General features: G+C 45.8%; 1 long non-coding RNA gene across 1 annotated transcript; it reads left to right on the top strand.

The window, feature by feature from the left end:
- The first annotated feature begins 66,365 nt into the window (after nucleotides 1–66,365).
- LOC130307315 (uncharacterized) lies at nucleotides 66,366–114,024 on the top strand. The gene is made up of 3 exons (XR_008856510.1): nucleotides 66,366–66,403; nucleotides 84,324–84,460; nucleotides 113,767–114,024. It is a non-coding gene; the product is annotated as an uncharacterized LOC130307315 (long non-coding RNA).
- Nucleotides 114,025–144,179: the final 30,155 nt, after the last annotated feature.

Genomic DNA, 144,179 nt, shown 5'->3' with positions numbered 1-144,179 from the left:
AAAGTACAATAGAGCAAATCCAATAACTGGATATGTTATGCTGACAACGGATTATCCTGTATTTAAACAGTCTCAGTAAATAGCTTTTCAGTGTTGTATATCCAGTGTTGGTGATGCAGTGTCAATATACGGTATGGCAGCCGTTAGTGGTACAGTGTTGCAAACTGTATCAAGAAATAAAGTCCGGTGCAGAGCACCACTCACCACCCTTTAACTCGCTGGTATCGCTGTCGGCACTGAAGAAGCTTGTTCGGTGATGCAGTGTGGGAGTATCAGACCTCCGGCAGTATCGGTCTCTGTCTCCTGTATCTGGCGATGCTGTCAGCAGCGCTGTGGGTACGTTGATGGTTACTTGCTTTCAAGGTCCGCGGCTGGCACGGATGGCTCCGGCCTCACAGATATGCCGAGGGTCCTTGGTTGATGGAATCAGATGGCGCAAAGAGCAGTATAGCCAGGGCAGCGGTGGGTAAGTGTGCAGCATGCAGCGTGCCTCGTGTGATCAAGCGCTTATCGCGCGCAGAGTAGCAGTGAGGTAGCTGTGGTCCCAAAGTTGAGGTCTCCAGCAGTTGCAAATGAAATTCTGTAATCAGCTGGATTTTTTGGAATAGATGTGGATAGATGCAAGATTACAAACAATTCTAGAAGTGTTTCAAGGCCGTGGGCCTTTTCTTCCTCTACTGAAGAAAAGGCCCGCGGCCTTGAAACGCATCTAGAATTGTTTGTAATCCTTGCATCTATCCACATCTATTCCAAAAAATCCAGCTGATTACAGAATTTCATTTGCAACTGCTGGAGGCCTCAACTTTGGGACCACAGCTACCTCACTGCTACTCTGCGCGCGATAAGCGCTTGATCACACGAGGCACGCTGCACACTTACCCACCGCTGCCCTGGCTATACTGCTCTTTGCGCCATCTGATTCCATCAACCAAGGACCCTCTGCATATCTGTGAGGCCGGAGCCATCCGTGCCAGCCGCGGACCTTGAAAGCAAGTAACCATCAACGTACCCACAGCGCTGCTTACAGCATTGCCGGATACAGGAGACAGAGACCGATACTGCCGGAGGTCTGATACTCCCACACTGCATCACCGAACAAGCTTCTTCATTGCCGATAGCGATACCAGCGAGTTAAAGGGTGGTGAGTGGTGCTCTGCACCGGACTTTATTTCTTGATACAGTTTGCAACACTGTACCACTAACGGCTGCCATACCGTATATTGACACTGCATCACCAACACTGGATATACAACACTGAAAAGCTATTTACTGAGACTGTTTAAATACAGGATAATCCGTTGTCAGCATAACATATCCAGTTATTGGATTTGCTCTATTGTACTTTCAAGAGACATTTGACCAACCGAGCAGTGAAAGCACATTTATAGTACCTTTTAATTTCATTATTATACTAAAATATAGATGCAAGTTTTTATTTGTATTTTTATTTTATTTTAAATACATTTTTAATATACTGTTTTATTATAATTCAATATTACGCTGTGTCTGTGTCCCATGCAAGGGCCCTGCATGGATATTTGATACCAGTGACCACCATATACTTCCTAATAAATATATTTAATTGTTATCTGGATCACTTTCTATTCTTTACTATACCTTCACATATACCTTGAGGACTGGTATCTAGTTGTCTTATCAACTATATATATTTTTTTCTGCATTTTTAGACCTTTGGGTGAAGGTAACACCAGTTCACCTCAGGTATATGTTCTCACTGAGTGAGCTACACTATCTTTTATATTATATTCTACTTTATGTTTGTGGGAAATTTTCGTCGATACTTGCATCATTTCTTGGTGAAAAATTCAAAAATTTGATGAAAAAATTAAAAAAGTTAGCATTTTTCTAACTTTGAAGCTCTCTGCTTGTAAGGAAAATAGACATACCAAATAAATTACATAATGATTCACATATAAAATATGTCTACTTTATATAGGCATCATAAAGTTGAAATTTTTTTACTTTTGGAAGACCTCAGAGGGCATCAAAGTTCAGCAGCAATTTTCTAATTTTTCACGAAATTTTCAAAATCGGAATTTTTCAGGGACCAGTTCAGTTTTTAAGTGGATTTGAAGGGCCTTCATATTAGAAATACCCCATAAATGACCCCATTATAGAAACTACATCCCTCAAAGTATTTAAAATGACATTCAGTAAGTGTGTTAACACTTTAGGTGTTTCACAGGAATGGCAGCAAAGGGAAGGAGAAAATTCAAAATCTTAATTTTTTACACTCTTCTTGTTCTTGTAGACAAAGTTTTAGAATTTTTACAAGGGGTAATAGGAGAAAAAGCCGCCCCAAAATTTGTAACCCAATTTCTCTCGAGTAAGGAAGTACCTCATATGTGTATGTGAAGTGTTCAGTGGGCGCAGTAGAGGGCTCAGAAGGGAAGGAGCGGCAATGGGATTTTGGAGAGTGAATTTGCTAAAATGGTTTTTGGGGGGCATGTCGCATTTAGGAAGCCCCTATTGTGCCAGAACAGCAAACAACCCCCCCACATGGCATATTATTTTGGAAACTAAACCCCTCAAGGAACGTAACAAGGGGTCCAGTGAGCCTTAACACCCCACAGGTGTTTGATGACTTTTCGTTAAAGTCAGAAGTGTGAATGAAAAATTATTATTTTTTCACTAAAATGCTACTTTTTTCCCCAAACTTACCATTTTTAGTGGTATGGAAATACCCCATGTTAGGACAGAAAATGCTCTGCGGGCAAACTACAATGCTTAGAAGAGAAGGAGTCACATTTGGCTTTTGGAAAGCAAATTTTGCTGGATGGTTTTTGGGGGGCATGTCGCATTTAGGAAGCCCCTATGGTGCCAGAACAGCAAAAAAAAAAAAAAAAAACAAACAAACACATTTTTAAAACTACACCCCTCAAGGAACGTAAAAAAGGGTACAGTGAGCCTTAACACCTCACAGGTGTTTGACGACTTTTTGTTAAAGTCGGATGTGTAAATTAAATTTTTTTTTTGCTAAAATGCTGGTTTTTCCTCTAATTTTACATTTTTACAAGGGGTAATGGGAGAAAATGCCCCCCAAAATTTGTAACCCCATTTCTTCTGAGTATGGAAATACCCCATGTATAGACGTCAAGTTCTCTGCTGGCGCACTGCAATGATCATAAGAGGAGGAGCACCATTGAGCTTTTGGAGATAGAATTTGTTTGGAATGGAAGTCAGGGGCCATGTGCGTTTACAAAGCTCTCCGTGGTGCCAGAACAGTGGACCCCCCCACATGTGACCCCATTTTGGAAACTGCAACCCTCACAGAATTTAATAAGGGGTGCAGTGAGCATTTACACCCCACTGGCGTTTGACAGATCTTTGGAACAGTGGGCTGTGCAAATGAAAAATAAAATTTTTCCTTTTCACAGACCACTGTTCCAAAAATCTGTCAGACACCTATGGGGCGTAAATTCTCACTGAACCCCTTATTACATTACAGTTTCCAAAATGGGGTCACATGTGTGTGGGGGGGTCCATAGTTCAGGCACTATGGGGGCTTTGTAAACACACGTGGCCTTCAATTCCAGAAAACATTTTCTCTCCAAAAGCCCAATGGCGCTCCTTCTCTTCTGAGCATTGTAATGCGCCAGCAGAGCACTTTGCATCCACATTTGGTTTTTGTTCTTACTCGGAAGAAATGGGTTTAAAAGTTTTGGGGCGGCTTTTTTCCTATGCTCCCTTGGGAAAATGAAATTTGTCAAACACCTGTGGGGTATTAAGGCTCACTATAGCCCTTGTTATGTTCCATGAGGGGTGTAGTTTACAAAATGGGGTCACACGTGGGTATACATTTTTTTTGCAATTATGTCAGAACCACTGTAAAATAAGCCACCCCTCTGCAAATCACCAATTTAGGCCTCAAATGTACATAGTGCTCTCTCACTCCTGAGCTTTGTTGTCCGCCCGCAGAGCATTTTACATCCACATATGGGGTATTTCCATACTCAGGAGAAATTGCGTTACAAATTTTTTTCCTTTTACCTCTTGTGAAAATAAAAAGTATGGGGCAACACCAGCATGTTAGTGTAACATTTTTAATTTTTTTATACTAACAGGCTGGCGTAGACCCCAGCTTTTCCTTTTCATAAGGGGTAAAAGGAGAAAAAGCCCCCCAAAATGTGTAGTGCAATTGCTCCCGAGTATGGAAATACCCTATATGTGGCCCTAAACTGTTTCCTTGAAATACGACAGGGCTCCAAATTGAGAGAGTGCCATGCGCAGTTAAGGACTTAATTAGGGATTGCATAGGGGTGGATATAGAGGTATTCTACGCCAGTGATTCCCAAACAGGGTTCCTCCAGCTGTTGCTAAACTCCCAGCATGCCTGGACAGTCAGTGGCTGTCCGTAAATGCTGGGAATTGTTGTTTTGCAACAGCTGGAGGCTCCAGGGAGCCGCACGTCATCACCGCACCAGGGAGCTGCATCGCCGTCCTCTGCCGCCCGCTGCTGGTAAGTGGACCTCCCGCGCCAGACACCATCGGTTCCTCTGTTCTGCCCAAACTACTGTTGGTGGGCAGAACGGGGGAACCGAACTTTAACCCCCCACCCCCAATCTGCTATTGGTTGGTTGCTTCTGACTGACCAATAGCAGGGATAGGAGGGGTGGCACCACTGCCACCTCACTCCTATCCCTTCAGGGGGAATTGGGGGTGTCTTGGACAACCCCAATCCCCCTTATTTTCCGGGTCACCGGAGACCCATATGACCTGGAATCGCCGCAAATCGCTGGTGTGAATTCACCGGCCATTTATGGCGATTGCCGACATGGGGGGGTGTCTCATGACCCCCCTGGGCATTGGCACGTGATGCCTGCTGATAGATATCAGCTGTCATCCCGGTCCCTGCCCGGCGGGCGTCGGGGACCGAAATTCCCATACAAATTCCCAAACATGTAACGTTTTATTTCAAAATCTATCAAAAACTATTTGAACTGGAGAGGTACGTGCCACAGGGAAGTACAATACATAGGGATAGATGGCCACTACAGTGATCCTCGAATGGCAACCAAGAAATTATAGAGCTAGTTGTCCAAAAGTCACAAAGTTGGGTTCCAAGGTAGCTACATAATATTTTAATTAGGAAGACCGAGACTCCCCCTTCAGTTTATGCCTCCTCATAAGATCATAAAACCTTTTGTGTTTGCCATTTACCCATAGAAATACTGAGAGCAGGGACTAAGCTTTAGCAGAGGCACCCTTGGCTAATCTAACATCTGATATTTTGGAGGCGTTCCACAGATATTATATATCTCCTTGTAATCTCACTAAACCATCTTCTGCCTCAGATCCATCTGGTTCCGGGTCCTTCCTATAGCAATATATTTCTTCCACTAGCCTCCTGACACTGTCGATGATAGATGATGGTGATAGAATTTCTTAAACAGCCCTTTGCCTTCTAGGAACTTGAGTGTGCCATAGCCTCACTGCCAGCTGTGAAGAACCCGGGCGGGTACACAGCTAAGTTCTACAAAGTCTTGAAGTCTGACCTATCCCCACTGTTCCTGGCTGCTTTTAATGATGCTTTCTTTGCTTCCCCCCTTCCGGATTTTTGTGGGCCTTCATCGCGGTGATACCCAAGGAGGGCAAGGATCCCACACTGTGTCAGAGCTATTGTTTCATTTTCTTGACAATCACTTCTAGCCTCTCCTGGGGCCCCTGGTCTTTTTCTTCCTTCCATTTCTGGTCTTACTTTTATATGTACCGTGTTTCCCCGAAAATAAGACATACCCATAAAATAAGCCATACCAGGAGTTCTATGTATTTGCTCAATATAAGCCATAGCCCCGAATATAAGCCATAGTGGTAGACATGGCTTATTAAAGGTAATCAAGACGGCCAGCCCTTCTCATCTACCCCATCTTGACAGGTACAGTACGGATGTCCCCATACAGTGTGGCGGCGGTGGGTCCTGTGTCCCAGCTGATCAGCATAGGGATGGCAGCTGACATGCAGGGCAGCATGTCACAGCTGATCAGTGTGGGAACGCGACTTCTGTAAGGCGGCGGTGGCGGTTGCCTAGCATTGGGAGGAAGTTAAAGCCACTTCCTCCCAGTACTCTATGGTGCATCCGCATGGGAAGGAGAGTACTGTACAGCAGGCCAGGTGGGTATGGTTCATGAAATGGAGGAGAAATGTAGATTGTTGTACCATTGTTGTACCATACTTGTTGTAGCATACCGTACTTACCGTAATAAAAATAAGACATCATTGTTGTACCATTGTTGCACCATACTTGTTGTACCATACTTACCATAATAAAAATAAGACATGCCCTGAAAATAAGCCATAGTGTGTCTTCTTGAGGAAAAATAAATATAAAACAGTGTCTTATTTTCGGGGAAACACGGTATTACATATTATTTCTGGCTGTTCATTATGCCATTTTTCTCTTGTGATTTTGTAACCCAGTCCGTTTGCATCTTCTGCTTATGTACTCCAATTTCTTATTTCAGGTTTTTGCATGTAAATGGCCCTGTTATTAAAATTATAAAAAGTTTAAAAAAAAAAAAAGCTCTGAAATGTACATTTCATTTACATTTTAAGTTCTATCTTTCTTCATATAATAATTTATTGCATTCAGTTCCATTTATTTATATATTTATTTTTATTTTAGTATCCACACTTGTTTAAGTATTTCCAAAAACAGGTAACATTGTATTCTCTTTGAAAAGTCATTCTAAAATTCATCCTATCATTTACAGGGTTTAGTAAAGCTTTAATCCTGTTACTTTATATATAGGATTTGTACATAAAGATCTGTGGCAGCTGATAACAAACAACATCTCCTGAAGCGCAGCTTGTGCCCATATTTCCCCCTCCTCCTTTAATCCAGTGGAGGGAGCGTTAATAAGATGGCTGAACTGAGATACATTTTGCATTTTCATCTCGTCATTTTTGAAAGCCATACATATGAGATTCAGTCTCCAAGAAACGACTCTGCGTGCATTGCAGTTGCACCACTGTTATTTACTTTGATGTTACAGACAGGGTGATGCTGAGAGCAGGCAGCCAATCTATTTTGCTTCATTTTGTTCAAATGCTATGCTCGGTGTGGAGTCTGGAAAACTAGAGTATACAAAAAAGGCAGACTGCCATACAGTCAGCAGTAGGGCCTTTGATAGAGATGGCTTGAGAAAGCAACCCAGTAGACTGTGATACACACTTATAATGAATGATCTGTCCATTAATCCCATCTTAACCCACCTACTGACACCAAAAAGAGGCAGCGCGTTCAAGCACATGAACATTAACTGCTATATACAGCACTTGGACTCTCTACAAATAGCATATGTTCTTACTCCTGACTGGGGAACAAAAATAACACAGTGGCAGTTTTTTTCCTCATAGAATTTTATAAGAAAACAACATACCCTTTCATTTTCAGCATGACGACGAATAATAATCGAATATATATTACACAGAAAAAAATTCTACTTGACATTTTTTTTTCAGTTCCAGTCCAGAACTACATGAAAATTTCCTGCTCTTACTTCTCTCTTGCTAACTGCGGAGCACTAAAGAGAATATGTAGAAAAAATAGAGCTATCTCTGTGGAATCATGAAGAAAACAGAATTCTAGAAGCATAGAATTGATCACTTGTTTTTTCCCATTTCAAATGTGCTTTGCACAGCAGCATTGAGAGGAGGGATTATCAGGCAGATGCAGCAGTCAGAGTTATGTCTATCTGTAGAATTTTTGATGTGAAACTTGTTTTTCTCCTTATTTTTTATTGTCGATACTTAATCAAATAAGCCTATTGTTTTGTTCTCTTTATAAGAAATGTATCCGCACGATGTACCCAATTATGAAAATGTTACATGAAGAGTGTGAAACAGGGTCAAATCGGAAATTCTGCCTAGATGAGTTTTTAAAGTACACATGGGAAAGGACTTGAAGTAGTCATCATAATTTACATGATCTCATACAGTGACATTGGAAGTACTTAGATTTCTGTTTTCTCATGTTTCTGCTGTGATACTGGCCTTATACAGTATCTCCCATAAGTAAGTACACCACTCAGATTTTTGTAAATATTTTACTATATCTTTCATGTGATAACCCTGAAGAAATTACACTGCTACAATGTAAAGTAATGAGGGCACAGCCTGTATAACAGTGTTTAATGTTGCTGCCCCCATTAATGTCTAAATCTTTGCAACAAAAGTGAGTACACCCCTAAGTGTAAATGTCCAATTGGGCCAATATGTCAATATTTGTGTGACCACCATTATTTTCCGGCACTGCCTTAAGCCTCTTGGGCATGGAGTTCACCAGAGCTTCACAGGTTGTCACTGGAGTCCTCTTCCACTCCTCTATGATCACATGACAGAGCTGGTGGATGTTAGAGATCTTGCTCTCCCCCACCTTCTGTTTTAGGATTCCCAAAAGATGCTCAGTGGGATTCTTGTTTGGAGACATTCTTGGCCAGTCCATCACCTTTAAGTTCAGCTTCTTTAGCAAGGCAGTGGTCCTCTTGGAGGTGTGTTTGGGGTATTTATCATGTACTGTCCTGTGCCCTAGTCTCCAAAGGCAGGGGATCATGCTCTGCTTCAGTATGTCACAGTACATGTTGAAATTCATGGTTCCCTCAATGAACTGTGTGCGGTGCATGGTCTAAGCACTAACAGGCTGACCACTTCAACCATGGCGAGGCCTATTCTCATTGAAACCTTTCCTGGGAAGCTGCTGTATGGCCTTGCTCATCATGCTGTAGCTCACTTTTTATAGCCTAGGCCATTTGATGTAGAGTAACAATTCTTTTTTTTCAGATCTTAAGAGAATTCTCTGGCATGAGGTGTTGAACTTCCAGATACCAGTATTAGAGAGTGTGAGAGCAATAACACCAAATTCAAGACACCTCCATTCAAGACACCTCCATTCCCATCTGAGATCTTGTAACACTAATGAGTCACATAACATTTAGGAGGGAAAATGGCTAATTGGGACATTTCCACATAGGGGTGTTCTTACTTTTGTTGCCAAGGTTTAGACATTATTGGCTGTGTGTGTTGAGTTATTCTGAGGGAACACAACATTGCACACTGTTATACAGGCTGTGCACACACTACTTTACATTGTAGCAGAGTGTCATTTCTTCAGTGTTGTCACATGAAAAGAATTAAAAAAAATATTTACAAAACTGGGAGGGGTGTACTTACTTATGTGATACTGTAATATACTGTATTAGCTCTCTGTTTTTATATAATTATTTCCAGATCATATTACACATACACATTTAAATTGCTTGTTCAACTTAATTCACCATTTTCACTACTTGCAAGAAGAAACAGATGCAGACTCACACTCCCTAAAACTTAGATACAATCAGACTTTGTACCCTCCAGACTTAACAGTTAAATGGGCACTGTGATAAAAATTTTTTTTTACATGTTGTTGAGGCATGAGTGTTTAAATCGTGACCGATAGCCGACCGAGAAAGGTGCACTAAAAGGGATACAAACTTACAACATAAGTCTATGGGATTGTCTTAGTCAGCCACGCTTTTATCCCCACTTGTTTTAACAATTGGTTGGGGTCTGAACATTTAGCTCCCGGTTGATCAAAACATTTGACATTGCACTTAGAAATATCAAAAGTTAAAGGGACAGGTAAACTTTAAAAGGAATAAAGGAATGTGTCATCAGAAAATTGCCTATTGTTTAAATCATGTTTTTACATTAAATAGATTTTTTAATGCCTTGGGGACCGAGGGGGTAAAGCGCCTCTTCTATGACGCGGGGTCACGGGCTGACTACGCTTCATAGTGGGGTGGTCCCCGTGGCCATCAATGGCAGGGATTCGTGTCTAATGCTTGACCTCACCGATGGCGGTGATGCCTAGCATTAACCCCTTAGACGAGGCAATCAAAGTTGATCTCCGCATCTAAAGTGAAAGTAAACCGTTCCCGGCAACTCAGTTGGGCTGTTTGGGAAAGTTGCAACGTCCCGAACAGAGGAGAGGATGGTGGGAGGGTACCTACCTGCCTCCTCTCCATCTGATCGGTGATCTGCTGCTCCATGCCTGCTCAGCAGGCTGGAGCAGCAGAGCGCCGATAGCACTGATCAATGCTATGGCATAGCATTGAACAGAGTTTGCAATCAGAAGATTGAATGTAACAGTTCCCTATAAGGACAAAAAAATGGTGTAAAAAAAGGTTAATAAATGTGAATTAACCCCTTCCATGCTAAAAGTTTAAACCAGCCCCCTTTTCCCAAATTCCATATAAAAATATTATGTAAACATAATAAAAATAAACATAGGTGGTATTGCCGCATGCCTAAATGTCCGAACGATAAAAATATAATGATAACTAAACTGCATGGTTAATGGCATATATGTAAAAAAAAATTGTATACCCTAAAAAAAAACTAATAAACAGTGATCAAAAAGTCCCATCAAAACAAAACTGATACCGATAAAAACTTCAGATCTCAGCACAAAAAATTAGCCCTCATACATCCCCATATGGGGAAAAATAAAAAAGTTATAGGGGTCAGAAGATGACAATTTTAAACATACTAATTTTGGTGCATGTAGTTATAATTTTTTTAAAGTTGTAAAATAAAATAAAACCTACATAAATTAGGTATCCTTGTAACCGTAACCGTGGTTCCTACACACGCTTTCTCTACACAGGTTTTGAAAAATCTCTCCTCAATATTTTTATTCTGACCACTAAGCCTAAAAGAAAGCTGACACTTTGTGTTCTGTACAGATCACCTTTCAGCAGTGTACTCCTAATCATCACAGACAGGATGATGACACCAGTAGAAAGATAAAAAAGAATTAGATGATATTCAGAGCTCAGCCCCCTTTCCTGTGAAATGACCTCAGCAAAGGTCACAGACCATTCCCAGCAACCTTTTCTATTCAATCAATGAGACAACTCTTGTCTATTATTGCCTATGTCCATGGGGCTTGCTGTAATGCATATTTCTAAATGCTGTTAAAACAGCCCAGGGTAAGATGGCTGCCCCTAATATGATACAAAAAATGAAATAAACAACATACAAAATAGAAACAGATTAGTAAAAAAATAAATAAAAAGAAACATATTTGTGTATCTTGTCCTAATCAGTAACTAAAAATCTAGGTGATACCTTCCCTCAATGATCCAATGCAATTATTTTCATCATGGGCTGTTATAAGTGTATGGAGACGACTTGGTACTTGACCCTGTTGGATACTTGGCAGCACTCGGTTGCTTTCAGCAGAAGAGAGACACTGGTAATAGCCTGCGTGGAGAGATTCACGATTCTGGCTATTTGAACTGTTTAGATATCTCTGTCAAAACTGAGAGCATCATTTAAACAGTTATACACCACATCATTGGTGTTCAGGAGGTCAGATCAGAGGCAATCCTTTGTTATGGCATCCCGAGCTTTGCCGACGGCTCTGGTCCCTTCTGTTATACATCTTCTCCTATAGCCTGGCCGGCTATACACATTAAAAAAATGAAAGTGAAAATGGATTTTTGAATTAGAAATATTGAGAAAGGGTCTCAATGTCAAATTCAAGGTATTCAATGATATGTTGCCTTGATTGTCTTCTTATTGGGGTTCCTTGTCTAAAGTCAGTTGACTATGGATTTGTGGTTCATCTTTTTCTTTTTTTTCTGTATGTTGCAGAGAATGCAACGGCGGTAGAGATCACCATGGGAAGTACATCCATTCCTTTGTCTTTTTGTGCAGTTTGTTCTGTAACTGGATGAAGTGATTGCCTTACATGAGGGTTGTGCATTAACCCCTTAAGGACTCAGCCCATTTTGGCGTTAAGGACTCAGACAATTTAATTTTTACGTTTTCATTTTTTCCTCCTCGCCTTCTAAAAATCATAACTCTTTTATATTTTCATCAACAGACTAGTATGAGGGCTTGTTTTTTGCGCGACCAGTTGTCCTTTGTAATGACATCACTCATTATATCATAAAATGTATGGCGCAACCAAAAAAACACTATTTTTGTGGGGAAATTAAAACGAAAAACGCAATTTTGCTAATTTTGGAAGGTTTTGTTTTCACGCCGTACAATTTCTGGTAAAAATGACGTGTGTTCTTTATTCTGAGGGTCAATACGATTAAAATGATACCCATTATTATATACTTTTATATTATTGTTGCGCTTAAAAAAAATCACAAACTTTTTAACCAAATTAGTGCGTTTATAATCCCTTTATTTTGATGACCTATAACTTTTTTATTTTTCCGTATAAGCGGCGGTATGGGGGCTCATTTTTTTGCGCCATGATCTGTACTTTTTTTTGATACCACATTTGTATATAAAAAACTTTTAATACATTTTTTATAATTTTTTTTAAATAAAATGTATTAAAAAAGTAGGAATTTTGGACTTTTTAAATTTTTTTTCGTTCACGCCGTTCACCGTACGGGATCATTAACATTTTATTTTAATAGTTCGGACATTTACGCACGCGGCGATACCAAATATGTCTATAAAAAATGTTTTTTACGCTTTTTGGGGGTAAAATAGGAAAAAACGGACGTTTTACTTTTTTATTGGGGGAGGGGATTTTTCACTTTTTTTTTACTTTTACTTTTACATTTTTTTACATTTTTTTTTACACTTGAATAGTCCCCATAGGGGACTATTCATAGCAATACCATGATTGCTAATACTGATCTGTTCTATGTATAGGACATAGAACAGATCAGTATTATCGGTCATCTCCTGCTCTGGTCTGCTCGATCACAGACCAGAGCAGGAGACGCCGGGAGCCGCACGGAGGAAGGAGAGGGGACCTCCGTGCGGCGTTATGAATGATCGGATCCCCGCAGCAGCGCTGCGGGCGATCCGATCGTTCATTTTAATCGCGAACTGCCGCAGATGCCGGGATCTGTATTGATCCCGGCACCTGAGGGGTTAATGGCGGACGCCCGCGAGATCGCGGGCGTCGGCCATTGCCGGCGGGTCCCTGGCTGCGATCAGCAGCCGGGATCAGCCGCGCATGACACGGGCATCGCTCCGATGCCCGCGGTTATGCTTAGGACGTAAATGTACGTCCTGGTGCGTTAAGTACCACCTCACCAGGACGTACATTTACGTCCTGCGTCCTTAAGGGGTTAAAGAGGTACTCCGGTGGAAAACTTTTTTTTCTCCCTTTAAATCAACTGGTGTCAGAAAGTTAAACAGATTTGTAAATGACTTCTATTAAAAATTCTTAATCCTTCCAGTACTTATTAGCAGCTGTATACTACAGAGGAAATGTTTTTCTTTTTGGATTTCTTTTCTCTCACGACCACAGTGCTCTCTACTGACATCTCTGTCCATTTTAGAAACTGTACAGAACAGCATATGTTTGCTATGGTGATTTTCTCCTGCTCTGGTCAGTTCCTAAAATGGACAGAGGTGTCAGCAGAGAGCACTGTGGTGGATAAGTAATTTGCCCCTTTTTTTAATAGAAGTAATTTACAAATCTGTTTAACTTTTTGGCATCAGTTGATTAAAAAAAAAAAAAGTTTTCCACCAGAGTACCCTTTTAAACATGTATATGTGTTATTTGGAACTAATATATTTATTTCAATTTTTAATTTACCTTATTATTTTATTATTTATACTTTCATATGCTCTAAGACCCTTCTTTATTAATTGAGGCGAATGGTTTGAGCAGGGACCACCAGAGACCAATATTAGTACTTAATTGTTGCAGGAGATGAGTGTCTGCATTGTTACACTTTGTTACTCCAACTGAACTTCCTCCACGCCCACTGAGGAGGCTTAGCTGAAGAGAAACGGTCATTTGGGTTTGCACACACTTGGGTAAGGCTTGTTTACATGACACGTACATACCTTTTTTTTTTTACAATAGACTGGAGCAGTATGAGGGGGATCAGGTGGTTATAGGGGTTCCTATGAGTTGTATGAGGGTTTTTTGTGTTTGAGGTTGACATAATAAGTAACACAACTCCGATCTCCAAGCTATGAAAGGCGTTATTTTTACAACTCCCATTGCTCTGAATGAGCAGTATGGACTGACTGACCAAACAGAGGGATCAGCAGGTTTGGACAGCCATGATCCCAAAGCTGAAGTCCATAACTTTCAGTTGTCTATGAAAGCTAATGTCACTGTTCTTTCACAGCACGTTTAACCAGTATGCTTGTCCTAATGTGGCAAGTACCTGCCTTTTAGGAAGACCAGACCCGTCCTTTTGACGACAAGTGGTTAAAACAATGTTGTTATACTGTACAGCTAAAAAAATTAGCCATATGGAAAGCCTAAAAAATAGCAATCAGACGAACATAACAAGACTTTAACCCCTTAAAGACACAGACCATTTTATCCTTAAAGGGGTACTCCGGTGGAAAACTATTTTTTTAACCCCTTAAGGACTCAGCGTTTTTCTGTTTTTGCATTTTCATTTTTTCCTCATCACCTTCTAAAAATCATAACGCTTTCAATTTTGCACATAAAATTCCATATGATGGCTTATTTTTTGCGTCACCAATTCTACTTTGCAGTGAAATTAGTCATTTTACAAAAAAATCCACGGCGAAAGGAAAAAAAAATTAATTGTGCGACAAGATTGAAGAAAAAATTTCATTTTTTAATTTTGGGGGCTTCTGTTTCTACGCAGTACATTTTTCGGTAGAAATTACACCTTATCTGTATTCTGTAGGTCCATACGGTTAAAATGATACCCTACTTTTATAGGTTTGATTTTGTCGTACTTCTGAAAAAAATCATAACTACATGCAGAAAAATGTATACGTTTAAAATTGTCCTCTTCTGACCCCTATAACTTTTTTCCATGTACAGGCTGGTATGAGGGCTAATTTTTTGCGCCGTGTTCTGAAGTTTTTATCAGTACCATTTTTGCATTGATCGGACTTTTTGATTGCTTTTTATTCATTTTTTTATTATATAAAAAGTGACCAAAAATACGCTATTTTGGACTTTGGAATGTTTTTGCGCATACGCCATTGACCGTGCGGTTTAATTAACGATATATTTTTTAAGTTCGGACATTTATGCACGCGGCATTACCACATATGTTAATTTTTATTTACACAGGTTTTTTTTATGGGAAAAGGGGGGTGATTCAAACTTTTATTAGGGAAGGGGTTAAATGACCTTTATTAACTTTTTTTTTTGCAGTGTTATAGCTCCCATAGGGAGCTATAACACTGCACACACTGATCCAAGCTCAGGCTTGGAGCAATCAAACGCTGATCGGACACAACGGAGACAGGTGAGGGGACCTCCGCTCGCGTCCTAGCTGATCGGGACATCGCGATTTTATCGCGATAGTCCCAATCAGCCCGACTGAGCTGCTGGGAAGCTTTTACTTTCGTTTTGGACGCGGCGGTCAACTTTGATCGCCACATACGAAAGGTTAATAGCGCGCGGCACAATGATCTGGGACCCACCCGGTGTGATGCGGGGTCAAGATGTGACCCTGTTTTAGTCACTGGGATCGGGCGCAGGGCGTACAGGTATGCCCTGCGTCCTTAAGAGGTTAAATCAGTTGGTGCCAGAAAATTAAACAGATTTGTAAATGTATTCTATTAAAAGTTTTGAATCCTTCCAGTACTTATCGGCTGCTGTATACTACAGAGGAAGCTATTTTCTGTTTGGATTTATTTTCTGTCACGACCACAGTGCTCTCTGCCGACACCTTTTGTCCATTTTAGGAACTGCCCAGAGCAGCATATGTTTGCTATGGGGATTTTCTCCTGCTCTGGATAGTTCCTGACATGGACAGATGTGTCAGCAGAGAGCACTTATAGTCGTGACATAAAAGAAATCCAAAAAGAAAATAATTTCCTCTGTAGTATACAGCCACTAATAAGTACTGAAAGGATTAAGATTTTTATAATAGAAGTAATTTACAAATCTGTGTAACTTTCTGGCATCAGTTGATTTAAAAAGAAAAAGTTTTCCACCGGAGTACCCCCTTAAGGACACAGGAAATTTTATTTTTGCATTTTCACTTTTTCCTCCACGCCTTCTAAAAATCATAACTCTTTTATATTTCCATCCACAGACCCATATGAGGGCTTTTTGCATAACCAATTGTACTTTGTAACGACACCTTTTTATTGTACCATAAAATGTATTGCAAAACCCAAAAATTTTTTGTGTGGGGAAATTGAAAAGAAAACCACAATTTAGCAAATTTTGGAAGGTTTCGTTTTCCCACTGTACACTTTACAGTAAAAATGACCTGTTTTCTTTATTCTGTGGGTTAATACGTTTAAAATGACACTCATGGTTAGATACTTTTTTATTATTGTACTGCTTTTAAAAAATCTCAAACTTTTTAGTTTTATTATTTTTTTTTACAAAATAAGTATGTTTAAAATTGCCCTATTTTGACGACTTTCTATTTTTTTCGTATAGAGTGATATATGAGGGCTCATTTTTTGCACTGTGATCTGTTGTTTATATTGGTACCACAACTGTGTATATGTGATTTAAAAAAAAAAAAAATTCTTAGAAATTTACGTTCACCGTACGGGAAAGTTATCATTATATTTTGATAGTTTCAACATGTACGCATGCGGTAATACCAAATATGTTTATTAATAATTTTTGTTATGCTATTTGGAGTAAAATGGGAAAAAGGGACCATTTAATTATTTATTGGGGGAGGGGATTTTTCTAATTTTTTAAAAACTTTTTAAAATTATTTTTGTTACACTTTTTATGTCCCCGCTGGGGTCCATTATTTGCAATCTTTAGATGCAGATACTGATCAGTGCTATGCATGTGCATAGCACTGATCAGAGTTATCAGCGATCTACTTCTCTGGTCTGCTGGAAAGACACCGGGAGGATGGAGGCAGGTGTGGGGACCTCCATCCGCCATATTGGATGATCGAATCACCACGGCAGTGCCGCGGGCGATCCGATCATCCACTCAAAGTGCTGCATAAATATATATATATATATATATATATATATATATATATATATATATGTATATATATATCTTAAAGAGTACCTGTCACCAAACTAAACTTTTAATATATTTAACTCTTTAACCCCTTAAACACCACAGGTTTTTTCATTTTTGAACTTTGTTTTTTCCTCCTCACCTTCTCTTCTAAAAATTATAACGCTTTCAATTTTCCATCTACAAATCCATATGAGGGCTTGTTTCTTGCGCCACCAATTTTACTTTGTAATGACATCAATAATTTCACCACAAAATCTACTGCGAAATGAGCAACAAATATTCATAGGGCTAAATTGAAAGAAAACCCCGGGATTTTGTAACTTTTGAGGGCTTCCAATGCTACGCAGAGCATTTTGTTCCATATGATTAAAATGATACCCAACTTATATAGGGTTAATTTTGTTTTACTTCTGTTAAACAATGATAACTTTATGCATGAAAATTATTAGGTTTAAAAATGTCCTCTTCTGACCCCTATAACTTTTTTATTTTTCCGTATGCAGGGATGTGCTAGGGCTCATTTGTTGCACCATGATCTGTAGCTTTTATCGGTACCATTTTTGTTTTCATGGGACTTTTTGATACATTTTTATAATTTTTTTTAGGGTATACAAAATGGCCAAAAATGCGCAATTTTGGACTTTGGAAATTTTTTATGTGTACGCCATTGACCGGGCGGTTTAATTAACATTATATTTTTATAGTTTGGACATTTACGCACGCGGCGATACCACATATGTTTATTTTTGTTTACATATTATAATTTTTTTTAAATGGGAAAAGAGGGACAATTCAAACGTTTAGTATGGAAGGGGTTAATTCACATTTATGAACTTTTTTTTTTACACCGATATGGGACTATAACATGCAAGCCTTTGATTGCATACACTGTTCAATGCTATGCCATAGCATAGCATTGATCAGTGTTATCTGCACTCGATTGCTCCAGGCTGCTGAGGCTGCCTGGAGCACTGTGGGACAGATTAGACAGCGAGGAGGCAGATAAGGACCCTGCCGCCATCCTCTCAGCTGATAGGGACACCGTGGTTTTACCACTATATATAGGACAAAGAAGTGAACCATACCATGAATACACATAACCCCCATATAGTGACTGGAGAATACAGCCATACTGATACTGAAAAGAAAAACTCTGTACATAGACTAATATCCCTCATACATTGACCATATAATGGTGATTTCAGCTCTACACAGACTCTGCAGCCTGTATAACAGATTACAGTGCATCTTTGTTGGCACCATTCTATCCTTTTTTTTCTCTGTCTTGCTCAAATTGCTGTGAATGTTTCCAACCATGACTTGTCAATGCAGAATCTGCCAGAAAAAACATGGCAGAAAAACAAGACTCTGCACATTTCCCAACTTTTGTATACCCTCAGTATCCCAAATAATGCCTGCATAGTATGAGTGAGAAGGTGAGCATGTTGGGGGGAGGTTAGGGGGATTGGATAGTGGTGGATAAGTAATTTGCCCCACTAGGTAGATGCCCCCAGTAGGTAGGTATATAATCCCAATGGAAGATATCAGGTACCCCCTCCAGTGGGCAGGTAATGCCCCATGGTAGATAGATAGGTAATGGCTCCCAGTAAGAAGATAGTTCCTCCTGGTAGGTAAATAATGCAGATAGGTAGGTTTGTAAATAGTGCAGGTAGGTAGGTACGTAGACAGTGCAGGTAGGTAGTGGCAGTAGGTAGATAAATAGGGCAGGTAGATAATGGCGGTAGGTAGGTAGATGTTACGCCGAGCGCTCCGGGTTCCCGCTCCTCCCCGGAGCGCTCGCTTCACCTCCTCCGCTGCAGCGCCCCGGTCACGTCCTCTGACCCGGGGCGCTGCGATCCTGCTGCTAGCCGGGATGCGATTCGCGATGCGGGTAGCGCCCGCTCGCGATGCGCACCCCGGCTCTCCTACCTGACTCGCTCCCCGTCTGTTCTGTCCCGGCGCGCGCGGCCCCGCTCCCTAGGGCGCGCGCGCGCCGGGTCTCTGCGATTTAAAGGGCCACTGCGCCGCTGATTGGCGCAGTGGTTCCAATTAGAGTTATCACCTGTGCACTCCCTATATTACCTCACTTCCCTTGCACTCCCTTGCCGGATCTTGTTGCCTTAGTGCCAGTGAAAGCGTTCCTTGTGTGTCCCTTGCCAGTGTTTCCAGACCTTCTGCCGTTGCCCCTGACTACGATCCTTGCTGCCTGCCCCGACCTTCTGCTACGTCCGACCTTGCTTCTGCCTACTCCCTTGTACCGCGCCTATCTTCAGCAGCCAGAGAGGTGAGCCGTTGCTAGTGGATACGACCTGGTCACTACCGCCGCAGCAAGACCATCCCGCTTTGCGGCGGGCTCTGGTGAAAACCAGTAGTGGCTTAGAACCGGTCCACTAGCACGGTCCACGCCAATCCCTCTCTGGCACAGAGGGTCCACTACCTGCCAGCCGGCATCGTGACAGTAGATCCGGCCATGGATCCCGCTGAAGCTCCTCTGCCAGTTGTCGCTGACCTCACCACGGTGGTCGCCCAGCAGTCACAACAGATTGCGCAACAAGGCCAACAGCTGTCTCAACTGACCGTTATGCTACAACAGTTGCTACCACAGCTTCAGCAGTCATCTCCTCCGCCAGCTCCTGCACCTCCTCCGCAGCGAGTGGCCGCTCCTGGGATACGCTTATCCTTGCCGGATAAGTTTGATGGGGACTCTAAGTTTTGCCGTGGCTTCCTTTCCCAATGTTCCCTGCATCTGGAGATGATGTCGGACCTGTTTCCCACTGAAAGGTCTAAGGTGGCTTTCGTAGTCAGTCTTCTGTCCGGAAAAGCCCTGTCATGGGCCACACCGCTCTGGGACCGCAATGACCCCGTCACTGCCTCAGTACACTCCTTCTTCTCGGAAATCCGAAGTGTCTTTGAGGAACCTGCCCGAGCCTCTTCTGCTGAGACTGCCCTGTTGAACCTGGTCCAGGGTAATTCTTCCGTTGGCGAGTATGCCGTACAATTCCGTACACTTGCTTCAGAATTGTCCTGGAATAATGAGGCCCTCTGCGCGACCTTCAAAAAAGGCCTATCCAGCAACATTAAAGATGTTCTGGCCGCACGAGAAATTCCTGCTAATCTACATGAACTTATTCACCTAGCCACTCGCATTGACATGCGTTTTTCTGAAAGGCGTCAGGAACTCCGCCAAGATATGGACTCTGTTCGCACGAGGCGTTTCGTCTCCTCGGCTCCTCTCTCCTCTGGTCCCCTGCAATCTGTTCCTGTGCCTCCCGCCGTGGAGGCTATGCAGGTCGACCGGTCTCGCCTGACACCTCAAGAGAGGACACGACGCCGTATGGAGAACCTCTGCCTGTACTGTGCTAGTACCGAACACTTCCTGAGGGATTGTCCTATCCGTCCTCCCCGCCTGGAAAGACGTACGCTGACTCCGCACAAAGGTGAGACAGTCCTTGATGTCTACTCTGCTTCTCCACGTCTTACTGTGCCTGTGCGGATGTCTGCTTCTGCCTTCTCCTTCTCTACAGTGGCCTTCTTGGACTCTGGTTCTGCAGGAAATTTTATTTTGGCCTCTCTCGTCAACAGGTTCAACATCCCAGTGACCAGTCTCGCCAGACCCCTCTACATCAATTGTGTAAATAATGAAAGATTGGACTGTACCATACGTTTCCGCACGGAGCCCCTTCTTATGAGCATCGGATCTCATCATGAGAGGATTGAACTTTTGGTCCTCCCCAATTGCACCTCGGAGATTCTCCTTGGACTTCCCTGGCTTCAACTTCATTCCCCAACCCTGGATTGGTCCACTGGGGAGATCAAGAGTTGGGGGTCCTCTTGTTCCAAGAACTGTCTAAAACCGGTTCCCAGTAACCCTTGCCGTAACTCTGTGGTTCCTCCAGTAACCGGTCTCCCCAAGGCCTATATGGACTTCGCGGATGTTTTCTGCAAAAAACAAGCTGAGACTCTACCTCCTCACAGGCCTTATGATTGCCCTATCGACCTCCTCCCGGGTACTACTCCACCCCGGGGCAGAATTTATCCTCTCTCTGCCCCAGAGACTCTTGCCATGTCCGAATACGTCCAGGAGAATCTAAAAAGGGGCTTTATCCGTAAATCCTCCTCTCCTGCCGGAGCCGGATTTTTCTTTGTCTCCAAAAAAGATGGCTCCCTACGTCCTTGCATTGACTACCGCGGTCTTAATAAAATCACGGTTAAGAACCGCTACCCCTTACCCCTCATCTCTGAACTCTTTGATCGCCTCCAAGGTGCCCACATCTTCACTAAATTGGACTTAAGAGGCGCCTATAACCTCATCCGCATCAGAGAGGGGGACGAGTGGAAAACGGCATTTAACACCAGAGATGGACACTTTGAGTATCTGGTCATGCCCTTTGGACTGTGCAATGCCCCTGCCGTCTTCCAAGACTTTGTCAATGAAATTTTTCGTGATCTATTATACTCCTGTGTTGTGGTATATCTGGACGATATCCTAATTTTTTCTGCCAATCTAGAGGAACACCGCCGGCATGTCCGTATGGTTCTTCAGAGACTTCGTGACAACCAACTCTATGCCAAAATTGAGAAATGTCTGTTTGAATGCCAATCTCTTCCTTTTCTAGGATATTTGGTCTCTGGCCAGGGACTACAGATGGATCCAGACAAACTCTCTGCCGTCTTAAATTGGCCACGCCCCTCCGGACTCCGTGCTATCCAACGCTTTTTGGGGTTCGCCAATTATTACAGGCAATTTATTCCACATTTTTCTACCATTGTGGCTCCTATCGTGGCTTTAACCAAGAAAAATGCTGATCCCAAGTCCTGGCCTCCTCAAGCAGAAGACTCCTTTAAACAACTCAAGTCTGCCTTTTCTTCGGCTCCCGTGCTCTCCAGACCTGACCCTTCCAAACCCTTCCTATTGGAGGTTGATGCCTCCTCAGTAGGAGCTGGAGCTGTTCTTCTACAAAAAAATCCTTCCGGGCATGCTGTCACTTGTGGTTTTTTCTCTAGGACCTTCTCTCCAGCGGAGAGGAACTACTCCATCGGGGATCGAGAACTTCTAGCCATTAAATTAGCACTTGAGGAATGGAGGCATCTGCTGGAGGGATCAAGATTTCCTGTTATTATCTACACCGACCACAAGAACCTCTCCTACCTCCAGTCGGCCCAACGGCTGAATCCTCGCCAGGCCCGGTGGTCTCTGTTCTTTGCCCGATTTAATTTTGAGATTCACTTTCGTCCTGCCGATAAGAACATTAGAGCCGATGCTCTCTCTCGTTCCTCGGATGCCTCAGAAGTTGATCTCCCTCCGCAACACATCATTCCACCTGACTGCCTGATCTCCACTTCTCCTGCCTCCATCAGACAGACTCCTCCAGGAAAGACCTTTGTTTCTCCACGCCAACGCCTCGGAATCCTCAAATGGGGTCACTCCTCCCATCTCGCAGGTCATGCGGGCATCAAGAAATCTGTGCAACTCATCTCCCGCTTCTATTGGTGGCCAACTCTGGAGACGGATGTTGGGGACTTTGTGCGAGCCTGCACTATCTGTGCCCGGGATAAGACTCCTCGCCAGAAGCCCGCTGGTTTTCTTCATCCTCTGCCTGTCCCCGAACAGCCTTGGTCTCTGATTGGTATGGATTTTATTACTGATTTACCCCCTTCCCGTGGCAACACCGTTATTTGGGTGGTCGTTGATCGATTCTCCAAAATGGCACATTTCATTCCTCTTCCTGGTCTTCCTTCTGCGCCTCAGTTGGCTAAACAATTTTTTGTACACATTTTTCGTCTTCACGGGTTGCCTACGCAGATTGTCTCGGATAGAGGGGTCCAATTCGTGTCTAAATTCTGGAGAGCTCTCTGTAAACAACTCAAGATTAAATTAAATTTTTCCTCTGCATATCATCCCCAGTCCAATGGACAAGTAGAAAGAATTAACCAGATCCTGGGTGATTATTTGCGACATTTTGTTTCCTCCCGCCAGGATGACTGGGCAGATCTCCTTCCATGGGCCGAATTCTCGTATAACTTCAGGGTCTCTGAATCTTCCTCCAAATCCCCATTTTTCGTGGTGTACGGCCGTCACCCTCTTCCCCCCCTCCCTACCCCCTTGCCCTCTGGTCTGCCCGCTGTGGATGAAATTTCTCGTGACCTTTCCATTATATGGAGAGAGACCCAAAATTCTCTCTTACAGGCTTCTTCACGCATGAAGAGGTTCGCGGATAAGAAAAGAAGAGCTCCCCCCGTTTTTTCCCCTGGAGACAAGGTATGGCTCTCCGCTAAATATGTCCGCTTCCGTGTCCCTAGCTACAAGTTGGGACCACGCTATCTTGGTCCTTTCAAAATTCTGTGTCAAATTAATCCTGTCTCTTATAAACTTCTTCTTCCTCCTTCTCTTCGTATCCCTAATGCCTTTCACGTCTCTCTTCTCAAACCACTCATCCTCAACCGTTTTTCTCCCAAATCTGTTCCTCCCACTCCTGTTTCCGGCTCCTCGGACGTCTTCTCGGTCAAGGAGATTTTGGCTGCCAAAAAGGTCAGAGGAAAAAATTTTTTTTTAGTAGACTGGGAGGGTTGTGGTCCTGAAGAGAGATCCTGGGAACCTGAGGACAACATCCTTGACAAAAGTCTGCTCCTCAGGTTCTCAGGCTCCAAGAAGAGGGGGAGACCCAAGGGGGGGGGTACTGTTACGCCGAGCGCTCCGGGTTCCCGCTCCTCCCCGGAGCGCTCGCTTCACCTCCTCCGCTGCAGCGCCCCGGTCACGTCCTCTGACCCGGGGCGCTGCGATCCTGCTGCTAGCCGGGATGCGATTCGCGATGCGGGTAGCGCCCGCTCGCGATGCGCACCCCGGCTCTCCTACCTGACTCGCTCCCCGTCTGTTCTGTCCCGGCGCGCGCGGCCCCGCTCCCTAGGGCGCGCGCGCGCCGGGTCTCTGCGATTTAAAGGGCCACTGCGCCGCTGATTGGCGCAGTGGTTCCAATTAGAGTTATCACCTGTGCACTCCCTATATTACCTCACTTCCCTTGCACTCCCTTGCCGGATCTTGTTGCCTTAGTGCCAGTGAAAGCGTTCCTTGTGTGTCCCTTGCCAGTGTTTCCAGACCTTCTGCCGTTGCCCCTGACTACGATCCTTGCTGCCTGCCCCGACCTTCTGCTACGTCCGACCTTGCTTCTGCCTACTCCCTTGTACCGCGCCTATCTTCAGCAGCCAGAGAGGTGAGCCGTTGCTAGTGGATACGACCTGGTCACTACCGCCGCAGCAAGACCATCCCGCTTTGCGGCGGGCTCTGGTGAAAACCAGTAGTGGCTTAGAACCGGTCCACTAGCACGGTCCACGCCAATCCCTCTCTGGCACAGAGGGTCCACTACCTGCCAGCCGGCATCGTGACAGTAGATAGTTAAGGTACATACGTAGATAGACAGTGAAGGTAGGTAGATGTGCAGACAGGTATGTGTGCAGGTAGGTAGTTGTGCAGGCAGGCATGTAGTGTAGGCATGTAGGTAAACAGATTGGTAGATAGTGTAGGCAAGCAGGTATGTAGATAAAATAGGTAAGAAGGTGTGCAGATAGGTAGATAATGTAGACAGGTAGATATTAGGTGTGCAGGCAGGTAGGTAGTAGTAGGTAAGTGAGCAGGCAGGCATGTATGTAGTAGTAGGTGGGTGTGCAGGCAGGTAGGTAGCTGTGCAGGCAGGTATGTAGGTAGTTGTGCAGGCAGACAGGTGTGCAGGCAGGCATATAGGTAAGTGTGCAGGCAGGTAGGTAGGTGTGCAGTCGGGTATATAGGTAGGTGTGCAGGCAGGCAGGCTTATTATTTAACATTAATGTTTCAAAGATTATAAAGACATTTTCTATTTTGTGTCTCTTTTAAGCTTTTGCAGATTGTTTGTTACCAATGATCAGCTTGCAGTTTCCATGCCAGTGCTCTCTGGCTTTATATACCTTTCCTCTGTTTACTTCTATACACATTCCTGCAGTGATGTTTCCTCCACTCATTTTCATTGCTACATTAACACAAGAGTGCTTCTCTAATTTAAAGTGACTAAAATTGATTTTAAACACAAGGTATTTTACAGCACAGCTGGACTGTGTACATGCATCCATCGGGTAGTGCGCACATTGTATGGATATTTCAATGGAAAATGTTCTCATTTATCATGAAGAGAAAGATGCTGACAACTGCAGCAATTCATCAGCGCGGAGTGAGTGACAGAGTCTGTTACACACAAACCTCTCAAAAACAGTCCTATCCATGTAATCTTTTATCCATTCTGTTTAATGTGGCTGTCTAGGCTTCCAACATACTATGTACTAAGAATTTGTGCAGGGATCTTTGCAATACAATTGTGTTGCCATTTATGAAGTGTTTCCTTATTCATTGGGATGTATTGCACATTTTGGAAAACGCATTAAAGGGGTACTCCGGTGAAAAAGTTTTTTTTTTTAAATCAACTGGTGCCAGAAAGTTAAACAGATTTGTAAATTACGTCTATTTAAAAATCTTAATCCTTCCTGTACTTATTAGCTGCTGAATACTACAGTGGAAATGATATTTTCCGTTTGAAACACAGAGCTGTCTGCTGACATCATGAGCACAGTGCTCTCTGCTGACATCTCTGTCCATTTTAGGAACTGTCCAGAGTAAAAGGAAATCCCCATAGCAAACACATGCTGTTCTGGACAGTTCCTAAAATGGACAGAGATGTCAGCAGAGAGCACTGTGGTCATGATATCAGCAGAGAGCACTGTATTCCTAAAAGAAAAGAATTTCCGCTGTAGTATTCAGCAGCTAACAAGTACAGGAAGGATTAAGATTTTTTAATAGAAGTAATTTATAAATCTTTAAAGGGGTACTCCACTATCCAGCGTTTGGAACTAAATGTTCCGAACGTTGTTATCACGCTGCGGGGGTCAGCCATGCCCTCTCGCGATGTCATGGTCATGCCCCTTCAATGCAAGTCAATGAGAGGGAGCATGGCGTCACGCCCCCACCCATTGACTTGCACTGAGGGGGCGGGGTCATAATGTCACGAGGAGCGTGTCCGACCCCCACAGCGCGAAAACAGCGTTCGGAACATTTAGTTCCGAATGCTGGCCAGTGGAGTACCCCTTTAAGACAAAACATTGTGAACTGTTTGCACAGTTGACCTCACCAGATTGTCTAAAAGCTTCTTCAGATATTGTGGCAGTGCTACTGAGATTCCCCATGGGAGGCCAGCTATGACTGATCCCGAGGAATCAGCCAGAATCCTATAGGCAATCAATGACATTCACAGCACCTATAAGGAAAGCAAACAGTGGGACTCCCTTTGTTTTCTCTCCACCAGTATCGGCAGAACTCTATGCAATGGTGATGTACTCACTATCTATTTATGGTCTATCCTGAGAACATACCATATTTTTAGATGGGGGAAACTCCCTTAAGTTTAAACATAAAATAAAATTGCCTGACTCCCATTATTCACATATTTAATTACTAGCAACTCTAGACCAATGCTCCAGTGGCCTTTACAGCTGTTCATTGCCTCTGGAAGTATTTTTTTTTATTTTTTTTTAGTTTATTTTAGAACATTTGCTGCTGTCAAATAGTTTGTTCCATGAATAAATATTGCTTTATTCTGTTAGATCACAGTAGGTGGACAAACGGAAGAAAACCAGGGGGCACTATAAATGTAAATGTAATATCTGGACATGGAACATTTTTTTATAAAATTATTTTTATTGAAAACGTGTTCTGTTTTTCTTGGGATAACCAGTGCTGGTGCAAGGATATTTGCCATCCTGGGCAAAACCTCATTTTTGCGTCCCCTAGACTCCGTCCCTTAAGCCCCACCCCTTGGTACTACATCCTTTTTTTTTGCAATATACTGTTACTGAATAAAATCTACTATTCAGAGATCAATATTCCCACATACAGTGACCATGTAGAAGTAGATATCAGCTCTACACAGGCTCTACAAACCGTGGAAGTAATTACTGCTATGTGTAAGGACTTACAGGTGACGTCTTCTTTGATCAAAGTTATTTTTATTTTCTATTTCATCTGGCCAAGACAACCATTAATTCTCTAGCCATGACTCATCTACAAAGAATCTGCTGGACAAACATTTTAGACTCCTTATTGCCCCCGGAAATTGCCCAGAAAATAAAGGGAATTGGGGCTGTGCAAGACACCACCGATCCCCCTGAAGGGATAGAAATGAGGTGACAGGGGTGCCACCCCTCCTATCCCTGCTATTGGTTGGTCAGAAGCCACCGACCAATAGCAGATCGGGGGCGGGGGGTTAAAGTACGGTTCCCCTGCTCTGCCCACCCATGGTAGTCTGGACATAGCGGGGTAACTGTGCTGGTACTGGCCCCGAAGGTCCCTTACTGGCGGCGATCCTCTGTGTGTGGCAGCGGCGATCCTTCAACTGCCAGGTGAGTTGTTGCCTAGCAACATCTGGAGGGCCACAGTTTACAGTGGTCTCTAAGCTGTAGCCCTCCAGATGTTGCAAGACTACAACTCCCAGCATGCCCAGACAGCCGTTTGCTGTTTAGGCATTCTGGGATTTGTAGCTTTGTCAGATTCAGAGGGGTACAGTTTGGAGATCACTGTGCAGTGGTCTCTAAATTGTGGCCCTCTAGATCTTGCAAAACTACAACTCCCAGCATGCTCACACAGCAGTTTGCTGTCTGGGCATGCTGGGATTTATAGTTTCGCAACATCTGGAGAGCCACAGTTTGGAGATAACTGTGCGGTGGTTTCTAAACCGTGGCTCTCTAATTCTTGCAAAACTGCAACTCCCAGCATGCATGAACAGCAAATGACTATCACTGTATGCTGGGAGTTGTAGTTGCGTGCCTCCAGCTGTTTTCTAGAACTACATCTCCCAGCATGCCCTTTGGCAATCAGTACATGCTGGGAGTTGTAGTTTTGCAACAGCTGGAGGCACACTGGTTGGAAAATACTGAGTTAGGTATCAGAACCTAACACAAGGTTTTCCAACCAGAGTGCCTCCAGCTGTTGCAAAAGTGCAACTCCCAGCATGCATGGTCTGTCACTACATGCTCGGAGTTGTAGTTTTGCAACAGCTGGATGTTTGCCCCCCCCCCATGTGAATGTAGGGTACATTCACATGGCCAGAGGTTTAGAGTGAGTTTCCTGCTTTATGTTTGAGCTGCCACAAACTATCCGCAGCAGCTCAAACTCCTAATGGGAAACTCACCGTAAACCCCCGCCTGTGTGAATGTACCCTAAAAACACTACACTACACTAACACTAAATAAAGGGTAAAACACTACATATACACACCCTTACACTGTCCCCCCTCCCCTCCCAATAAAAATGAAAAACGTCTAGTATGGCAGTGTTTCCAAAACGGAGCCTCCAGCTGTTGCAGAACAACAACTCCCAGCCTTTCCGGACAGCCACTGACTGTCCAGGCATGCTAGGAGTTTAGCAACAGCTGGAGACACCCTGTTTGGGAATCACTGGCGTATAATTTTTTTTGGTAGCGGAGGCAATTGTAATGCTTGCAACCGAGTCCACCCAAATCTCTTATTTAGGCCTTATAAAGACCCCCCAAAATTTGTAATGCAATTTCTCCTGAGTACGGAAATACCCCATATGTGGGCGTAAAATGCTCTGCGGATGCACAACAAGGCTCAGGAATGTACATTTGAGGCCTAAATTGATGATTTGCCAAAGGGTGACTTATTTTACAGTGGTTCTGACATAAACGCAAAAACATAAATACCCACATGTGACCCTATTATGGAAACTACACCCCTCACGGAATGTAACAAGGGGTATGGTGAGCCTTAACACCCCACAGGTGTTTGACGAATTTTAGTTAAAATCGGATGGGAAAATGAAAAAAAAAATCACAAAAATGCTGGTGTTACCCTAAATTTTTCATTTTAACAAAGGAAAATAGGAAAAAAAGCCCCCCAAAAATTGTAACCCCATTTCTTCTAAGTAAGAACATACCCCGTATGTGGATGTAAAGTGCTCTGTGGGTGCACTACTATGCTAAGAAGAGAAGGAGTGCCATTGGGCTTTTGGAGAGAAAATGTGTTCGATATTGAAGGTTACGTGTGTTTACAAAGCCCCCATGGTGCCAGAACAATGGCACTGGCATTTGACAGATCTTTGGAACAGTGGGCTGTGCAAATGAGGCACCTGTGGGGCATAAATGCTCACTGCACCCCTTATTACATTACGTGAGGGGTGTAGTTTCCAAAATGGGGTCACATGTGGGGGGTAGGGGCTTCCTAAATGAGTCATGCCCCCCCTAAAACCATTTCAGCTAAATTTGCTTTACAAAAGCGAAATTTTTAGCATTGTAGTGCGCCCGCATTGCACTTGATGTCCACATATGGAGTATTTCCATACTCAGAAGAGATGGGGTTACAAATTTTATGCCATGTTTTACAAATAGTATGCCATGTTGTTGTTTTGCTTTTCTGGCACCATAGTGGCTTCCTAAATGTGACATGTCCCCCAAAAACCATTTCAGAAAAACTCACTCTCCAAAATCCCATAGTCGCTCCTTCCATTCTGAGCCCTCTACTGCGCCCGCCGAACACTTTACATACGCATATGAGGTATTTCCTTACTCGAGAGAAATTGGGTTACACATTTTTGGGGGGATTTCTCTCCTTTTACCCCGTGTAAAAATTCAAAAACTGGGTCTACAAGAACATGCGAGTGTAAAAAATGAAGATTTTGAATTTTCTCTTTCACTTTGCTGCTATTCCTGTGAAACACCTGAATGTCATTTTGAATACTTTGAGGGGTGCGGTTTTTATAATGAGGTTATTTATGGGGTATTTCTAATATGAAGGCCCTTCAAATCCACTTAAAAACTGAACTGGTCCCTGAAAAATTCCGATTTGGAAAATTTTGTGAAAAATTGAAAAATTGCTGCTGACCTTTGAAGCACTCTGATGTCTTCCAAAAGTAAAAACATGTCAACTTTATGATGCAAACATAAAGTAGACATATTGTATATAGTAACATAGTTCATAAGGTTGAAAAAAAAACAGAGTCCATCAAGTTCTACCTATAACCCTAATGAGTCCCTACTGAGTTGATCCAGATTAAGGCAAAAAACTAGAGGTAAAAATTCCTTCCCAACTCCCAATATTGCACTCAGACTAGATCCCTGGATCAACCTTTAGATCTAGAATCCATAACCTTTAACCTTTAACCCCTTCCCGCAAATGGAAGTGTATACACGTCCATTTTTTTCTGAGACTTAGCACAAATGGACGTGTATACACGTCCAATACATTTTCTATCACCATGTCCGTTGGCATGGTGATAGAAACGTCATCTCAGCTGTCCTGGACAGCTGACCAATGACACTATGCAGCTGGGTACCAATCAGACTGGTCCCCTGCTGCAGATCGTTGTCATTAGTCAGTCAGTTAGTCACTGACTAATGACAATGACTTGCGAGGTTCCGGGCTGATCGGGTCTCTGGTGACCCGATCTCCCAGAAAATAGGGATGTCCGGAGCAGTTAGAGACCGCTCCGATCCATCCTGAGGGATAGGAGTGAGATGGCAGCTGCCACCTCGCTCCTAAACCCCTGACATTGGTCGTTAGGACTAGCGACCAATGGCAGGAGGGGGGCGGGAGGTTAGAGGTGTAATCCCCATTCTGCCCCACCCCTGGATGTCTGGGCAGAGCGGGGGGAAGATGGCGGATGGTCCCGGGACCAACGATCATGTCCCGGGACCGGCGATTGTGTCGGTACCCGTTGCGGTATCCGGAAAGACAGTGTGGGACCGGTGGAGGCAGAGGCGGACACAGCAGTGAAGATTAGCGGTAAGTGATCTTTACTGCTGCGTTCCAGGAGTTGCCAAACTACAACTCCCAGCAAGCCCAGACAGCCAAAGGCTTTCTGGCCATGCTGGGAGTTGTAGCTTTGCAACATCTGGAGGCCCACAGTTTGGAGACCACTGTGCAGTGGTCTCCAAACTGTGCTCTTACAGATGTTGCAAAACTACAACTCCCAGCATGCCCAGACAGTCCATGCATGCTGGGAGTTGTAGTTCTGTAACATGTGGCCCTTCAGATGTTGCAGAACTACAACTCCAAGCATGCCTGGACAGTCTGGGCATGCTTGGAGTTGAAGTTTTGCAACATCTGGAGGGCTACAGTTTGGACACAACTGCACAGTGGTCACCAAACTGTGACCCTCCAGATATTGCAAAACTAACTCCCAACATGTCTTTCGGCGGTCTGGGCATGCAGGGAGTTGTAATTTTTCAACAGCTGGAGGCACCCTTTTTGGGAAACACTGAGTTAAGTAACAAACTCAGTGTTTTGCAACCAGTGTGCCTCCAGCTGTTGCATAACTACAAACCCCAGCATGCAAGGACAGCCAAAGGGCATGCTGGGAGTGTTAGTAGTATGCCTCCAGCTGTTGCATAACTACAAGTCCCAGCATGCCCTCAGTTGTCACTGCATGCTGAGAGTTGTAGTTTTTGCAATGGCTGAAGGCACACTGGTTGTGAAGTTTGTTACCTAACACAGTGTTTCGCAACCAGTGTGCCTCCAGCTGTTGCAAACTACAACTCCCAGCATGCACTGATAGACCCTACATGCAGGGAGTTGTAGTTTTACAACAGCTGGAGGCACACTGGTTGCGAAACACTGAGTTAAGAAACAAACTCTGTGTTTTGCAACCAGTGTGCCTCCAGCTGTTGCATAACTTCAAACCCCAGCATGCTCGGACAGCCAAAGGGCATGCTGGTAGTGGTAGTTTTGCAACAGCTGGAGGTTTGGGCCCCTCCCCCCCATGTGAATGTACAGGGTACATTCACACGGCCGGAGTCTACAGCGAGCTTCTTGCTACAAGTTTGAGATGCAGCAAGTTTTCCGCTGCAGCTCAAACTCCCAGCGGGAAGCTCGCTGTAGACCCCGGCCGTGTGAATGTACCCTAAAAACACCTACATTACACACAAAAAATTAAAACGCTACATACACATACCCTTACACAGCCCCCCCCCTCCCCCGCCAAATAAAAACATTCTCATATGACACTGTTTTCAAAACGGAGCCTCCAGCTGTTGCAAGACAACTCCCAGTATTGCCGGACAGCGATTGACTTTCCAGGCATGCTGGAAGTTTTGCAACAGCTGGAGGCACCCTGTTTGGGAAACACTGCCATAGGGTATTTTTGGTATCGGAGGCAAGTGTCATTCTTGCATCCGGGTCCGTCCTTATGCAAATCCCTTATTTAGTCCTCAAATGCGCATGGCGCTCTCTCACTTCAGAGCCCTGTCGTATTTCAAGGCAACGGTTTAGGGCCACATATGGGGTATTTTCGTACTCAGGAGAAATTGCCTAACAAATTTTGGGGGGCTATTTCAACTATTACCCCTTGTAAAAATGTAAAATTTGGGGGAAAACCAGCAATTTAGTGAAAAAAAAATGATTTACACATCCGACTTCAACGAAAAGTCGTCAAAAACCTGTGGGTGTTAAGGCTCACTGTACCCCTTGTTACCTTCCTTGAGGGGTGTAGTTTCCATAATAGTATGCCACGTGGATTTTTTCTGCTGTTCTGGCACCATAGGGGCTTCCTAAATGTGACATGTCCCCCAAAAACCATTTCAGAAAAATTCACTCTCCAAAATCCCATTGTCGCTCCTTCCCTTCTGAGCCCTCTACTGCGCCGATCGAACACTTTACATACACATATGAGGTATTTCCTTACTCGAGAGAAATTGGATTACAAATTTTGGGGGGATTTCTCCCCTTTTACCCCTTATAACAATACAAAAACTGGGTCTACAAGAACATGCGAGTGTAAAAAATGCAGATTTTGAATTTTCTCCTTCACTTTCCTACTATTCCTGTGAAACACCTAAAGGGTTAACACACTTACTGAATGTCATTTTGAATACGTTGAGGGGTGCAGTTTTTATAATGGGGTCATTTGTGTGGTATTTCTAATAAGAAGGCCCTTCAAATCCACTTCAAACCTGAACTGGCCCCTGAAAAATTCAGATTTAGAAAATTTTGTGAAAAATTAGAAAATTGCTGCTGAACTTTGAAGCGCTCTGATGTCTTCCAAAAGTAAAAGCATGTCAACTTTATGATGCAAATATAAAGTAGACATGTTGTATATGTGAATCAGTATATAATTTATTTGGTATGTCAATGTTCCTTACAAGCAGAGAGTTTCAAAGCTCGAAAATTGCTAAATTTTAAAAAATTTTATGATATTTTGGAATTTTTCACCAAGAAATTAGGTAAGTTTCGTCAAAATTTTACTGCTATGTTAAAGTAGAATATGTGACGAAAAACATTCTCGAAATCAAATTCATTAGTAAAAGCATCCCAGACTTATTAATGTTTAAAGTAACAGTGGTCAGATGTGCAAAAAACGCTCTGGTCCTTAAGGTGAAAATGGGCTCGGTCCTTAAGGGGTTAATGTTATTACTCTCCAGAAATGAATCCAGACCCCTTTTAAATTATTTTACCAAGTTAACCATTAGAGATGAGCGAACTTACAGTAAATTTGATTCGTCACGAACTTCTCGGCTCGGCAGTTGATGCCTTATCCTGCATAAATTAGTTTAGCTTTCAGGTGCTCCGGTGGGCTGGAAATGGTGGATACAGTCCTAGGAGACTCTTTCCTAGGACTGTATCCACCTTTTCCAGCCCACCGGAACACCTGAAAGCTGAACTAATTTATGCAGGATAAGTCATCAACTGCCGAGCCGAGAAGTTTGTGACGAATCAAATTTACTGTAAGTTCGCTCATCTCTATTAACCATGACTACCTCCTCAGGCAGAGAATTCCACAGTCTCACTGCTCTTAAAGTAAAGAACCCCTGTCTGTGCTGGTGTAGAAACCTTCTTTCCTCTAAACGTAGAGGATGCCCCCTTGTTATAGATACAGTCCTGTATATATATAGATCATGGGAGAGATCTCTGTACGGTCCTGTCAGGATCCGGACTTGTATGCAGAGAGGACACTGGAGATGGATCCTCTGTGTCAGTGAGGTGATGGCGTGGGCCGTACCAGGGGAAAGGAATCTAAGGGGTTACTGGTTTTCACCAGAGCCCGCCGCAAAGCGGGATGGACTTGCAGCGGCAGGTAACCCCCAGGTCTTTCCCCCCCCGATAGCGACTCAACCTCACTGACAGCTGAGACAGGCGCGTGTTACGCCGAGCGCTCCGGGTCCCCGCTCCTCCCCGGAGCGCTCGCTACACTCCTCTCACTGCAGCGCTCCGGTCGGTTCCACGGACCCGGGGCGCTGCGATACCGCCTCTGGCCGGGATGCGATTCGCGATGCGGGTAGCGCCCGCTCGCGATGCGCACCCCGGCTCCCGTACCTGACTCGCTCTCCGTCAGTTCTGTCCCGGCGCGCGCGGCCCCGCTCCCTAGGGCGCGCGCGCGCCGGGTCTTTGCGATTTAAAGGGCCACTGCGCCGCTGATTGGCGCAGTGGTTCCAATTAGTGTTTACACCTGTGCACTTCCCTATATCACCTCACTTCCCCTTCACTCCCTCGCCGGATCTTGTTGCCTTAGTGCCAGTGAAAGCGTTTCCTTGTGTGTTCCTAGCCTGTGTTCCAGACCTCCTGCCGTTGCCCCTGACTACGATCCTTGCTGCCTGCCCCGACCTTCTGCTACGTCCGACCTTGCTTCTGTCTACTCCCTTGTACCGCGCCTGTCTTCAGCAGCCAGAGAGGTTGAGCCGTTGCTAGGGGATACGACCTGGTCACTACCGCCGCAGCAAGACCATCCCGCTTTGCGGCGGGCTCTGGTGAAAACCAGTAGTGACTTAGAACCGATCCTCTAGCACGGTCCACGCCAATCCCTCTCTGGCACAGAGGATCCACTACCTGCCAGCCGGCATCGTGACAGTAGATCCGGCCATGGATCCCGCTGAAGTTCCTCTGCCAGTTGTCGCTGACCTCACCACGGTGGTCGCCCAGCAGTCACAACAGATTGCGCAACAAGGCCAACAGCTGTCTCAACTGACTGTTATGCTACAACAGTTACTACCACAGCTCCAGCAACCATCTCCTCCGCCAGCTCCTGTACCTCCTCCGCAGCGAGTGGCCGCTTCTGGACTACGACTATCCTTGCCGGATAAATTTGATGGGGACTCTAAGTTTTGCCGTGGCTTCCTTTCCCAATGTTCATTACACTTGGAGATGATGTCGGACCAGTTCCCCACTGAAAGGTCTAAGGTGGCTTTCGTAGTCAGCCTGCTGTCTGGAAAAGCCCTGGCTTGGGCCACACCGCTCTGGGACCGCAATGACCCCGTCACTGCCTCTGTACACTCCTTCTTCTCGGAAATTCGAAGTGTCTTTGAGGAACCAGCCCGAGCCTCTTCTGCTGAGACTGCCCTGTTGAACCTGGTCCAGGGTAATTCTTCCGTTGGCGAGTATGCCGTACAATTCCGTACTCTTGCTTCTGAATTATCCTGGAACAATGAGGCCCTCTGCGCGACCTTTAAAAAAGGCCTATCCAGCAACATTAAAGATGTTCTGGCCGCACGAGAAATGCCTGCTAATCTTCATGAACTTATTCACCTAGCCACTCGCATTGACATGCGTTTTTCCGAAAGGCGTCAGGAGCTCCGCCAAGATATGGACTCTGTTCGCACGAGGCGTTTCTTCTCCTCGGCTCCTCTCTCCTCTGGTTCCCTGCAATCTGTTCCTGTGCCTCCCGCCGTGGAGGCTATGCAGGTCGACCGGTCTCGCCTGACATCTCAAGAGAGGACACGACGCCGCATGGAGAACCTCTGCCTGTACTGTGCTAGTACCGAACACTTCCTGAGGGATTGTCCTATCCGCCCTCCCCGCCTGGAAAGACGTACCCTGACTCCGCACAAAGGTGAGACAATCCTTGATGTCCACTCTGCTTCTCCACGTCTTACTGTGCCTGTGCGGATGTCTGCCTCTGCCTTCTCCTTCTCTTCTGTGGCCTTCTTGGACTCTGGATCTGCAGGAAATTTTATTTTGGCCTCTCTCGTCAACAGGTTCAACATCCCAGTGACCAGTCTCACCAGACCCCTTTACATCAATTGTATAAACAATGAAAGATTGGACTGTTCCATACGTTTCCGCACGGAGCCCCTTCTAATGAGCATCGGATCTCATCACGAGAGGATTGAACTTTTGGTCCTCCCCAATTGCACCTCGGAGATTCTCCTTGGACTTCCCTGGCTTCAACTTCATTCCCCAACCCTGGATTGGTCCACTGGGGAGATCAAGAGTTGGGGGCCCTCTTGTTCCAAGGACTGTCTAAAACCGGTTCCCAGTAACCCTTGCCGTAACTCTGTGCTTCCTCCAGTAACCGGTCTCCCTAAGGCCTATATGGACTTCGCGGATGTTTTCTGCAAAAAACAAGCGGAGACTCTACCTCCTCACAGGCCTTATGATTGTCCTATCGACCTCCTCCCGGGCACTACTCCACCCCGGGGCAGAATTTATCCTCTCTCTGTCCCAGAGACTCTTGCCATGTCTGAATACGTCCAGGAGAATCTAAAAAAGGGCTTTATCCGTAAATCCTCCTCTCCTGCCGGAGCCGGATTTTTCTTTGTGTCCAAAAAAGATGGCTCTCTACGTCCTTGCATTGACTACCGCGGACTTAATAAAATCACGGTTAAGAACCGCTACCCCTTACCCCTCATCTCTGAACTCTTTGATCGCCTCCAAGGTGCCCACATCTTTACTAAATTGGACTTAAGAGGCGCCTATAACCTCATCCGCATCAGAGAGGGGGATGAGTGGAAAACAGCATTTAACACCAGAGATGGACACTTTGAGTATCTGGTCATGCCCTTTGGCCTGTGCAACGCCCCTGCTGTCTTCCAAGACTTTGTTAATGAAATTTTTCGTGATCTGTTATACTCCTGTGTTGTTGTATATCTTGATGATATCCTAATTTTTTCGGCCAATCTAGAAGAACACCGCCAGCATGTCCGTATGGTTCTTCAGAGACTTCGTGACAATCAACTCTATGCTAAAATTGAGAAATGTCTGTTTGAATGCCAATCTCTTCCTTTTCTAGGATACTTGGTCTCTGGCCAGGGACTACAAATGGATCCAGATAAACTCTCTGCCGTCTTAGATTGGCCACGCCCCTCCGGACTCCGTGCCATCCAACGCTTTTTGGGGTTCGCCAATTATTACAGGCAATTTATTCCACATTTTTCTACCATTGTGGCTCCTATTGTGGCTTTAACCAAAAAAAATGCCGATCCCAAGTCTTGGCCTCCTCAAGCGGAAGACGCCTTTAAACGACTCAAGTCTGCCTTCTCTTCGGCTCCCGTGCTCTCCAGACCTGACCCATCTAAACCCTTCCTATTGGAGGTTGATGCCTCCTCAGTGGGAGCTGGAGCTGTCCTTCTACAAAAAAACTCTTCCGGGCATACTGTTACTTGTGGGTTTTTTTCTAGGACCTTCTCTCCGGCGGAGAGGAACTACTCCATCGGGGATCGAGAGCTTCTAGCCATTAAATTAGCACTTGAGGAATGGAGGCATCTGCTGGAGGGATCAAGATTTCCAGTTATTATTTACACCGATCACAAGAACCTCTCATACCTCGAGTCTGCCCAGCGGTTGAATCCTCGTCAGGCCAGGTGGTCTCTGTTCTTTGCCCGATTTAATTTTGAAATTCACTTTCGGCCTGCTGATAAGAACATTAGGGCCGATGCTCTCTCTCGTTCCTCAGATGCTTCTGAAATTGAACTCTCTCCTCAACACATCATTCCTCCTGACTGCCTGATTTCCACTTCTCCAGCCTCCATCAGGCAAACTCCTCCAGGAAAGACCTTTGTTTCTCCACGCCAACGCCTCGGAATCCTCAAATGGGGTCACTCCTCCCATCTCGCAGGTCATGCGGGCATCAAGAAATCTGTGCAACTCATCTCTCGCTTCTATTGGTGGCCGACTCTAGAGACTGATGTGGTGGACTTTGTGCGAGCCTGCACTATCTGTGCCCGGGATAAGACTCCTCGCCAGAAGCCCGCTGGTTTTCTTCTTCCTCTGCCTGTTCCCGAACAACCTTGGTCTCTGATTGGTATGGATTTTATTACTGACTTACCCCCATCCCATGGCAACACTGTTATTTGGGTGGTCGTTGATCGATTCTCCAAAATGGCACATTTCATCCCTCTTCCTGGTCTTCCTTCAGCGCCTCAGTTGGCTAAACAATTTTTTGTACACATTTTTCGTCTTCACGGGTTGCCTACGCAGATCGTCTCGGATAGAGGCGTCCAATTTGTGTCTAAATTCTGGAGGGCTCTCTGTAAACAACTCAAGATTAAATTAAATTTTTCTTCTGCATACCATCCTCAATCCAATGGACAAGTAGAAAGAATTAACCAGATCTTGGGTGACTATTTACGACATTTTGTTTCCTCCCGCCAGGATGACTGGGCAGATCTTCTACCTTGGGCCGAATTCTCGTATAATTTCAGAATCTCTGAATCTTCCTCCAAATCCCCGTTTTTCGTGGTGTACGGCCGTCACCCTCTTCCCCCCCTCCCTACCCCCTTGCCCTCTGGTCTGCCCGCTGTGGATGAAATTTCTCGTGATCTTTCCATCATATGGAGAGAGACCCAAAATTCTCTCTTACAGGCTTCTTCACGCATGAAGAGATTCGCGGATAAGAAAAGAAGAGCTCCTCCCATCTTTTCCCCTGGAGACAAGGTATGGCTCTCCGCCAAATATGTCCGCTTCCGTGTCCCTAGCTATAAGTTGGGACCACGCTATCTTGGTCCTTTCAAGATTTTGCGCCAGATTAATCCTGTCTCTTACAAACTTCTTCTTCCTCCTTCTCTTCGTATTCCTAATGCCTTTCATGTTTCTCTTCTTAAACCACTTATCATTAACCGTTTCTCTCCCAAATCTGTTCCCCCCACTCCTGTCTCCGGCTCCTCGGACATCTTCTCCGTCAGAGAAATTTTAGCATCGAAAAAGGTCAGAGGGAAAACCTTCTTTTTAGTGGATTGGGAGGGTTGTGGTCCAGAAGAGAGGTCCTGGGAACCTGAGGACAATATCCTGGACAAAAGTCTGGTCCTCAGGTTCTCAGGCTCCAAGAAGAGGGGGAGACCCAAGGGGGGGGGTACTGTTACGCCGAGCGCTCCGGGTCCCCGCTCCTCCCCGGAGCGCTCGCTACACTCCTCTCACTGCAGCGCTCCGGTCGGTTCCACGGACCCGGGGCGCTGCGATACCGCCTCTGGCCGGGATGCGATTCGCGATGCGGGTAGCGCCCGCTCGCGATGCGCACCCCGGCTCCCGTACCTGACTCGCTCTCCGTCAGTTCTGTCCCGGCGCGCGCGGCCCCGCTCCCTAGGGCGCGCGCGCGCCGGGTCTTTGCGATTTAAAGGGCCACTGCGCCGCTGATTGGCGCAGTGGTTCCAATTAGTGTTTACACCTGTGCACTTCCCTATATCACCTCACTTCCCCTTCACTCCCTCGCCGGATCTTGTTGCCTTAGTGCCAGTGAAAGCGTTTCCTTGTGTGTTCCTAGCCTGTGTTCCAGACCTCCTGCCGTTGCCCCTGACTACGATCCTTGCTGCCTGCCCCGACCTTCTGCTACGTCCGACCTTGCTTCTGTCTACTCCCTTGTACCGCGCCTGTCTTCAGCAGCCAGAGAGGTTGAGCCGTTGCTAGGGGATACGACCTGGTCACTACCGCCGCAGCAAGACCATCCCGCTTTGCGGCGGGCTCTGGTGAAAACCAGTAGTGACTTAGAACCGATCCTCTAGCACGGTCCACGCCAATCCCTCTCTGGCACAGAGGATCCACTACCTGCCAGCCGGCATCGTGACAGCGCGGTACACAAGGGCAAGGCAAGAGCAAGGTCGGACGTAGCAGAAGGTCTGGGTAGGCAGCAATGGTTCGTAGTCAGGGGCAACGGCAAGGGTCTGGATACACAGGCTTGGGATACACAAAACGCTTTCTCAGGGCACTAGGGCAACAAGATCCGGCAAGGACAAGAAGGGGAAGTGGGGTTTTATATGTATAGAACTGATTGGGCCAGGCACCAATTAGTGGTGCACTGGCCCTTTAAATTTCATAGAGCCGGAACGCGCGACGGGAGGCCGTTGAAGGAGGACGTGGTGGGTGAGAGACACGGGGCGTGATCCAAGAGCGGGCACTTCCCGCACCTCGGATCGCGTCCCCTCCGGGAACATGGAAGCAGCGCTCGCGGTCAGCGGTGCCGACCAGAGCGCTGCATCCAGAAGCACGCCGCGAGCGCTCTGGGTAAGTAGCGGGACCCGGAGCGCTCGGCGTGACAGTACCCCCCCCCTTGGGTCTCCCCCTCTTTTTGGAGCCCAGGAACCTATGGATGAGTTCTTTGTCAAGGATATTGTCATCGGGCTCCCAAGAGCTCTCTTCAGGTCCACAATTCTCCCAGTCAACAAGAATTTTTTTTTTTCCCTCTGACGACATTGGAGGCGAGGATTTCTTTTACCGAGAAGACGTCAGAGGACCCAGTGACAGGAGCAGGAACGGTGACCTTGGGGGAAAAGCTGTTAAGAATGAGAGGTTTGAGAAGGGATACATGAAAGAAGTTAGGAATATGAAGAGAAGGAGGAAGATGGAGCTTGTAGGAGACAGGGTTAATTTGACTCTTGACTCTGAATGGCCTGAGGTAACGAGGACCCAGCTTGTAGCTAGGGACACGAAACCGAATATATTTGGCAGAGAGCCACACTTTGTCACCAGGGGCAAAGACAGGAGGAGTTCTTCTCTTCTTATCCGCATGTTTCTTCATGCGAGAAGAGGCAGGTGAGAGCGAGTTTTGAGTCTCCTTCCAGATAGAGGAGAAGTCCCGGGTCAATTCGTCTACGGCAGGCACTCCAGAAGAAGTGGGGATGGGGAGGGGGGGAAGTGGGTGATGGCCGTACACCACAAAGAACGGAGACTTGGCGGATGACTCAGAGTTTTTGAAATTGTACGAGAATTCAGCCCAGGGTAACAGGTCGACCCAATCATCTTGTCGGGAGGAGACAAAATGTCGCAGGTAGTCACCAAGGATCTGGTTCACTCTCTCCACATGTCCGTTGGACTGTGGGTGGTAGGAGGATGAGAAATTTAATTTGATCTTTAATTGATTACAGAGAGCTCTCCAAAATTTTGACACAAATTGAACGCCTCTATCCGAGACGATATGCGTGGGCAGCCCGTGAAGACGAAAAATCTGTAGAAAAAATTGCTTCGCCAACTGTGGCGCAGAAGGAAGGCCTGGAAGCGGAATAAAGTGAGCCATTTTGGAAAAACGATCAACGACCACCCAGATGACAGTGTTGCCATGGGATACAGGAAGATCAGTGATGAAGTCCATGGCTATGTGGGACCAAGGCTGTTCAGGCACCGGCAGCGGATGGAGAAGACCTGAAGGTTTCTGACGAGGGGTCTTGTCACGTGCACATATAGTACAGGCTCGTACGAAATCGGTCACATCCTTTTCCAAGGAGGACCACCAATAGTGTTTGGCAATCAACTGTGAAGTCTTTTTTATTCCAGCATGACAAGCCAGAAGGGAGGAATGGCCCCATTTGAGGATCTGGAGGCGAAGACGAGGAGGAACATAAGTCTTTCCTGGAGGGACAGGTACCAGAGAAGCAGGAGCAGAAGAGATCAGGCACTCAGGGGGAATGATGTGCTGAGGAAGGGTCTCGGCTTCAGAGGCATCGGTGGTACGAGATAGAGCATCAGCTCTGACATTCTTGTCTGCGGGACGAAAATGGATCTGAAAGTTGAAACGGGCAAAAAACAACACCACCTTGCCTGGTGAGGATTTAGCCGCTGGGTGGATTGGAAATAAGACAAATTTTTGTGATCAGTTCAAATGGTGATGGGGTGAAAGGAACCTTCCAAAAGATGTCTCCACTCCTCAAGGGCCAACTTAATCGCCATCAGTTCACGGTCTCCGATGGAATCATTTTTCTCTGGAGGTGAAAAGGTTTTTGAGAAAAATCCGCAAGTGACATTTTTTCCTTTGGTGGAGTTTTGTAGGAGAACAGCTCCGTCTCCAACGGAGGAGGCGTCAACCTCGAGGAAGAAGGGCTTCTGAGGATCAGGTCTGGACAAGACTGGAGCCGAGGAGAAGGTGGCTTTGAGGTGGTTAAAGGCTTCCTCTGCCTGAGGCGGCCAGGATTTCGGATTAGCATTTTTCTTAGTCAGTGATACAATAGGAGCAACGATGGTGGAGAAGTGGGGAATGAATTGATGGTAGTAATTTGTGAATCCGAGAAATCTTTGGATTGCTCGCAGGCCAGTGGGACGAGGCCAATCAAACACCGCAGAAAGTTTAACAGGGTCCATTTGAAGACCTTGTCCGGACACAATGTAACCCAAGAAGGGAAGACTGCTGCGTTCGAATAGACACTTCTCGATTTTGGCGTAAAGTTGATTTTGGCGTAGTCGCTGGAGCACTTGACGAACATAAAGGCGATGTTCCTCTAGGTTGGAGGAAAAAAATTAGGATGTCGTCACTGTAGACTAACACACAAGAGTACAGCATATCCCGAAAAATTTCATTAACAAAGTCCTGAAAGACTGCTGGGGCGTTGCATAGACCAAATGGCATAACTAGGTATTCAAAGTGACCATCTCTGGTATTGAAGGCGGCCTTCCATTCATTGCCTGCTCGAATATGGATGAGGTTATATGCGCCCCCTTAGATCTAGTTTGGTAAAAATCTTAGCACCTCGCAGACGGTCAAAGAGTTCGGAGATGAGGGGCAGAGGATAGCGATTTTTTACAGTAATTTTATTGAGACCGCGGTAATCAATACAAGGGCGGAGAGATCCATCTTTTTTAGTGACAAAGAAAAATCCAGCTCCAGCCGGGGAAGAAGATTTCCGGATAAAACCTCTTTTGAGGTTTTCCTGTATGTACTCAGACATAGCTTGGGTTTCCGGGGCAGAAGGTGGGTAAATCCTACCACGGGGCGGTGTGGTACCAGAGAACAGGTCGATAGGACAGTCATAGGGTCTATGTGTGGTGCTTTTTACAAAAGACGTCCGAAAAGTCCTGATAGGCTGTTACGCCGAGCGCTCCGGGTCCCCGCTCCTCCCCGGAGCGCTCGCTACACTCTCGCTACTGCAGCGCTCCGGTCAGATCCACTGACCCGGTGCGCTGCGATTCCGCCTCCAGCCGGGATGCGATTCGCGATGCGGGTGGCGCCCGCTCGCGATGCGCACCCCGGCTCCCGTACCTGACTCGCTCTCCGTCGGTCCTGTCCCGGCGCGCGCGGCCCCGCTCCCTAGGGCGCGCGCGCGCCGGGTCTCTGCGATTTAAAGGGCCACTGCGCCGCTGATTGGCGCAAGTGGTTCTAATTAGTGTGTTCACCTGTGCACTCCCTATGTATACCTCACTTCCCCTGCACTCCCTCGCCGGATCTTGTTGCCATTGTACCAGTGAAAGCGTTTCCTTGTGTGTTCCTAGCCTGTGTTCCAGACCTCCTGCCGTTGCCCCTGACTACGATCCTTGCTGCCTGCCCCGACCTTCTGCTACGTCCGACCTTGCTTCTGTCTACTCCCTTGTACCGCGCCTATCTTCAGCAGTCAGAGAGGTTGAGCCGTTGCTAGTGGATACGACCTGGTCACTACCGCCGCAGCAAGACCATCCCGCTTTGCGGCGGGCTCTGGTGAATACCAGTAGTGACTTAGAACCGGTCCACTAGCACGGTCCACGCCAATCCCTCTCTGGCACAGAGGATCCACCTCCTGCCAGCCGGCATCGTGACAGTAGATCCGGCCATGGATCCCGCTGAAGTTCCTCTGCCAGTTGTCGCCGACCTCACCACGGTGGTCGCCCAGCAGTCACAACAGATAGCGCAACAAGGCCACCAGCTGTCTCAACTGACCGTGATGCTACAGCAGCTACTACCACAGCTTCAGCAATCATCTCCTCCGCCAGCTCCTGCACCTCCTCCGCAGCGAGTGGCCGCTTCAGGCCTACGACTATCCTTGCCGGATAAATTTGATGGGGACTCTAAATTTTGCCGTGGCTTTCTTTCTCAATGTTCCCTGCACTTGGAGATGATGTCGGACCAGTTTCCTACTGAAAGGTCTAAGGTGGCTTTCGTAGTCAGCCTTCTGTCTGGAAAAGCTCTGTCATGGGCCACACCGCTCTGGGACCGCAATGACCCCGTCACTGCCTCTGTACACTCCTTCTTCTTGGAAATTCGAAGTGTCTTTGAGGAACCTGCCCGAGCCTCTTCTGCTGAGACTGCCCTGTTGAACCTGGTCCAGGGTAATTCTTCCGTTGGCGAGTACGCCGTACAATTCCGTACTCTTGCTTCAGAACTATCCTGGAATAATGAGGCCCTCTGCGCTTCCTTTAAAAAAGGCCTATCCAGCAACATTAAAGATGTTCTGGCCGCACGAGAAATCCCTGCTAACCTACATGAACTCATTCATCTAGCCACTCGCATTGACATGCGTTTTTCCGAAAGGCGTCAGGAGCTCCGCCAGGATATGGACTTTGTTCGCACGAGGCGTTTTTTCTCCCCAGCTCCTCTCTCCTCTGGTCCCCTGCAATCCGTTCCTGTGCCTCCCGCCGTGGAGGCTATGCAGGTCGACCGGTCTCGCCTGACACCTCAAGAGAGGACACGACGCCGCATGGAGAATCTCTGCCTGTACTGTGCCGGTACCGAACACTTCCTGAAGGATTGTCCTATCCGTCCTCCCCGCCTGGAAAGACGTACGCTGACTCCGCACAAAGGTGAGACAGTCCTTGAGGTCAACTCTGCTTCTCCACGTCTTACTGTGCCTGTGCGGATATCTGCCTCTACCTTCTCCTTCTCTACTATGGCCTTCTTGGATTCCGGATCTGCAGGAAATTTTATTTTGGCCTCTCTCATCAACAGGTTCAACATCCCGGTGACCAGTCTCGCCAGACCCCTCTACATCAATTGTGTTAACAATGAAAGATTGGACTGTACCATACGTTTCCGCACGGAGCCCCTCCTAATGTGCATCGGACCTCATCACGAAAAAATTGAGTTTTTGGTCCTCCCCAATTGTACTTCCGAAATTCTCCTTGGACTACCCTGGCTTCAACACCATTCCCCAACCCTGGATTGGTCCACTGGGGAGATCAAGAGTTGGGGTACCTCTTGTTTCAAGGACTGCCTTAAACCGTTTCCCAGTACTCCTTGCCGTGACCCTGTGGTTTCCCCTGTAACCGGTCTCCCTAAGGCCTATATGGACTTTGCGGATGTATTTTGCAAAAAACAAGCTGAGACTCTACCTCCTCACAGGCCTTATGACTGTCCTATTGACCTCCTCCCGGGCACTACTCCACCCCGGGGCAGAATTTATCCTCTCTCCGCCCCAAAGACTCTTGCTATGTCTGAGTACATCCAGGAAAATTTAAAAAAGGGCTTTATCCGCAAATCCTCCTCTCCTGCCGGAGCCGGATTTTTCTTTGTGTCCAAAAAAGATGGCTCCCTACGTCCTTGCATTGACTACCGCGGTCTTAATAAAATCACGGTAAAGAACCGCTACCCTCTACCTCTTATCTCTGAACTCTTTGATCGCCTCCAAGGTGCCCACATCTTTACCAAACTGGACTTAAGAGGTGCTTATAATCTCATCCGCATCAGAGAGGGGGATGAATGGAAAACGGCATTTAACACTAGAGATGGACACTTTGAGTATCTGGTCATGCCCTTTGGCCTGTGCAACGCCCCTGCCGTCTTCCAAGACTTTGTTAATGAAATTTTTCGTGATCTCTTATATTCCTGTGTTGTTGTGTATCTGGACGATATCCTGATTTTTTCTGCCAACCTAGAAGAACACCGCCAGCATGTCCGCATGGTTCTTCAGAGACTTCGTGACAATCAACTTTATGCCAAGATGGAGAAATGTCTATTTGAATGTCAATCTCTTCCTTTCCTAGGATACTTGGTCTCTGGCCAGGGACTACAAATGGATCCAGACAAACTCTCTGCCGTCTTAGATTGGCCACGCCCCTCCGGACTCCGTGCTATCCAACGTTTTTTGGGGTTCGCCAATTATTACAGACAATTTATTCCACATTTTTCCACCATTGTGGCTCCTATCGTGGCTTTAACCAAAAAGAATGCCAATCCTAAGTCATGGCCTCCTCAAGCGGAAGACGCCTTTAAACAGCTCAAGTCTGCCTTTTCTTCTGCTCCCGTGCTCTCCAGACCTGACCCATCTAAACCCTTCCTATTGGAAGTAGATGCCTCCTCAGTAGGAGCGGGAGTGGTCCTTCTACAAAAAAATTCTTCCGGGCATGCTGTTACTTGTGGTTTCTTTTCTAGGACCTTCTCTCCGGCGGAGAGGAACTACTCCATCGGGGATCGAGAGCTACTAGCCATTAAATTAGCACTTGAGGAATGGAGGCATCTGCTGGAGGGATCAAGATTTCCAGTTATTATTTACACCGATCACAAGAATCTCTCCTATCTCCAGTCTGCCCAACGGCTGAATCCTCGCCAGGCCAGGTGGTCTCTGTTCTTTGCCCGATTTAATTTTGAAATTCACTTTCGGCCTGCCGATAAGAACATTAGGGCCGATGCTCTCTCTCGTTCCTCGGATGCCTCGGAAGTAGAGCTCTCTCCGCAACACATCATTCCTCCTGACTGCCTGATCTCCACTTCTCCAGCCTCCATCAGGCAAACTCCTCCAGGGAAGACCTTCGTCACTCCACGCCAACGCCTCGGAATCCTCAAATGGGGTCACTCCTCCCATCTCGCAGGCCATGCGGGCATCAAGAAATCCGTGCAACTCATCTCTCGTTTCTATTGGTGGCCGACTCTGGAGACGGATGTTGTTGATTTTGTGCGGGCCTGCACTGTCTGTGCCCGGGATAAGACTCCTCGCCAGAAGCCCGCTGGTCTTCTTCATCCTCTGCCTGTCCCCGAACAGCCTTGGTCTCAGATTGGTATGGACTTTATTACAGACTTACCCCCATCCCGTGGCAACACTGTTGTTTGGGTGGTCGTTGATCGATTCTCCAAGATGGCACATTTCATCCCTCTTCCTGGTCTTCCTTCTGCGCCTCAGTTGGCAAAACAATTTTTTGTACACATTTTTCGTCTTCACGGGTTGCCCACGCAGATCGTCTCGGATAGAGGCGTCCAATTCGTGTCAAAATTCTGGAGGGCTCTCTGTAAACAACTCAAGATTAAATTAAACTTTTATTCTGCTTATCATCCTCAATCCAATGGGCAAGTAGAAAGAATTAACCAGGTCCTGGGTGATTATTAACGGCATTTTGTTTCCTCCCGCCAGGATGACTGGGCAGATCTTCTACCATGGGCCGAATTCTCGTATAACTTCAGAGTTTCTGAATCTTCTTCCAAATCCCCATTTTTCGTGGTGTACGGCCGTCACCCTCTTCCCCCCCTCCCTACTCCCTTGCCCTCTGGTTTGCCCGCTGTGGATGAAATAACTCGTGATCTTTCCACCATATGGAAAGAGACCCAAAATTCTCTCTTACAGGCTTCATCACGCATGAAGAAGTTTGCTGATAAGAAAAGAAGAGCTCCCCCCATTTTTTCTCCAGGAGACAAGGTATGGCTCTCCGCTAAATATGTCCGCTTCCGTGTTCCTAGCTACAAATTGGGACCACGCTATCTTGGTCCTTTCAAAATTTTGTGCCAGATTAATCCTGTCTCTTACAAACTTCTTCTTCCTCCTTCTCTTCGTATTCCTAATGCCTTTCACGTTTCTCTTCTTAAACCACTCATCATCAACCGTTTCTCTCCCAAACTTGTTTCTCCCACTCCTGTTTCCGGCTCCTCGGACATCTTCTCAGTAAAGGAGATACTGGCCTCCAAGAAGGTCAGAGGGAAAACCTTTTTTTTGGTCGATTGGGAGGGCTGTGGTCCTGAAGAGAGAACCTGGGAACCGGAGGACAATATCCTAGACAAAAGTCTGCTCCTCAGGTTCTCAGGCTCTAAGAAGAGGGGGAGACCCAAGGGGGGGGGGGTACTGTTACGCCGAGCGCTCCGGGTCCCCGCTCCTCCCCGGAGCGCTCGCTACACTCTCGCTACTGCAGCGCTCCGGTCAGATCCACTGACCCGGTGCGCTGCGATTCCGCCTCCAGCCGGGATGCGATTCGCGATGCGGGTGGCGCCCGCTCGCGATGCGCACCCCGGCTCCCGTACCTGACTCGCTCTCCGTCGGTCCTGTCCCGGCGCGCGCGGCCCCGCTCCCTAGGGCGCGCGCGCGCCGGGTCTCTGCGATTTAAAGGGCCACTGCGCCGCTGATTGGCGCAAGTGGTTCTAATTAGTGTGTTCACCTGTGCACTCCCTATGTATACCTCACTTCCCCTGCACTCCCTCGCCGGATCTTGTTGCCATTGTGCCAGTGAAAGCGTTTCCTTGTGTGTTCCTAGCCTGTGTTCCAGACCTCCTGCCGTTGCCCCTGACTACGATCCTTGCTGCCTGCCCCGACCTTCTGCTACGTCCGACCTTGCTTCTGTCTACTCCCTTGTACCGCGCCTATCTTCAGCAGTCAGAGAGGTTGAGCCGTTGCTAGTGGATACGACCTGGTCACTACCGCCGCAGCAAGACCATCCCGCTTTGCGGCGGGCTCTGGTGAATACCAGTAGTGACTTAGAACCGGTCCACTAGGTCCACGCCAATCCCTCTCTGGCACAGAGGATCCACCTCCTGCCAGCCGGCATCGTGACATAGGCCTTAGGAAGACCTGGCAAAGGAGTAGCCATGGAGACTTGGCAGGAAGAAACTGGGTGAAGACATCGCTTGTGGCAAGAAGATTCCCTGCTCTTAATGTCCGCGGTGACCCAGTCGAGGCTAGGCGAATGACGTTGGAGCCAGGGCAAGCCCAGAAGAATTTCAGAAGTGCAGTTGGGTAGCACAAAAAATTCAATATGTTCATGATGGTGAACTCCAACAGTCATGAGTAGCGGTTGAGTGTGGTAACGCACGGTGCAGACCAGTCTCTCTCCATTGACGGATGAAATGGGCTTGACGAGACGGGTAACTGGAATGTTGAATCTGTTTACTAGGGAGGCTTCAATGAAACTTCCTGCTGAACCCGAGTCCAAGAAGGCCACAGCGGAGAAGGAAGTAGCATTAGCGGGTATAGCAATCCGCACAGGTAAAGTCAATCGTGGAGAGGTAGAATTCACTCCTGGCAACGACTCTCCTACGTTGACTAGGTGAGTGGGTGCGTTTCTCAGACGCGGAGGACGAATAGGACAGTCTTTTAGGAAATGTTCGGTGCTTGCACAGTATAGACACAGGTTTTCATTCCTACGGCGAGTCCTCTCTTGTGTGGTCAGGCGAGACCGGTCCACTTGCATAGCCTCCTCGGCAGGAGGCACAGGAACAGATTGCAAAGGACGTTGGAGGAGAGGAGCCTGGGAGGAAAACCGCCTGGTGTGAACAAGTTCCTTTTCCTGACGAAGCTCCTGGCATCTTTTCGAGAAACGCACGTCGTTAGCAGGAATTTCTCGTGCGACCAGGACATCTTTGATTTGACTGGATAAGCCTTTCTTGAAGTTCGCGCAGAGGGCCTCATTATTCCAGGAAAGCTCAGTGGCAAGGGTGCGGAGTAGGATGGCGTATTCGCCCACAGAAGAACTCCCTTGGACAAGATTCAGCAAAGCAGTCTCGGCTGAGGAAGCCCGGGCTGGCTCCTCAAAAACACTATGTACTTCTGAGAAGAAGGACTGGATTGTAGCAGTGGCAGGATCGTTGCGGTCCCAAAGTGGTGTGGCCCATGACAAGGCCTTTCCAGACAGGAGGCTGACCACGAATGCCACCTTAGACCGTTCAGTAGGAAATTGATCCAACATCATCTCCAGGTGTAGGGAACACTGGGACAGGAATCCACGGCACAATTTAGAGTCCCCATCAAACTTGTCCGGAAGAGACAGGCGGAAACTGGGAGCAGCCACTCGCTGCGGAGGAGATGCAGGAGCTGGCGGAGGAGATGGTTGCTGTTGTTGCGGGAGAAGCTGTTGCAGCATAGCGGTCAGCTGAGTCAGCTACTGTCCTTGTTGCGCGATCTGCTGTGATTGCTGGGAGACCACAGAGGTTAGGTCAGCGACACTAGGCAGCGGGATCTCAGCGGGATCCATGGCCGGATCTACTGTCAGGATCCGGACTGGTATGCGGAGAGGACACGGGTGGTGGATCCTCTGTGTCAGTGAGGAGATGGCGTGGGCCGTACCAGGGGAACGGAATCTAAGGGGTTACTGGTTTTCACCAGAGCCCGCCGCAAAGTGGGATGGACTTGCAGCGGCAGGTAACCCCCAGGTCGTTCCACCCGATAGTGACTCAACCTCACTGACAGCTGAGACAGGCGCGGTACACAAGGGCAAGGCAAGAGCAAGGTCAGACGTAGCAGAAGGTCTGGGCAGGCAGTAATGATTCGTAGTCAGGGGCAACGGCAAGGGTCTGGATACACAGGCAATGGAACACACAGAAACGCTTTCTCAGGGCACAAGGCAACAAGACAGGGAGGGACAGGAATGGGAAGTGGGTTTTAATGAGTGGAAGTGCTTAGGAACTAATTGGACCAGGCACCAATTAATGGTGCACTGGCCCTTTAAATCTGAGAGACCCGGCGCGCGCGCGCGCCTTAGAGAGCGGGGCCGCGCGTGCCGGGACTGAACAGAAGGACGGGGTCGGTAAGAGACACGGGATGCGACCCGCGGGCGGGCACGTCCCGCCGCGGGTGTCGCATCCCCGCCGAGGGACATAGAGCAGCGCTCCCGGTCAGACTCGCAGACCGGAGCGCTGTAAGCAGAGGAGTAACGCCGCGAGCGCTCCGGAGGGGAAGCGGGGCCTGGAGCGCTCAGCGTTACACATGGTTTCACATAAATTGTCCTTCTAACAGGCTTTAAGACCGCCATGTTTTTGGCACAGATTCTAGTGATGTCAACAGGGAAATTGCATACAAAGTCTGCTGCTGTCTTTAAAGTGGCTACTTCATCCAGCAACTTTTCTCTTGAAACACCTTGTTCAAAATTACTGCTTAACTGACTTAATCAGTCTAAGAGCTCTTGATATAGGCACTGAGGATAAAGCTGCTTTAGCTAATGCAGTAGTAGTGGAATATGCTCTTTTAGTTAAAACATCGGCCTTACGATCCATGGCTTCTTTTAGGATAGATCCTCTGAAGGTAATAAAGTCTTTTTGGACAAAGCTGCCACTGCGGGTGAAGTTTAGATTGTTCACTCCAACTGACAGACTTGGTTGGATCAAACTTATATACTGCACGAAATCTGGATCCTAATTCAAGCCTATGATCTGGCTTTTTCCCCTCTCTTTTCATTATGGATGCCCAGAAAACATAACAGACTTCTTTTTAGGAAAATAGTATAATTCTTCTCTTTCTTGTACATCAGACCTGATTTAAAAAGTTTCCAAACTACTTTTAACTGCTTTAATCAGTTTATCCGCCAATTCTTTTTTAAACTAAAAATAATCTTCAGAAATAATTTCAGCTGATTCCGTTTCTGAAGCACATGATTGAGAAGAGGAATCAGAGGAAGAGGGAAACGGTGATTTAAACAACTTCTCTTTGATGTCTAGTTTCTAGATGTCTAGTTGATGAGGCACCAAACTGCTCTTTAAACCAATTAAAGAAACCTCTCATATCTTGTCAGAGGATTCCTGAGGAGCTTCACATTTGTCACAAACTGTAGAGGTAGCACCATTAAACAGATTATGTAAACAGCTAACACATAAGGTAGGCATGACACTTTTATTATGATGCCCCAAATGCTAAAAATAGATATCACAGTAGTCCCCACTTTGCTTATCAAGGATAGGCTGATCACATGATTTACAAAGCCTATGCTTTGACTTATATTTCCTCTTCTTGGAAGAAGCAGAACTAGACATCTGCAAAACAGAAGAGACAATATAAGCCAAAGCTAAATTTTGTCCCTGCACCACAGTAGTAACACTTGTGAACATACAGCGCACATACAGCAGCAGTACCTTAGAGAACAGAGAGTCCGGCTGCTCCTTTGGATAGGGGATAAGATGTTTGCAGCGGAGTACCCCTTTAAGTCTTCTGAAATAATGACACTTAAAACCCGTTTCTCAGGTACTGAGGTCAGAACTATATCAAGTTCTATATTCTGCAGTGTACTGATACATCTTTTATGCGGGACAGTGTAAGAAGACTTACTAAATTCTACATAAGAAATGCCTACTGCACTTCCTTAAACTATTATTTTGCCACAAAAAATCAAAAACAGTATTAATTTGACATAATCTTGACATAATGAAGAAAGCCCATGTTTTTTCTGATCGTGCAATCTGTGTTATTTTAGTGTTTATGTTCAACAATCCTATTCTAGAGTCAAATGTGAGGCATCTATCTAACAGTTAAAGCTTCACAATTCAATGGTTCAGACCACCCCCCACCCGTAATCAGACATTTCATCCCCTATACATTGCATAGTGGATAAGATGTCTAGGGGTGGAGTACCTCTTTAACCGGTTGCTTTCTAAGGACGAGCTGGCTCCTCCTGACATGGTAAGCGGTGTATGACGCAGGCTCCTGACTCGAGCCCGCGCCATACCAGGTGGCCCCAAGCTGATTCTTGTAGCTGGGGGCCGCTGTTAATTGCTGACATGTGGCGATCGCCGCAGCCGGCTATTAACCCTTTAGATTGCCGTTAACAAAGTTAACAGTGGCGTCTAGAGGGACATTTAAATAATCCCTGGTGGTCGAGTGGGGTGGATCGCCCCCCCCCCCCCCGCAGTAAGATCGAGCGGGGGTGGGGTGATAGGACGATCCACTGTGGAGGCAACCGGAGGGCTTACCTTTCCTCTGACGGCTGTTCCGGCTCTGTGATTGATAGAGCCTGGCTGAACCAGGCTTTATGAATAAGGTGCAGAGCACACAGATCAATGTGGTTCTATGAAATCCCATTGATTTGTATGAGGAATCTACTGATTCCTCCTAAAAATCCCCTAAGGGGACTAAAAGTGTAAAAAAAAAAGTTGAATAAAATGTTTAAGAAAACACCCATTAACCCCTTCCCCCTTTTCCCAAATTCCATATAAAAAATATGTAAACATAATAAAAATAAACATATGTCATATCGCCGCATGCGTAAATGTTCGAACTTTAAAAATATAATGTTAATTAACCCCTTAAGGACTGAGCCCTTTTTCACCTTAAGGATCCCTTAAGCTCTTTTTTGCAATTCTGACCACTGTCACTTTATGCATTAATAACTCTGGGATGCTTTTACAGATTATTCTGATTCCGAGAGAGTTTTTTCGTGACATACTCTACTTTAAGAGTAAATGTTCATCGTTACTTGCATCCTTTCTTAGTGAAAAATAACAAAATTTCATAAAAATTTAAAAAATTTAGCATTTTTCTAACTTTGAAACTCTCTGCTTGTAAGGAAAATGGATATTCCAAATAAATTATATATTGATTCACATATACAATATGTCTACTTTATGCTTGCATCATAAAATTGACATGTTTTTACTTTTGGAAGACATCAGAGGGCTTCAAAGTTCAGCAGAAATTTTCCAATTTTCCACAGCATTTTCAAAATCAGAATTTTTCAGGGACCAGTTCAGTTTTGAAGTGGATTTGAGGGGTCTTATTATTAGAAATACCCCATAAATGACCCCATTATAAAAACTGCACCCCCAAAGTATAATGCCATTAAGAAAGTGTGTTAACCCTTTAGGTTTTTCATAGGAATAGCAGCAAGTTAAAGGAGAAAATTCAAAATCTTAATTTTTTACACTTCCATTTTCTTGTAGATCCAGTTTTTGAAATTCTACAAGGGGTAAAAGGAGAAAAAGCCCCCCAAAATGTGTAACCCAATTTCTCTCGAGTAAGGAAATACTAGAGGGCTCAGAAGGGAAGGAGCGACAGTGGGATTTTGGAGAGTGAGTCTTTCTGAAATGGTTTTGAGGGGGCATGTCACACTTAGGAAGCCCCTATGGTGCCAAAACAGCAAAAAAATAAAAATAAATAAAAAACAAGAACATGGCATATTTTTGGGAAACTACACCCTTCAAGGGACGTAACAAGGGGTCCGCTGAGCCTTAACACCCCACAGGTGTTTGACGACTTTTCGTTAAAGTCGGATGTGCAAATGAATTTTTTTTTCCACAAAAATGCTGGTTTTCCCACAAATTGTACATTTTTACAAGGGGTTATAGGAGAAAATGCCCCCAAAAATTTGTAACACCATCTCTTCTGAGTGTGGAAATACTCCATGTGTGGACATCAGGTGCTCTGCTGGCGCACAACAATGCTCAGAAGAGAAGAAGTCACATTTGGCTTTTGGAAGGCAAATCTTGCTGAAATGGTTTTTGGGGTTTGGAGGGCATATCGCATTTAGGAAGCCCATATGGTGCCAGAACAGCAAAAAAATAAAAAATAAAAAAAACACATGGCATACTTTTTTGGAAACTACACTCCTCAAGGAACGTAACAAGGGGTACAGTGAGCATTAACACCCCACAGGTGCTTGACAAATTTCTTCTAATGTCGGACGTGAAAATGAAAAATAAGATATTTTTCACTAAAATGCTGCTGTTACCCCAAATTTTTCATTTTCACAAGGGATAATTGGAGAAAAAGCCTCCCAAAATTTGTAACCCCATTTCTTCAGAGTATGGAAATACCCCATATGTGGATGTAAAGTGCCCTGCGGGCGCACTACGATACTCAGAAGAGGAGGAGTGCCATTGAGCTTTTGGTGAGAGAATTTGGTTGGAATAGAAGTGGGAAGCCATGTGTGTTTACAAAGCCTCCTGTGGTGCCAGAACAATGGACCCCCCACACATGTGACCCCATTTTGGAAACTAAACCCCTCACAGAATTTAATAAGGGGTGCAGTGAACATTTATACCCCACTGGCATTTGACAGATCTTTGGAACAGTGGGCTGTGCAAATGAAAAATAAAATTTTTCATTTTCCACGGACCACTGTTCCAAAAATCTGTCAGACACCTGTGGCGCGTAAATGCTCACTGTACCCCTTATTACATTACGTGAGGGGTGTAGTTTCCAAAATGGGGTCACATGTGGGGGGGTCCAATGTTCTGGCACTATGGGGGCTTTGTAAACACACATGGCCTTCAATTTCAGACACCTTCTCTTGCCAAAAGCCCAATGGTGCTCCTTCTATTCTGAGCAATGTAGTTCAGCCGCAGAGCACTTTACATCCACATTTGGAGTATGTTCTTACTGTGAAGAAATGGGGATACACATTTTCAGGGGCTTTTTTCCTATTCTCCCTTGTGAAAATGAAAAATATAGGGTAACACCAGCATTTTTGTGAAAACCTTTTTTTTTTTCATTTCCACATCCAAATTTAACGAAAATTTGTCAAACACCTGTGGGGTGTTAAGGCTCACTATACCCCTTGTTACGTTCCGTGAGGGGTGTCGTTTCCAAAATGGGATCACATGTGGGTATTTATTGTTTTGCGTTTATGTCAGAACCGCTGTAAAATCAGCCACCCCTGTGCAAATCACCAATTTAGACCTCAAATGTACATGGTGCGCTCTCACTTCTGAGCCATGTTGTGCGCCCGCAGATCACATTACACCCACATATCGGGTATTTCTGTACTCAGGAGAAATGGCGTTACAAATTTTGGGGGTCTTTTTTTCCTTTTACCGCTTGTGAAAATTTAAAGTATGGGGCAACACCAGCATGTTTGTAAAAACATTTTTTTTTACACTAAAATGCTGGTGTAGACCCCAACTTTACCTTTTCATAAGGGGTAAAAGGAGAAAAAGCCCCCCCAAATTTGTACCACAATTTCTCCCGAGTACGGAGATACCCCAAATGTGGCTCTAAACTGTTTCCTTGAAATAAGACAGGGCTCCGAAGCGAGAGAGCACCATGCGCATTTGAGGCCTAAATTGGGGATTTGAATCCGCCACAAAAATACCCTACGGCGTGTTTCCCAAACAGGGTGTCTCCAGCTGTTGCAAAACTCCCAGCATGCCTTGACAGTCAGTAGCTGTCCGGCAATACTGTGAGTTGTTGTTTTTCAACAGCTGGAGGCTCCATTTTGGAAACAGTGCCATACAAGACATTTTTTTTTAATATGGGGGGGGGGACTGTGTAGTGTAGTGTATGTAGTGTTTTACTTTTTATTTTGTGTAGTGTTTTTAGGGTACATTCACATGGGCGGAGGTTTACAGTGAGTTTCTCGCTGGGAGTTTGAGCTGCGGCGAAAAATTTGCCGCATCCCAAACTTGCAGCAAAACTCACTGTAAACCTGCCAGTATGAATGTACTCTGTACATTCACATGGGGGGGGGGAGCAAACCTGCAGCTGTTGCAAAACTACAACTCCCAGCATGCACTGACAGACCATACATGCTGGGAGCTGTAGTTATGCAACAGCTGGAGGCACATTGGTTGCGAAACACTGAGAGTTTTTTACTTAACTTATTGTTTCGCAACCACTGTGCCCCCAGCTGTTGCAAAACTAGAACTCCCAGCATGTACAGTCTCTCAGCTGGAGGGACACTGGTTGCAAAACCCTGAGTTAGGTAACAAACTTTGTTTCATAACCAATGTATCTCCAGCTGTTGCAAAACTGCAACAATCAGCATGCATTGACAGTTGAAGGGAATGCTGAGAGTTGTAGTTTTGCAACAGCTGGAGGCACACTGCTGCAAATGCATACCCTTTGGTAGTCCGGGCATGTTGGGAGTTGTAGTTATGCAGCAGCTGGATGCACACTTTTTCATAGAAAAAATGTGCCTCCAGCTGTTGCATAACTACAACCCTCAGCATGCACAGACTACCAAAGGGCATGCTGGGAGTTGTAGTTGGAACTCCAGCTGTTTCAAAACTACAACTCCCAACATGCCCTTTGGCTTTGCATGCCGAGAGTTATTGCTAAGCAACAGCAGGAGGTGAACAGGCCTCACCTCCTGCTGTATCCTGCCGCCAGGACCACAAGCGCCGCCGCCACAGACCCTGCTGCTCCTGTCGCCACCACCGATCCAGAGGGGACCCCCGCCGGACCAGGGCAAGGTAGGAGACCCCCGCCGACGGCGATCTCCGTTCCGATCGCCGTCCCGATCACCGCCCAGCAGGTCCCTGATTGGTCGGTCGTTACGACCGATTAATCACCTGATTATGAGGCGGCACCTGCTGGGTAAGGGTGAATGGGGCTGTCTCGGACAGCCCCATTCACCCATTTTTTCTGGGTCACCGATTGACCCTGAATAGTCGCAAATCTCCGGTCTGAATATGGAGGATATGGGGGACCTCAGGACCCCCCTGGGTGATATGCCGGGATGATTGCTGAACGATATCAGCAGGCATCCCAGTCCGGTCCCTGCCCGGCGAGCGGCAGGGGCTGGAAGAATGCAGGGCGTACCCATATGTCCTGAGTCCTTAAGGACTTGGAAACGGGGGCATATGGATACGCCCTGTGTCCTCAAGGGGTTAAACCACACGGTTAATGGCAAACACGTAAAAAAATTCAAAAGTCCAAAATTGCGTATTTCTGTTCACTTTAGCGATCAAAAAGTCCCATCAAAACAAAAATGGTACTGATAAAAACTTCAGATCATGGCACAAAAAGTGAGCCCTCATACCGCCCCATATATGAAAACATAAAAAGTTATAGGGGTCAGACGGTGACAATTTTTCACAAATTTTGTACTTTAGTAATTTTATACAAATTTTGGTACATGTAGTTATAATTTTTTAAAGTAATAAAATAAAACCTATATGAATTAGGTATCCTTGTAACTATATGGACCTACAGAATAAAGATGGTGTCATTTTCAGCCAAAAGTGCACTGCGTAGAATCGGAAGCCCCCAAAATTTACAAAATGGCATTTTTTTTTTCAATTTTGCCCAATAAATATTTTTTTCTAGTTTCGCCGTGAAGTTTGTGGTGAAATTATTGAAGTCATTATAAAGTAAAAAATAAAAGCCCTGATATGGGTCTGTCGAAGGTGAGGAGGTAAAAACGAAATAGCAAAACCGGAAAAACCCTGTTTCCTTAAGGGGTTAAGAGAGTTGTGCATAATTGCATGTGCACAGTAATATTATATATATAAAAATGCGGGCCAAAATTCCTCCAGAACATTGTGAAAGACTGATAAAGTTATGTTGGCTTCTTTTGTTAAATAAATATTGGTGAAATCTGTTGTATCTGAGGTTATATTTACCAAATTTTAGGACCTTCTTATGACCAGATGTTTTTAATTGTTTCCAGTTAGGTAAAACCATAAAATTCAAAACAGATGTACCTTCTTGTTGTCATAACTGTTTGTACTAGACAAACAATGTTATTTTTATAGCAGTGGTTTTTCAATTAATAGAGCAAAAAAATGTAAGTAAAAAATACTAATTAGTTAATTTTCTTGAACAGAGGACAGGTTGGCTGCATATTGCAACCACACATTTTTATTTTTACAAACTAGTTACATTTACAGGGGAAAACTGTAATGATAATGTGATATTTGTCACAATTCGAACTTATCTGGGTTTAGTTAGACCGAACAAATCTGACATTGCAATAGACCTGCGGGAAACGAAAATTATATAATATTTTAACAGCACAGTTTTCTCTTGTAACTGAAGTAGACAGCTCTAGTTATAGTTTTATGCTGATGTTGTCACAACTGTAACAATCAGTACATATCTGGTCTTGTTAAATCCAGTATTATTAAATAAGTATTAGACTCCTGGAGGCCATGTGATCAATCATGGAGACAGAATGTGATACTAGCATTGTACCAGACCCCTTTTTGCACATATCTTGTTGAGGATTATACACAGTTGTCTATATTACCAACCTTTTTTTTAATATATAGTTGCTTTAATTAACACGCATGCAGTGATATGAAAAAGTATTTCCTTCTGTATGTATACTGTTATATATTTGTCACAAAAAGTAGTATCTGATCCATAGTTATGATAACATTTAACAGAAAAAATGACGAGCAAACACAGATTTTCTTTTGCCAATGCAGTAGAATTCCAGCGTAAAGTGTCACAAAACTGACTTAGATATCTTGTGTCACATTTATCATGTAACAATCTTATTCACTTAGGGGTGACGACGTCACCTGCCAAGCTGAATACTCTGACACTACATTGGAGACAGAACACCCATGGCAGTTTGGGTAAGTTCTGACCAATGGTCTAATTATCCATGGTATCTGGACTGGGCACAGCCCATTCATGAGTCAGGCTGGGTCCACACTACGTTTTGTCCCATACGGGAGCGCATACGGCAGGAGGGAGCTAAAAGCTCGCGCTCCCGTATGTGACCGTATGCGCTCCCGTATGCCATTCACTTCAATGAGCCGACCGGAGTGAAACGTTCGGTCCGGTCGGCTCATTTTTTGCGCCGTATGCGCTTTTACAACCGGACCTAAAACCGTGGTCAACCACGGTTTTAGGTCCGGTTGTAAAAGCGCATACGGCGCAAAAATGAGCCGACCGGACCGAACGTTTCACTCCGGTCGGCTCATTGAAGTGAATGGCATACGGGAGCGCATACGGTCACATACGGGAGCGCAAGGTTTTAGCTCCCTCCTGCCGTATGCGCTCCCGTATGGGACAAAACGTAGTGTGGACCCAGCCTCAGTCTGGTTGTTCAGGTAGTGGTGCATATCCTTTTGGTGATGTATTATGTTAGGTGGGCATACTGGATGTAAAAACATAGGCATGATGTAAATGCTGTTACTGCTATCTCATGGCAGTGGAGCGCTGACTTAATGGGAAGCAGATAGTGCCCCCCATTTAGCAGGTGTTTTATTTTTAGAAAGCCATGACAAGCTACCTGCACACTCTTTCTATATGAAAAAAAACTATTTTGCTTCCCTCTCACAAGGTGAAAAAAAATCCCCCCTTCTGGTTTTATACCGAAGCTCTAAGAGCTCTAAGAGTGTGGCTATCCAGTATTGTCCAGTACTCATCTCCAGTACTCATCTCTTTGCTTCATGGACCCCCTCTTGGCTTAGGGCAAATTAAAAAAAAATAATAGATGCTGGTGTGGTAAGCCTCGGGGGGGGGGGGGGGGGGGGTGTAGGGTAGCTGGGGTGTTGCTGAGCAGGTATCAGGGGTTTATTAACCCTTGTCACTCGTGACACCACTGTGAGGGTTAAATGCTGAGGTAATGCTGGGCCTATCGCCACCCTTCCCAAGAGCAATAGGTGAGTGCAGAATAACGGATTGTCCACAACCAGTGCTTAGCTGAAAAATTGTTGAAACTTTACTGCAGATTTTCTGTAACATGCAGTAACCGGTAACAGTCCAGATAACAGAGTCTATATACAGCAGAGATTGACAGTGGTTGGGACCGGGTAAGTTCTCTTTAGTTTAGGAGGATTTTGTAGCATAGATCCGCTGGATTAAGGGGTAGGTTTAGGTCCAGTGATCTTGCGGAGTTAGAGGGAAATTGTAAGAACTCACAGTCTTTAGTGTAGGCCGAGGCCGCAAGGCTTTTGGCCTAGTAACTGTCTTTGGAAGTTGCAGAGGTCATACCTCATCCAGTGTCAGCAACCCAAGAGAGCGATTATTGGCTGCAGCTCCCTTATATGGGCAGGGGCTGAGCGGTTTTGGATTGGTCCATAAGAGCTGTCACTCACCGTTATATGGCATTGTGGGTGAACACCTGACACAAGAACCACCAAAGGTCCTTCAACAAACCATAGAGTTCTGAACACAGAGTCACATGACCTGAGGTCCTGCAACGCTAACAGGTAGGCATTTAAATATACATATTTACACTGATATTTATATGAATATAAGGGGTGACGAGGGGCTAACTAGAAAAGAGGGACCCCACCGTTCCTAGGAACTCTGACTTTGGGGACCTCTACCAAGGTACGATATGTAATATGGTACCGGGACACCACACTGGCAGTGGCAGGCTCCCTCTCAGGCCCAAGTCCTCAGCAGTGCCCGAGTGCCCGACATGTCAGTCCGCCCCTGTGACGAACTGAACTTTTCCTAACTCTAGTTATGATGCTTTAAATATGCTTTGCTATCACTCTTTTTATATTTTTAATCCCTTAAGGACCAAGCGTTTTTCAGTTTTTGCACTTTCGTTTTTTCCTCCTTACATTTTAAAAATCAAAACCTTTTCAATTTTGCAGCTAAAAATCCACATAATGGCTTTTTTTTGCACCACCAATTCTACTTTGTAATGAAATCATTAATTTTACCCAAAAATCCATGGCAAAATGGAAAAAAAAATCATTGTGCGACAAAATTTAAGAAAAAACACAGTTTTGTAACTTTTGGGGGCTTCCGGTTTTTACGCAGTACATTTTTCAGTAAAAATTACACCTTATCTTTATATTGTACATCGATATGATTAAAATGATATCCTAGTTAAATAGGTTTGATTTTGTCGTACTTCTGGAAAAAATCATAACTACATGCATGAAAATTTATACGGTTAAAATTGTCATCTTCTGACCTCTATAACTTTACTTTTTTATTTTTCCATGAACAGGGCAGTATGAGGGGAAATTTTTTGCGCCGTGATCTGAAGTTTTATCGGTACCATTTTTTTTATCAGACTTTTTTTTTTAATGCTTTTTATTCATTTTTTAATGGTATAAAAAGTGACCAAAATACGCAAATTGTTTTGCGTGTACGCCATTGACCGTGTGGTTTAATTAACAATATATTTTTATTGTTTGGACATTTACGCACGCGGCGATACCACATATGTTTGTTTTTATTTAAATGTTAAAAGGGGGGGGGATTCTGATTTTTATTAGGGAAGGGGTTAAATCACATTTATTAACTTTTAGGGGCTATAACATTGCATACACTGATTGCAGGCACTGCATTGATCAGTGTTTTCTGCGCTTGATTGCACAGGCCTGTATTTCAGGCTTGGAGCAATCAAACGCTGATTGGACAGCCGGGAAGAAGGTAAGGCACCTCCCGCTGTCCCCTCAGCTGTCGTTTCACTGCGGTGGTCCAGAATATCTCTATTGAGCTAGCCGGTATGGATTTCTCCCGTTTTAGACGCCGCAATCAACTTTGATCGCAGCATCTAAGGGATTAATACCAGACATCAGCCCAATCGGCGATCTGAGTGCGCTTCACAGATCGGAAGATGGTCGTTAAGGGGTTATAGAAACACTAATGCATATCACTACCACTTTACATTAATAGTAGCAGATGTTAAAGATAATTTACATAAACAAGTGTCATTAGGAGCTGAAAAACAACATGATTATAATTTAAAATATATATGAAATGAAAAGACTGAGAGCAGTATGTTATGTTTTGGCATTAGCTAGAAATTTAGATTTACAATGTGTCAAAACATGTCATTCTCCAGAATATTAACTTAATAAATAGGGTTCAAATAAGCAACAAAATGCTGATATAAAGAGCAGGCTGTTAATTTTTATTTTAATCACATTTTTATCCAGGATCATAAGCAACATCAAGATAAAAATGATGGAGGTGATTTATCAGTAAAAAGCAGTGCTGAAGACAAAAAGTGCAATATTGTGTTTTAATTAATCATGTACAAATGGCTTGAACACCTTGCATCATTGTTTTGGAATATCTTTGAATGTGTGCCAACTTCCAGGCCACTGAATAATAAATCAGCTTACTTTTTACCTTACACAGCATTTGTCTGAATGGTATGTCAGCACAGCTAAAATGGACATTATGTTTCCTTACCATAGGATTTCATGGGTACAAAAGTTGACAAGAAATTGCAAAGACCATTGTAGACCAATGGTAAAGCACAGGGGAAACACTAAATCTATGATCAGCGCATGTACTATAAACTCTAAAGATCAGCAAACAACTCTGGACACATACAAAGAACAAACTAGACTCCCCACTCCAAACCTATAGGGACAACAATACTAACTCCACATAGACTTCTAGCCAGCGGGGCACACTCCACCATGTGATCAGCATACTGGCCTAGTAGGAAACAGAAGTATAATACATGGAAAACTGTCATGATTCGGCTTCCAGGTAGTGGATCCTCTGTGTCAGCGAGGGATTGGCGTGGACCGTGCTAGTGGACCGGTTCTAAGAGGCTACTGGTGTTCACCAGAGCCCGCCGCAAAGCGGGATGGTCTTGCTGCGGCAGTAGCAACCAGGTCGTATCCACTAGCAACGGCTCAACCTCGCTGACTGCTGAGAAGGCGTGGGACAGAAGGACTAGGCAGAGGCAAGGTCAGACGTAGCAGAAGGTCGGGGCAGGCGGCAAGGTTCGTAGTCAAGATGGATAGCAGAAGTTCAGGTAACACAGGCTTTGGACACACTAAACGCTTTCACTGGCACAAGGCAACAAGATCCGGCAAGGGAGTGCAGGGGCAGTGAGCAGATATAGTCTGGGAGCAGGTGGGAGCCAATTAAGCTAATTGGGCCAGGCACCAATCATTGGTGCACTGGCCCTTTAAGTCTCAGAGAGCTGGCGCGCGCGCGCCCTAGAGAGCGGAGCCGCGCGCGCCAGCACATGACAGCAGGGGACCGGGACGGGTAAGTGACCTGGGATGCGATTCGCGAGCGGGCGCGTCCCGCTGTGCGAATCGCATCCCCGACGGCCATGACAGTGCAGCGCTCCCGGTCAGCGGGACTGACCGGGGCGCTGCGGGGAGAGAGACGCCGTGAGCGCTCCGGGGAGGAGCGGGGACCCGGAGCGCTAGGCGTAACAAAAACTAGACTGAGAAACGGATGAGTCTGAACAGACTCCACAAAATCATACTCCAAAAAGTGAAGGGACACAGGTGAGGATACTCACAGTGTGAACACAAACTAAGATACGAGGCAAAAGCAGACCAGACATACAATAATCCGAAAAACCGACAAATGTACCACAGACTAAAATCTATAATAAACAGGACTATTAACCATAGTTAAAACTCTGAAATATTACAAGATAAATACAAAAAGCATGATTAAGCAGACATAGTAAGAATTGCACAAAACACCAGCAACCAGAGCGAAGCAGAGCTAGGGTTTTAAAGCCACACCTGAGTTACAATTGGCTCAGAGCATTCACTATTCCCCAGCCGGGGAGAATAGCAAACTGCTCAAACAAAAACTAATGTCCGAACAGACCCCAAGACATAAAAACAAAAAATCAAATAAACGGACATTACAAGCCCATTCACAGATTAACTCTTCGTTATTCCGATAGTATATACAAACAGCACTTTCCTTGCAAACGCACATATAAAAACACACAAAGTAACACTTTAGTTACATAGTACAATGTATAATGTGTAGAGAAAACAAAAAAAGGGGGGTGTAGAAAAACAGCAATATATACAGGTGACTACAAGCATTCAAAGACTAAATATATTAATATAACTCCCTTCATTCAAGCCTAAAGCTCCTAAGGCTTGAGTTTTAATAATTATAGCAGTTTATTTTTCCAGTAGCATTTTATTTATACCCCCCCTCCCATGGATCCATTTAAAGGGGTGCTCCACCGCTAAGCCATCTTATCCCCTATCCAAAGGATAGGGGATAAGATGCCTGATCGCAGGGGTCCCGCCGCTGGGGACCCCTGTGATCTTCCACGCTGCACACCGTTAGAATCAGTCCCCGGAGCGTGCTCGCTCCGGGTCTGATTACTGGCTATCACGGGGGCGGAGCATAGTGACATCAAGGCTCTGCCCCCGTGTGACATCACGCCCCGCCCCCTCAATGCAAGCCTATGGGAGGGTGCGTGGCAGCTGTCACGCCCCTCCATAGGCTTGCATTGAGGGGGCGGAGGAAGATCACGGGGGTCCTCAGCGGGGGCACCCCAGCAATCAGGCATCTTATCCCCTATCTGCCGGAGTACCCATTTAAATGGAATATGCCCATGAAGCTCATATGTTCCACTTTACCTTTGTGGACTTCTTGCAGATGCTTAATTAATTATGGGGATCCTTTTCCTGTTTTCAAAGAAATTGCATGCTCGGAGAAACGAATGCACATCTGTCTAATGGTCTTTCCAACATAGAACATGCCGCATGTGCACTAAATAGTATATATAACAAACTTTGTGCGGCATGTAATATGCTGGTTTACATGAAAAGTCGTACCTCCCAACTGCACCGTCTGCCCAGGCACCAAAAAGCTACATCAATGACATGAGCCGCAACAAAAATTACCTAAGGGGATATGTTTTGTTAAGCAGTTGGTTTGTGAAGTTTCAACACGTCCTCTGACAATTTTATCTCTGAGACTAGGGGCTCTGCAGAATGCGATGATAGGTTTTTTCTTCACCAGGTCCTGCAGAATTTCATCTTGAGCAATTCTTATGTATTGTGCTGTGAACGGACTGTGTGAAGTGTGTATTTAAAGGTGGAGTTCTAAGGATGATGTAGGGACCTGTTGAAGCAGCAGTAGCTGTGAAACGTATGTCGTTCAGTCATCCTGCTCCTTCCTGATGCTGGTTTTAATCAATTTGGAATAAAGAAGTTTTGTACCGGAGATATGTGAGTTTTGTGATCCTTTCTATCTCCATGTGATGGAGGAACTTTGAAAACGGTATCTACGAATTACAGAGCACCGCTGAAATACCACGAAAGAATGCTGGTATGACTCGGATGCAACCCAGTGCTCTCTCACAGGTGCGCATTGATTTTTGGCAGTGCCGACTGCACCATTTTGACTGAGTGTGTAATCAAAGACTTCTGCTGTTAGCAGTCTGAGCATACTATGGAGGAAGAGATGTCCGAAGCAGTCACATCCCAGCTTACTATTGATAACCAAGGATTGACACAAGGTCGGGAGGGAGCAGAGGAGTTTTTCACCCAATACAACTCCAAAGAAGAGCTACAGGTCTTAAGCACTAAAATATTGGAACGCAGACTGTTCATTCTAGCCAAAAAGGAAACCAAATTATTTTGGACTGTGAACTCCTTAACATTATACAGCAGTAGTAAGCATGCCCCTCGGGGGTTAAGGGCATACAAGGAAATCTCCCAATTTTATGATGACCCAGAATTCTTGCAACAATGGAAGGACATTCATCAAGAACATACTTTAAAACTAACGTGTCTTATCCTCTCCCACACTGAGTAAGAATATGCAAGTGTGACCACAGACTTACTGAAAGCAAAAAAGGAGATTAAGACATGCCTCATGGAGCTGCACTATAGCAATTGAATGAAACGCACTGAATGCCGTTTAATTCCCATGCAATCTTAACTTAAAGAAAAAAGATAGATAAGTTCTTAAGGGACTAAATTGATTATGATGGGGGGAAAATATTTGATTGGCAACAAAGGAAACCTAGAAGACAGAGACATACCCGACAGTCATGGAAAAAGATGGAATATTTGGCAACTGATTCGGGGTCAGACTCGAGTGGAGGAGGTGATCCTGAAGGACTAAATCATCCCAGTACCTTATCCATTCGGGTGACTGAGAGTGAGGGGACCCCTTTAGGTGGAGGATGCGAAGGGGGCGCACCAAGAAAAACAAAAGCAGGTGTAAAGAGGAAGCAGGTTACCTGGCGGCAGTAGGTTCCCCAGCTTCTACGGACACCACAAAAGTGAGTACTATCCCTGAATTGAAAAAATGCAATGTTATCAATTTGAATGACATACCAATATCTGCAGATTACAGTGCTTTATTAGAAAAGGGCTTGCTTTTTTTCTTTAACCAGTACCTTTGATCCTGTGGGGTTTGAAATAGGCATACGCAAGGCTGTTAGAAAGATACATTTACATTGCTTTTTTGCACTGAATCATATACAAGGTACTGATGTTAGACAAGAAGGTGGGAGACCTGTTCGAGTTAGCCCGTTAAGATGATCGTACTATACTGGTGACATTATGTGAAATAACAGGTATACCAATGGATGAGATGGATGATATTGAGGTAACATTCACTGTTTGGAATCCTTCCACATTTAATCTCTCCTTGCCGGCTGGGTCTCCTCTGGAACAATTTATGGAAGCAGTAAATGTTGGGGCGCTTATTTATCCAAGAGATGTGAACAGTCTTACTGCTGATGAAATCAAGGCCTTGAAATGTCTTCAATCACGTGAGGAAATAGTTGTGAAGCCAGCTGACAAGGGAGACAATGTGGTGCTACTGTCCTGGGGATATTATTTGGAAGAAGTTTTTAGGCAACTGAATGATCCATTCACATACGAGGAGTTGAAGTCTAATCCCACAAGTGAATACACTGCAAAATTAGGATCTGTGCTTAGGAGGGGTGTTAAACAGGGTTGTATATCAGCTACATTTGCAGAAGAACTGTTAGTGCAATCCCCTACACACCCTTACTGGCATTGGTTACCCAAAATTCATAAGTCGGCCGATTGTGGCGGGCAGGGGGTCGGTCACCGAGTTAGCATCCAGATATTTTGACTGGGTGTTACGCTCGTTGTTGGATAATGTTCCATCTTACCTCCAGAATACTGGGGATTTTCTGAGAGTGGTGAAATATTTCAATTGGGAGGCTATGTACAGTTTTGCAAGTGTGGACCAATTCTAATTTGCAGTGACATAAGTCATTTTACAAAAAATCTACGGCGAAACGGAAACAAAATTCATTGTGCGACAAAATTGAAGAACATTTTTTATTTAGTAAATTTTGGGGGCTTCCATTTCTACGCAGTACATTTTTCGGTACAAATAACACCTTATCTTTATTCTGTAGGTCCATACGGTTAAAATGATTCCCTATTTATATAGGTTGGATAATGTTGTACTTCGGAAAAAAATCATAACTACATGCAGGAACATTTATACATTAAAAATTCTCATCTAACCCCTATAACTTTTTTATTTTTCCACGTACAGGCCAGTATGAGTACAAATTTTTTTGCGCCGTGTTCTGAAGTTTTATCATTACAATTTTTGTATTGATTGGACTTTTTGATCGCTGTTTATTCATTTTTTCATGATATAAAAAGTGACCAAAAAGGGGCGTGGCCTGGACGCGCTGGAAGATGGCCGCGTTTCCTTAGTGCTGCTGCAGAGCCTTCTGATATAAGGGCTACTAACAACGGTTATGGGCAACAAACACAAGAAAAACCAGAAGCCTGACCCCCAGAGCTGTTCTTCCTTGCGTGCCATCACATCATTCTTTAGGCCGCAGCCCGACGAGGAGAGACCGGACTCCCCGAATCCACATCACCTCCCGCAGGGCCCTGCGCCATTACAGCCCGCCACTTCGGCTCCTGCACAGACCGGGACCCCTGCACAGTGCGACAGCTCCGCTGCACTGCCAGCGATGTCGGAGACTACAACTACGGCGACAGGACATTGAGTGGAAGCCCCCCACACCATCCCAGGTGGAGCGGCAAGTACAATCTCCCCTAGACACGAGCACTCACCTGCCCCGGAGTCTCTCTCTATGAGTGCCAAATCACTGAAGATGGCGGGCGGCGCTTCTCCAACCGCTCTCCCTCCCGGACAGAGACAGCTTCCCTGCGGTGCTGTGGCCACACAGCCGACCCAGGCTCCAGGGGAATATCCCCCTGTGTCAGACTATACTATAAAAGTCATTGCTGGGGAGCATAGCCCATGCCCTCCAATGCCCCCTAAAGAGTCAGGGCCATCACAACCTTCCAGCCAACATAGCACAGCCTCTCCTCCACAATTTGTTAACCCCTCAACTACCCTGTCCTCCCAGACCCGATGTTCTCACCATGCTTCATCCCTAGAGCACACTGCCTTGCATCAGCCAGACTCGGGGCCGTCGGCCTCTAGTGGAGGATCTACAGGAGAGGATAGCCCTCCAGAATATTGGGGAGCCAGCCCCCCCCCTGCTAAGAAAAAGCTCTTCCGAACCCCCCAGAGAGCTGCTCCATCCCAACGCTCCCGCTCTGACCATTCCTCCTCAGAAGATACACGGAGGAGAGAAAAGCGTACTCCCAAAGACGTCAGTTCTCCTGCTTCTTCGTCTGTCTTGAATGCTGATTTTCCCCACAACAGCTCGACTGTGGAACCCACTCTCCCCACACCAGAGATGGCAGTCCATACTCTAAAGAATCATCCGGAGCTACAAGCCCTCCTGGCACTACTGCCCACGAAAATGGACTTGCTCTCCTTAGCCACTGATCTCAAATCTGCCTGGCAGAAAGACTTGGATCCTGTGAAATCAGAAGTTGCTGTACTGACCCAAAAGATGCAAGATATGGAGACTTTCCGCACTGATATATCTACTGAGATTGAAGTTCTCAAATCGGCCACAACCACACTCTACGCGTCTCAAGCCTCAATGGTAGAGCATCTAGATGATATTGACAATCGCAATCGACGCAACAATGTCCGCATAAAGGGACTCCCAGAAACTGTCTCCTCTCAGGAACTCCAAGGAGTGGTCCAACGCATATTTAATGAAGTTCTCAAAAAACCAGCTGAAAACCCCATTGAGCTAGACAGGGCTCACAGAGCACTTAAGGCAAAGAACCCCGACCCCAGCAAACCCCGAGATGTGATTTGTAGGGTACACCACTATACCACTAAAGATGCCGTCATGAAGAAAGCAAGAGATCTTAAACATCTGACCTACAATGGCGCAGCGATTCAACTCTACCCAGATCTCTCAATCCGTACCCTACGCCTTAGGGCCTCTCTTAAGCCCCTGCTACAGACTCTGCAAAACGCCCGAATACTCTATAAATGGGGTTTCCCCTTTTCTCTTACTTCCAGACATGGCAGTACAACAGCAACCCTCAGGTCCCCTAAAGACCTCCCTGCATTTTTGTCTACCTTCAAACTCCCACCGGTTGCTTTGCCAGATTGGGAGTCATTCTACCTGCCCACATTCCCGATTCATCCTGGCACCCCTTGGAAAAACTTGCCGACCCCTCAGGAAATGGACACTACCCCTGCCGCACCTCTTCCACAAAGGCAGAAACGCAAGACCTGAGGCTCCTGTGTTCCTGACAGAGCGAATACTCTCACTCCCTCCATGGACTGTAGTCCCATGTTGACCTCAAACTGTCGAGACCGACTTTGCTGGACTTTACTTATGGAACCTGTTATTACTAGATTATTCTATGTCCCGTATAATGTGATACCTGCCTGATAGTTGTTATGCTATTGTTTTCTCATTTTCTGTTAAACATCCATCGCCCTACCCCCTGACTCACTGGATTGCCACCGCAATCCTTAGACTAAGTGATGCCCTTACATTATCGTACTCCTAGTCCTTACCTATGGACGGAGTCTAATTTTTCGTTCTAATTTAGGCTCACACTGCGAATGCACTAGTGCCTACGTTATTTATGTTACACCTTGTTGTTGACATTTGGCTGCCTTCTTGGCACCCCTCCCACACCACCCCTATTAGGGATACTGCCAGACTGGATCTGGCTCTACTTTTGGTCCTCATGACCACCTCTTTTAGTCCCTTTGTAGCTGTCTCCTTTAGGTCGCTACTGTCTTACTTCCCCACATCTTTAACCTTTTCTCACTATCTCTCACCTCTCCTGTCTAGGTATGCCTCATGGACTGATCTGAAGCCTCGTCATGTGACTGCGCGGGCGGACTCTCGGCGTGGTGGTAAGTCTTTTCATCACCCCACACATCCACATGGCAGTTGACATCAAGGTAGCTTCTTTCAATGTTAAGGGCTTGAACACTCCCGAAAAGCGATCCCAAATCCTGTACTCCCTCCATAGACAGAGAACGCATATTCTGGCTTTACAGGAAACTCATTTTATGGAGGGACGCGTCCCGAAATTTAATAACCGCTACTACCCGACCTGGATTGACTGTGTTAATCCGGAATCTAAAACCAAAGGGGTTGCACTGGCTTTTCATAAGTCACTACCCATTAAAGTCATAAACACTGCTAAAGACCCTGGAGCACGATATTTGTTCGCTAACTGCGAACTATCCGGCCAAAACTACACAATTGCGTCTATTTATGCCCCTAACCAAGGTCAAATGTCTTTCCTTTGCACAACCCTTGAGACCCTGTCTTCCTTCGCTACGGGCCACATCATCCTTTGTGGAGATTTTAACATTCCTCTGGCCCCTCTTTCTGACACTTCCACCGGCCACTCCTACCTATCATATCGCCTATTACGGATTATCCGACAAAAACTCCATTCCCTCCAGCTCAGTGATGTCTGGCGAACGTTGCACCCCCAGGGACGTGATTTTACTTTTTACTCACACCCCGGTCAAATGTATAGCCGCATTGATTACGCCTTCTGTCCATACTACTTACTACCCTCTGTCACCTCTGCCTCCATTGGATCCATCACCTTCTAAGACCACGCTCCTACTTTCTTTTCCTTTTGCATGTCCTCTCTTGTCAAGCCCCATGCCACCTGGCGCCTAAACGAAGCTCTCCTCCTAGATGAGGCTTGCTCTCAGGAACTCAAAAATGTGATAACTGACTTCTGTAATGATCACGTGAGTGACGACTCCTCACAGATGATCAAATGGGAAGCTTTAAAATGCGTTCTCCGTGGTGTACTGGTAAAACATGGGGCTAGACTGAAGAGAGAAAACTCGGCTAAGCTTGCCTCCCTCAACTCTGAACTCTGCTCCCTAGAATCCTTACATAAACAGACCTTACAGGAACAGACATTGAGAGACTTGATCCGTGTAAGACAGGAACTGCTAGCCCTGCTAAACTCTAAACATAGATATTACAAACAGCTTACGGGACGCTATTTCTATGAGTGGGGCAATAAATCAGGTAGACTGTTAGCGAGGGCACTGAGAGAAAAGAGATCCTCTCTTTTTGTCCCCTCTATTAAAACCCCTTCGGGCTATCTATCTCACCTAACCACTGATATTCTTACTGCTTTTAGACAATACTATGCGGACCTGTATAATCTACCAACTCCTTCCTCTATATCCTCGACCTCCCCCTCATCTGTATCCCTACAACACTACATCACCTCTACGGCCTTACCCACTCTATCCTCTTCCTTTTATCCCTTGATGCTGAAAAAGCCTTTGACCGGGTGGACTGGGGCTTCTTGGAGGCCACTCTCTCCCAGATAGGCCTGGGTACCCTGATGAAGGCTCGCATCATGGCCCTTTACTCAAACCCCCAAGCCCAAGTCCGAGTTAATGGACAACTCTCCCCTTCTTTCCACATTCGCAATGGCACGCGGCAGGGCTGTCCCCTCTCTCCTATCCTGTATGTACTCTGCATGGAGCACTTGCTCAACGCAATCCGTAACAATCAGGACATCTTGGGCTTACAGAGCCCCTCGTGCCACTGTAAATGTTCGGCCTTTGCTGATGATATCCTGCTTTTTCTTTCCGCTCCGATCACCACCCTCCCCTCTCTATTGTCCACTATACATACATACTCACAATACAGAAATGACAAAATAAACCTGACGAAAAGTGAGGCACTCAATGTGACGCTCCCTGCGAGCGTGATTGCTCATATCCGTAACACCTACCCTTTTAAATGGTGCGAGAAGTCAATTACATATTTGGGTATCCAGGTTCCCTCTAATGTGGCGGACACTTTTGCCCTTAACTACCCATCTCTATTACAGCTCCTGAGATCTGACTTGGCCAGATGGGAGCACAGAGACTTCTCCCGGTTGGGGCGGATCAATATATTGAAAATGAATGTCCTCCCACGCCTCCTCTACTTGACTTGTTCTCTACTGTACCGGCTCTTTTGCCTAAACCCTTCTTCCAGAGGCTCTCTGCGCTCCTCTCGGGCTTTGTGTGGATACACGGACGCCCGAGATTAGCTCGTAGAATACTGACTAGACGTAAATCTGAGGGGGGTCTGGGTCTCCCGGATTGCCTTTCCTACCACCTAGCCTCGGTCCTGGCGAGAGTTTTTGACTGTAATGGCCGCTCCCCAACCAAAATTTGGGTAAACCTAGAAAAGGACGCCTCGCTTTTAGACCCTAAAACCTTACTGTGGCTCCCTCCTGGGCTGTCCCCACACCGCTCCTTGACAGATCTACCTCCGGTTCTGGCCACGTTAACCCAGGTCGGGAACCTTTACTTACCAGCCACTGGCCTTTTCACCCCGGATGGCCCATTAATCCCGTTGTTTGGCAATCCTCTATTCCCCGCTACCACCTCCACTCCCTCCTTCCTGGACTCCCTCCTTCCTGGGACTGACGAAACATTCATCGCCTACTTTTGCCAGCCTCTTAACACAGACCTCCCTACGCCCTCTAGAAGATATCGTGGGTGACACACCCCTCACATTTATGCACTCCTTTCAATACTCACAACTGAAATTTTTCTATTCAAAACACGACCATAGACTACGCCTGCATCGCCCCTTGTCCCCGTTCGAGAGATTGTGCGCCGCTGCCTCCAGACCGTCACGCCCGATCAGTAGTATTTACTCTCTCCTTCTTGATAACTCCAGCAACGACCCTCTACCGTATAAACGGGGATGGGAGAGGGAACTGGCGACCGATTTCTCGGATGCGGACTGGGGTCAGGCGATTCGTTATTGCCATAGAGTTTCTACCTCCTGTAAAGCCCAAGAGACGAATTTCAAAATTTTAACCAGATGGTATCGGGTTCCGGCTCTCCTATCCAAATTCTACCCTGGGGTCCCCGACATATGCTGGAGATGTGGCGAACCTGGCGGAACCATGTCCCATATTTGGGTCCGATGCCCTCTTTTACGTCACTTTTGGACGCAGATCTTGGATATAATTCAATGCCTGACGTCCATTAGATTAGAGATCGAGCCGGCCGCTTTACTATTATCCATCCTTCCCCCCCACCTGCCCAGGTGGCCAGCCTGTCTCGCTAGGTTCATGCTACTGGCGGCCAGGACGGTCATCCCCAGGCTGTGGAAAAACACTACCCCTCCATCACTCTCGTCGTGGCTCCAAGAACTCTCCCACCTCCACAGGATGGAGGAACTGATTGCGGATTCCAGACAACTGGTGGACAGACACCACCACATCTGGGGCCCGTGGATAAATTTTCTCTCCTCTACTGAATACAGAGACCTACACCTGACCCCCCCCGTGTTCCCTACCTGATGGCTGATCGGTTAGTGTTCGACCCCTCATACTGTTTTCTATACAGTTGCTACCTGATGCCGACACACCATGTCCGAGAGTCCGTCCTGCGCGTCCTACGGAGAGGTATGCCTTCATATGTTTTCTTCTCTCTTCCCCTCCCTTTTCTCTTCCTCTTTCCTCTTTCTCCCCCCCTTACTGCTTTCCCTAGTCATGCTCCATTTGCGGTATTATCCTACTCATGTTGGACCTGTTGTAGTCATAGTTCACGTATTATAGTAGATAAGCCACAGATCACACTTTAGAACTGTCTTTTTGACTCTCCATCTTGGAGCTAAGATGTATTGCTATCATCTTAACTGTAGAAATGCTGAGCCCAGACACCTGCGCGTGTTTTGGCATCTGTTTGTGTTTGTATTTTTACTTTATTACTATGCAAAAGTTTAATAAATCTTACTCTTGAAAAAGTGACCAAAAATACGCTATGTTGGACTTTTTGGATTTTTTTGCACATACGCCATTGACCGTGTGGTTCAATTAATGATATATTTTTTATAGTTTGGACATTTCCGCACGCGGCGATACCACATATATGTTTATTTTTATTTACACAGTTTTTTTTGTTATGGGAAAAGGGGGGTGATTCAAACTTTTATTAGGGAAGGGGGTTAAATGACTTTTGTTAACTTTTTTTCACTTTTTTTTCCAGTGTTATAGCTCCCATAGGGGCTATAACACTGCACACACTGATCTCTTACCCTGATCCCTGCAAACCCATAGCTTTGCATGGATCAGCGAGATAGGGGCTCGATTGCTCCATCCTGTAGCTTAGGCATGGAGCAATCAAACGCCGATTGGATGCAACGGAGCAAGGTAAAGGGGTGTGATCAGGACATCGCGATTTTATCACAATGTCCTGATCAGCCCGACTGAGCTGCCGGAAAGTGTTTACTTTCATTTTTAGTCTGAAGGGTTAATAACGATCCGTGCCGCACGCTATTAGCCCAGGGTCCTGGCTATTGTTTGCAGCTGGGACCGACCCGGTGTGATGCGTGTTAAGCGGTGTGACCCCGTTTTAAACATCGGGACCGGGCGTAGGGCGTACAGGTACGCCCTTCGTCCTGAAGGAGTTAAATTATATGTAACTTAAATATTAATTTGATAGATTTTTTGTTATTTGTATTGGAATTTATGGTATGTTCAGATGTGGCAATTTGTTGCAGAAATTGCCCCATTCATCTGCTCAACACTTTCTTGCATATTGTGATCTATGATGATTGTGGATAGAAGTAAAAAATTTAACAATTAAAAAAAAAATGAACCATTGACATATTTTCTTCCTTTTATACATGATGGCTTCATGGCAATGTTCTTGGAAGTGTCCGAAAAATTATATATACATGATGTTTTAGAAAAATACTTTTCATATCTGACTGGGTCAGTGCATTCTTTTTACAAGGACTTTTCTGAATATTATTATTCAGATTCTTTTCTTAAGAGATTTGTATAACAGCTTTTGTCAAAGGTTTAAAAACAGCCCAACAGGCTATAGTAATTACATGTACAGTATTTTAGATGAGACGTTGTGTATTAATGGAATTTCAACACTAAAAACCTAAAGAAGAATAGATGTGTGCAAATAATTATAGTTATCTCGTCTATAGAATCTAAATTACAACTTCAAGTTACTTCTTGAAATTATTCATCATGACCAGCCTGATGTGCTTTTAGAAAGAGGGAAAGTTAAATTGGTCCTCTCAGTTTAAAGGAAAATACAATTTTATATTAGTGTATTTAGGTTGTTTAGGATCTCATTACAGAGCTTATTAGAATGATATGCCACTATTCTTGCAATGTCCACGTTATGTTTGGCTAAGTCCTCTTGATAGCAGCTGATCCTTTAATGGGGTACTCTCTTCTAAAGATAGGGAATGACAAGCTGATCATCTGATCATGGAGTCTGACTGCTAGGACCCCCACTGTTCTCGAGAACATGGTAAATTTGTTCCAAAATGTCAGTACAATTATGAGGAGAAATGGGGATTTTCATATTAGAGGGGAACAGAGCTAATTTCTTTAAAAAAACGCTTCCTGTCTGTCTCCAGGTTGGGTGTGGTTCTGCAGCCCAGTTCCATTGAAGTGAATGGATCAAAGTTGTAATACCACACACAACCTGGGGACAGACATGGAGCTTTTTTTTTTTTTTTTTAAGAAATTAGCTCTGCTTTTCTATTCCTAGACAACCCCATTTAAACTCTATTATTATAAAACAACTGTATATTTAAAAATAACTTACACTTTCAAAATGTGAAATAACAAAGTGAAAAAGCTTCTCAGACAAAAATACCATCAAGAGAGAGGCTGAGTGGTAATGAACATGTAGGACAGGCTCTACCAATAGAGTGCAGATCTTGTAGGTCAATGCAGTATGTATGTACTATATTGAAACATATACATTAAACCCTTTCTTAAAGGGCTACTCCTTAAATCAACTGGTGTCAGAAAGTTAAACAGATTTGTTAATAAATTCTATTTAAAAAAATCTTACTCCTTCCTGTACTTATCAGCTGTTGTATGCTACAGAGGATGTTCTTTTCTTTTTTAATTTCTTTTCTGTCTGACTACAGTGCTCTCTTCTGACACCTCTGTCCATGTTGGGAGCTGTCCAGAGTAGCATAAGTTTGTTATGAGGATTTGCTTCTGCTCTGGACAGTTTTTGACATGGACAGATGTGTCAGCAGAGAGCACTGTGATCAGACAGAAAAGAAATTCAAAAAGAAAAGAACTTCCTCTGAAGCATACAGCAGCTAATATGTACTGGAAGGATTAAGATTTTTAAATTGAAGTAATTTACAAATCTACAACACAAATAAAGAAACATAGCCACACATCCACCATTTGTATTTTGATCTACTTGCTTCTCAGCATAATTTCAAAAACTAGCAGGTTGTTATTATACATTTTGATCAGAAAGTACAAGCCCACTCGCCACGTCAATGCCACCTAGTCGGAATAGGTCCCTAACCTTACACTGGCATAGTGCAAGCGGCGACCACTGCCTCCAAGACACCATGCCCACAGGGGGGACAACCCAGTGACCAGGCAGCCCCACTGCTGCCCGACCAAGCCCCTGGCTCTGGGCCGCACCACCCCACAAACAAAAGCATCAAAGAAACAATGGCTACCAAAGAGCACCACACCATTGTGAACACCTACCATGTGCTGCCTACTAGAGGGATGGGAGAATGTTAGGAGAAAACCCTTATGCAGTCGCCTGCTAATTAAAAACACCTGGGACACAATGGTGGAGTGGAGTGCTGGCCATGGAAGAAGGGAGAGACTACAAATGTACAACACAAATAGAGAAACATAGCAGCACATCCACCATTTGTATTTTGATCTACTTGCTTCACAGTATAATTTCAGAAATTAACAGGATGTAAGTATACATTTTGATCAAAAAGTACAAGCCCACTCGCCACGTCAAGGCCACCTAGTCAGAGTGAGTCCCTCAGAATGGGTCCCTAACCTTACACTGGCGTAGTGCCGGGCAGCGACCACTGCCTCCAAGACACCATGCCCACAGGGGGGACGACCCAGTAGCCAGGCAGCCCCACTGCACCACCCCACAAACAAAGCATTAAAGAAACAATGGCCAACACAGAGTAACACACCAGCGTGAGCACCTACCATGTGCTCCCTACCAGAGCGATGGGAGAAAATTAGGAGCAAACCCTTATACAGTCTCCTGCTAATTAAAAACACCTTGGCCGAATGGGTGGAGTTGAGTGCTGGCCATGGAAGAAGGGAGAAACTACAAATGTACAACACAACATTTGTATTTTGATCTACTTGCTTCTCAGTATAATTTCAAAAACTAACAGGTTGTTAGTATACTGTTACGCCGAGCGCTCCGGGTCCCCGCTCCTCCCCGGAGCGCTCGCTACACTTCCCTCACTGCAGCGCCCCGGTCGGTTCCACGGACCCGGGGCGCTGCGTTACCACCTCCGGCCGGGATGCGATTCGCGATGCGGGTAGCGCCCGCTCGCGATGCGCACCCCGGCTCCCGTACCTTACTCGCTCCCCGTCAGTTCTGTCCCGGCGCGCGCGGCCCCGCTCCCTAGGGCGCGCGCGCGCCGGGTCTTTGCGATTTAAAGGGCCACTGCACCGCTGATTGGTGCAGTGGTTCCAATTAGTGTTTACACCTGTGCACTTCCCTATATCACCTCACTTCCCCTTCACTCCCTCGCCGGATCTTGTTGCCCTAGTGCCAGTGAAAGCGTTCCTTGTGTGTTCCTTGCCTGTGATTCCAGACCTTCTGCCGTTGCCCCTGACTACGATCCTTGCTGCCTGCCCCGACCTTCTGCTACGTCCGACCTTGCTTCTGTCTACTCCCTTGTACCGCGCCTATCTTCAGCAGCCAGAGAGGTTGAGCCGTTGCTAGGGGATACGACCTGGTCACTACCGCCGCAGCAAGACCATCCCGCTTTGCGGCGGGCTCTGGTGAAAACCAGTAGTGACTTAGAACCGATCCTCTAGCACGGTCCACGCCAATCCCTCTCTGGCACAGAGGATCCACTACCTGCCAGCCGGCATCGTGACAGTAGATCCGGCCATGGATCCCGCTGAAGTTCCTCTGCCAGTTGTCGCTGACCTCACCACGGTGGTCGCCCAGCAGTCACAACAGATTGCGCAACAAGGCCAACAGCTGTCTCAACTGACTGTTATGCTACAACAGTTACTACCACAGCTCCAGCAATCATCTCCTCCGCCAGCTCCTGTACCTCCTCCGCAGCGAGTGGCCGCTTCTGGAATACGACTATCCTTGCCGGATAAATTTGATGGGGACTCTAAGTTTTGCCGTGGCTTTCTTTCCCAATGTTCATTACACTTGGAGATGATGTCGGACCAGTTCCCCACTGAAAGGTCTAAGGTGGCTTTCGTAGTCAGCCTGCTGTCTGGAAAAGCCCTGGCTTGGGCCACACCGCTCTGGGACCGCAATGACCCCGTCACTGCCTCTGTACACTCCTTCTTCTCGGAAATTCGAAGTGTCTTTGAGGAACCTGCCCGAGCCTCTTCTGCTGAGACTGCCCTGTTGAACCTGGTCCAGGGTAATTCTTCCGTTGGCGAGTATGCCGTACAGTTCCGTACCCTTGCTTCAGAATTATCCTGGAATAATGAGGCACTCTGCGCGACCTTTAAAAAAGGCCTATCCAGCAACATTAAAGATGTTCTGGCCGCACGAGAAATCCCTGCTAACCTACATGAACTCATCCATCTTGCCACTCGCATTGACATGCGTTTTTCCGAACGGCGTCAGGAGCTCCGCCAGGATATGGACTCTGTTCGCACGAGGCGTTTCTTCTCCCCGGCTCCTCTCTCCTCTGGTCCCCTGCAATCTGTTCCTGTGCCTCCCGCCGTGGAGGCTATGCAGGTCGACCGGTCTCGCCTGACACCCCAAGAGAGGACACGACGCCGCATGGAGAATCTCTGCCTGTACTGTGCTAGTACCGAACACTTCCTGAAGGATTGTCCTATCCGTCCTCCCCGCCTGGAAAGACGTCCGCTGACTCCGCACAAAGGTGAGACAGTCCTTGATGTCTACTCTGCTTCTCCACGTCTTACTGTGCCTGTGCGGATGTCTGCCTCTGCCTTCTCCTTCTCTGCTGTGGCCTTCTTGGACTCTGGATCTGCAGGAAATTTCATCTTAGCCTCTCTCGTCAACAGGTTCAACATCCCGGTGACCAGTCTCGCCAGACCCCTCTACATCAATTGTGTAAACAATGAAAGATTGGACTGTACTATACGTTTCCGCACGGAGCCCCTTCTAATGTGCATCGGATCTCATCACGAGAGGATTGAACTGTTGGTCCTCCCCAATTGCACTTCTGAAATCCTTCTTGGACTTCCCTGGCTTCAACTCCATTCCCCAATCCTGGATTGGTCCACTGGGGAGATCAAGAGTTGGGGGCCCTCTTGTTCCAAGGACTGCTTAAAACCGGTTCCCAGTAAACCTTGCCGTGTCCCTGTGCTTCCTCATGTAACCGGTCTCCCTAAGGCCTATATGGACTTTGCGGACGTTTTTTGCAAAAAACAAGCTGAGACTCTACCTCCTCACAGGCCTTATGATTGTCCCATTGACCTCCTCCCGGGCACTACTCCACCCCGGGGCAGAATCTATCCTCTGTCCGTCCCAGAGACTCTTGCCATGTCTGAATACGTCCAAGAAAATTTAAAAAAGGGCTTTATCCGTAAATCCTCCTCTCCTGCCGGAGCCGGATTTTTCTTTGTGTCCAAAAAAGATGGCTCTCTACGTCCTTGCATTGACTACCGCGGTCTTAATAAAATCACGGTTAAGAACCGCTACCCCCTACCCCTCATCTCTGAACTCTTTGATCGTCTCCAAGGTGCCCATATTTTTACCAAACTGGACTTAAGAGGTGCTTATAATCTCATCCGCATCAGAGAGGGGGATGAATGGAAAACGGCATTTAACACCAGAGATGGACACTTTGAGTATCTGGTCATGCCCTTTGGTCTATGCAACGCCCCTGCCGTCTTCCAAGACTTTGTTAATGAAATTTTTCGTGATCTACTATACTCCTGTGTTGTTGTATATCTGGACGATATCCTGATTTTTTCTGCCAATCTTGAAGAACACCGCCAGCATGTCCGTATGGTTCTTCAGAGACTTCGTGATAATCAACTCTATGCCAAAATAGAGAAATGTCTGTTTGAATGCCAATCTCTTCCTTTTCTAGGATACTTGGTCTCTGGCCAGGGACTACAAATGGACCCAGATAAACTCTCTGCCGTCTTAGATTGGCCACGCCCCTCCGGACTCCGTGCCATCCAACGTTTTTTGGGGTTCGCCAATTATTACAGGCAATTTATTCCACATTTTTCTACCATTGTGGCTCCTATTGTGGCTTTAACAAAAAAAAATGCCGATCCCAAGTCTTGGCCTCCTCAAGCGGAAGACGCCTTTAAACGACTCAAGTCTGCCTTTTCTTCGGCTCCCGTGCTCTCCAGACCTGACCCATCTAAACCCTTCCTATTGGAGGTTGATGCCTCCTCAGTGGGAGCTGGAGCTGTCCTTCTACAAAAAAACTCTTCCGGGCATGCTGTTACTTGTGGTTTTTTTTCCAGGACCTTCTCTCCGGCGGAGAGGAACTACTCCATCGGGGATCGAGAGCTTCTAGCCATTAAATTAGCACTTGAGGAATGGAGGCATCTGCTGGAGGGATCAAGATTTCCAGTTATTATTTACACCGATCACAAGAACCTCTCCTACCTCCAGTCTGCCCAACGGCTGAATCCTCGTCAGGCCAGGTGGTCTCTGTTCTTTGCCCGATTTAATTTTGAAATTCACTTTCGGCCTGCTGATAAAAACATTAGGGCCGATGCTCTCTCTCGTTCCTCAGATGCCTCTGAAATTGAACTCTCTCCTCAACACATCATTCCTCCTGACTGCCTGATTTCCACTTCTCCAGCCTCCATCAGGCAAACTCCTCCAGGAAAGACCTTTGTTTCTCCACGCCAACGCCTTGGGATCCTCAAATGGGGTCACTCCTCCCATCTCGCAGGTCATGCGGGCATCAAGAAATCTGTGCAACTCATCTCTCGCTTCTATTGGTGGCCGACTCTAGAGACTGATGTGGTGGACTTTGTGCGAGCCTGCACTATCTGTGCCCGGGATAAGACTCCTCGCCAGAAGCCCGCTGGTTTTCTTCATCCTCTACCTGTCCCCGAACAACCTTGGTCTCTGATTGGTATGGATTTTATTACTGACTTACCCCCATCCCATGGCAACACTGTTATTTGGGTGGTCGTTGATCGATTCTCCAAAATGGCACATTTCATCCCTCTTCCTGGTCTTCCTTCAGCGCCTCAGTTGGCTAAACAATTTTTTGTACACATTTTTCGTCTTCACGGGTTGCCTACACAGATCGTCTCGGATAGAGGCGTCCAATTTGTGTCTAAATTCTGGAGGGCTCTCTGTAAACAACTCAAGATTAAATTAAATTTTTCTTCTGCATACCATCCTCAATCCAATGGACAAGTAGAGAGAATTAACCAGATCTTGGGTGACTATTTACGACATTTTGTTTCCTCCCGCCAGGATGACTGGGCAGATCTTCTACCTTGGGCCGAATTCTCGTATAATTTCAGAATCTCTGAATCTTCCTCCAAATCTCCGTTTTTCGTGGTGTACGGCCGTCACCCTCTTCCCCCCCTCCCTACCCCCTTGCCCTCTGGTCTGCCCGCTGTGGATGAAATTTCTCGTGATCTTTCCACCATATGGAAAGAGACCCAAAATTCTCTCTTACAGGCTTCTTCTCGCATGAAGAGATTCGCAGATAAGAAAAGAAGAGCTCCTCCCATTTTTTCCCCTGGAGACAAGGTATGGCTCTCCGCTAAATATGTCCGTTTCCGTGTCCCGAGCTATAAGTTGGGACCACGCTATCTTGGTCCTTTTAAAGTTTTGTGTCAAATTAATCCTGTCTCTTACAAACTTCTTCTTCCTCCTTCTCTTCGTATCCCTAATGCCTTTCACGTCTCTCTTCTTAAACCTCTCATCCTCAACCGTTTTTCTCCTAAATCTGTTCCTCCCACTCCTGTTTCCGGCTCCTCGGACATCTTCTCTGTTAAAGAGATTTTGGCCTCTAAAAAGGTCAGGGGAAGAACTTTTTTTTTAGTGGATTGGGAGGGTTGTGGTCCAGAAGAGAGGTCCTGGGAACCTGAGGACAATATCCTGGACAAAAGTCTGATCCTCAGGTTCTCAGGCCCCAAGAAGAGGGGGAGACCCAAGGGGGGGGGTACTGTTACGCCGAGCGCTCCGGGTCCCCGCTCCTCCCCGGAGCGCTCGCTACACTTCCCTCACTGCAGCGCCCCGGTCGGTTCCACGGACCCGGGGCGCTGCGTTACCACCTCCGGCCGGGATGCGATTCGCGATGCGGGTAGCGCCCGCTCGCGATGCGCACCCCGGCTCCCGTACCTTACTCGCTCCCCGTCAGTTCTGTCCCGGCGCGCGCGGCCCCGCTCCCTAGGGCGCGCGCGCGCCGGGTCTTTGCGATTTAAAGGGCCACTGCACCGCTGATTGGTGCAGTGGTTCCAATTAGTGTTTACACCTGTGCACTTCCCTATATCACCTCACTTCCCCTTCACTCCCTCGCCGGATCTTGTTGCCCTAGTGCCAGTGAAAGCGTTCCTTGTGTGTTCCTTGCCTGTGATTCCAGACCTTCTGCCGTTGCCCCTGACTACGATCCTTGCTGCCTGCCCCGACCTTCTGCTACGTCCGACCTTGCTTCTGTCTACTCCCTTGTACCGCGCCTATCTTCAGCAGCCAGAGAGGTTGAGCCGTTGCTAGGGGATACGACCTGGTCACTACCGCCGCAGCAAGACCATCCCGCTTTGCGGCGGGCTCTGGTGAAAACCAGTAGTGACTTAGAACCGATCCTCTAGCACGGTCCACGCCAATCCCTCTCTGGCACAGAGGATCCACTACCTGCCAGCCGGCATCGTGACATATACATTTTGATCAAAAAGTACAATCCCACTCGCCACAGCTTGTACTTTTTGATCAAAATGTATTCTAACAACCTGTTAGTTTTTGAATTTATGCTGAGAAAGAAGTAGATCAAAATACAAATGTTGTGTTGTACATTTGTGGATATTGTGGATATGCGGCTGTGTTTCTTTTTCTCTTTGTGTTTTACAATTGTAGTCTCTCTCCTTCATAGCCAGCGCTCAGCTCCACTCATTTGGCCCAGGTATTTTTAATCAGCAGGAGACTGCATATGTGTTTCCTCCTAACATTCTCTTAGCCCTCTGGCAGGGAGCACATGGTAGGTGTCCACACTGGTGTGGTTGCACTGCGGCGTTCATTGTTACTGTGATGCTTTGTCTGTGGGGTGGAGTGGCCCAGAGCCAGGGGCTTGGTCGGGTAGCAGTGGGGCAGCCTGGCCACAGGGTCATTCCCCTTGTGGGCATGGTGTCTCGGAGGCAGTGGTCACCGCTTGGCACTATGCCAGTGTAAGGTTAGGACCCACTCTAATTAGGTGGCCTTGATGTGGTGAGTGGGCCTGTACTTTTTGATCAAAATGTATACAAACAACCTGTTAGTTTTTGAATTTATGCTGAAAAGCAAGTAGATCAAAATACAAATTGTGGATGTGCTGCTGTGTTTCTTTTTCTCTTTGTGTTTCATAATTTACAAATCTGTTTAACTTTCTGGACCCAGTTGATTCAAAAAACATTTTTCCACCGGAGTATCCCTTTAAAGCATAGCCGTCACATCACAGTAAAAAATGCTCAACATGCCTATAGGTTCTGTATGTGGCTCACAAATCTCTCTGTACTGCTGACATCCACTGCTCAGGAAGGGACATGCCCGAGGCAAGCACTGAGCTTGCCCTCACTCATCATGCATTCAGTCCCTCTCTCTGCTGTCTGCTGTGTTGTGCTGAATCTCTTTATTCAATCGCTGAAGGCTGCTTTATAACCTCGATCTCTCTTTGTTTTCAGATAAGAGTCTGATAGACAGGACAAGAGTGAGCACAAAGGAGTGCTAGTACCACCCTCACTTACTGGACTTTGTCCCTGTCTGTGCTTCAGCTTGGACAAAGAGGATGCTGCTGCCACACAGGTCCATGTTCTGGACGGTATGGGGACCACTAGTGATCTTTTTTTTATGAGCTATGACTTTTTAAGAATTGAATTAGAAAGGTTAAAGTTTTACCAAGATGTACAACATGTAAAAAGTTTTGGATTTTGACAGTGCCCAATAAAAGTTTAACCTGTCCAGGACACAGGGCGTACAGGTGCGCCCTGATGTCCTGGTACTTAAGGACCCAGGGCCTACCTGTATGACCTGGTCCCTGTTAACAGGGTTTATACCGTTCTCACGAGCGGAGAACGGCTTAAACCCGGTGGGTCACGGTTGCTACGGGAAGCCAGGACTCACGGCTAATGTTAAATCATGGCATCTAAAATGAAACCAAAAGTATCCCGGCAGCTCACCCGAGCTGATCGGGACTATCTCGACAAAATCGCGATGTCCTTATCAGCTTACTGGATGACAAGAGAATCCTCACCATCCTCTTCATCGTCCGTTTGGCGATATGCTGCCCCAAGCCCACCCAAGCCCAGCAGGCTGGACAGAGCGTTGTTAACACTGATCAATGCTATGCTATGGCATAGCATTGATCAGTGTATTCAATCAAAAGATTGCATGTTATAGCCACCTTTTGGGGGCAAAAAAAAAAGTGTAAAAATAAAAGTCAATAAAAGTGAATTCACCTCTTCCCTATTAATAGTTTAAATAAAAATAAAAATGAAATAAAATAATGTAATAAAAAATAAAAATAATCATTTCTGGTCCTGCCGTGTGCATAAATGTCCAACATATTAAAATATAAGGTTATGCAAACTGCACGGTCAATGGCGTACACGTAAAAATACCAAAGTCCAAAAATTTGCATTTCTGGTCACTTCATATACCATAAAAAACTAATAAAAAGCAATCAAAAAGTCCCATCAAAACAAAAATGATACCGATAAAAACTACAGACCATGATGCAAAAAATGAGCTCTCATATAGCCCCGTATGCGGAAAACTAAAAAAGTTATAGGGGTCAGAAGATGACAATTTTAAAAATACTAATTTTGATGCATGTAGTTAAGATTTTTTTAAAGTAGTAAAATAAAATAAAGCCTACATAAATTGGGCATCCTTGTAACCGTATGGACCTACCGAATAAAGATCAGATGTCATTTTTTACTGAAAATTGTACTGTGTAGAAACAGAAGCCCCCAAATTTACAAAATGTTATTTTCTTTTCAATTTCATCCCACAAATATAGATTTTTTGGGTGGTTTTGTTGTATATTTTGTTATTAAATGATTGATGTCATTACAAAGTACAATTGGCGCAAAAAACAAGCCCTTATATAGGTCCAATGTATGTAGGTACAAAATTTAAAGAAGATTTTTAGAAGGAGAGAAAAAAACGAAAGTGCAAAAACGAAAATTGGCCTGGTCCTTAAAGGGGTTTTCCACCATAAGGTGATTTTAGTATGTACCTGGCAGACAGTAATGGACATGCTTAGGAAGGATCTGCACTTGTCTTGGGGCTAAATGGCTATATTGTAACATAACCCTGTGGCAAGCTTTTTGTGAACTTGTATTTCCTGTTTGACTTATGTTTTTTTGACTACAAATCCCACAATGCCATTTTCCTCCCTCTCACACATCAGCCACCCCACCCATTGAAACAAAAGACCTGTGGTTTTCAATCAGGGTGCCAACAGCTGTTACATTAGTTGCAGATTGATCACATCCACCCATTGAAGCAGACAGGCTCCCTGTCATCAGCTGACTAGTGAGTCAGGTCTCGGCCGCATTGCAATCTGGGAAAAATCCGAGACAACAGTCATTTTGTATGCTGGTAAAAAATAAATATTGGGGTGAAAATCAAATAAGAATTGTGAGAAAACCGTCTCACACAGGTACAGACACTATGTTATGAACTACACTAACTTTACAGCCCCTGTAGCATAGTCAAATAAAAAAAAAATTCCTGGAATACCCCTTTAAGGTCAAAATGGACTTGGTCTTTAAGGGGTTAAAGACTAACATTTTCTAAATAAAAATATGTAAACAAAATTAAACTAAGCATATTTGGTGTCACCACATGGAGAATTGTCTGAACTATTAAAGTATAACGTTATTGATCCCACATGGTGAATTGTGTAAATAATAAAAACAAACAAATGGCAGAATTGCGTATTTTCCCCGTCACATCACATCCCAGAAAAAAAAGGGCGATCACAAAGTAAATAGGTACCAATAAAACTACAGATCATGATGAGAGATGAGTGAACTTGGGTTCGGCCGATTCGCAGAATTTTTCGATAAAATTCGGTTTGATCCGAACTTATTTGCGGTGTATCTATATTGAAAAAAGCTATTTCTGGATTACACAGAGCCTCAATAGGGGTGTAGAACACTTTGATTTGTTCTAACACGCATATGGAGTGCTGGGGTAGTGAAATCATACTGTTATTCAGAATGACATGCAGATTACTGGCATCACTTTTAGAATAACTGCCGCAGAGTGACACAATGACAGAGCCTGGAGGTGGCATCAGTGTGAGGAGGCCATATTGTGGCTGATTGACACTGTGTGGAGGTGTTGGCAGCATGAGGAGACCATACAGCTGCTAAATGACACAGCGTGGAGGTGTTGGCAGCATGAGGAGACCATATAGTGGCTGAATAGCACAGCTTGGATGTGGCTGAAGCATGAGTAGACCATATAGTGGCTGAATGACACAGCGTGGAGGTGTTGGCAGCATGAGGAGACCATATAGTGGCTGAATGACACAGCATGGAGGTGTTGACAGTATGAGGAAACCATATAGTGGCTGAATGACACAGCTTGGATGTGGCTGAAGCATTAGGACACAATATGGTTGCTGAATGACACAGCGTGGAGGTGTTGGCAGCATGAGGAGACTATATAGTTGAAGTAGAATGACTTCTTCAGGTATACAGTGCTTATCTATTCCCGGCCAAATTGAACCTAGCCAAATTCCCGGCCAAATTGAACCTAGCGGAGGAAGCGGCAGATGTCTCCTCCACTTGTTGGCTGAGCAGTAGCTGCTGACTGTCCTCTATTAGATCATCCTCAGTGAATAGTGGAGCTGAACCCACAGCATAAGATACTTCTGTAGGGGAGGGAACAGCATAGGACAGAGGCAATAGGAGGACAGGGATTGATCCCGGGCCATGCCAACTGAGGGTTGTGTCTGAGGAAGCCACCGACTGTTGACTGGGGGTATCAGATGTCACTTGTGATGAAGTGGATTACCGTGTTAACCAATCGATAATGGCAGATGGGTTGCTGGTTGAGACATGACCGCTAGCTGATACCGGAAGCTCAGGCCTCACGCTGTGACTCCTGCTGCCACTCGCCCCTAGTCGGCTGCAACCTCTGCCTGATTAATTTAGGCCTCTGTCGCTCCTCTGTGCATGTTCTGGCCTTTCTCTGCGTGACATATTTACTGCGTCTATATGAGTGGAGTACCATAGGCTTCACAACACATAAAACAGTATTTTTCTAGAATAGCAGCAGTTGTGTACTTTTGCCTGGACTTTCACAGTATCTAGGCCCTTGACAGCTGGAGCGACAAAAGGAGGTTATGACACACAGCTCCCTTCGGCTGAGGTGGTGGAGCCTTGGCTGCCTGAAAGAAGGCGCGGCGTGCCACTGGGTGATGCTGCAGGCTGGACCACTACATCGGAGCCACGGTTCTCCCAGGCTGCTTTATGGTGGCGAAACATATGTTGACGCAGGGGCGTGGTGCCAACATTGGGACCCTGGTCACGCTTCACCTTCTGCCGACATATCTTGCATGTGGCTATGTGAACCTCCTCCGGATGCTTGATGAAAAACTGCCACACCGCCGCGTAGCTGATTTTCTCACTAACAGTCCGCACTAATGGACTGCTACTGCCGCTGTCTCCAGGAATCCCTGTTCCACTATCTTCCGGGAAGGTAGGCTGCCGCGAAGCAGGTGGTCTCCCCCAGGCAAGTTTGGCTCCAGAATTTGCACTTCTGCCACCATGCTGACTGCCAACCATGCTACCACCTTGCTGGCTCAGCTGCTGCCTTACGGGCAACCTGCAACTCTCTTCTCCTGATGATGAAGCCCCTTCTGCACCCGTCTCCCAATTGCGATCAGCTTCATCATCATCAACAAGTTTCTGCACGTCACTGATGTCCTCCTCAGTTTCCTCAACAGTGTCTGCTACAGGACCCTGAACCCTGGAAACACCGCCTCCCACTTCACTCTAGTCATCACTACTTGCCCGCCTAGCGGAGGAAGCGGCAGATGTCTCCTCCACTTGTTGGTTGGGCAGTAGCTGCTGACTGTCCTCTATTAGATCATCCTCAGTGAATAGTGGAGCTGAACCCATAGAATAAGATACTTCTGTAGATGAGAGAACAGCATAGGACAGAGGCTATGGGAGGACAGGGACTGCTCCTGGGCCATGCCAACTGAGGGTTGTGTCTGAGAAAGCCACCGCTTGTGATAAAGTGGATGACCGTGTTAACCAATCGATGACGGCAGATGGGTTTCTGGTCGAGATACGTCCACTAGCTGATACCGGGAGCTCAGGCCTCACATTGTGGCTCCTGCTGTTACTCGCTCCTAGTTTGCTGCGACCTCTGCCTGATGAATTTAGGCCTCTGCCGCTCCTCTCTGCATGTCCTGGCACTTCTCTGCTTGACACACTTAGTGAGTATATGAGTAGAGTACAATAGGCTTCACAACGCTTAAAATTCTATTTGTCTAGAATAGCAGCAGGTGTGTTTTTTGCCTGGAATTTCACAGTATCTAGGCCCTTGACAGATTAACAGGTACAAAATATTACACTACCTGTTACACCTATGAGGGGAGAAAAATGTGCTACAGTACGCTTAATAAACGTTTTGGAGTAAAAAACCAGCCGGTGATTACTTTTGGCTGTCCTTTCACAGTATGTTGGCCCTTGACAGATTAACAGGTATAAAATAGTACACCACTTAGATGTACGTATGTGGTATGCACTTATGAGGGCAGAAAAATGCACTGCAGTACACTTAAAAAAGTAAAAACACAAGCCGCTGAGTAGTTTTGCCTGGACTTTCACAGTATCTAGGCCCTTGACAGATTGACAGGTTTAAAATATTACACTACTTAAATGTAGGTATGTGGTATGCACTTATGAGGGCAGAAAAATGCACTACAGTACGCTTAAAAAAAAACTATTGGAGTAAAACACCAGCCGGTGATTACTTTTGGCTGTCCTTACACAGTATGTAGGCCCTTGACAGTTTAACAGGTACCAAATAGTACACTACTTAGATGTAGGTATGTGGTATGCACTTATGAGGGCAGAAAAATGCGCTACTGTACGCTACAAAAATATTTGAGTAAAACACCAGCCGGTGATTACTTTTGGCTGTCCTTTCACAGTATGTAGGCCCTTGACAGATTAACAGGCACAAAATAGTACACCACTTAGATGTAGGTATGTGGTATGCACTTATGAGGGCAGAAAAATGCGGTACAGTACGTTTAAAAAAATATTTTAGTAAAACACCAGCTGGTGATTACTTTTACCTGGACTTTCACAGTATGTAGGTCCTTGACAGATTAACAGGTACAAAATAGTACACTACTTAGATGTAGGTATGTGGTATGCACTTATGAGGTCAGAAATATGCGCTACTGTATGCCTCAAAAATTATTTGAGTAAAACACCAGCCGGTGATTACTTTTGGCTGTCCTTTCACGGTATGTAGGCCCTTGACAGATTAACAGACACAACATAGTACACCACTTAGATGTAGGTATGTGGTATGCACTTATGAGGGCATAAAAATGCGGTACAGTACGTTTAAATAAAATATTTTCGTAAAACACCAGCTGGTGATTACTTTTGCCTGGACTTTCACAGTATGTTGGCCCTTGACAGACTAAAAGGTACAAAATAGTACACTACTTAGATGTTTGTATGGACTGCTGGGTTAGTCTACAGACTACTATAACCAGCAGATGATTTGTTGTGGAACAAAGACACAGAATTGAGCTGAAAAATTCTTCCTGCCTCCTCTGCTAAGGTTTATGAAGTTGAGACAGCTTGTTGAAATGTATGAAGCAACACACAGCTATCTACCCCTATATGTAATACAATGCTGAAGAAAGTAACTGGGAGGTTAATGGCTGCTGTAAAAATCCTTTTCAGTGAAAAAAACACTGCTCTCTGTCCACCAGAACGCTGATGTGACTAGGATGTGAAAAGCTGCTGGAATGAGCTTTTCTGTGTAACTCACACACACAGCGATGTCCGTCCTATCTGTATGCAGTCTAATGAATAATATGACAAGCCGCAAAATGGCTGCCGAATATATAGGGCTGTGACATCACAGGGGTGACTGGCTGATGATAGGATGCATGCTGCATGTGATTCAGGGGCATCCCGCCTACTTTGCTTCTCGCCTTGCCTTCCCACCTTCCCAGCGTTCCTTGCTCCATGTACTGACATGCAGATCTGCCATTTTAGATGCCCTGGAGCCTGGACCGCAGTAAACAGAGTTTAATGAAGTTACTTATGCGATGTTCACATTCGTTGTGAGTCATATATTTCATGAAATTCGTAGCGAATTTGGGTTCATTAGTTTCAATTCACTCATCTATAATCATGGTGCACAAAATTCAGAACAGGGCAAATTTAGGTATACTTATTTATAAAAATCTTATGTAAATTATGTAAATTGGGTGTTGTAATCGTACTAATCTTGAAGAACCAAGATAACACGTCAGTTTGACTGCACAGTAAAAGGCAGTAAAAATGCACAGTCAAACAGTAAAAGGTGTAAGAAGCACCCCATCCCCAAATTAGTTTTCAGTCTATCCATATACAAATAATGATTGAGAACTGAGTTATTACTTCTTGCATAGCCACTAGTATTAGTATTACATGAATTAGACTAAGGGATCATGAGCATTCAGTTTGTAAAATAAATGAGCCATTGAAGGTGAATGTAAATGACTTGGGAGCTCTCTTCATTTCCAGAGGTGATTTCTGTTATTTTACTGTTTAAAAGCTCCTGCTAAATATAATAAGGGCATTCAATCAATATGTGATGATGTAAGGCCATTTGAAGGCCTTGGTGCCTGCAAAGACTGATCTGCCTTTTATAATTGGCCATAGGAAGGCTGTATTAGCAGATCACCTATTGAATGGATCAGTGCAGTGCAATAGTCCTGCATTTATCTGTATGAGCAATCAAATGATTTCTCATACAAGTCCCTTAGGGGACCAAAAATGTGTAAAAAATTGTTTATAGTAAACATTTAAAAGATTTAAAAGAGAATAAAAGAAAAGAAGTTTCCCCCCATGATAAAAATTGTAATCACCCCAATTTCCCATTTATCAAATAACAAAAATGTAAAAAATCTGATTTGTTATGGCAGATTTATATTGTAATATTATTGGTCCTGCACAGTGAACAGTGTAAATGGAGAAAAAAAAAAGCATAAAATTACAGAATAAAAAAAAAAATTTCTCTTCTGGAATAACAATTGATCAAAAAATCATCTAAATCAAAGTAGTACTAATTGGTATATACACAATTAGTACCACAAAAAAGCAAGCGCTCATTGAAAATAGTGCATGAGACATTGGCTACATCAAGGGAAATTTGAGAATATATTGATACAAGTGGTCATTGCCATAATAACTGGACAGCTTGAGTCTTTCAGAGTGGGAGTTGCTCTTACAGAACAGCATTCTATTCTGGCTAATAGAAAAGGGTCAAAAGAAGGGGACATCAATGTGCTTCAGTCTGTCAAAGGAAAAAGGGTTGTCTCCATGATAATGTAATATTTAAGATACTATTCAAGTGTTTTAGGATTATAGAGATAGTTTAATACAAATAGTCTAAATAAACTATCTGATCGAGAGATCCATTAGATATATATGAAGTATAAAGCTGAATGTATGACAAAACAAGTGATATTTTCATTTACCTAAAGTAGGCAATGCATTGCTATATTCATTATTTTATTTAGAATCTATGAATAAATATTTACTTTTATAAAATAAAAAACAAACACATTACACAGCAAGGTGGCTCTTACCACCTCTTATTCCTCTGTACTTATATTCAGAAGAGCTATGTGTAATGTTTGACCTCCCACAGACTTTTGCAATCTGTTACAAACCATTAAAACCTTATTTGCTTACTAAGTAAAAAATGAACTATTGAGCTAATGAAGTGTAATACTTGTTTTCCACTGTAGTAGAATATAGTCTTACTAAAAATCATATATACTGTAGTATAGAAAAATATAGTCTTACTAAAATCAATTATTTTCTTCTTCACAATGTCAAAATACAGTTACTGTGTAATATTGTGGAATATTCTAGTATGATACCTCTGCCGGTTTTGTTAGTAATCTAAGATTCTTTCTTTATCTTCGTCTATTACAGACGGCATACCAGAATGCTGCGGCACATTAACATATGCAAGGGTAATGCTTCCTATGGGACAATGAAAATAGCCTGCCTTTTCTCACTTTAAAATATGCTGCTTTCTTTTTAAATCAATAGTACAGAATTCCTTAGGTATAACTACGTCTGGGATTATAATATTTTATTACAAATTATGAGACAGAAAGTGAATATTCTGCCATTCATGTAAATGACCCGGTGTTCCTCTGGAGCATAATGGCCAGATATATGAAGACACTTGGAAACGCTTTTACGTTGCAAAGTATCGGTTTTATTTATGCAGTAAAAGCATCTCAATCGCTTAACTTTGTCTGTCTTATTTGTCGGTTAATCATGTTGAAAGCGTATTAAGGTTTCAGTTAAGGGATTCATAAAGTATAATCATCACTATAGTTTATGATATATGATGCAAATTAGAAAACTATATTGTTATTTAACAGCTGTTAAGTGCTGGTGATTAAAGGCAATGGAGTGGCAGAGCTCAGCAGATATTCAACACGAGCTTCTATAGTTCATTATGTGGGAAAGTGCATATTGAGGAAGGTAGATTTATTTGACAATGTATTCCTTGATCAAATACATTCTACAGATTGAAGATTCCTTTAAGTGAAGACATGCATTTTCTATGCTGTTATTACCCCAAAGAATCTGTGAAAGCAGATGCTGCAAACCTTTGAGAAAACAAAAGACTGTATATGTCTTTAGATATGCCATGCCTGCGGCATTAATAGCTGCATTGCCAATGTTTAAAGTAAATATTTCCCAGATCTTACGAAAAACAAAAAGATTGATGTTTGCTGACAACCTTGGTTTTAATTACAACTATAGCAAAACCAAGTAACTTGCCCGATGCATGTGAATAGGCCTGCTAGAGAGTAACATATTCTTTTAGTTTCTATAGCGTATACTGTAATTAGGGATGAGCGAATCGAATCTGATGAATTCGAATTCTTTATGAATTTCAGGAAAAATTTGCTTTGCAACAAATGGGAATATCGCCGCGATTCAATTGCACAAATCGCTTCATTAAACTCCATTTAGTGCGGTCCAGGCTCCTGGGCATCTAAGATGGTAGCTCCACATGTCAGGACATGGGGCAAGGAATGCTGGGAAGGCGGTAACAAGGGTAGGCGGGATGACCCTGAATCACATGCAACATGCAGCCTATCAGCAGCCAGCCACACCTGTGATGTCACAGCCCTATATAATCAGCAGCCATCTTGCCACCACTCACATCAGCATTCTATTGCAGAGAGAGAGGGACAGAGAGCAGTGTGTTGCAAAGAAAAGCATTTTTACAGCAGCAATTCACCTCAAGCCCAAATCCAGCCTAGAAGCACTGATAGGGAAGGGAGAGAGATTGAAAGAGAAAGTGTAATTGTGGGTGTATAACAGCAGCGATTCACCTCAAGCCCAAATCCAGCCTAGAAGCATTGATAGGGAAGGAAGAGAGATTGAGAGACAAAGTGCAATTGTGTGTGTATTACAGCAGCGACTCATCTCAAGCCCAAATCCAGCCTAGAAGCACTGGTAGGGAAGGGAGAGAGATTGAGAGAGAAAGGGCATTTTTGGGTGTAGTACACAGAGACTGTGTGCTGCAGCACTGGTGTGTACAACATTTGAAAAGCTAATAGTAGCCACTCAGTTAGGGTGAGCAGAGCACTAAAAGCCATAATCACCTGCTATTTATGCTGGTTGAGTAGCGGAGTGTATTGTCCTCTATTAAGTGTAACCTGTGTGTACATTGGTCTTGTACCATTTTGTTCCTGTTAAAGTCCTAAGGGCATAGTTACTGTGAAAGGCCAGCCAAAAGTACATACCTGCTGCTGTTCGAGACAAATACTGTTTTAAGCATAATGGAGCGCATTGTACTCCCCTCATAAGGGCATACCACGTATGTACTGTTACATTATGTGCTGGCGACGGGGCTGGGATTCGCATTGCAGTACGTGCCCGCATGCGAATCTCAGCCCCTCACTCACCTTGTGCTTCTCCTGCCCCCGCCTTTGCCTCTCTGCTCCGGTGCGCATCTCCCTGTCTCCCTGTGCACCCATTAGTGAAGTAACAACTGTGGCTCATTGATAAATTCCTCCATCTCCCACACTTCTCTGCCGGATCTTTGTTGCCCTAGTGCCTGAGAGAAAGTGTTCCTGAGAGTTGGCTTTCCGTGTATCATACCCTTGCTCCGTGACCTGACCTTGCTCCTTTGCCGCCTGCCTACTGACTACTTGTTACGTTCCTGACTATGCTACTGTGCTTGCTGCCTTGACCTTCTGCTATCCTGACTATGAGCTGTACAGGTGGGTGCCCCCTGCCGCAGCAAGTCTATCCCACTTTGCGGTGGGCTCTGGTGAAAACCAGCGGCACCTTTGACTCTGCTCCCTGGTATGGTCCGAGTCATCTACCACACAGGTCCAGTGGATCCACTATCATCAGTGTTCCAGTCTACTGAAACATGAGTCTTACAGCAAGATCCGGTCATGGATCCCGCTGAGGTACCCCTGCATGAAGTCACGGATCTTCCCTCCATTGTGGAACGTCAGTCTTAGCAATTGGCGTGACAGGCGCAGCAACTTACCAAACTGTCTGCTATGATGCAACAGCTATTGGCCTTGCAGCAACAGCAGCAAGTACTGCAACCTGGCCCACTCCCACCACCAGTTCCTCCAGTGTCTTCTGGCTCCCAGCTATGTCTGCCTTTACCTTCTAAATATGATGGTGATTCAAGCTGAGTCTCTGCCTCCACATCATCCTTACAACTGCCCTATAGATTTTCTGGCTGGTACCACTCCTCCTCGTGGAAGGATATACCCTCTATCGGTCCCTGAGACCAAAGCCATGGTTGAGTATATCAAGGAGAATCTCCAAAAGGGATTTATCCGTAAGTCCTCTTCTCCTGCTGGAGCTGGTTTCTTCTTTGTAGGGAAGAAGGATGGCTCACTCTGTCCATGCATTGACTACAGGGGACTTAACAAAATCACAGTCAAGAACCGTTACCCACTACCTCTCAGAACTTTTTGACCGTCTACGTGGTGCCAAGGTTTTCTCCAAGTTGGAGAAACCTCATTCGTATCCGCAAGGGAAATAAATGGAAAACGGCCTTCAATACTCGTGAGGGACATTTTGAGTATCTTGTAATGCCTTTTGGTCTCTGCAATGCTCCAGCCGTTTTTCAAGAGTTTGTCAATGATATCTTCCGTGATCTTCTCTACACCTGTGTTGTCGTATACCTAGATTACATCCTGATCTTCTCTTCCAACTTAGAGGAACATCGTACTCATGTTCGTCTGGTTCTTCATCTCTACGCCAAACTGGAGAAATGCCTGTTCGAGAAGTCTAGTCTTCCATTTCTTGGCTACATTGTCTCTCATCGGGGCCTGCCGATGGATCCAGAAAAATTATCTGCAGTATTGGATTGGCCTCATCCTTCGGGCCTACGTGCTATTCAACGCTTTCTGGGAATCGCTAACTATTATCGTCAATTTATCACACATTTTTCGTCCTTGGTTGCTCCAATTGTGGCTCTCACTAAGAAGACTTCTAATCCTAAATCGTGGCCTCAAGAGGCTGAAGAGGCCTTCTCCCGTTTAAAGCCTGCATTTGCCTTTGCTCCCGTGCTTACAAGACCAGATCTGGAGAGGCTCTTTGCTTTGGAAGTTGATGCCTCATCTATTGGAGCGGGTGCCATTCTTACTCAGAAAAACGCCAAGGGCAAGACTGTAACTTATGGGTTCTTCTCCAAGACCTTCTCTCCTGCTGAGAGGAATTACTCCATAGGAGATCGTTAACTCCTCCCTATCAAGCTAGCCCTGGAGGAATGGCAACATTAATTGGAAGGTTCTTCTCATCCGATCAGCATTTACTCCGACCATAAGAATCTTCTATACCTTAAGTCTGCTCAGCGTTTGAACCCCCGCCAGGCAAGGTGGTCACTGTTCTTTTCTAGGTTCAACTTCTTCATTCACTTCCATCCGGCAGATAAGAAAATCAGGGCAGATGCTCTCTCCAGGTTCTTTGACATCATTGGTTTGGACTCCATGCCTAGGCATATTATTCCTCCTGACCGTTTGATTCCTGCCGCTCCTGCTGAAATTCAGCAAGTTCCTCCAGGAAAATCCTTTGTGCCCGCCAGATTGAGATACAAGGTACTGAAATGGGGTAACTCTTCCTTAACAGCAGGTCATCCTGGTATACGCAAGACTTTACTTCTAAACTCCTGGCGCTACTGGTGGCCCCATCTTGAACGTGATATTTCTGATGTTGTTCATTCCTGTGAAACTTGTGCCCGTGACAAAACTCCTCGACAGAGACCTGTAAGACTTTTACAGCCTTTACCCATTCCGGAGACTCCCTGTTCCCATATCGCCATGGATTTCATCACCGATTTGCCAACATTTCATAATAACACTGTAATTTGGGTAGTTGTAGATCGGTTTTCCAAGATGGCTAATTTTATTCCTCTACCAGGTCTTTCTTCTGCCCCATAGCTGGCGAAGTACTTCTTGTTGCATGTCTTTCGTTTACATGGTCTTCCTCAGCATATAGTTTCAGATCGTGGTGTGCAGTTTGTCTCTAAGTTCTGGCGAGCCCTTTGTAACCGTCTGGACATCAATCTGGACTTTTCCTCGGCCTACCACCCTCAGTCCAATGGTCAGGTTGGAGAGGATTAATCAAATCCTAGAGACTTATCTTCAGCATTTTATTTCAGCTCGTCAAGACGATTGGGTCGACCTTCTACCCTGGGCTGAATTCTCATATAATCATAAGGATTCCGAGTCCACAAGGTCATCTCCCTTTTTTGTCTCCCTTTTTTGTCTACGGACTCTGATGAGCTGGTGCTTGACTTCTCCAGCATCTGGCAACAGACCCGACAGTCGTCATACCAGGCTTCTTCAAGCATGAAGGCGCAAGCTGATAAGAGTAGAAGACCTCCTATGTCCTTCTCTTCTGGTGACATGGTGTGGCTTTCATTCAAGTACATCTGCTTCAAGATAACCTGTTACAAGCTTGGTCCTCTCTACCTTGGTCCATTTTATATTCTACAAAAAATGTATCCTGTCTCCTACAAACTCTGTCTACCTGCTATGTTAGGTATTCCCAATTCCTTCCACATTTGTCTCCTCAAGCCTCTTGTCATAAACTGGTTTTCTCAAAATAATCTTGTCCCCACACCTGTCTCCTTCTCTTCTGATGTCTACAAAGTTAAAGAGATTCTTGCCATTAAAACCGTGAGAGGTAAACTATTTTTTCTGGTCCACTGTGAGGGTTACGGTCCTGAGGAGAGAACTTGGGAGCCTGAGGAGAATATCCTGGACCGTGACCTTCTCAGGAGTTTTCTGAATCATAAAAGGAGGTAGAGACCAAAGGAGGGGGGGGGGGGTACTGTTATGTGTGTTCCGTGAGGGGCGTAGTTTCCAAAATGGGGTCACATGTGGGTATTTCTTTTTTTGCTTTTATGTCAGAACCGCTGTAAAATCAGCCACCCCTGTGCAAATCACCAATTTAGGCGTAAAATGTACATGGTGTTCTCACTCCTGAGCCTTGTTGTGCTCCCGCAGAGCGTTTTACGCCCACATATGGGGTCTTTCCGTACTGAGGCAAGACGAGCATGTTAGTGTAAAAATATTTTTTTTACACTAGCAGGCTGATGTAGACCCCAACTTTTCCTTTTCATAAGGGGTAAAAGGAGAAACAGCCCCAAAATTTGTAACCCGATTTCTCCGAAGAAATTACCCTATATGTAGCCCTAAACTGTTTCCTTGAAATACAACAGGGATCTGAAGTGAGAGAGCGTCATGCGCATTTGAGGACTTAATAGGGACTGCATAGGGGTGGACATAGGGGTCTTCTAATCCAGTGATTCTCAAACAGAGTGCCTCCAGTTGTTGCTAAACTTCCAGCATGCCTGGACAGTCAGTGGCTGTCCAGAAATGCTGGGAGTTGTTGTTTTGCAACAGCTGGAGGCTCAGTTTTGGAAACTCTGCCGTACGATACTTTTTTCATTTTTATTGGGGGGAGAACAGTGTAAGGGGGTGTATATGTAGTGTTTTATCCTTTATTATGTATTAGTATAGTGTAGTGTTTTTTGGGTACATTCACACGGGCAGGGCCGCTGTCAGGGGGGTACAGCCAGTACACCAGTAAGGGGCCCGGGCCCTGCTGTACCCCCCTGCGGCAAGGGAAGTACAGAAGCCAGAGACTGCTTCTGGACCTACAGTACGCAAATTGCGTACATAATGTACGTACAGGCTATAGCATTTTCCGGCTCCTGTACATACATTACGCAAATAGCGTACGCAATGTACGTACAAGAGCATACATTGCACAGCAGACTGTGTGATGATGTAATTTCATCACACAGCCTGCCGGAGAAGTCCTGCGCCGCCCTGGAGGCTGCTGATCGCCCAGCCTCAGCGCAGGATCGGCGGAAAGGTGAGTGGATTTTTTTTAATTGTTTTAGAAAATATATTTGGGGGCAATTTTTACCTATGTGGGGGCATTATTTGCTAAATGGTGCATTTTTTAGCCTACTGGAACATTACCTGCTATGTAAGGGGCATTATTACATAACTGGGGGCATTACCTGCTATGTGAGGGGCATTATTACATAACTGGGCATATTATGAACTAGCTGGGGGCATTATTACCCACCATTGATACACTGAATGTGACCCCAGGGTATAATTTGGGGCATTATTACTTACATGGATGGCATTACCTACCTGCATGACCTACATGGGGGAACTATCTACTGGGGTCACTGTATAATGGGGGCATTACCTACCTGAGGGGGGTGATGGTGGCCCAGGCCTGAAGCTATGTAAGGGGCCCCGAAATTTCTGATGGCAGCCCTACACACGGGCGGGGGTTTACAGTGAGTTTCCCACTAGGAGTTTGCACTGCGGCAGAAAATTTGCCACCTTTCAAACATGAAGCAGGAAACTCACTGTAAACCCGCCCGTGTAAAACCTCCAGCTGTTGCAAAACTACAACTCCCAACATTCACTGACAGATCGTGCATGCTGGGAGTTGTACTTTTGCAACAGCTGGAGGCACGCTGGTTGGAAAACCTTCAGTTAAGTTCTGTTATCTAACTCAGTATTTTCCAACCAGTGTGCCTCCAGCTGTTGCAAAAGTACAATGCCCAGCATGTACTGATCTCCGACGTAGTTATACAACAGCTGGAGGTACGAAACTACAACTCCCAGGATGGCAAGACAGCCGTTTGCTGTTCATACATGCTGGGAATTGTAGTTTTGCAAGATTTACAGGGTCATGGTTTAAAAACCACTGCACTGTGATCTCCAATCTTTGGCCCTTTGGGTCCTTAAGTACCAAGGACCCAGGGTGTGCCCATACACCCTAGGTCCTTAAGGGGTTAAACGGAAACTGATAGCAGTCTCAACCATGCTATCCAGTATGTACAGGTAGATAGTGTGGGGGACCCTGGTTGGATAGGAGATAAGTTTTAGATTGTGGGGGGTCTGACTGCTAGGACCCTTCGCGATCTCCTGTATGGGACCCCGGTTTTCCCTGTCAGCTGGGTGTGTCGAACTCTGAACGAAGGGCGGAGGACATGCTTCCTTCATGTTTCTCTATGCGAGAGCCGTTCGGCTATCTTCGGCTCTCCCATAGAGATATATGGAGGGCATGTGTCGGCCGTTGCTTCATGCTTGGCTCTTGACTAGAGATGAGCAAATCGAAGCTGACAAACCCAAATTCGTTACAAATTTTAGGAAATATTTGATTTGCAACGAATGCGAATATCGCCACGATTCTATTGCACGAATAGCTTCATTAAGCTATGCAAGCTTCCGGGCATCTAAAATGGCGGATCCACATGTCAGTACATGGGGCAAGGAACGCTGGGAAGGTGGGAAGGCAAGGCGGGAAGGGAAGTAGGTGGGAATATCCTGAATCACATGCAGGATGCAGCCTATCAGCAGCCAGTCACCCCTGTGATGTCACAGCCCTATATAATCAGCAGCCATAATCCTGCTCCTCACTTCATTACAATATACTGCAGAAGGGTCAGCAGAGCAGAGACAGCAGAGAAAAGCACAGTCCAGCAGCGTTTAACATCTTCCTAGTCACATCAGCATTCTCGTGGACGGAGAGCTTTGTTTTTTTCACCGAAAAGGATTTTTACTGCAGCTGCAGGCATTAACCTCCCAGTCACTTTCTTCGGCATAGTATTACAGAGAAGGGCAGATAGCTGTGTGTTGCCTCATACATTTCAACAAGCTGTCTCAATTTCATAAACCTTAGCAGAGGAGGCAGGAATAATTTTACTGCGCAATTCAGTGTCTCTTCAAGAGAAAATCATCTGCTGGTTATACTAGTCTGTAGACGGCATAACACACAGCAGTCCATTCCTAATAGTGTTTGACAGAGTGCAATTTTGTGTTTAGTACACAGCTTTTTTGTGCTGCAGCACTGTTGTGTACTGCTGGTGTTTTACAAAAATATGTTTTTCTTAAGGTAACTGTAGCGCATTTTTATACCCTCATGAGTGCATAACGCATATGTACATCTAAGTAGGGTACTATTCTGTACCTGATAATCTGTCAAGGGCCTACATACTGTGAAAGTTCAGGCAAAAGTACTCACCAGCTGGTGTTGTACTAAGATACTTTTTGTAAGCATACTGTAATGCATTTTTCTGCCCTAATAAGTGCATACCTGATACCACATACATACATCTAAGTAGTGTACTATTTTTTACCTGTTAATCTGTCAAAGGTCTACATACTGTGAAAGTACTCACCGGCTGGTGTTGTACTCAGATACTTTTTTAACCCCTTCCCGCTATTGGACGTATGCATACGTCCAGGCGAATTACACGTTCGCGCAAATGGACGTATGCATACGTCCAAGCGATCTCCTGCTCTGCCCCGGGCAGTGCAGGAGATCGCGGGTGGGACTATGCTGTCAATCACAGCCGGAGTCCCACCGCAGCTGCCGGGGCCGCGATCGCGCCGGTCCCGGCAGCATTAACCCCATAGATGCCGTGATCAGTTCTGATCACGGCATCTACGGTGTTTGCAGGGGGAGCACTCTCCCCCTGCCCATCAATCGCAGCGCCGCGATAAAATAAGGGGGATCGGGGGTGTCCAAGACACCCTCGATCCCCCTAGAAGAGATAGGAGTGAGGTGGCAGGGTTGCCACCCCTCCTATCCCTGCTATTGATCGGCGGAGCGGCCGACCAATAGCAGACTGGGGGCGGGGGGGTTAAAGTTCGGTTCCCCCCGCTATGCCCACCCATCGGTGTCCGGGCACAGTGGGGGGAACCGTGTAATAGCGGCGGCGCCACTTACCCGGCGGCGGCTGTGATTACGGCGGCGGTGGAGGTAAGTATGACGCCGCGTGTCCAGAGTCTGTTGCCTAGCAACATCTGCAGGGCGACAGTTTAGAGAGTGGTCTCTAAACTGTCGCCCTCCAGATGTTGCAAAACTACAACTCCCACCATGCCTTGACAGCTGTTTGCTGTGTTGGCATGCTGGGAGTTGTAGTTTTGCAAGATTTAGAGAGGTTCAGGCTGGAGATCACTGACAGTGGTCTCTAAACTGTAGCCCTCCAGATATTACAAAACTACAACTCCCAGCATGCCCAGACAGCAGTTTGCTGTCTTAGCATGCTGAGATTTGTAGTTTTGAAACATCTGGAGGGCCACAGTTTAGAGACCACTGTCAGTGATCTCTAGCCTGAACCCCTCTAAATCTTGCAAAACTACAACTCCCAGCATTCAGGAACAGCAAATGGCTGTCTCGGCATGCTGGAAGTTGTACTTGCGTGCCTCCAGCTGTTGCATAACTACATCTCCCAGCATTCCCTTTGGCAATCAGTACATGCTGAGAGTTGTAGTTCTGCAACAGCTGGAGGCACACTGGTTGGGAAATACCGAGTTAGGTAATAAGTTCTATTACCTAACTCAGTATTTTCCAACCAGTGTGCCTCCAGCTGTTGCAAAACTACAACTCCCAGCATGCACGTTCTGTCAGTGCATGCTGGGAGTTGTAGTTCCCCCCCTCCCATGTGAATGTACAGGTTACATTCACACTGGCGACGGATTACAGTGAGTTCCCTGCTTCAAGTTTGAGCTGCAGCCGCAGCTCAAACTCCTAGCGGGAGACTCAGTGTAAACCGCCGTCAGTGTGAATGTAACCTAAAAACACTACACTACACTAACATAAAATAAAGAGTAAAACACTACATATACACACGTACACTGCCCCCCCACCACCACCCCTACCCCCCCAATAAAAATGAAAAACGTATCCTACAGCAGTGTTTCCAAAATGGAGCCTCCAGCTGTTGCAAAACAAAAACTCCCAGCATTTCCGGACAGCCATTGACTGTCCAAGCATGCTGAGAGTTTAGCAACAGCTGGAGGCACCCTGTTTGAGAATCACTGGTGTAGAATACCCCTATGTCCACCCCTATGCAAATCCCTAATTTAGGCCTCAAATGCACATGGCGCTCTCACTTTGGAGCCCTGTCGTATTTCAAGGCAACAGTTTAGGGCCACATATGGGGTATCGCCGTACTCGGGAGAAATTGCCTAACAAATTTTGGGGGGCTTTTTCTCCTTTTACCCCTTATGAAAAGGTAAAGTTGGGGTCTACACCAGCATGTTAGTGTAAAAAAAAAAACATTTTTGTACACTAACATACTGGTGTTGCCCCATACTTTAAAATTTCACAAGCGGTAAAAGAAAAAAAGCCTCCAAAATTTGTAACGCAATTTCTCCTGAGGACGGAGATACCCCATATGTGGGCGCAAAGTGTTCTGGGGGCGCACAACAAGGCTCAGAAGGGAGAGTGCACCATGTAAATTTGAGGTCTAAATTGGTGATTTGCACAGGGGTGGCTGATTTTACAGCGGTTCTGACATAAGTGCAAAACAATAAATACCCACATGTGACCCCATTTTGGAAACTACACCCCTCACGGAATGTAACAAGGGGTACAGTGAGCATTTACACCCCACAGGTGTCTGACAGATCTTTGAAACAGGGGTCTGTGAAAATGAAAAATAAAATTTTTAATTTGCACAGCCCACTGTTCCAAAGATCCATCAAATGCCAGTGGGGTGTAAATTCTCCCTGCACCCCTTATTACCTTCCGTGAGGGGTGTAGTTTTAAAAATGGGGTCACATGTGGGGGGGTTCACTGTTCTGGCACCACGGGGGGGCTTTGGAAATGCACATGGCCAAATTCTCTCTCCAAAAGCTCAATGATGCTCCTTCTCTTCTGAGCATTGTAGTTCGCCCCCAGTGCACTTCACGTCCACTTATTGGGTATTTCCATACTCAGAAGAGATGGGGTTACAAATTTTGGGGGGTATTTTCTGCTATTATCCCTTGTAAAAATGTAAAATTTGGGGGAAAACAAGCATTTTAGTGTAAACATTTTTTTTTTTTACATATGCAAAAGTCGTGAAACACCTGTGGGGTATTAAGGTTCACTTTACCCCTTGTTACGTTCCCCAAGGGGTCTAGTTTCCAAAATGGTATGCCATGTGTTTTTTTTTTCTGTCCTGGCACCATAGGTGCTTAATAAATGCGGCATGCCCCCAGAGCAAAATTTGCTTCCAAAAAGCCAAATGTGACTCCTTCTCTTCTGAGACCTGTAGTGCGCCAGCAGAGCACTTTTCATCCCCATATTGGGTGTTTTCTGAATCGGGAGAAATTGGTCTTCAAATTTTGGGGGGTATTTTCTGCTATTACCTTTTTTAAAAATGTAAAATTTTTGCTATACCAAGCATTTTTGGTAAAAAAAAAATTTTTTTTTTACATATGCAAAAGTCGTGAAACACCTGTGGGGTATTAAGGTTCACATTATCCCTTGTTACTTTCCTCAAGGAGTCTAGTTTCCAAAATGGTATGCCATGTCATTTTTTTTTTGCTGTCCTGGCACCATAGGGGCTTCCTAAATGCGACATGCCCCCCGAGCAAAATTTGCTCTCAAAAAGCCAAATATGACTCCTTCTCTTCTGAGCATTGTAGTTCGCCCGTAATGCACTTCAGGTCAACTTATGGGGTACCTCCATACTCAGAAGAGATGGGGTTACAAATTTTGGGGGGTATTTTCTGCTATTAACCCTTGCAAAATTGTGAAATTTGGGGGGAAACACACATTTTAGTGAAATTTTTTTTTTTTTTTTTTTTTACATATGCAAAAGTCATGAAACACCTGTGGGGTATTAAGGCTCACTTAATTCCTTGTTACGTTCCTCAAGGGGTCTAGTTTCCAAAATGGTATGCCATGTTTTTTTTTTTGCTGTTTTGGCACCATAGGGGCTTCCTAAATGCAACATGCCCCCAAAAAACCATTTCAGAAAAACGTACTCTCCAAAATCCCCTTGTCGCTCCTTCGCTTCTGAGCCCTCTACTGCGCCCGCCGAACAATTTACAGAGACATATGAGGTATGTGCTTACTCGAGAGAAATTGGGCTACAAATTCAAGTATAAATTTTATCCTTTTACCCCTTGTAAAAATTAAAAAATTGGGTCTACAAGAACATGCAAGTGTAAAAAATGAAGATTTTGAATTTTCTCTTTCACTTTGCTGCTTTTCCTGTGAAACACCTAAAGGGTTAAAACGCTTACTGAATGTCATTTTGAATACTTTGGGGGGTGTAGATTTTATAATGTGGTCTTTTATGGGGTATTTTTAATATGAAGACCCTTCAAATCCACTTCAAACCTGAACTGGTCCATGAAAAATAGCGAGTGTGAAAATTTTGTGAAAAATTGTAAAATTGCTGCTGAACTTTGAAGCCCTCTGGTGTCTTCCAAAAGTAAAAACTCATAAATTTTATGATGAAAATATAAAGTAGACATATTGTATATGTGAATCCCAAAAAAAAATATTTGGAATATCCATTTTCCTTACAAACAGAGAGCTTCAAAGTTAGAAAAATGCAAAATTTTCAATTTTTTCATCAAATTTTTGGATTTTTCACCAAGAAAGGATGCAAGTTACCACAAAAATTTACCACTATGTTAAAGTAGAATATGTCACGAAAAAACAATCTCGGAATCAGATTGATAAGTAAAAGCATTCCAGAGTTATTAATGTTTAAAGTGACAGTGGTCAGATGTGCAAAAAAGGGCTGCGTCCTAGAGGTGAAAATGGGCTGTGTCCTTAAGGGGTTAAGCGTAGTGAAGTGTATTGTACTCCCCTCATATATGCACTAAGTATGTCAGGCAGAGAAGTGAGAGGACGTGCACAGAAGAGTGGCAGAGGCGTAAATCCTTCAGGCAGAGGTCGCAGCAGACTAGGGGCAAGTGGCAGCAGGAGTTGCAGTGAGAGGCCTCAGCTCCTGGTATCAGATAGCGGTTGTGTCTCGACCAGCAACCCATCTGCCGTCGTCGATAGGTTAACACGATCATCTACTTCATCACAAGTGCCATCTGACACCCCCAGTCAACAGTTCATCAGACACAACCCTCAGTTGGCATGGCCCAAGAGCAGTCTCTGTCCTCCCATTGCCTCTATCCTATGCTGTTCCCTCCCCTAAAGAAGTATCTTATACTGTGGGTTCAGCTCCACTTTTCACTGAGGACGATTCATCAAGCATCCCTAGGAGGTTCACAAAGCCACCTGTATGATATGTTGGCAGAAGGTGAAGCAGGGCCAGGGTCCCAATGTTTGCTCCACGGCCCTGCATCAACATATGCTTCGCCACCATAAAGCGGACTGGGAGAACCGTGGCTCTGATGTAGTGGTCCAGCCTGCTGCATCACCCAGTGGCACGTCGCTCCCTCTTTCAGCCAGCCAAGGCTTCACCACTTCAACCGAAGGGAGCTGTGTGTCATACACTCCTTCTGTCGCTCCAGATGCTCCTGCTCCTCCTACTTTTAGGCAGCCATTCCGTCAACAATCCATCGGTGAAGCCATGTCCAAGAGACAACAGTATGTGCCCACTCATTCAATGGCGCAGAAGCTGAATGTGCTCCTGTCTAAGTTGCTGGTGCTGCAGTCCCTCCCTTTTCAAGAGGTGGACTCTGCACCTTTCAGAGAACTGATGGCTTGCGAGGTGGAGAGTGCCAAGCTGTAATTTCTTGGCGAAGAAGGCAGTACCAGCCCTGCACAATTTTGTGGAAGAGAAGGTGGTCCAGTCCTTGAGCCTGTCAGTGTGTACCAAAGTGCACAGCAGCGCCGGCGTCTGGAGCTGTAACTTCGGTCAGGGACAATACATGTCCTTTACGGCTCACTGGGTTAATGTGGTTCCTGCACAGCCACAACACCAACTTGGACAGGTCACGCTGCTTGCTCCTCCACGCTCTCAGGCCGTTGGTCCTTTGACAGTGTGCGACTCCGCCTCCTCATCCTTTACTGCCCAGACAAGTCTCAGTGGCCCATCAACATACCATGTGTGCAGGGCACGGCGGTGTCACGCTGTTCTTCACATGGTTTGCCTTGGCGAAAAGAGTCACACAGCGGAGGAACTGCTAAAAGTCATTCGTAAAGAAATCGGCGCAATGCTTACTCCACAAAAAATGAAAATGGGAACCATGGTGACTGACAACGAGAAGAACATCTTGTATGCACTGCGACTGGGTAGGCTGAGCCATGCGCTCTGCATGGCACACGTGTTCAATCTGGTTCAATCTTCCCCCCATTTGCAAGACATCCTAACTATGGAAAGGAAACTTTGTATGCACTTCAGCCACTCGTACACCGCAAAGCACACCCTCCTTGAGCTGCAGCATCGGAACGGTATCTCCCAACACAGTCTGATTTGTGATGTTGCCACAGGTTGGAATTTCACCCTCCATATGATGGACTGACTGTACAAACAGAGGAAAGCCATAACAAATTTCTTGATGATCCAAGCGGATAGGGGTACTCCCCTGTGTAACTTCAATGGGAACCAGTGGCAGCTCATACCTGACACCTGCCGTTTGCTCAGGCCCTTTGAGGAAGCCACATTATTAGTAAGCCGCCAGGATTACGGGATGAACGTCATTTCACTACTTCATTTCTTACAACACGTGTTGGAAACAATGGCTGATCAGAGCACTGGAGACGTGGCGCCTACACGGCCACATGAGCCCTGTGGGGGCTGAACTGGAGGAGGAGGAGAAGGAGGGAGAGGGACACAGGGGAGCACATTTTAGGTTTCGCCAAATGGGCAGTTTTTCTAGTGATCTGACAGGAGAGGAGGAAGGCGAGACAGAGGACCCAGACACACCATGGCGGTATGCAGTGGAGATGGAGACAGGGAGTCCCTCCGAGTCACTTGCACAAATGGCACGTAGCATGCTCACTTGCTTACGTAGTGACAGCTGAATTGTCACCATTCGGCAGCGGGTTGACTTCTGGATCTCCACCTTATTGGACCCTCGCTACCGCCACAAAATGAGGGGCCTTTTTTACACCCACTGAGAGGGAGGACAAAATGACCTTCTACAGAGGCATTCTAAGTAGTCAGTTGGCCGATACCTATCAGCACCATCGTCCATCCTCTCGCAGGTCTGAATCAGGGAGCCCCCCTGCGCTCACCTTCCACTGCCATGGCTGCTCAGAAGGGTGGGTTCAAGAGCAGTACCAGCTCCCCCTGCAGATGCCTGAGTCTACAGTCGCTGATGAGTAGCTTTCTTCACCCACATAGTGAAGCCACTCATCAGCAGCAGGCACACCTGGAGCAGGACCTGAACCAGCAGGTGGTGGCATACCTTGACATGCCCATGCCAACACACCTTGAAGATCCGCTGGACTTCTGGGCAGCCAAACTTGATTTGTGGCCACAACTAGCAGAGTTTGCCCTGGAAAAGCTGTCCTGCCCGGCCAGTAGTGTGCCATCATAGCATGTGTTTAGTGTGGCGGGGGCCATAGTCACCCCAAGGAGAACTCGTCTGTCCACGAAAAATGTGGAGAGTCTGACCTTTGTGAAGATGAATCAGGCATGGATCAGCCAGGATTTCCAACCACCAATGCCCGATGCATGAGAGTAGATTGACCATGGTGCCACACCAACACTTCACAAATATGGATAGTGCCAAACAGATTTAAGGTGCTGCTCCCCAGTTACAAACATTCCTCCGCATCAGACCTTTTTTCACCCACCTTCGTCACCGGGTACTGGTATTTCCACCCACCGCAGCACTCGGTCACTTTCAGGACTCCTGATGCTGCTGCTGCCACCTCCAGGCTGTATCATTCAGCCACTATATGGTCTATTCTTATGCTTCAGCCAACTCCAGGCTGTGTCATTCAGCCACTATATGGTCTCCTCATGCTTCAGCCACCTCCAGGCTGTGCCATTCATCCAATATATGGTTTACTGATGCTTCAGCCAGCTCCAGTATTTGTCATTCAGCAACTACATGGTTTAGTGATGCTGCTGGGCCTAGGACATTACCTATATATGTTTATGGTAGCACTAGGTACTATACATCTTCAATGGAAATTTCAAAATTCATTCTTAGAGATTGTGAGGCCCTATTGTCTCACAATCTCTAACTTAAATTTCAAAATTCAAAATTTCAATTTAAAAATCTTAAATTGAAATTAAAAAAAATCATAAATTTTAATGGTCTCCTCATGCTTCTGGCCACTCCAGGCTGTGCCATTCAGACACTATATGGTCTCCTCATGCTTCAGCCAATTCCAGGCTGTGTCATTCAGCCAATATATGGTTTACTGATGCTGCGGGGCCTGGGTCTTGGCCTAAATTTTTTTTTAGGTAGCACTAGTTACCATAAATCTTCAATTAAAATTTCAGAATTAATATTTTAATCTAAGGGATTGTGAAGCCCTAATGTCTACTCATACTGCTGCCAACTCCAGGCTTCAGGCTGCGCCATTCAGACACTATATGGTCTCCTCATGCTTCAGCCAACTCCAGGCTGTGTCATTCAGGCAATATATGGCTTTACTGATGCTGCGGGGCCTGGGTCTTAAAAATTTTTCATGGTAGCACTAGTTACTCTAAATCTTCAAATACATTTTCAGAATTCATCTTTTAATCTTAGGGATTGTGAAGCCCTAATGTCTACTCATGCTGCTGCCAACTCCAGGCTGTGCCATTCATACACTATATGGTCTCCTCTTGCTTCAGCCAACTCCAGGCTGTGTCATTCAGGCAATATATGGGAATATATGGAAATAACATTTTTGTTATGGTAGCAATAGCTACCCAAAATCTTCAGTTTAAATTTCAGAATTCATCTTTTAATCTTAGGGATTGTGAAGCCCTAGTGTCTACTCATGCTGCTGGCAACTCCAGGCTGTGTCATTCAGAGACTATATGGTTTCCTCATGCTTCAGCCAACTCCAGGCTGTGTCATTCAGCCAATATATAGTTTACTGATGCTGCTGGGCCTGGGTCTGGGCCTAAACATTTTTTATGGTAGCACTAGCTACCCTAAATCTTCAATTTAAACTTCAAAATTCATCTTTTATTCTTAGGGATTGTGAAGCCCTAGTGTCTACTCATGCTGCTGTCAACTCCAGGCTGTGCCATTCAGACACTATATGGTTTCCTCTTGCTTCAGCCAACTCCAGGCTGTGTCATTCAGCCAATATATGGTTTACTGATGCTGCTGGGTCTGGGACAAATTTTTTTTATGGTAGCACTAACTACCCTAAATCTTCAATTTAAACTTCAAAATTCATCTTTTATTCTTAGGGATTGTGAAGCCCTAATGTCTACTAATGCTGCTGTCAACTCCAGGCTGTGCCATTCAGACTCTATATGGTCTCCTCGTGCTTCAGCCACCTCCAGGCTGTGTCATTCAGCCAATATATGGTTTACTGATGCTGCTGGGCCTGGGCCTTGATCTAAAATTTTTTTAATGGTAGCACTAGTTACCATAAATGTTCAATTTAAATTTCAAAATTTATCTTTTAATCTTAGGGATTGTGAAGCCCTAGTGTCTACTCATGCTGCTGCCAACTCCAGGCTTTGCCATTCAGACACTATATGGTCTCCTCATGCTTCAGTGAACTCCAGGCTGTGTCATTAAGCCAATATATGGTTTACTGATGCTGTTGGGCCTGGGTCTGGGCCTAAAAATTTTTTATGGTAGCACTAGCTAGTTTAAATCTTCAATTAAAATTTCAAAATTCATCTTTTATTCTTAGGGATTGTTAAACCCTGGTGTCTATCCATGCTGCTGTCAACTCCAGGTTGTGCCATTCAGACTCTATATGGTCTCCTCATGCTTCAGTCACCTCCTGGCTGTGTCATTCAGCCAGCATATGGTTTATTGATGCTGCTGGGCCTGGGCCTTGACCTAAATTTTTTTTTTATCGTAACAATAGTTACCATAAATCTTCAATTTAAATTTCAAAATTCATCTTTTAATCTTAGGGATTGTGAAGCCCTAGTGTCTACTCATGCTGCTGCCAACTCCAGGTTGTGCCATTCAGACACTATATGGTCTCCTCATTATTCAGCGATCTCCAGGCTATGTCAATCAGGCAATATATGATTTACTCATGCTGCTGCGTCTGGGCCTAAACATTTTTTTTTATGGTAGCACTAGCTATCCTAAATCTTCAATTTCAATTTCAAAATTTGTCTTTTATTCTTAGGGATTGTGAAGCCCTGGTGTCTACTCATGCTGCTGCCAACAACAGGCTGTGTTCCCTATGGGAGCTATACCACTGCAAAAAAAAAAAAAAAAAGTTAACAAAGATCATTTAACCTCTTCCCAAATAAAAGTTTGAATCACCCCCCTTTTCCCATAAAAAAACTGTGTAAATAAAAATAAACATATGTGGTATTGCTGCATGTGGAAATGTCCAAACTATAAAATTATTTCGTTAATTAAACCGCACGGTCAATGGCGTATGTGCAAAAATATTCCAAAGTCCAACATAGCGTATTTTTTTCACCTTTTATACCATGAAAAAATGAATAAAAATTGATCAAAAAGTCCAATCAATACAAAAATGGTAACGATAAAAATGCAAAAAATGAGTCCTCATACCGGCCCATACACAGAAAAATAAAAAAGTTATAGGGGTTAGAAGATGAGAATTTTTAACGTATACATTTTCCTGCATGTAGTTATGATTTTTTTCTGAAGTACGACGATATCCAACCTATATAACTAGGGTATCATTTTAAACGTATGGACCTACAGAATAAAGATAATGTATTATTTTTACCGAAAAATGCACTGTGTAGAAACGGAAGCCCCAAAAGTTACAAAATTCATTTTTTTTCTTCAATTCTGTCGCACAATGAATTTTGTTTCCGTTTCTCCGAGGATTTTTTGGTAAAATGACTGTCACTGCAAAGTAGAATTGGTGGTGCAAAAAATAGGACATCATATGAAATTTTATGTGCAAAATTTAAAGCGTTATGATTTTTAGAAGGAGATGAGGAAAAAAATGAAAATGCAAAAACGGAGAAACCCTGCATCCTTAAGGGGTTAAATTTCAAAATTCATCTTTTAATCTTAGGGATTGTGAAGCCCTAGTGTCTACTCATGCTGCTGCCAGCTCCAGGCTGTGTCATTCAGCCACTATATGGTATCCTCATGCTGCCAACACCTCCACACTGTGTCATTCAGCCACTTTATGGTCTCCTCATGTTCAGCCTCATCCAAGCTGTGTCATTCAGCCACTATATGGTCTCCTCATGCTGCCAACACCTTCACGCTGTGTCATTCAGCCACTATATGGTCTCCTCATGCTGCCAACAACTCCATGCTGTGTCATTTAGCCACTACATGGTCTCCTCCTACTGATGCCACCTCCAGGCTCTGTCATTGTGCCGCTCTACGGCAGTGATTCTAAAAGCGATGCCTGTAATCTGCATGTTATACTAAATAACAGTATTATTTCACTATCCAGCACACTCCATATGCGTGTTAGAACACAGCAAAGTGTTCTATACCCCTATTGATGCTCTCTGTAGGCCAGAAATAGCAGTTTTTAATATAGATTCACCTCAAACAAATCCGTGTCAAACCAAATTTTTTCGAAAAATTTGGCGAATTGGTCGAATCGAATTTTTCAAAAGTTCGCTCATCTCTATTCTTGACGCTTTGTTCCTGGGGACACCCGTGATCTAAAACTTATCCCCTATAGGGGGGGGGGGGATACTTTTTCAGCCTGATACTTCTCCTTTACAGGGATGAGGAAGGGGGTAAAATTACAAAACGCTTATATTGTATGCTTATGTTTCCAGCAATGTTATTTCAAAATGTCATCGTCAACCTTCAAAAACAACTTTTTTTCTTTTTACTGTTACTACTCTCATCATTCATGTTTGTAACAGAAATGGTTTATGGTTGGTTTATAGTCCCTAAAGGGCAGTAAACCCCTGAAAAAATAGATGCTTTTTTATTCATCAGGTGCTTGATCTCCATACGCTTCAATAGTGCACATCTCCTGTATGTAGTAAATGATCATTTGTAATTTGTTAACTGTCAAAATACCGATCAGTAAGAAATTCTCAGAATTTCAAAACTTTAAGGACTTTTAAAGGTAATGTTTCAGTTTCATGAATGTATTATAGATTTACCTGTATTTCTATTACCAGTCAATATTTAGCTTGTATTTTTCTTATTTCAGTACATTTCCTTAGCTTCCCCTATGCAATTTGCTTTGAATCTCTCAAGCTGAACATTATAATCTGCTTTCTGATATACCAACTCATAATGATTCACTATGGGAACATACGTTAAAAGAAATTCCTTTTTAAATGTGAAAACACTTTTAGACATACAGCCTATTTGTATCAAGTCTCTCAAATACGAAGATATGAATTAAACAATATGCTGCAAAAAACGACTACAATATTTTACTCAGCTACAACAATTATCTTAGAAATACAGGTGTTATAGACTGACCTCAATCTAAAAATGCTAAGTTATCTATGTATGAAAATTGGTTCTTGAATGCTTAAACCTTGAATTTCAGTTTATCTCCATAGGGATTAAGGGAATCCAGCTTCATAGCCATGACCAGGATGAACATCATCGCAGAATCTTTAATATGTCAGATGCTGAAGGATTTTATACTGAATGTTCTCTCGTGTTTTATGCTTCATTTTTATTTAATAGGATTTGGTCTGTGGAAAAGGCCTTTAATATATTATTAAAACTGTACGTATGTAGTTTTCCCCATAAAACAAATATAAGAGCAACTATCTTTATAAGATTCATGTAATTTCGACATCCTTTCATATAAATATAACCCTTTATGAGCCACAGAGACTTTTCTATAATGGGTTTACAAGTTTTGTACTTGACAGGTCAGGAAGGTTACTATCAAGAGATTTGATCTCAAGTTTTGACTGAACATTTAAAAACAGTAAATACACATCTATCTTTTTGTCTGTTTGTCTATCTGTAGTGAGTCAGAGATTACTAGGGGTCAGGTCAACTGAGAGATTTAGTCATTTATCTGATATGTATAAAAAAAGAAATTTCTGGTACTACTACCATCAATCACCAGCATAAAAATGCTTATACCGATTCACTCAAAGTAAATGTAGTCTCTAGCAATAAAGTTTAGAGTTGCTCAGTAAATGTAAGCATCCATAAGCAACATCCAATAAATATAAGCATCCATAAGCAATAATATGGGGAGGAACAAACACATCAAGACAGCAGGTGTGTACAGTTGAACAAAGGCTACGGTCATTTCATACTTTGCAGTACTTCTTCGGGCCTCTACGGTAGAGTATTGTAAAGTGCAAAAGGGCTGTAGACTCTGTTCAGCTGTACACCCCTGCTGTCTTGATGTGCTCATTCCCCCTCTAGTGTTGTGAGCATGTACTCTAATAAATAAGAAGCAATGAAAAGTGGTGAGTCCCACAGCTTTTATTCTACTGGATATTACTTTGTTTGATTTGTCACATGGCATTGTAGCCATTCTCATTTGCAAAGTGCAGGACCTCTGGACACTAGGATTGGTGAAACAACTTTAACTCAGTCTAAAGTTACTGAAACTACTGATAAGGATCTTCACAAGTTGGCTTACTGTGGTGCAAGGTGTAGACTTTTCTGTAAGCCCACAATTCTGGTTCTGCGATACGATACCCAGATGGACATGGCAGAATGACTTTTCCTGACATGACAGACAGACACTGTTAACTCCATCCAGAGGCCAATGAAATTTGTGTATTGCAGTCCGTCTTTTTCTCTCTGACTAAAGAATTAAACTCTTTTATGGAGATGAAGAGCTTGATCATGATAGCTTCATAGCCTGGACAGGAATACAAACATGAAAGTGACTTTATTGTAGACAGGATTTTACCTGGGTAGAAGACATGTGGCCTAGGTGTAGGTATGCCTAACAATAGCAGGACTAGAAGGTTATGCTCTGGTAAAAGCCAGACTTAGACTTTAGCTTGAGTAGTCTTCCCAGAAGGAGTAGTGCTGAGTATAGTTAACAGGTTTGGGGTCACCTTTTCTTCTGGGAGAGGGAGGTTGGACAAGCATCATTCATGTGTATACAGAAATGCAGAAATGCTTTTGTAATACCTCAGTGTATGCAGTAAATGTAGTACAATTCACTCGTTTGATATAAACTTCCAGTATCTTATACACATTTATGCATTATGTAAAATATTTTAATTAAAAACAATAAATAATATTTAGAAGAAAAAATATCAATTTTAATTACTAAAATGTCATGAAAACATATAAACTATACACATGTTTTGTAGCTAACCACACACTAACAATTTATAACATTTAATAGTTTTAATGGTGAATGTCTTAAAAAAATGGAAAAACAATGTTGGAACTTCTTTTTTATAGATTCTCCAATATTTAAAAAAAATCATGTAAGTAATTGCTACCATAAAATGATCCAAAAGTTTGGACAATGAATTGACAACTCATCCTGTAAAAACATAGGATTTTTACTCCTCACCTTCTTGTAGCCATAAAGCATTCAATTTTCCACTAACAGACCCATTTGAGGGCTTGTTTTTTGTGCCACCACCTGTACATTGTAAGAACATCACTCATTTTACCACCAAAACTTTAGCGAAATGAAAAAAAATCATTTAGCTAACTTTTGGGACTTCCATTTCTACGCAGTGCACTTTTTGATACAAATGACGTTATCTTTATTCGCTAGGTCTATACAAATACAACGATATCCAACTTATATAGGTTTTATTTTACTTATTTACTACTACAACTACTGTACGATAATTAGTATGCCTAAAATTGTCCTCTTCTGACCCCATAACTTTATTATTTTTCTGTATAGGAAGATACATGAGGGCTCATTTTATGTGCCATCGTCTTCAGTTTTTATTGATATCATTTTAGTTTTTATGAGACTTTTTGTTTGCTTTTTATTAAGGAAGTGATCAAAAATATATAATTCTTGACATTAGTAATTTTTTTTACGTTAATGCCATTGACTATGCGGTTTATTTAACATTATATTTTAATAGTTCGGACATTAACGCACGCGGCAATACCACATATGTTTAAATATATTTATGTTTGCATCATTTTATTTAAAAAAGGGCAAAAGGGGGGGGGCGTGTCTAGCCATGCAACAGTGAAGACGTGCAGCTTCTGTGCTCCTGAGCTCCCTCCCTGACTGCTGCACTGAGAGATTCCCAGCTGCCTCAATGATATTCACACGCTACAAAAAGGCACCCAAGAGCACCAGAAGCCCTGCATTCCAAGGGGCTCCGTTTTCCAACTACCCTGACAGCTGAGCGGTTGGCACCTGAAACGCGCAGCCCCCTACCGTCGCCATCTTCCTCCACACTGCCCTCCTCTTTGTCTGCTCTGGCACCAGCCCGCACATTGCTGCTACCGATCGCTGACCTGGCGCTGCCCGCAGCATCTCCTGCACTGGGCCATCGTCTCCTGCACTGGGCCACCTGCTGGATCTGGAGCCCATGGAGTGCTGTGCTCTGCTTCTGGCCTGTTCCCCAGCTCCGCTGCCATGTCGGGAGGAGGGACAGTTAACCCTGCCCCCTCCTCTCTCACAGGACTGGCCGCCATTACCCACTCCATGTGGATCAGTGCAGTGTGTCTCACCCTCCCAGCACCCTGCCCAGTCAGTTTCTCAGCCTGCAGTTCTGACACCCTCCTTTTCCTCCTGCTGCCTCCCATCACTCCTGTCGGACCTGGAGGATGCTGCTGAAATGGCTGCGATGGCCCCACAGTCTCCGCCACAGGATGCTCCCCAGGAACCAACTCTCCTGGAGCCTCTCCTCTTTGGCTCTGCTGCCGAGTCCTCCCTGCATCTGGAGCCCGGTGTGCGCCCCCAGGGCATGTGATGGCTGCTGGCTCATCTCCTGCTGTTGGGCACCACATCCACCACTCTGACCCCTTCTGCCCACCACGGTCCCCTGTAGTCTGGCCTGACCTCTCTCCTGACCACTCCTAGGGCTTCTTTAGCCTGTCTTTCTGGGTCTTGGCAGACCCTGACCCCATGGGCACGAATGTGCAAACTCCTCAGGAGGCGATGCCTGCACCCTAGAAGCCCCTGCCGTGGCCATCCCGTCACCATGCTGACCATCGCTCCCTGCCTCATTCTCAGGGTCTGCCCCCAGCTGAAGCCATACAGATTCCGAGTAGACACCCAGAAGTACAGGCACTGCTTGCTCTACTCCCGTCCAAGCAGGACCTTTCTTCTCTGGCAATGGAGTTAAAGTCCGCCTGGCGGCAGGACCTCCAAAAGGTGCAATGGGAGGTTGATGCCCTGAATTCTACAGTTCAAGACCTTCAGGCCTTTCACTTATCCATTCAGAAAATGGTGGATGATCTTCAGGTTGTGGTCACGAAGCAGGCTCGCCATCAACAGCTCCTTCATTCTCAGTTTGACAACTTGGAAAACTGGAATCACAGGAATAACATCCTGCTTAGGGGACTCCCGGAAACGGTCCACCCTCCGGACCTTATCTCTGTACTCATGGCCATTTTCAATCCCATACTGAATCACCCTGCATGTACGCCTTGTAACGTATCAGTCAGGTGACAGGAGGTGGATCCACTGAACCAGAGGGGCGATGACATGGGCCAAACCAGGGGAACGGAGTCTAAGGGACTACTGGTCTTCACCAGGGCCGGCCGCAAAGCGGGATGGTCTTGCTGCGGTAGGTAGCCCCCAGGTCGTTCCACCCGATAGCGACTTGACCCCTCTGGTAGCTGAGAATGGCGCGGTATAGTAGGAGCAGGCAGAAGCATAGTCAGATGTAGCAGAGGTCAGGGCAGGCGGCACAGGTTCACAGGCGACAGTCAGGCAACAGGTCAGGGCAGGCAGAACGGGTTCACTAGCGATAGTCACGGGCAACGGGTCGGCAACAGGCAAGGGCAACACAGAACAATGGGAACGCTTTCACTAGGCACAAGGTACAAAAGATCCAGCGAGGGCAGGAAGGGGCAGGAGACATTTATATGAGCAGTGAGGGCCAGGCACCAATCAATGGTGCGCTGGTCCTTTAAATATTATGAAGCCGGGAGACAGAGGCAGCGCAGGAGGACGGGGCTGCAGGTGAGAGGATGCGGGATGTGGAGCGTGTGCGGGAATCAGCCGCCATGCTAACCGCATCCCTGCCGGCGTAATCCCCGTGCTCTCCATCAGTGTCTGACCGGGACGCGCCGGGGCACAATAGACAGAGGCAGGGACAGCGAGTGCTCCAGCACAGAGGAGGGGACCGGAGCGCTCACTGTTACAGTACCCCCCTTTGGTCTCCCCCTCCTTTTGGTACCAAGGAAACTGAGGATGAGGCTGCGGTCTAAGATGTTTTCCTCAGGATCCCAAGATCTTTCCTCAGGACCGCAGCCCTCTCAGTCGACCAGAAAAAATCTTCTCCCCCGAATGAACTTAGATGCCAAAATCTCCTTGACAGAGAATACATCCGTAGTGCCGGTCACAGGGATAGGAATAGGAACCTTGGGGGAGAAGCGATAAAAGATGGCAGGTTTTAGGAGGGAGACATGGAACGAGTTGGGGATCCTGAGGGAGGAAGGAAGATGGAGTTGGTAGGATACTGGATTGATTCGATTCTTGATTTTATAGGGTCCTAAGTAGCGGGGACCCAATTTGTAGCTTGGAACCCTGAATCGGATATATTTGGAGGGGAGACAAACTTTGTCACCAGGAAAAAACTCCGGAGGGACTCTGCGTCTCTTGTCTGCCTGGGACTTCATACAAGCAGAGGCTTTGAGGAGGGCAGAGCGGGTCTCTCGCCAGATGGAAGCGAAATCTCGGACAAGGTCGTCAACAGCCGGTACGGGAGAAGAGGAGGACAGCAGCAGAGGTGGAAGAGGGTGACGACCAAAAACTACAAAAAATGGAGACTTGTTAGAGGCAGAGGAATGTTTGTAATTATAAGAAAATTCTGCCCAGGGAAGCAGATCAGACCAGTCACTGTGGTGTGAGGACACGAAGTGGCGTAGATAGTCTTCAAAATTTGATTCACCCGTTCCACCTGGCCATTGGACTGAGGATGATGGGAAGATGAGAAGTCCAACTTGACCTCGAGTTGACCACAAAGAGCCCTCCAAAATTTGGAGACAAATTGTACCCCACGGTCAGAGACAATGTGCTTGGGAAGACCGTGGAGGTGAAAAATATGCTGGAAAAAACTGTTTGGCTAAGACTGGTGTAGATGGAAGACCAGGCAGAGGTATGAAGTGAGCCATCTTCGAGAAGCGATCAACTACGACCCAAATGACCGTCATTCCATGGGAGGAGGGGAGATCGGTAACAAAGTCCATGGCGATGTGGGACCATGGGACCTCAGGAATAGGGAGAGGCAAGAGGAGACCACCAGGCTTCTGGCGAGGCAACTTGTCCCGAGCACAAATCATACAAACTTGGACGTAATCCGAGACATCTCTCTCCATAGTAGACCACCAGTATCTTTGGGAGATGAGTTGAAGAGTCTTCTGTACTCCAGGATGACCTGCGAATAAAGAGGCATGGCCCCACTTGAGGACTCGTAGACGCAGACGTGGAGGCACATAGGAATTGCCTGGGGGAAGAGAGTGCAGTTCCACTGGAGCAGCGGCAATTAGGCGCTCAGGCGGAATTATATGCTGAGGAGTTACCTCGTCGCCCAGCACGTCGGAAGAGTGGGAAAGGGCATCAGCCCTGATGTTCTTGCTCGCAGGACGAAAATGAATCACAAAATTAAAACGAGCAAAGAACAAGGACCAGCGAGCCTGACGTGGATTCAGCATTTGAGCAGATTGGAAATAGGTAAGGTTCTTGTGGTCCGTGAAAATACTCACAGGGTGGATGGAGCCCTCGAGAAGGTGCCTCCACTCCTCGAGTGCCAATTTTATGGCCAACAGTTCCCTATCACCAATAGAATAATTTCTCTCAGCGGGAGTGAAGATCTTGGAGAAGAATCCGCAAGAAAGTGTCTTGCCCCTGGGTGACTTCTGGGTAAGTATGGCTCCAGCTCCCACGGAGGTGGCATCCACTTCCAGGGAAAATGGCTTAGTGGGATCAGGTCTGGAGAGTACTGGTGCAGAGGCAAAAGAGGCTTTCAATGACTGGAAGGCCTCTTCAGCTTGAGAAGGCCAAGATTTGGGATTAGCCCCCTTTTTGGTCAGAGCTACAATGGGTGAGACCAGAGTGGAATAATGGGGAATGAATTGCCTATAATAATTGGCGAACCCCAAAAATCTTTGAATGGCACGGAGTCCAGAGGGGCGTGGCCAGTCCAGGACAGCTGAGAGCTTGGCTGGGTCCATCTGTAGACCCTGGGCTGAAATGATGTACCCTAGGAAGGGCAGACTGGACCGCTCGAACAGGCACTTCTCAATCTTAGCATACAGGCGATTTTTCCTAAGGCGTGCAAGAACTTGACAGACATGGCCCCAGTGTTGGTCCAGGTTGGAGGAGAAGATGAGGATGTCATCAAGGTATACGACCACGCAGGTGTAAAGCAAGTCTCTGAAAATGTCGTTGACAAATTCCGGAGAGAGCCGTCCTTCTTGGTAACAAAGAAAAAAACAGCCCCAGCGGGGGAGGAAGATTTCCTCATGAAGCCTCTCTGCAGATTTTCACGAATGTACTCCGACATGGCGAGAGTCTCTGGTGGTGAGAGTGGGTAGATTCTACCCCAGGGTGGAGTAGTACCGGGCACAAAGTCGATAGGACAATCGTAAGGTCTATGAGGTGGAAGAACTTTGGCTTGCTTCTTACAAAAAACTTCAGCGAAGCAGTGGTAAGGCTCCGGGAGACCAGGAGGCGGAGGAATAACGGGGTCCCGTTTGACAAGAACAGACTTGAGACAGCGACCGGAGCAGGAGGGACCCCACCTCAGGATCTCTCCAGAGAACCAATCCAGGATGGGACTGTCACGATGCCGGCTGGCAGGTAGTGGATCCTCTGTGCCAGAGAGGAATTGGCGTGGACCGTGCTAGTGGACCGGTTCTAAGCCACTACTGGTTTTCACCAGAGCCCGCCGCAAAGCGGGATGGTCTTGCTGCGGCGGTAGTGACCAGGTCGTATCCACTAGCAACGGCTCACCTCTCTGGCTGCTGAAGATAGGCGCGGTACAAGGGAGTAGGCAAAAGCAAGGTCGGACGTAGCAGAAGGTCGGGGCAGGCAGCAAGGATCGTAGTCAGGGGCAACGGCAGAAGGTCTGGAAACACAGGCAAGGAACACACAAGGAACGCTTTCACTGGCACTAAGGCAACAAGATCCGGCGAGGGAGTGAAGGGGAAGTGAGGTGATATAGGGAAGTGCACAGGTGTAAACACTAATTGGAACCACTGCGCCAATCAGCGGCGCAGTGGCCCTTTAAATCGCAGAGACCCGGCGCGCGCGCGCCCTAGGGAGCGGGGCCGCGCGCGCCGGGACAGAACAGACGGAGAGCGAGTCAGGTAGGGGAGCCGGGGTGCGCATCGCGAGCGGGCGCTACCCGCATCGCGAATCGCATCCCGGCTGGCAGCGGAATCGCAGCGCCCCGGGTCAGAGGACGTGACCGGAGCGCTGCCGCGGGGAGAGTGAAGCGAGCGCTCCGGGGAGGAGCGGGGACCCGGAGCGCTCGGCGTAACAGTACCCCCCCCCTTGGGTCTCCCCCTCTTCTTAGAGCCTGAGAACCTGAGGAGCAGACTTTTGTCTAGGATGTTGTCCTCAGGTTCCCAGGATCTCTCTTCAGGACCACAACCCTCCCAGTCCACTAAAAAAAAATTTTTCCCTCTGACCTTTTTGGCAGCTAAAATTTCTTTGACCGAGAAGATGTCCGAGGAGCCGGAAACAGGAGTGGGAGGAACAGACTTGGGAGAAAAACGGTTGAGGATGAGTGGTTTGAGAAGAGAGACGTGAAAGGCATTAGGGATACGAAGAGAGGGAGGAAGAAGAAGTTTATAAGAGACAGGATTAATTTGACACAAAATTTTGAAAGGACCAAGATAGCGTGGTCCCAACTTGTAGCTAGGGACACGGAAGCGGACATATTTAGCGGAGAGCCATACCTTGTCTCCAGGGGAAAAAACGGGGGGAGCTCTTCTTTTCTTATCCGCGAACTTCTTCATGCGTGATGAAGCCTGTAAGAGAGAATTTTGGGTCTCTCTCCATATGATGGAAAGGTCACGAGAAATTTCATCCACAGCGGGCAGACCAGAGGGCAAGGGAGTAGGGAGGGGGGGAAGAGGGTGACGGCCGTACACCACGAAAAATGGGGATTTGGAGGAAGACTCAGAGACCCTGAAGTTATACGAGAATTCGGCCCATGGGAGGAGATCTGCCCAGTCATCCTGGCGGGAGGAAACAAAATGTCGCAAATAATCACCCAAGATCTGGTTAATCCTTTCTACTTGTCCATTGGACTGGGGATGATATGCAGAAGAAAAATTTAATTTAATCTTGAGTTGTTTACAGAGAGCCCTCCAGAATTTAGACACGAATTGGACGCCTCTATCCGAGACAATCTGCGTAGGCAATCCGTGAAGACGAAAAATGTGTACAAAAAATTGTTTAGCCAACTGAGGTGCAGAAGGAAGACCAGGAAGAGGGATGAAATGTGCCATTTTGGAGAATCGATCAACGACCACCCAAATAACAGTGTTGCCACGGGAAGGGGGTAAATCAGTAATAAAATCCATACCAATCAGAGACCAAGGCTGTTCGGGGACAGGCAGAGGATGAAGAAAACCAGCGGGCTTCTGGCGAGGGGTCTTATCCCGGGCACAGATAGTGCAGGCACGCACAAAGTCCACAACATTCGTCTCCAGAGTCGGCCACCAATAGAAGCGGGAGATGAGTTGCACAGATTTCTTGATACCCGCATGACCTGCGAGATGGGAGGAGTGACCCCATTTGAGGATTCCGAGGCGTTGGCGAGGAGAAACAAAGGTCTTTCCTGGAGGAGTCTGCCTGATGGAGACAGGAGAAGTGGAGATCAGGCAGTCAGGTGGAATGATGTGTTGCGGAGAGAGTTCAACTTCTGAGGCATCCGAGGAACGAGAGAGAGCATCGGCCCTAATGTTCTTATCGGCAGGACGAAAGTGAATCTCAAAATTAAATCGGGCAAAGAACAGAGACCACCGGGCCTGGCGAGGATTCAGCCGTTGGGCAGACTGGAGGTAGGAGAGGTTCTTGTGGTCGGTGTAGATAATAACAGGAGAACTTGATCCCTCCAGCAGATGTCTCCATTCCTCAAGTGCTAATTTAATGGCTAGAAGCTCTCGATCCCCGATGGAGTAGTTCCTCTCCGCTGGAGAGAAGGTCCTAGAGAAAAAACCACAAGTGACAGCATGCCCGGAAGAATTTTTTTGTAGAAGAACAGCTCCAGCTCCCACTGAGGAGGCATCAACCTCCAATAGGAAGGGTTTGGAAGGGTCAGGTCTGGAGAGGACGGGAGCCGAAGAAAAGGCAGACTTGAGTCGTTTAAAGGCGTCTTCTGCTTGAGGAGGCCAGGACTTGGGATCAGCATTTTTTTTGGTTAAAGCCACGATAGGAGCCACAATGGTAGAAAAATGTGGAATAAATTGCCTGTAATAATTGGCGAACCCCAAAAAGCGTTGGATAGCACGGAGTCCGGAGGGGCGTGGCCAATCTAAGACGGCAGAGAGTTTGTCTGGATCCATCTGTAGTCCCTGGCCAGAGACCAAATATCCTAGAAAAGGAAGAGATTGGCATTCAAACAGACATTTCTCAATTTTGGCATAGAGTTGGTTGTCACGAAGTCTCTGAAGAACCATACGGACATGCTGGCGGTGTTCTTCTAGATTGGCAGAAAAAATTAGGATATCGTCCAGATATACAACAACACAGGAGTATAACAGATCACGAAAAATTTCATTGACAAAGTCTTGGAAGACGGCAGGGGCGTTGCACAGTCCAAAGGGCATGACCAGATACTCAAAGTGTCCATCTCTGGTGTTAAATGCCGTTTTCCACTCGTCCCCCTCTCTGATGCGGATGAGGTTATAGGCGCCTCTTAAGTCCAATTTAGTGAAGATGTGGGCACCTTGGAGGCGATCAAAGAGTTCAGAGATGAGGGGTAAGGGGTAGCGGTTCTTAACCGTGATTTTATTAAGACCGCGGTAGTCAATGCAAGGACGTAGGGAGCCATCCTTTTTGGACACAAAGAAAAATCCGGCTCCGGCAGGAGAGGAGGATTTACGGATAAAGCCCTTTTTTAGATTCTCCTGGACGTATTCGGACATGGCAAGAGTCTCTGGGGCAGAGAGAGGATAAATTCTGCCCCGGGGTGGAGTAGTGCCCGGGAGGAGGTCGATAGGGCAATCATAAGGCCTGTGAGGAGGTAGAGTCTCAGCTTGTTTTTTGCAGAAAACATCCGCGAAGTCCATATAGGCCTTAGGGAGACCGGTTACTGGAGGAACCACAGAGTTACGGCAAGGGTTACTGGGAACCGGTTTTAGACAGTTCTTGGAACAAGAGGACCCCCAACTCTTGATCTCCCCAGTGGACCAATCCAGGGTAGGGGAATGAAGTTGAAGCCAGGGAAGTCCAAGGAGAATTTCCGAGGTGCAATTGGGGAGGACCAAAAGTTCAATCCTCTCATGATGAGATCCGATGCTCATAAGAAGGGGCTCCGTGCGGAAACGTATGGTACAGTCCAATCTTTCATTATTTACACAATTGATGTAGAGGGGTCTGGCGAGACTGGTCACCGGGATGTTGAACCTGTTGACGAGAGAGGCCAAAATAAAATTTCCTGCAGATCCAGAGTCCAAGAAGGCCACTGTAGAGAAGGAGAAGGCAGAGGCAGACATCCGCACAGGCACAGTAAGACGTGGAGAAGCAGAGTAGACATCAAGGACTGTCTCACTTTTGTGCGGAGTCAGCGTACGTCTCTCCAGGCGGGGAGGACGGATAGGACAATCTCTCAGGAAGTGTTCGGTACTAGCACAGTACAGGCAGAGGTTCTCCATACGGCGTCGTGTCCTCTCTTGAGGTGTCAGGCGAGACCGGTCGACCTGCATAGCCTCCACGGCGGGAGGCACAGGAACAGATTGCAGGGGACCAGAGGAGAGAGGAGCCGAGGAGGAGAAACGCCTCGTGCGAACAGAGTCCATATCTTGGCGGAGTTCCTGACGCCTTTCGGAAAAACGCATGTCAATGCGAGTGGCTAGGTGAATAAGTTCATGTAGATTAGCAGGAATTTCTCGTGCGGCCAGAACATCTTTAATGTTGCTGGATAGGCCTTTTTTGAAGGTCGCGCAGAGGGCCTCATTATTCCAGGACAATTCTGAAGCAAGAGTACGGAATTGTACGGCATACTCGCCAACGGAAGAATTACCCTGGACCAGGTTCAACAGGGCAGTCTCAGCAGAAGAGGCTCGGGCAGGTTCCTCAAAGACACTTCGGATTTCCGAGAAGAAGGAGTGTACAGAGGCAGTGACGGGGTCATTGCGGTCCCAGAGCGGTGTGGCCCATGACAGGGCTTTTCCGGACAGAAGGCTGACTACGAAAGCCACCTTAGACCTTTCAGTGGGAAACAGGTCCGACATCATCTCCAGATGCAGGGAACATTGGGAAAGAAAGCCACGGCAAAACTTAGAGTCCCCATCAAATTTATCCGGCAAGGATAAGCGTATCCCAGGAGCGGCCACTCGCTGCGGAGGAGGTGCAGGAGCTGGCGGAGGAGATGACTGCTGAAGCTGTGGTAGTAACTGTTGTAGCATAACGGTCAGTTGAGACAGCTGTTGGCCTTGTTGCGCTATCTGTTGTGACTGCTGGGCGACCACCGTGGTGAGGTCAGCGACAACTGGCAGAGGAACTTCAGCGGGATCCATGGCCGGATCTACTGTCACGATGCCGGCTGGCAGGTAGTGGATCCTCTGTGCCAGAGAGGAATTGGCGTGGACCGTGCTAGTGGACCGGTTCTAAGCCACTACTGGTTTTCACCAGAGCCCGCCGCAAAGCGGGATGGTCTTGCTGCGGCGGTAGTGACCAGGTCGTATCCACTAGCAACGGCTCACCTCTCTGGCTGCTGAAGATAGGCGCGGTACAAGGGAGTAGGCAAAAGCAAGGTCGGACGTAGCAGAAGGTCGGGGCAGGCAGCAAGGATCGTAGTCAGGGGCAACGGCAGAAGGTCTGGAAACACAGGCAAGGAACACACAAGGAACGCTTTCACTGGCACTAAGGCAACAAGATCCGGCGAGGGAGTGAAGGGGAAGTGAGGTGATATAGGGAAGTGCACAGGTGTAAACACTAATTGGAACCACTGCGCCAATCAGCGGCGCAGTGGCCCTTTAAATCGCAGAGACCCGGCGCGCGCGCACCCTAGGGAGCGGGGCCGCGCGCGCCGGGACAGAACAGACGGAGAGCGAGTCAGGTAGGGGAGCCGGGGTGCGCATCGCGAGCGGGCGCTACCCGCATCGCGAATCGCATCCCGGCTGGCAGCGGAATCGCAGCGCCCCGGGTCAGAGGACGTGACCGGAGCGCTGCCGCGGGGAGAGTGAAGCGAGCGCTCCGGGGAGGAGCGGGGACCCGGAGCGCTCGGCGTAACAGGGACTATGGCGCTGAAGCCATGGCAAACCCAAGAGGAGTTCAGTGGAGCAGAAGGGAAGGACCAAAAACTCCAGCGTTTCAGAATGCAGAAATCCGATGCCCATCTGTAAAGGCAAGGTGCGGTACTGTACAGTGGCAGAAAGTCTCTCCCCGTTGACCGTAGAAATGAAAAATGGCTTGGGCAAACGGACCACAGGGATTTGATGCTTGTCAACCAAGGAAACATGGATGAAATTGCCAGAAGAACCAGAATCCAAGAAGGCGGTGGCAGTGAAGGTAGACTTGGAGGGAACGGAAAGTTGCACTGATACCATGAGACGTGGAGAGGAAGAATCCACACCTAGCAACGCCTCTCCAATGTTTACTAGGTGCGAGCGTTTCCCGAACGCGGTGGACAAAGAGGACAGTCTCTGAGGAAGTGCTCGGTACTGGCACAGTACAGACACAGGCTCTCGACTCTGCGACGGCTCCGTTCCTGCGGGGTCAGGCGAGACCGGTCCACTTGCATGGCTTCCACGGTGGGAGGCCCAGAGACGGGTTGCGGTGGACGCTGAAAAACGGGAGTCAGACGAGGATAGCATCTAGGACAAGCTCTCTCATTCCCCTGAAGGAGTTCCTCTTGCCTCTCGGCGAAACGTTTGTCGATCCTAGTGGCCAGTAGAATAAGGTCACTGAGGGTAGATGGTATTTCCTGTGCAGCTAGGACGTCTTTAACTTCACTGCTTAATCCCTTCTTGAAAGTGGCACAAAGGGCATCATTGTTCCAATTCAACTCGGAGGCGAGGGTACGGAATTGGATGGCGTATTCACCCACAGTAGAGCCTCCTTGGGTCAGGTTCAGCAAACCAGATTCTGCGGAGGTAACCCGGGCAGGTTCCTCAAAAACAGACCGGAACTCTTGACAGAAGCTCTGGACAGAGGTAGTGGCTGGGTCAAAGCGATCCCCCAAAGGTGTAGCCCAGGCCAGGGCGTTCCCGGAGAGCAGGCTGAGTATGAAAGCCACCTTGGCTCATTCGGACAGGAACTGGTTGGCCAGTAACTCAAGATGGAGAGAGCACTGTGACAGGAACCCACGGCACTGCTTCGGATCACCGTCATACTTGTCCGGCAAGGACAAACGGATTCTGGCACTGGAGACGACTGCAGGCTGTGATAGAGCAGCTGGTGCAGGCGGAGGTGACGGCTGTTGCTGAGCAGACAGGAGTTGCTGCATCATGGCGGCCAACTGTTGACCTTGCTGGGCAATCTGCTGATTCTGTTTAGCCACTACGGTGGTAAGATCCGCAAGACTTGGAAGAGGCGTCTCAGCGGGATCCATGGCCGGATCTTACTGTAACGTACCGGTCAGGTGACAGGAGGTGGATCCACTGAACCAGAGGGGCGATGACGTGGGCCGTACCAGGGGAACGGAGTCTTAGGGACTACTGGTCTTCACCAGGGCCCACCGCAAAGCGGGATGGTCTTGCTGTGGCAGGTAGCCCCCAGGTCGTTCCACCCAAAAGCGACTCGACCCCTCTGGTAGCTGAGAATGGCGCGGTACAGTAGGAGCAGGCAGAAGCGTAGTCAGACGTAGCAGAGGTCAGGACAGGCGGCACAGGTTCACAGGCGACAGTCAGGCAACAGGTCAGGGCAGGCAGAACGGGTTCACTAGTGGTAGTCACTGGCAACGGGTCGGCAACAGGCAAGGGCAACGCAGAACAATGGGAACACTTTCACTAGGCACAAGGCACTAAAGATCCGGCGAGGGCAGGAAGGGGCAGGAGACATTTATATGGGCAGTGAGGGTCAGGCACCAATCAATGGTGCGCTGGCCCTTTAAATATCATGAAGCCGGCGCGCGCGCGCCCTAAGGAGCGGGGCCGCACGCGCCGGGAGACAGAAGCATCGCAGGAGGACGGGGCTGCAGGTGAGAGGATGCGGGATGCGGAGCGTGTGCGGGAATCAGCCGCCAAACTAACCGCATCCCTGCCGGTGGAATCCCGGCGCTCTCGGTCAGTGTGTCTGACCGGGAGGCACCGAGATACAATAGACGGAGGCAGGGACAGCGTGCGCTCCGGCACAGAGGAGGGGACCGGAGCGCTCACTGTTACACGCCTGTTGAGATAGACAGGGCACATCGAACCTTGCGCCCCCAAAGCCAAGACCCTCTTAAGCCTAGAGATGTGATTTGCCGGATCGATTACTACTCGCTCAAGGAGAACATATTGCGGAATGCCAGACATATGCGGCATACTAAACTCTGTAAAAGTGGTCAACACAATAGAGGACTGTGCACTGTGCACAAATGGATCTGAATAGGTTGGAGATTTGGGCTGGGAAGTGGCAGATGAGGTTCAATACTGATGAATGTAAAGTAATGCACATGGGGAGGAAAAATCCAGGCTTGGATTATGTATTTAATGGAAGAACACTTGGGACGACTAACATGGAATAGGACTTAGGGGTCTTAGTTAACAGCAAATTTAGCTGTAGTGACCAGTGTCGTGCAGCTGCTGCCAAGGCAAATAAAATCATGGGGTGCATCTTAAGGGGCATAGATGCCCACGACAAGGAAATAATTCTACCACTGTACAAATCACTAGTCAGACCACACATGGAATACTGTGTAAAGTACTGGGCATCAGTGTAGAGCCCTGCGTGGGACTGGTTTTTCAATCCCGCTCCTGCCCGCTCCCAATGACTTTTTTGGCCAATCCCGCCCGCTCCCGCTAAAATGTTTGTCCAATCCCGTCTGCTCCCGCTAACATAGGAATGTACATGCACTAGAGTACAATGCTCTGCACATACTCCCCATGTATACTGCTATACATGGGGGGGGGGGGGGGTATGTGCAGAGCATTTCACTCTAGTGTATGTACAGATGTGAATAGCAGTGACTGGCCAGACTGAGAGGCCCTGGGTCACTGACTGATGCATCGTCATACGTGCAATTTAATTAACATTATTTTTTAATAGTTCAGACATTTACGCACATGTCAATACCACAAACAGTATGTTTATTTATATTTTTTACATTTCTTTATTTTAAAAAAATGGGAAAGGATGGGGGATTCAAGCTTTTACTGGGAAAGGGGTTAATGGGAAGGGGTTAATTTTTTTTTACACTTTCTACCACTCCCCAAAGGGAGCTTCCATAGGGTATGTGCAGACTGCAGAGCATTGCACTCTAGGGTCTATAGAAGACTCTAGGGTGCAATGCTCTGCAGTCTGCACATAACCCCATGTCTGTAGCAGTATGTGTGTGTGTATGTACATTCCTATACAGGTAGGTGTATGTGCAGAGCATTGCACTCTAGTGGCTGAGATGTGGTCACTTACAGACCCAGCCGGGGCCGCAACACAAGTGGAGAGCACAGCGTCTCTGTGTGTGAACATGCTATGTGGACCTACCTACCGGGCTAGCAGAGCACGATGAAGAACTACAGTACAGGTACAGTCACGATCCTCTAGGGCAGGCTACGTGGGCTTCACAAAATGGCGGGGGCGGTGGCAACAGGGGAGCAGACATGGAAGGGGCACAGTCAGGGCCACCATCGGGGGGGGGGGGGTACAACCCATACACCTGTAAGGGTCCCGGAGCTTCAGGGGGGCCCGGCCGGCCCTGTCCTTTTTTTTTTTTAGCTTGTCAGTGAGTGACTGTGTCTGTCACTCACTGACCGCTGGAGTCCCAACACTGTACACTGCTCGCTGAATGATTGACTGACCACATACAGTCAGTCAATCATTCAGAATGCTTTCAAAAGGTGGCGGGCTCCCTCAGATGCTGGGCTGGCCCTACCAGGGGACCCGGTGCACATATGACGGGGCAACCAGTCTTACCCCATCACTAAACTGGTACTTACATCTGCCTGTGGGGACTTGCCGGCAGAGGTGAGTGAGTGACGTCATCGCAAGCGCCATTCCGGGACGCCAACGTCCTGCATGGCGTGTGCGATGATGTCACTTATAGAGCGCACTTCTGCCAGGAAGTTCTCGCAGACATATGTAAGTAGCGCAGGCCGTGTGAGAGTGTGAGTAAGAGTGTGAGTGTATGTGTGTGTATGTGTTGGGGTGGTTGCTTCCTAATGTGGGGAATTTATGCTACACTACCTAATGTGGGGAATTTATGCTACGCTACCTAATGTGGGGAAACTATGCTACCTAATGTTGGGGAACTGCTGCCTACCTAATGCAGATTAATGTGATTTGCAGTGCAATTTTATGGCATAGTAATCTTTTTTCTTTTTTTGGGGAGGGGGAGTGGGGGCCTAGGCACATTCTTTGCACAGGGGCCCTCTTCTGTCTGTGCCCACCCCTGGTGCCAGGCATAGGCTGCATCGCTCTATATGGGGTGCAGCTCCATGCCCTGAAAGAAATCTCTCCCTGTGCCAGGCTGGTCCATCACTACCCCCCCCCACCCCACTCTATTGCCTGCTCACCGCTTTAAAAAGAAAAAGCGCAGTTCACACAGTGCTTCTTTCATCACTGCTCCTGCCCGGCTTCGCTGTGTGTGCCTTTAAGACACACAGTATACAATATGCGCCGGTGGCTGGAGTGACAGGAAGGAGCCAGCAGCTTCATCCTGTCACTCCAGCCTGGGCTTCCTGTGTGGCAGCAGCTTAGCAAGAGGCTGTCCGCATAGGGAGCAGTGAGAAGAGGAGCGACAGGAGCTGCAGGTGAACGGAGGAGAGGTGAGTGATTTTTTTTTGTTCATGCTATGAGGGGATAATATACGATGGGGGCAATATGAGGGGGATAATATACGATGGGGGTAATATGAGGTGGATAATATAGAAAGGGGGCAATATGAGGGGGATAATATATGATGGGGGCCATATGAGGGGATAATATAGAAAGGGGAGGGAGATAATATGAGGGAGATAATATACAATGGGGACAAAATGAGAGGGATAATATACAATTGGGAGCAATATGAGGGGATAATATACAATGAGGGCAAAATGAGGGGCATAATATACAATGGAGGGCAACATGAGGGGCATAATATACTATGGGGTAATGTGAGGGTCAAAAAACCTATTGTGGCAATGTTTGAGCCTGCTAATCTATAAGGACATTGTTGGGGCCTAATACTATACAGCTGCAAAGATTGTAATACATATAGGGAGTTTATATACAGTTGAGGACTTTCCTGTAGTGAGGAGCCTAAAATGTTTGTCTGGCAGATTCGGTGAAGATGAATTGTGAGTGGAACCAATCTTCATGATGACCCAGGACTGATGGAGAAGACATTTTTTTAATTAAATAACAATATAGCAGTGTTAGTCAGTGGCAGTGGCGTTGCTAGGGTTGGTGTCACCCGGTGCGGTAGAAAATGGTGTCACCCCCATACCTACCCCCCCCCCCCTTAGTAAGTTTTCAGCCTGTTGTGACGGACACCACTGTTGTAGCGCATTGTGAGAAATTCCAGTATAACAATCAGATATACCAGTTGCCACAGAATGGGAAAGTGTTAAAGAAGTTTTCACCATTGAAATATACAGCTCCCAGAATTACTTAAAGGGGTACTCCACTGGAAAACATTTACTTTTATATCAACTGGTGCCAGAAAGTTAAACAGATTTTTAAATGACTTCTATTTAAATCTTAATACTTACAGTACTTATAAGCTGGTGTATGCTCCACAGGAAGTTGTGTAGTTCTTTCCAGTCTGACCACAGTGCTATTTGCTGACACCTCTGTCCATGTCAGGAACTGTCCAGAGCAGGATAGGTTTGTTATGGGGATTTGCTCCTACTATGGACAGTTCTTGACATGGACAGAGGTGTCAGCACAGAGCACTGTGGTCAGACAGAAAATAAATTAAAAAGGAAAATGACTTCCTGTGAATCGCTTATACAGCAGCTAATAAGTACTGGAAGGATTAAGATTTTTAAATAGAAGTAATTTACAAATCTGTTTAACTTTGTAGCACCAGCTGATTAAAAAAATGTTTTCCAGTAGAGTACCCCTGTGAGCAGTGGTGAGGTTATGCTGGGAGCTGTAGTTTCACTGACCTAACTGTAGAACTGACAAGTGACTACAGCTCTGATGTAGAGAGGAGAATGTACAATGGTATCAGTGACTACAGGTGACATCTTCTCTATAGTGAGGAGAATACACAATGATATCTGACTACAGGTGACGTCTTCTCTATAGTGAGGAGAATACACAATGATATCAGTGACTACAGGTGACGTCTTCTCTATAGTGAGGAGAATACACAATGATATCAGTGACTACAGGTGACGTCTTCTCTATAGTGAGGAGAATGTACAATGATATCAGTGACTACAGGTGACGTCTTCTCTATAGTGAGGAGAATACACAATGATATCAGTGACTACAGGTGACATCTTCTCTATAGTGAGGAGAATACACAATGATATCAGTGACTACAGGTGACGTCTTTTCTATAGTGAGGAGAATACACAATGATATCAGTGACTACAGGTGACGTCTTCTCTATAGTTAGGAGAATGTACAATGATATCAGTGACTACAGGTGACGTCTTCTCTATAGTGAGGAGAATGTACAATGATATCAGTGACTACAGGTGACGTCTTCTCTATAGTCTTTCCTTATCTAATTCAGATGGTACATACCGCCAGGACTTGATCCAGCTAAAACTTCTCTCTGCAGAATGTGACGCCCAGACGTCTCCTCTCTATGTCAGCGCATTCTCATCCTCTATATGAAAACAATTATTATTATAAACCTGCCAGACACTGTATCCTCTAAATAGAATACTACTATACATTATACTCTTTGATTATAAACCTTCCATACACCATACCCACTAAATATAATACTACCACACACTGTACATTCTGAATATAATACCAACACATACTGTACCCTCTGAATATAAATCTGCCACATACTGTACCCCTGAATATAATACCGCCACACACTGTACCCACTGAATATAATACTACCACATACTGTACCCTCTGAATATAATACTACCACAAACTGCGCCCTCTGAATATAAATCTGCCACATACTGTACCCTCTGAATATAAATCTGCCACATACTGTACCCTCTGAATATAAATCCGCCACATACTGTACCCTCTGAATATAAATCTGCCACATACTGTACCCCTGAATATAAATCTGCCACATACTGTACCCCTGAATATAAATCTGCCACATACTGTACCCCTGAATATAAATCTGCCACATACTGTACCCCTGAATATAATACCGCCACATACTGTACCCTCTGAATATAATACTACCACCCACTGCGCCCTCTGAATATAATACTTAGAGATGAGCAAACTACAGTAAATTCAACTCGTCACAAACTTCTCTGCTCGGCAGTTGATGACTTTTCCTGCATAAATTAGTTCAGCTTTCAGGTGCTCCGGTGGGCTGGAAAACGTGGATACAGTCCTAGGAGACTCTTTCCTAGGAATGTATCCACCTTTTCCAGCCCACCGGAGCACCTGAAGGCTGAACTAATTTACGCAGGATAAGTCATCAACTGCCGAGCCGAGAAGTTTGTGACGAATCGAATTTACTGTAAGTTCGCTCATCTCTAATAATACTACCACAAACTGCGCCCTCTGAATATAATACTACAACAAACTGCGCCCTCTGAATATAATACTACCACAAACTGCGCCCTCTGAATATAATACTACCACCCACTGTGCCCTCTGAATATAATACTACCACAAACTGCGCCCTCTGAATATAACGTTGCCATACAGTGCACCCTCTGAATATAATACCACAACCGCAGTAACACCCCTCAACATCCGTTAGCTGATGCTATTACGACGGGAGGGGAGTATTGGTGGTGTTGCTAGTGGATGATGGGGGTGCTACTACTCGGGGGGTGTTGCTGGAGGATGATGAGGGTGCTACTAGCCATCCTCCCTGGCAGTATCATCCCCATCATCCATCGGCAGGATCATCCTCCTGGCAGGAGCACCGCCATCATCCACCATCAGGATCTGCTGATGGAGGTGCTGCTGGGGGGGGGGGGTTGCTGGTGGATGATGAGGGTGCTACTGCCAGGGGGGGAGCATTAGGTAGGCAGCAGTTCCCCCACATTAGGTAGGTCGCAGTTTCCCCACATTAGGTAGCATCTATTCCCCACATTAGGCAGCATAGATTCCCCACATTTGGTACCAGTTCCCCCACATTAGGTAGGTACCAGTTACCCCACATTAGGTAGCAATTTCCCCACATTAGGTAGCACAGATTCCCCACATTAGGTAGCAATTTCCCCACATTAGGTAGCACAGATTCCCCACATAAGGTAGCATAGACTCCCCACATAAGGTAGCATAGACTCCCCACACTTGGTAGTAGTTTCCCCACATTAGGCCGCAGGTTCCCTTGCAGGTTCCCCACAATGGGTCAAAGTCTCCCCACAATAGATTGCTGGTTATACCCCCCCCCCCACACACACACACACAAAAAACACATACAACACAGAGAGACACACACACAAACACACACACACAGTCAGAGAGACACACACTCACAGACACACACACACACAGTCACACAGTCACACACACACAGTCACACACACACACACAGTCACACACACACACACAGTCACACACACACACACACACACAGAGTCACACAGTCACACACACACAGAGTCTCATACACACACACAGTCACATACACAAACATAGATAGAGACAGACACACACACTCACCCATCCAGCGCAGCGCTCCTTCTCACCGGGCGCCGTGCGAGTGACGTAACTGACGTCCTCCTGCGCGGCCATGTGGTGTGACGTCAGGCCGGCGCAGACGTGGGAGCGGAGGCCGGGCACAATGCTGGTGAAGGTGAGGGGGGGTGTGATGATGGACGGGCGCACAGTGCAGGAGAAAGAGGGGGGTTGCTGACGGACGGGCGCACCGCCCACACAGCGCGGGGGGGGGGGGGGGGTGCTGACGGATGGGAGGCCGGTCGGGCACAGATGGGGGGGGGGGGCTACGGAGCGTCTTGGTGTCACCCCATTAGGTTGGTGTCACCCGGTGCGGGCCGCACCCCCCGCACCCGGGTCGCAACGCCACTGGTCAGTGGTAATGGTAGTAGTCATGGTGTGGCAGAATTATATGTCCCTTGTATTTTGGTGTTGTTAGTGATACTGGTCTGCGTATAGTGGCTTTTATTTTCTTACAGTATGATGGTATTATTGAGTCACTCCAGAACTAATATGGAATGGCGATATTATTTTATGTTTCTAAGCCCGATACTAAGATAAAATCCAGTGTGTGCCATAGTGAGGGGAGGGGGAAGGGCCCAGACTACAAGCTGTGTAGGGGGCCCCAAAATTTCTGATGGCAGCCCAGGGCACAGTTATTGAGACAGTGAGGCTGAGACAGAGGCTGCTGCGGGGATTTTGCGGGATTCGCAGGACCCGCAGGCATAGTGCCTGATTGCCCGCACCTGCATGTTTTGGGTTGGGTTCCGCAGGATCCCAATCCCAATGCAGCCCTCTACACCAGTGTACAAGAAAGATATAGTGGAGCTGGAGAATGTTTAAAGGCGGGCAACCAGTGTTAAAATTAGGGTTACTTATTTTTAGAAAAAAGAAGGCTTAGGGGAGACCTAATAACTATGTATAAATATATCAGGGGAAGTGCAGAGATCTCTCCCATGATCTATTTATACCCAGGACTGTATCTATAACAAGGGGGCATCCTCTACGTCTAGAGGAAAGAAGGTTTCTACACTGGCACAGATGGGGGTTCTTTACTGTAAGAGCTATGAGACTGTGGAATTCTCTGCCTGAGGAGGTGGTCATGATGAACTCGGTAAATGAGTTAAAAAGGGGTCTGGATGCATTTTCGTAGAGTAATAACATTACAGGTTATGGATAATAGATTTATAGGGACAGAAAGTTGATCCAGGGATTTATTCTGACTGCCATATTTGGAGTCGGCAAGGATTTTTTACCTCTAGTATGAGGGTTTTTTGCCTTCCTCTGGATCAACTCAGTAGGGACTCATTAGGGATATAGGTTGAACTCGATGGTCTTTTTTCAACCTTATGAAATATGTTACTTGGAATATGATGGTGTATGGCTCCAATTGTTCCCAGATCTTTCCCGCCATACTCTACAACGGGGAGTGATTCTAACCTTTGTTAGAGTGATTCGAACCTTTGTTATAGAAGGTGTAGCCCCTGCTAGCTGCCCTTCAGACCTGCAACAGTCCCTACCGTTGGGGTTTCCAATTTGCCTTGTCTGTCCGGATGGATGACAAACTTGTGACTTTGTGGCAACCCGCAGACCTCCCGATGTTTCTGCAGACCCTGGGACTCGCCCTCATGACTCTTCCGCTCTGGACCAAACTTTTGAAGGACCCCTTCTCCCAATCTACTGCTGAACAACCTCCTGGCATTGCTGTTCCCCTGTACCCTTCCATGCCTCGTCCTCAATGATCTAGGTGATGACCTCATAGCCCCTCCAGTTCCAGGAGGGGTTCTCAGCGCTCTCCCTGAGCAGTTCTTTACTCCTTCGCTAAGTGTGTCTGGTGGCTGTGTGGGGACATTGGGCTTCAATATGCCTGACATTGTTCCCGCAGTCTCTGTGAAGCAGGATGAACCTCTACCCCTGCCTGCCGCCAGGAATGTTGAATATTCCTGCTGGGTCTTCCCTATTGTTTATTTTCATTGCCTTCATGTTTTCCTTTGTTCTTACTTGCTGCACAATATAATTCTGCCTAAAAAATTAGATAAAAAATAGTGAAATTTTTTTTAAAAAAAATAAAGAAAGTTAATACATTTGAATTAACGCCTTCTCTAACAAAGGTTCGAATCACTCCCCTTTTTTCGACAAGCACCCCTGCCTTCTCAATATTCACTGCCCAGCCTGCTCCCGTGGTGAATAGGCAAATTTCTTCTCTCATGTCAGTAGGACGTAAGCAAGGCAGTGGCATATATGCTCTGCTTAAAGAGCAGATCGCTCAAATACTGGCAAGCATAAATAAATTGTCATATTCATCAAGGGGGCGGACCAGGAGGTGAATATTGAGGAGGCAAGGGATCAGGCTAATGTCTGTCATTAGCCCTTTATACACCAAAGTTATTTGCGTGGTCTAAAACGGGAAAAATTACTCTGTGGTAGCTCAGTCGAACTGATCGGGACACCTGTGGCAAAATTGGGGGGGGGGGGGGGGTCCCGATTAGCTAAGATGGTGGGATCACTGATCAATGCTGTTCTATGGAGCAGCATTGTTCAGTGTTTGCAATCTAAAGATTGCAAGTAATAGTCTCCTATGAAGACTAAAAAATAGTGAAAAAAATGTTTAAAAAAAAAAAGAAAAAAAAGTTAATACATTTGAATTAACACCTTCTCTAACAAAGGTTCAAATTACTCCCCATTTTCCATTTTTTTAAATATAATAATGCAAACAAAAAAAAACGTGGTATCGCCATGTCCCTAAATGTCCGAACTATTAAAATATAACATTAATTAAGCTGCACTGTCCATAGCTTAAAAAAAAGATGCCAAAGTCCAAAATTGTGTTTTTTTGGGTCACTTCAGAAAACAGAAAAAAAAATTATTAATAGCTATCAAAAAGTCCCATTAAAGCAAAAATGAGCCTAGCGGGTTCACACTACGGAATTTCCGGCCGAACGAAATCCGTCCGGAGATTCCGAGTGCAGGCAGTACACTGAATCAGCTCACTGACTCAGTCTGTGCTAGGACTAGGCCGACATTGCTATCCCCATAGATAGCAATATCTGCAGAGTGGAGGTCCGCCAGAACATTGAAAATGTTAACTGTTCTCGTGGAATTTTCCATGGGAATTTTCCAGGCAGAAAGTCCACCTCGAAAACTCTGCAACTGTGCCAGCAATGCGATTCTGCTGCACCGGAGTTTCCGAGCGGAATTTTAAAATGGAATTCTGCTCAGAAATTCCATAGCGTGAAAAGGTTAGAAGAGGACAACTTTAAGCATACTAATTTTCATACAAAAAGTAATCATTTTTTAAAACTATTAAAATAAAACAAAACGTATTTAACTTGGGTATTATTTCAATCGTATGAGCTTAAAAACAGAAGCCCCCTAATGTTGCAAAATGGCATGTTTTTATTTTTATTTATTATTTTTTCAGTTTTAGCCCCAAAAATATATATTCGGCAACCACACATATGCAGGCCTTGATCTTCTTGACTGAGGTCTTTGGATACATTTGCTGTATGCGTTGGGAGCTTTCCTGATGCATACAGCAAACAGACTCCACTAATGTTGTTTGAAAAGAGTCTAAGGCAAATAATGGCTTGGTTGTTAAGTAGTTAAGACTGTAAACAACTATAAAATGAAAACAACTATATTGAAGGATAACATCTTTCACACATGCAGTAGCCCTATTAAGAGAGCCCTACACAATATAATGTTGCTCATCAATCACGTAGATAACTGCACTCTGGGTTATAACATTTATGAATAATGTATTTTTTTTTATTTATTCTGAAGATTCTATGTCTACAATTTAGCATTTTTGTAGACATTAATTTGCTCATTAACTGATACTTTTTAATATTCTCTAATCATGTTGAGTTAACAACAATTGGTTTGAATGACCATTTAAAATTTCTAATTTTTTCAAATATGGCCTTTACTATTGTGTAATAGCTTTCCTTATTAGGGGTATAAAGCTTTGTCCTTGCAATGTTGGATCCCAAGATGTTTAGTAGGCATGGATGTTTGCTTGTTGTATTGCATGTATCATATGTTTTGTACTCCCACTTTTAGGTCACATTTTCAACAGATTTCTTGGACAAATTGCATCACTGCTTTGGAGAGCAGTCAGATTAGTCCCCCATAGGGTGCTGATCCTCAATGCATATTGATAACTAGTGTTGCTCGCGAATATTCGCAATTCGAATATTATTCGCGAATATCGCATATTCGCGAATTCGCGAATTTCGCGAATATAGCGCTATATATTCGTAATTACGAATATTCGTTTTTTTTTCTTACAGTACACATCACAGTGATCATCCCTCTCTGCTTCCAGCTTGTGTGGTGTAAAGAAGGCTGTAATACTACTGTGTGAGACTGGCGTGCGAAAATTCGCATATGCGAAAATTCGCATATACTAATTTTCGCATATGCTAATTTTCGTATATGCGAATTTTCGCGTATGTTAGTTTTGTATATGCTATTTTCCCGTGTTAATTTTCGCATACGCGAATAACGAATATGCGAATATTCGCAAATATATGACGAATATTCGTCCATATATTCGCGAATATTCGCAAATTCGAATATGGCCTATGCCGCTCAACACTATTGATAACTAAACAAACAAGAAAAACTCCTTTCTTGTTACATGTTTCTTGTATACATATTTTTATGTAACATTCTATTATGGGTAATTAAAGTGGAATTAAAGGGGGAACCCCCCTGCAATCTCCGTGCTGCACGGAGATCGCGGGGGGTCTCAGCGGCGGGCCTCCCGCGATCAGAAATCGTATCCCCTATCCTTTGGATAAGGGAAAAGATGTCTATGGCCAGAATACCCATTTGAAGAAGCAAGCACCTCAACCTCTTTATTTAAAGGAAATCTGTCACCAGTGTCACTTGCACTAACCTGTCGATACCGATAGGTAGTGCAGGTGACACTGATGTCAATGGTACTTACTTTGTCCTGTTGCGTGCAGCGTATCTACGGTAATCTTCTCCGTTAGCTTAAGCTTCAGGCCCGATTTGGGGCATGGGCGGAGCTTAGTGATGTCACCTCTGCTGGGTCCCCCTGCTAGAGAACAGCATCGGGGAAGTCACTCAGCTCAGCCCATGCCCCAAGCCGTGCCCGGAGCTGAAGCTAACAGAGAAGATTACAGTAGATCCTCTGCACGGAACGGGATCAGTTGTCATAAGTGGTACCGACAGGTTAGTGCAGGTGACACCGGTGACAGATTTCCTTCAATGCTCTTGGACAGTGTTTCCAACCAGAGTGCCTTCAGCATACTGGAAGTTGTACTTTTGCAACAGATGGAGGCACATTAATTGGGAAACACTGCTCTAGACATACTTGTAACTACATTCATGATGCTTCTAATTGATATATTGAGTTAGAGGATGCTTCATTGTTCTCTTTCTATTCTTGTTTGCAAATTCTCTCTCCTAACTTTCTGTTCCTTTTCTCATGTACTGTAAATTTAGTGGTAGGGCAGATTATAATAATAATTTCCCTCTACTATAACATGTCAGTGTTATAAATTTTAAATATTTTTAATTAAAATAAAATTCAGCTTCAGTTTATTTACAAGCAGTACCACTACCATAATGTTAGAAGAGTGATTCCAACATAGTTGTCTGCTTTTCATCTTAAAGGGGTACTCGGATGGAAAACATTTTTTTTTAATCAACTGGTGCCAGAAAGTTAAACAGATTTGTTAATAACTTTAAAAATCTTAATTCTTCGAGTACTTATCAACTGTTGTATGCTCAACAGGAAGTTCTTTACTTTATGAATTTCTTTTGTGTCTAACCACAGTGCTCTCTGCTGACACCTCTGTCCATGTCAGGAACTGACATGGACAGCGGTGTTAGCAGAGAGCACTGTGGTTAGGCAGAAAGGAAATTCTAAATGAAAAGAACTTCCTGTGGAGCATACAGCTACTGATAAGTACTGGAAGGATTAAGATTTTCAAATAGAAGTAATTTACAAATCTGTTAAACTTTCTTGCACCAGTTGACTAAAAAAAAAAAAATGTTTTCCAGCTGAGTACCCCTTTAACTGAACATGGCTGCTATTGGTACATCCCACATTTGGCCTAAATTTTTTATGCTCTCTTTTTTGTGTGACTTTTGTCCACATACTCTAGTTTCCTACTACATTAAAGAAACATTATGTTCAGGAATTTAAATTGTTAGGGCTACAGGAAATGATAGGAATAATGACAATCTCTGTATAGCTCTGTGAAATATGTCAGCGCTATATAAATGACTAAAGTAAAGAAAAAATATTCGCTAATATGGCTAGCCTCATGCACCATCACAAGTGATATTGAGATCTTCCAATAGAGCTGTAATGTTTGTATACTAATTCTGCCTAATTTCTTTGTATCATTGAAGATGTGTAGACCATACTTTATTAACGTAGCCTTTCTATGATCCCCCATCATCTTGCACAAAGAATAGTCATAATTTCATTAAAGAGTACCTATTATGAACTCATCTGTCCCTAATCCCCCTCATCTGTCCCTGACTCTTCCTGACTCAAATCCTACCTTTTTCCTACCTCTATAAATTCCTTGCTGGTTACTCAGTTTTGCTGCCTCTGTGAGAGAGGAAGGGGGGAGGGGCCCAGCAGGCGTGACATCAGCCTAAGCCTGGCTGGGCTCACTTCCGCCCTTCCTCTGTGGGCACTGCGATCAGGTAATGGGGGGGGGGGTAGAATATCACTGTATCATTGCCTATACAACCCCCTTCCCAGGTAAACCCGGCCTCACCCTCTGCTTTGGACCGGCCTACCTGTCCTAAGCGCTGTGACCCGGTGCTGTGACCCTACTTGTAATCGGCAGCGGCAGGGGGGGGGGGGGTGAGCTGTGATCCTGTATCGGGCACTGTATTCCTGCGGCGCTGCAGGGCAGTTATTGTTATAACTGGCAGGCACAGCAGCCGTCCTGCCTGCCTACCGTCCGTGCACAGCGCTGCTCCCGCCTGTCTGATTGACAGGCAGGGAGCTGCGCTGTGCTTTTCTGTGTCCAGGCTGGACTGAGAGTTTGGACTCATGCTGCCAGTCCGGCATGAGTCCGAAATCAATGAGCCAGGACATTTAGGGAGACCCCTAGTAGTCAGTTTTTAAAAGTGAAAAAAATATATATGTAAATATAAATTTTTATTAATCGCATGGTATTAGAAAGTTGTTTCTAATACATTGATTAACAAAATATAAATTTTTTTTTGATGATAGGTACCGTATTTTTCACCGTATAAGACACACTTTTTCTTCCCCAAAACTGGGGGGGGGGGGGGGGGGGGGGGAAGTTGGTGCGTCTTATACGGCGAATACACACCTATCGGGCCGGTCTCTGCGGCCATCAACGGCCGGGATCCGCGGCTAATACAGGAGATTACCCATCGCGGTGATGCCCAGTATTAACCCTTCAGACATGGTGATCAAAGCTGACCGCCGTGTCTGAGGCGAAAGTGACAGTAACCCGGCTGCTCAGCTTACAGGACACCGGGAGGGAACTTACCTGCCTCCTCGGTGTCTGCTCCATGCCAGGATTTCCTTCATGGCGGCGCTCTCCTTCGACGTCATCATGTCATCGCGCAAGCCGTCCCATCATCCAATAGGAGCGGCGTGCGTAGCGACGTGATGATGGCGACGGAGAACGTGGATCCCGGGGAAGAACATGACCGGAGCGTCGGGGACACCCCGGGGACGCGGCGACAGCGATGGAGCGACATCCAGGGTGGCGGTGACGGGTCCGGAGCAGTGGGGACACGTGAGTATTACCTCCTATCCATTGGTCTTGAACCTGCGGCCCTCCCGATGTTGCAAAACTACAACTCCCAGCATGCCCGGACAGCTGTTGGCTGTCCGGGCATGCTGGGAGTTGTAGTTTTGCAACATCTGGAGGGCCGCAGGTTGAAAATCACTGTTTGGTGCAGAATCTTTTTTTTCTAGATTTTGCACCTTTAAAATTGGGTGCGTCTTATATGCCGGTGAGTCCTATAGGGCGAAAAATACGGTACTTTTTAACACAGAAAGGGGAAGCCCAAAATCATGAACTGAGTAAATGGCCTTGGAGAAAATATACATTCTTTTTCTCCATTTGACAAAAGCCACCCTTGCTAGCTTAGATTTTCCCATTTGTTTGATGTAATTTATAATACAGTAATTAAAAACTGCAGAGTATTGTTCTATGTTACTTAGTGGACCCATTGTAAATTTATTGCTTTGTATATTGCTAAAATCTACTGTATTCAGGTTTATTATAATCCCTGCTCCTCATTCTTTGCCGGAGTATGGTGATCTATTGTTAGGTATCTTATTGGATAAAGTGCATTTTTTTAACTTGAAAAAGCAGCCTTATTATGTAGTGAATGATGGGGAAAAACTCGGTGTGTTATATAATATTGTTATATGAAAAGAGAGCTGATATTCTTGGTTGAAAATGATTCATGGAGCCACCTTCCGTTTGATTAATTACAGTATTCACCTTTCCATCATCACCGAGCTCTTTCAATTTCAAGCTAAATGATCTAGTCGGATTGCCACTTAAAAGAACATATGTTTCACTATCACGGAGCAGGCGGCTTTCAGTTATCCAGTCGTCCTTCCCACAAAAACTCTTCTTGTTACCTACAATTTTCAAAACAATATTATGTTCCTTTAATTAAATATTTTGTTTCGTCATGTTCTCATTTCTACTTATGTTCTAATATTTACTTTTTCTATGCGTATGCATACGTCCAATCATCCGACAC

Source organism: Hyla sarda, chromosome 1 (genome assembly GCF_029499605.1).
Source record: "Hyla sarda isolate aHylSar1 chromosome 1, aHylSar1.hap1, whole genome shotgun sequence".
NCBI classification, from domain to species: Eukaryota; Metazoa; Chordata; class Amphibia; order Anura; family Hylidae; genus Hyla; species Hyla sarda.
The sequence above is the reverse complement of the archived record's forward strand: the minus strand, read 5'-3'. Positions and strand labels throughout refer to the sequence as shown.